Source organism: Monodelphis domestica, chromosome 4, assembly GCF_027887165.1.
Source record: "Monodelphis domestica isolate mMonDom1 chromosome 4, mMonDom1.pri, whole genome shotgun sequence".
Taxonomy (NCBI): Eukaryota; Metazoa; Chordata; class Mammalia; order Didelphimorphia; family Didelphidae; genus Monodelphis; species Monodelphis domestica.
In genome coordinates, this window is record NC_077230.1 from 347,451,515 (window position 1) to 347,595,693 (window position 144,179).

Consider the following 144,179-nt stretch of genomic DNA (forward strand, 5'->3'; position numbering starts at 1 on the left):
CGCATGTACTAGTGTATTAACATGTAATAAAACATACAAAAAAACATCAACATGATAGAAAGGAAAATAAACAATTTTAAAAATTTAAACAATTCTCTTATTTATTAATTGTACAAAAGCCATCTTGCTCTCATTAAAATATCTTTAGTGAGAACAGCGTAATTAAATATGCTTTATTATTTAAGAAACTCTGCATGTACTAGTGGATAGGGTAGACAATTATTTTAGCAATGAATCATTCAGTTAATTTGCCTTAGTTGACCAAGCATGTGAATTTTTTGGCTATTTTATTGAACCATGCAGGAGATATCAATAATAGTTCATAAGTAAGGGAAAGTTTTTCTATTAATCATTGGAATTACTTTTAGGAAAGGGATTGAATTCTGAGTTCATTGACAGAGGAAGATCTAAGGTGAGGAAATTCCCTTTACTAATGTTGAGGCAGGTAGGTGGTGCAGTGGGGAGAGCACTGGGACTAGAATCAGGAAGACCTGATTTCAAATCTAGCCTCAGATACTTATCAGCTGTGTGATTCTGGGGAAGTTACTTAACCTTGTTTGCCTCAGTTCCTCATCTATAAAATGAGCCAGAGAAGAACATGGCAAAGCACTATATGGTACCTTTGCCAAGAAAACCCCAAATGGGGTCACAAAAAAGATGTAGACACAAGTGATCAGCATCAAATGTAGGCCAGCATCTTCTCTGCAATTTATAGACTTTGAGTTACCCTTTGAGAGCAGTGAGGGGTTTTGACTTGTCTGGTCACACAGTTGCCTGTATGTGTTAGAGGAAGGCCCTGAACTCGGGTCATCCTGGATCCAAGGCCAGCTTTCTGCTTCCTAAGCCACACTGCTGGTTATAATTTTATTGCTTCCCATAATAATTCTTATTGCTTCTTACAGTTTCTTGCATAGTTATTTCAATCCATTCTTTATTTGAAATGGTGTTTTATTATTGAATTTTGTTCTTATAACAACTTTTGTACAATTATATCCTATCCAGGGCCAGTTTAGCAACAGTATAGAGTCGTGTTGACGAACCTATGGAATGCATGCTGGAGGGGACTGTTCCCCTTTCCCTCTCCATGCACCCCAAAGGACATTTCTCCCATCACCCACCCTTCTGCCCAGCAGCCTAATGGGAGCGCTTCCTCCCTCCCCTGTCTGGGGTAAGAAGGTGGGGGCTCACATGCAGTATGAGAGTTGCAATTTGGGCACTTGGTCTCTAAAAGGTTTGCCATCACTAGTATAGAGGATGGATCAGAGAAGGGAAGATGGGTTCAGAGACCAAATGCAAAAAAAAATTTTTTTTTAACTGAACCCAAATACCCTGGGTATCCTCCTCTTGGCCCTGGACCAAAGGGAAGAAGATGAATAGCCATGGATTGGGGAGGGGTGGGGTTGAGAGACCTAACTGTGATCTTGGACAAGTTCCTTCCCCTCTGAGCCTGAGTTTCTCTTCTGTAAGAAGAGAACAGGCCCAGAGGGTTGGGTGAGATGGGACCCTCTATTTTTATGGGACCTTCTTATTTTGACATTGTATATTCTATAGTTCCTTTTAGATTTGCCATTGTGTTTTAAGATCCCTCCTGGCTCTCACGTTCTGTGGTCTTTGTTCCAAGGTCTCTCTTCAAACTCTGACATTTTATTTTGATTTCTTTCCAACTGGAGTATTCTATGAATCTATGACTGAGAGAACCTCCACCCTCCCACCCCACCCATCTTTGCTGCTCTACTAATAAACACACATGCCCTTTCCCAGAGACCACAGGTATTGTGGACTATCCCTAGGGAGTGATTTGGGGGCACCTGGGCAAGGGCTTTCATGAAGGCTTCAGATATTTTGGGGATAAGTGGGGTCTCAGCACCTCCTCTCACATTGCACTCCATGGGTGGGTCAAGGGTAACCATTGTTTTCAACCAGAGTGGAAATTCTATTTGTTCCTAGAAATAGAGCAGGAATTAGAAATGAGCAATGATTTTCCTGAAGCCCAAAGGGATTTGGGGGGGGAGGGGGCAAGGAGGGGATCCCAAAGAAGTAGGAGCAGCCACCTGACCTGGGGCTATGGGGTTTCCTGACCTAAGCTGTAGAAAGGGTGGGGGACTGGGTCCAGGTTTCCTTTCTGAGCAGGAGGCACCGAGAGAAAGAGAGAGAGGGAGCTAAAAATATCTGTCCCCAGGCAGCCTTTCTCTAGGGCTCCTGGCCTGGTGTTTGGATTGAACCCACACTCAAAACGCCCTTCAGGGGAAAGGGGTTTTGTCCTCTAGCCACTGGTCAACTGAGAAGCTGAAGTTGAAAGAATCAAAGATGTCAGAGCTGGAACCTCCGAACATGGAATATTAAGACTGAGAGACTTTAGAACATGGAATGCCAGGCCTAGCAGGGGGACTCAGAACACAGGATACAGAGTACAGAGACTTTTGAATAGAGCATGTTAGTGATAGAATGTCAAAGCTAGAAGGGGCCTGAGAACATGGAATGGGGGGGCAACTGGGTACCTCAGTGGACTGAGAGCCAGACCTAGAGATGGGAGGTCCTAGGTTCAAATCTGGCCTCAGACACTTCCCAGCTGTGTGACCCTGGGCAAGTCACTTAACCCCCATAGCCTAGCCCTTACCACTCTTCTGCCTTGGAGCCAATACACAGTATTGACTCCAAGATGGAAGGTAAGGGTTTAAAAAAATGGAGAATAATAGAATAGGGAAAAACCTTAGAACTTAGAATATCAGAACTTACAACTTAGAATTATCAGAGAAAGACCTTAGTACACAGACTCTCAAGTGATGGAAGGGGGTTTAGGATGCAGAATGTCAGAGCTAGAAGGGACCTTAGGACATGTCAGAATCATGGAATATGGTCATTTAACTCTACCAATGTTAAGGGGCCTCACCTTAGACCTCATCTTTGGGAGGAAGATAGATGGGATGGATTTTCTGGACTTGAAGAACTCCTCTACAAAAACCACTAAAATGGTGCGCTAGCAGGTGGGGCTCAGAATTCTGAAATGGATCCTATAGGCAGAGACTGAAGGGAGAGATTTTATCTAGACAGGGAAAAACTTCTGAGCTGCTGCCTAAAAGTGGAATGGGCTGCCGTAGGTGGTACTAGTCATGTTTGCAAAATGTTTCCCTCACAATAGACTTATGAGGTAAGGAGTGTAAATAATTCCATTTCGCAGATGAGAAAACAAGCTGCTAAAGGTCAAATGGCTTGCCCACTGTTCCTCAGACAGTAAATGCTGGGTCTGGGATTCAGAACTTTGGACTCGAGTCCAAAAGAACTTTGCTGGGCTTGAATCTGTGTTAGGAGGCCAGGGCAAGCCGAGTCCTTCTACACAGACTCTTTTGGGGTTTTCCCACTTGATTAGGAAAAACTTGGGTCGGAAGGCAAGATCTGACAAAGGCTCGAGATTCATGAAACCTGGTTTCTTCCCTTTCCCCATGGGCAGCCACAGACACATGGCTCCTTTCTTCTCAGAATTACCAATAGAATCACCCTACTGGAGCCCGGACTTAACTTACACAAAAGCTCATGTAGAATTGTGCTAAGTGGTAGAAGCAATGGAAGGAAGAGAACTTCTAAGCATTTAGCAGCATGGGTTCCATTTGTCTTCCCAAACAAACCATAGTCTTTCAGAACTGTAGGGGACCTTAGAAGGCTTCTAGTCCAAACCATATCTGCCCAAGACTTCTGCCGGCTGTCTGAGACTCATTATGCTGGCACTTTTTTCCTCCTTAGTACAGTGTGTAAAATGGAGATTTGAACCCCAGACTTCAATTCCCAGAAGCCCTTGGTAGTTCCCAGAATTCCCTATAGTATCACCCTGAGTCCTCATCTGAGTGAGAGAACACAATTTGTATTTAAACTGACTCTCCGCCTACTTCGCCCTCTCTGCTTCTGCTTCTAAGCACACGTGTCTCTCAAGTTGTAGAGTAAGTGGCTGTGAATGGGCTTTTCAGCCCTCCTAGACATGTGCTTTTCTTATTTTGTATTTTCTTTATTTCTTAATCTTTAATAAACCTCATAAAAATACAATACTTTTGGCAGAGAAACTAATTTTAATTGTTACAAGTGCCTGGTACAAGGTGTTTAATAAGATGCTTGATCCCTTCCCCATCCCAACTAGTTTTCTTCTTCCAACTTTCCCAGCACCGATACACCAGTATTGAAAGGATCTGTGTTTCTGGCAATGCGAGCAACTTCTTGTGTAAGGAATCCTTTTACCAGTACAGATCCACTACTCTGTGACATAAGTGCCTGAGACACATAGAAACTAAGAGCCTTGCTCAGTGACTCCTCAGCTGATAGTCAACGTTAGAAGCTAGATCTAAATCCAGGTCTGTTCTGATCCTAAGCGTTGCAATTTTATCCCTACACTAGGTTGCCCATAAGCCATATTTTTATGGTACTCTTCAGTTTATAAAACTCTTTCCTTTATAAAGAAGTCCCATGAGTCTTGGTTAGTAAGGCATGGAGCTGGGAGTCAAATCCAAGTCCCCTGATTTCAGATGCAGGGCTCTTTCTACAACACCATGCTGCCTCCAGAGGGGAGAATGATGTTCCCATCATTCTGGCCCTCCTGCCCTTAGGTGGAAAAACTTAGTGCCTATCATGTTGTAGGAACTGGTTTTGAACCCACAAGGGCTGCTCTGCTCTCTCGTGTTCCCTCTTTGCCGGTCACTTCTCTAGGAGGCCTGGGTCTAGAATGGTTCCTGACTGATGACTCACCCTTGCCCCTTTCTGAAAGAAAATTGCATCCACCTCCTGCAGTTAGTCACTTGTTGAAAGATGGGAGTGAGGACAGCTAAGACTCTCAATCAGTGACAGGATTTACTCCCAGGCCTCTGATTTCCTTTTTTAAAAATAATTCATTCATTCATTATGAATATTTTTCCATGGTTCCATGATTCAGGTTCTTTCCCTCCCTTCTTGCTGAGCTGATGAGCAATTCCACTGGGTTATACATGTATCATTGTTCAAAACTTATTTCCATATTTGATGCTGGTGATTTTTGAGAATGGAGACCACAGGTGGAAGGGAGCCATGTGTTTATCTTTGGAGACTCTATCAAGGGGGTAGCCCAGTTCCTCCATTTCACTTTGATGACTTAATAGATTTCACTTTCCATCTCACCTAAATTCCTTTTTGCAAAATCCTCCTCCCCATATTTGCACCCCCAGGTTCTCCTTGTTCTGTCTTCTGAGGCAAAGCAGAATAAACTCAATATCTTTCCCCAACTATATAACATTTCTTGAATAGTTGTAGTTATCAGAAATTACTCCATTGCTGGTGAGTGGTGGCACAGAAGTTCTCTAATTCAGGAAAACCCATATTCAAATCCAGCCTCACACATTTACAAGCTGATTGGTGCTGAACAAGTCACTTCATCCTGTTTGCCTCAGTTTCCTCATCTGTAAAATGAACTGAAGGAAAAGGCAAACCTCAAATGGAGTCATAGAAAGTTGGACACAACCAAATAAAATTTATCAGGTCTTCCCCAAGGATTCTCCATCTCCAGTTTTTTCAACCAGTTATGACATGGCGTAATCTAAAGGCCTTTAAAAAAACCATTTCCCTTCTGTTTTAGAATCAGAACCATATATTGGTCCTGAGGCAGAAGAGCAGTAAGGGCTAGACAGTGGGGGGTTGCCCAGGCACCCAGCTAAGGTAGGTCCATCATCATCTTATTTCCCATCCTCTGGTTGCTTTCTAGTTCATCAATGAACTTCCTAGAGTGGAACAAAATCCAAACTAACCACAATAGTCTAGATGTGGTCTGCTGGGGCAGAGGAGAGCAGGACCATCACCACCCCTCTGGACATGACACCCCACATAATGTAGACTAAGAAAGCATGAGCTTTCTCAGCTGCCTTATCATTTATATGATTCATACCACGTTTACTGTCCATTAAGAACATCAAGATCTTTTTCAGCCCCCCCTCTCTCTCAAGTTTGTTTTTTTAATCCAAGTTAAGGCTTTACTTTTCTCTTTCTTAAATCCTACCTTACTTACTAGGTTTAGCCCAATGTCCCAGACTTCTGAGATCCTTTTGGATCCTAACACTGTTAATCAATACAACCCCTCTAAACAGAGGCAACATAACGGCCCCAGTTGCTCTATGTGTCCATAACTGTTATCTCACAATCTTTTGGTGTTGACAGGCTTCATCTGTCATTGCATGACTGGTGTGCTTCTGTAGACTTCCCAAGCTTTTATTTACTTATTTATTTACTTATTTACTTTAATGTTATGGATTTGGATTTAGAAAACCCAGGTTTGAACCCTGGCTCTCCCAGTTACGAACCAACTTAGAGCTGTCATTTTCTGCATGATCTTGAGCAAATCAATTCCCCTCTCTGGTCTTTGGCTTCCTTCTATGTAAAATGATACTATTTCCATCAATACAAATAATAGATGTACCTGTTTCCCTGGGTAGCACTTAAGTTCCTTGAGGTCAGGGACTGTTTCTTTTTGTTTTTATATTTCCAGGGTTTAGCATAGTGTTTGGTGCTTACTAAATGTTTGTTGCTCCGGGAGAACATTGTACACAGTAACAACAGAACTACCCAATGACCAACTGTGAAAACTTAGCTCCTCTCAGCAATGTAATGATCTGGGACAATCCTGAAGGACTTATGATGGGGAATGCTATCCTCCTCCAGAGAAAGAACTGTTGGAGTCATCTCCCCCCTCTCCCCAAACTCTTATCTTCCACTTAGAATCAATACTGTGTATTGGTTCCAAGGCAGAAGAGCAGGAAGGACAAGCCAATGTGGGAGGTCAAGTGACTTGTCCAGGGTCACACAGCTAGGAAGTATCTGAGGCCTTATTTGAACCTAGGACCCCTTGTCTGTAGGCCTGGCTCTCAATCCACTGATCCATCCAGCGGCTCCCTAGTCATCTTTCACAAGCATATTTATGGCTTTATTTTAGTGTTTTGACTATGTATGAGTTTGCTCTTACAACAATGACCCATATGGAAGTGGGTTTTGCATAATAAAAATAAAATTAAGGGAAAAAAGGTGGGTTGGAAGATATCATGGTGTGAGGTGGCCCTGAGTTCTTAAAAGCTTTGCCATTGAAGCACACGGTCAGTAATAAAAAAATTTTTAAATAGGGACAGCTGGGTGTCTCAGTGGATAGAGACAGGACTGGAGATAGGAGGTCCTGGATTCAAATATGACTTCAGACATTTCCTAGCTATGTGACCCTGGGCAAATCACTTAACCCCCATTGCCTAGTCCTTAGTGCTCTTCTGTCTTGGAATCAATACACAGTATTGATTCTACCATAAGGTAAGGGTTCAAAAGATAAATAAATAAATACATTCATAAATAAATACTTGTTACTTCATTACTTCACTTACCTGGCAGGGTTATTGAAATGGTAGTACTTTGCAAACTATAATGGGGGAGAAGAGAAAGGATCATTCTCATGAGTCCTTCTCCAATATCTTCTTCCAGCATAGAGATCCCAGATTTCAAGCTCACAATGTCTTCTAACTTATTTCAGAGAGGGTGCAATTACCCAGGGAGATAAAATGAAGGCCACATAGTGAGGAAATAGTGACCCCCTCAATATCACATTCCTTCTAGTTTCCAATTAATTTTTAATCTGATTCCAAGGCCCTTATTGAATGGAATTTTTAAAATTGCATTATCTTCCAAAAAGGGGTGCATTTAATGTTTCTTCATGTTTGTGAGATTTTATGTCCTAATACAATCCATTTTTGTGAAGGTGCCATGTATAGATGAGAAAAAAGGTAGATTTCTATTTCCACTAGGTTTCCTCCAGTTGTCTAACATGTTTAACTTTTCTAAAATTTTATTCATCATTTTAATTTTTTTAATTTATTTTATGGTTAGATTTATCTAGTTCTGAGAGGGTTAAATTGAGATTCCCAACTAGTATAGTTTTTTTAAAACCCTTACCTTCCATCTTAGAATTAATATTAAGACCCTATATCAAGATAAATTCAAAAGGGGTAAATAACTTAAATATAAAGAATGAAATCATAAATAAATTAGGTGAACATAGATTAATATACCTGTCAGATCTGTGGGAAAGGAAGGAATTTAAGACTAAGCAAGAGATAGAGAACATTGCAAAATATAAAAATCAATGACTTTGATTATATAAAATTAAAAAGTTTTCGTACAAACAAAACCAATGCAACCAAAATTAGAAGGAAAGCAACAAACTGGGAGAACATTTTTATGACAAAACTCTTTGACAAAGGTTTAATTTCCCAAGCCATTCCCCAATTGACAAATGGTCAAGGGACATGAATAGGCAATTTTCACAGAATGAAATCAAAACTATCAATAAGCACATGAAAAAGTATTCTAAATCCCTCCTGATTAGAGAAATGCAAATTAAAAACAACTCTGAGGTACCACCTTACACCTAGCAGACTGGCCAATATTGCAGCAAAGGAAAGTGATAAATGTTGGAGGAGATGTGGCCAAATTAGGACACTAATACACAGCTAGTGGAGTTGTGAATTGGTTCAACCATTCTGGAGGGCAATTTGGAATTATACGCAAAGGACTTTAGATCCAGCCATAGCACTGCTGGGTTTGTATCCCTAAGAGATAATAAGGAAAAATACTTGTACAAAAATATTTATAGCTGTGCTCTTTGTGGTGGCAAAAAACTGGAAAATGAGGGGGTGTCCATCGATTGAGGAATGACTGAACAAATTGTGGTAACTGGTGGTGATGGAATACTATTGTGCTGAAAGGAATGATGAACTGGAGGAATTCCATGGGAACTGGAACAACCTCCAGGAATTGATGCAGTGAGAGGAGCAGAACCAGGAGAACATTGTTACACAGAGACTGATACACTGTGGCACAATTGAATGTAATGGACTTTTCTACCAGCAGCAATGAAATGATCCAGGACAATCCAGAAAAACTTAGGAGAAAGAACACTATCCATATCCAGAGAAAGAACTGTGGGAGCAGAAATGCATTAGAAAAATATGCGATCAATCACATAGTGCGATAGGGATATGATCAGGGTTTTGATGTTAGAAGTGGCTCTACTGCAAATATGAATAACATGGAAATAGGTTTTGAACAATGATACATGTATAACCCAGTAGAACTGTTTGTTGGCTTTGGGAGGGGAGGGTGGGACCCTGAATTATGGAACCATGGAAAAATGTTCTAAATAAAAGACATAAATATAAAATAAATAAAAGAACTGCTCTGACCCCTTCTTTTAACTGTGCCTTTCTGTGTCTGTGTTTCTTGGATACAACATATTGCTGGATTCTGGTTTCTTCTCCATTCTGCTCTTTGCTTCTTTTTTATGAGTTTATCCACATTCCCTCTACCAGCTCAGGCAGGGCCTACCATACTGAACCTTTTAGCCTGTAAAGATGCTGTGAAAGGTGGCATGGTTGTCTGAGGTTATGCCTAGCTAAGTTGTGGCCAGAAGGTTAGGTCCTGCAGGATGGCTCCTGGACACAGCAGCTCATGATATTTGCCAAGGTGGGAAAGGGCTGTGATCTGAGCAATGAAGGAAATACTCACATAGATGAGACCTTGGGTCCTCAAAGGATGGAAGTAAAACTCCTCTACATTCCTATTTGATAGGCTATTGATCCTTGGAATGTCATCTGAGGGCACCTGGGAGGCTGCCCAAATTAAACCTCTTGAAGGGAAATGGTAGAATTGTTTTTAGGAGGAAAAGGAGAAGTTGGGCAGGTGGGGGAGATGTTAGGCAATTGGGAATGTTGAACATTCATTGGGGTGCCTGCTTAGGTGTCCTCAAATAAATAACCAACTGACTACAAATAAGTTCACTTTTTAGTATGAGTAAGTCTCCAGGAACATAGGCAAACCCCCTAATGCCCTGTGCTCCTCCCCACACACCCATGAGGGATGCTGGACTTCCCTTTCCCCTATCCGCAGAGGTGAGGGGAACACCAGGGAGCAGGGCAGCAGGTATTGTCTTAGCTGGAAACACCTGCACACACACACACAGGGTCTCTCTCAGACCTGTCTGAGTCTTTCCTAGGACGGGGAACAGTGGAGCAGCAGAAGAAAGGGGAACTTTAAATTCCAAGACAACTATCCAGGGCTTGTGGGTAGTGTGGGGGTAGAGGAAAGGAGCATGCCTAGAATTGTTTTAATAACTTGGACTGGGAGTCAGGAGTCTTCTGTCTTGGTTGTGCCACATCCTTGTGTGACCTTGAGAAAGTTGCTTTTCCTCTTTTGGACTCAGTTTCCCCATCTGTGAAATGAACGTGTTCAACTAACAGCCCTTAAGGTCCCTGACAGCTTCAGGTCTTTGTTCCAGGTCCCTAATTGCTCTAATATTATAGGTTGTGATCCTCTTACTCTGAGACTCACCTTGGGTACTTCCGTGATGCCTTCCCTGACCCCTACAAATCTGCCTCTGCCCCTCACCTACTCCACCCAGCTTGTTGAAAGCATTCTCTCTCCACAAGTGTCCCCAGAGCCCTCTGTCTGGAGAGCTCTTTTGTTTCTCTTTTTGTGTCAGTAATACTGAGTCCAGGGCCCCGAACATACTTGGACACTTGGACACTTCAATTTTTGTTGGATTTGATTTTTTAATTCTAAAATCCTTTCCAGCTCTGATATCTTATGTTCAGAGGTCCCTTCCAGCTCTGATATACTATGTTCTGTGTTCTAGGTAGCCTTCTAGTTGACATTCTCTATTTTCTTCTAAGTCTCTGTGTTTCCCACCATAAAATGGGACCTCGCTTCCCACTGAATCTTTTGTCCTTCAACCAGACCCATGAAGTCAAACCAGTTTAAGGACCCTGTGCTACCTTGAGCCATTCTCCTATTCCCAGAGCTTGGGAGGGAGAAGATACACCTTTGGCTCTAGACTTCATTCCCGGTTTGTTCATGTGCCTACATTTTGAAATGAGAAAATCCATGAGGAAGAGAATCAAGAATATGGAGACATGGAATCATGAAACAGAAGTGGAAGGGGCCTAAGAGACCACTAAGCCCAGCCCCTTCAGATTCGTAGAACCTGACTGCCAGGAGGGCCCTCAAAGGGCATGGAGTACCGCCTGTTCCTGGGCAGGAATCTCTTCTACTTCATCCCAGACAGTTGTTCATCCTGCCTTTCCCTCAGACCTGCAGTGAGAGGGAGCTCACTCTGTTCCAAAGCAATCAATTCCACTTTGGGACAGCAGTTGTCATAAAAAGTTATTATGAGGCCTTTTTTGGCACCCCATTTTTGCCTTATGTAATTTCCTGTCCCACCACATTCCAGGTACTTCATTCATTCTGAGGCACAGAAGACTCAGATTTATCCTCCCCCCCCCCCCCCCCCATGACAGTGGTTTAGATTTTTATTTATTTATTTGAAACCCTTCTTCCATCATAGAATCAATAATGTGTATTGGTTCTAAAGGTAGAAGAGTGGTAAGGGCTAGGCAGTGGGGGTCAAGTGACTTGCCCAGGGTCACACAGTAAAAGTGTCTGAGGCCAGATTTGAACCCAGGACCTCCAGTCTCTGGAGTAGTTTAGACTTTTGAAAGTAAATTTCTCCCTCCCATCCCAAATCTTACCCTAGTTAAACATCCACAGTCACTTAATGCTTTAAATATTGAAGGACTTTTTGCCATCTTTCACCAGCCTTAAATATACTAACAGGTTACTTTTTAGTTAGAGCAAATGGAGTCTGAGAGGGGATGTAGTAGTGTGTCCCAGGTCATCCCCATCTAGGCCATGAGGGAGCCCAGGGTGTCTTATTTCCCAGTCAGCAGTCTCTCTACTTCCTGTCACTAATTCTGGATGTCCAATCCAGTCATAGCCATGGGTCTGTCCTGGAGCCATGCAGATAGTCGTGTCAAATGTCCCCTTCTCTCTTGTCTTTCCATGGCTGGCCTCTAAGAACAAACCTTGTTCTGTCTGGTGGACATCTCCACATCCTTTGTGTCTAAACAACCCACAACCCTTCTCTTGCTTGGTCCCCAGTCTCACCCACGTGGAGTCTGGGGGACATTGAGGGCTTAGGACCAAGATGCATGAGTGCCTCCAGCCCTAGAGCCGAGCATCTTTGCTGTCCTCACTGAGGCCTGGGCTGTTTCCAGTCTGTTCGCTGTCTAGAGTACTAGGATTTCGAAGCACCATCTTGTGGCCAGCTACTGGTGGCAGAGAATGGCGGGCAAACCTGACAAACCGCTGGCCAGCCAGGAAGTAGAGCACAGGGTCCAGGCAACTATTGGCACTGGCCAGTGGGCGAGTGACCTTGTAGGCTATGTTGATGGCATTGAGGGATGTACAGCCCACATCCAGGTATCGAAAGGTATAGTAGAGTGTACGAGTGACATGGAAAGGAAGGAAGCAAAGAGCAAAGACCACCAAGACCAGAGCAATCATCCTCAGGGACTTGCGCTTAGACCTCGGGAGGCGGGCTTGCCCCGTCGTGGGTCGCAGCAGCTGCCGGACCATCAACGTGTAGCACACCAGGATGATCAGGAAGGGCAGAGCAAAAAGCAATACGAGGATGGCTGAGCTGTATGCCACAAAGCTGTCGAACAAGTCAGGAGATGAGGTATCATGGCACGTGACTCGATCGGCCCGGTCGCTGGTGGTGACAAAGTATAACACGGGCGACTGACAGCCTATCACCACGATCCACACGACGGCAGCCACTTGTCGGGCGTAGCGTACCTGGCCCCACCGCAGGGACTGGAGAGGGTAGCAGATGCCCAGGAAGCGGTGGATGCTGATACAGAGCAGGAAGAGGATGCTGCCGTAGAGATTGGTATAGAAGAGGAATCGGACTACCTTGCAGAGGGCTATACTAAAGGGCCAGTCGTCACCGTGGGAATAGTAGTAGATAAGGAGAGGCAAGGAGACCACGTAGAGGGTGTCAGAGATGGCGAGGTTGAACATAAAGGTGGTGGTGGAGTTCCATGTCTTTATCCGGCACAGGAAAATATAGAGGGCCAGAGCATTGAGGCATAGACCCAGCACACAAACCACACCATAGGACACGGGCAGCAGCACGTACTTGAAGCCCTCATTAAACTTGCATTTGTAGCCCAGTGGGTTTATATCCAGGGAGTCGTTAAAACTTTGGTTCCAGAGGGTGCTTTCACTCTCCATTGCCCTGAAATGACAGTTAAGAGACTATCAAGAGCCATCCCATCATAAGTCCATGCTGGGGTCCACCCCAAACCTTCCCTTCCTGTGACTTGACATTCAGAATGATTATTGGAACAAGAAGAACATTGGAAGTTAGAGTTGTAAGGAACCCCAAAGACTATGAGTGCAAACCTTTCATTTTACAGATAAGGAAACTGAGGCCTAGAGGGGGTGACAGAGCTGGGATGTTAATGCCCTTTCCTGCAAGCTGGACTTTAAATCAGAAGTCCTAGTTCAATTACCAGGAAGTGGCCTGACCTGCTGTTGTAGCAAACACATAGAATATGGGCTAGATTATATTAATAAATGGGTTCAAATTTCTGCTCAGCTGCACACTTTGGTTGTGCATCCCTGGACAAGCCAGTCAATCCTTTAAAGCTTCAGAGGCAACTGTAAAAAAAAAAAAAGTGGGTATTGGACTTTAAAGCCCCTCCCATCTTCTTCATCATCCTTTCATCTTTAAGACCTCTTGCCTCTCTGATGGCGTCCTATGAAGCCTACTTCTGTTATTGGTCAGTTATACTTCACCTTGGGTCTAATATTTCTGACATGTAAAATATGCTATCTATGGTCTACCTTGGAGTTTTTTCTGGTTCTTCCCTCTCCCCGACTCCCTTATCTCTCACATTCAATCAGTTACCAAGTCCTGCTGACTTGCGTTGCTATATGAAATCTAGAATCCTTTCTCTCTTTCTTACAATCACAAAAGGCAGGTAGGATAGTTGATAGAGTCCTGGGCCTGAAGTGCAGAAGATCCAAGTTCAAATCCAACCCAAGACATTATGTGACCATTCGCAAGTCCACCTTGGTTTCCTTGACTGTTAATAATAGCATCTACCTCTCAGGATTGTTGTGAGAACTAAATAAGATAATATCTATATAGAGCTTAGTATAGTGTCTGGCACATAGTAGGTGCTTAATAAATGCTTACATCTTTTCTCCCTGAGAGAAGAGACTTTCATTTTTGATCTTGAATGCCCCAAACCTAGTATAGTACCTGGAATACAGTAGGTATTTAATAAATGCTTGATGATTGATAGTAAGCTATCCACAACTATTATCTACTACCTCAGTAAAAATTTAAAGAATTTTTTAAAGTGCTTTTATTTGAGGGACTCTTACCATCATCCCAGTAGCACTGATGAGTGGGGGGCAGAAGTCAGAAATTTAAAAGAAAACCTCTAAATTTAGACAAGAGCCTATATTAAAAACCCACTGGGTGCTTTCTACATTCTGAAAGACAAATTCTGGGTTGCTTTGCATGGAAGGATGCCTGAAGCCTGAGTTTAGATACAATTGCCTATTCATTGTTCCATGCCCTAGATAAATTAGACTCTGTGTTTTGATTTCAGGAGTAGGAACATAATAGGATTCCATCTTATTACTCTTGGAGGAAGAAGGAATTCTAAACTTTCCCATCACCACCAGTGTGCTTTGAAAATTGTAAAAGCAACAAGTCCTCTTAAATGATGACTAGGTATATGCTTAATCTACCATGCTATTAAACTCAGAATTAAACAGTTTAAAAACTGGAAGTCTTATTCTTGAAAGCTAAATCAAACAATCTGAAAATTCCTCCATTTTCCATTATGCTCTAGAGCTAGGCCATTCAGTCAATAAACATTTATTAAATACTTCCTTCACACCAGCTGTTGTGCTAAGTTCTAGAGTTACAAAGGAGTCAGTCTCACAAAGACTCACGATGTAATGGGGGAGCAAGTTGGAGATAATTAACAAAAAGAAAGTATTGTAATTAAGGGGGATCAGGAAAGGATTCCTGGAGAAGGGGAGATGTTACCTGGGCTTGAAGGAAGCTGTGGAGGCCAAAGATGGAGAGGAGGGAAAATTTTTCTGGAGTTTTCTATTCAAGCTGGTGTTCATTTTCCCTATTTCCAAAATGATGCTTATTGCCACCTTTTTGTTTTTACCATTACCTTCATTTCCCAATGCTAGCCCATCTGGAGAACTATCTTATAATGAAGAATAAGAGGGGACGAAATCAGTTCAGCAAAACTAGCCAGCATTATCAAATGAATCTTGGAGTAAAAGTCCAATGTTCTAGAGCAATAGCCTCTGACTCTGCAAAGAAAAGAGGGGCTGAATTCTCATAGCTCTTCTTCAAGGCCTACCCTGCTCATTAGAGCAATCTTTTTCCAAAATAGAAAAATGTCAACATTTTTAGTTGCCATTTTGACTGAATCTGTGATTTCCTTCCCCAACATTGGAGATTATTGTATCTTTTCAGGATTCCTCAGTACTTTCTCAGGCCATTAACCCTGCTCTGACTTCAGTTTCCTGTCTTCCCGACCTTGAACAGTTACTCTATACTCTCTACACAGTGAACTCTACACTGTCCTTTCCTCTAGCATCCTTTATTCTCTTATTCCCTATAACAAATGTTCTTCCAAGTCTTCTCTTCTCCAGCTTCTTATACACACCCCAATTCTAACCATCTCAGATGAGAACCTCATCTCTTATTTTACTAATAAAATTAAGGTCATTTGGCATGAGGTCCCTCTTTTCTCCTCTGTTTTGTCGTTATTGACAGAATTCATGTAGGGCTTTATCTACAAAGTGATTGACACATTATCTCATTTGATCCTCAAAACAACCCTGTTAGGTAGATTTTTTAAATTCTCATTTTACAGATGAGGAAACTGAGGCCTCATGCTGATTTGACTCCAAATACACCACTATCAATCCCATTGTCTCCTTCTGTCTCCCAGCAGGCCTTTCACTTTAAGGCCAAACTTTCCACCCTTACTTTCAAATCCTCTCTTCTGAAGGTGGTTGCCCTCTCAATCATATTCTAGCTCTCGCATCTTCAGTCTCTCTCTCTGTATCTACTGGTTCCTTCCCTGCTGTCTTCAAATATACCCAATTTTATAAAACAAAATGAAACAACAACAACAAACTTTACCCCTCAAGTTATCAACCCTTCATTATTCTCAATGCTTTCTCAGCAGATTCCCAGAAAAAGCTGTCTACACTCACTTCCTTTACTCCCTCTGCTCCTACTCATTCCTCAAGCATTTTTTAGTCTGGTGGTTTTCTCATCCCTTTACTCAAACTGTTCTTTCCAAGGTTACTAATGATCCATTGTAGGGCAGCTAGGTGGCCCAGTGCTAGGGTGCTGGGCTTGGAATCAGGAAGACTCATCTTCATGGGTTCAAATCCAACCTCAGACACATAATAGCTGTGTGACCCTGGGCAGGTCACTTTAAAAACAAGGTAACAGTGTGCCTTAGTTTCCTCATCTGGAAAATGAGCTGGAGGAGAAAATGGCCAACCACTCCAGTATCTTTGCCATGAAAACCCTGGTGGAGTCACAGAGAGTCTGAAATGACTGAACTACAACAAAAACTATCTGTTAATGACTGAATCTGATGGATGGTCTATTCTTGGTCCTTGTTTCTCCTGAACACTCTGCTACATATGACACTACTATTATGTTACTAAAGCTTGTAGCAAATAACTACTTGTTACAATTTACTTTTTTCATGGACTGGGCAATAATAAAACAGATGAGCCCTTCAGAACTCTAAGATTTGAGCCAAATTCTGTTTCGATGGATTTGGAGTGAGTTACTCTGGTTTCAAATTCTACTCTGTTGATCTGGGAGACTTTAGGGAAATGACCACCTCTCTGGGTCTCATTTTGCTCAGCAGTAGAATGAGAATAGTGGACTAGATGGTCTTAAAGGTCCCTTTCAGAACTTAATCTGTGAGTCTAAAATCTTTTTTTTAATCTTTATTTTATTTTAATGACAAATTTCCATAAGTTTTCTGAAGTTATATGATCCATCTTGTCTCCCTCCCTTCTTCCTTCCCACCTCCTAGAGCTGACAAGCAATTCAATTTGGGTTATCCATGTATTACCACTCAAAACATTTCCATATTGTTCATTTTTGTAAGTGAAGGATCTTATAAAACCAAAACCCTCAATCATAAACCCAAATAAACAAGTGATAAATCATATGTTTTCATCTGTGTTTATACTATGAGTCTATAATCTTGCCCAACTCCTTGCCAGCTTGGTCAAACCAAAGACTAGGATTACCTGATAAGTGTGATTATTTGATTCACCAGAATTCTGAACAGGGTTAGGAGCCCTGGATTCTAATCTTGCCTCATTTGTTCCCTGACTGTGTCACATCAAGCAAGCCACTTTCCTCACACTCAGGAAGTGTAAAATTGTGGGAAACCATCATTACCACCCTATCCTTTGTAGATTAGTGGCACTGTATTTGGAATCCAGGGGACCAAGAATCTTCTTTCAGCTACTTAATAGGTGATCTTGGGTAAGTCATTTAACTTTTAGGACCCTCAGTTTCTTCCTCTATTAAATGAAGGGACTGGTCTCTAGACGATTTCTAAGTCCTACAATTCTGTTAACCCTCACATGAGAGCCCTATGGTTCAAAACTGAAGAAGGCGAAGAAAGCTATGGAATAGTGTCCAGTTACACCTTCCATGTATCATATAAAAATACACTTCCAAATCCATCTAATCTCAATAAACTGGCATGTCTACAGGAAAGTTTTGGACCAGAGGAAGCAGATGTTCTCCTGAACCTGTGTGAGTAGAATTGGGCAGTAGTGTATGATGGCAGGGCACTCACAGGGAGAAAGTTTTCAGATCAATCAAAGGACAGAACTAACTATCAGAAGATCTCTAAGTTTGAGCTTGGATTCTGTGTTCCTTTCCTTGCCTGCCTCTAGGACTGCTGTAAACAAGAAAGTAGAATGGGGTAGGGTACTGTACAAACATGGAAGATGACCATTATTAGGAGAATCATTCAAATCTCTGATAAAAGTACTCTTCTGATGTCTCATCCTATTATCGAGATTCTCAAGAGATCACAAGCTGTGACAAACTAGAAAAGCTTCAAGGAAGTTCGACAGCCTAGAACACTGAGCCAAATCTATGAGGAAGGAACTTAATAAGAGATAAATGTAAAGTTTTATAGTTGGGTATCAAAAAAAAATGAGTTTCCTAAGTATAAGATGGAAGAGGCCAGACTAGGTAATAGTTTGTTTGGGGTGGGGGGAGGTCCAGGGATCTTGGCACATTGCAAGTTGTGAATTTTAGATTGACTCCACCTTGCTTAGTCTTTAGAATTTTAGCAACCAGGAATGTATACACCCCCACTTAAGGATTAAGTATGGTGGAGGAAGGTCTATGACTCACATGTACTAGCAAGTGACAAAACGGAAACAACTGACTGACCCCCTGGGCCGTCCAAAGCCAAGTTTAAGCCACCATTGGTACATGTGAGACACAGGAAGTGATGTAAAGAACTGTCTTTATATTTCACAGCTCTTCTTTGAGAGGAACTTGGCTGTGAAGGAGCTTAAGTGTGAGACCTCAGACTGCTTCCCTTAGAGGGTCATATGGTGAGTGAGAAGGCTGACTCCCCTTTCCTTGGCTTTTTGGAGGCACCAGCCTCTGGAGAGGCCCATCTCTTGGAGGAGGCCTTGTGGCTGGAAGCTGTGTTAGATTCAATACTCTGGTCCCTCCTTGGCTGAGACCTCAGAACTACTTCCTGGTTCAGACCAGGCCTGGGCAGCTATACTTACCTTTTTCCTCTCTCTCTCATTTCTTAATTTCTTCCTTCTACTGTAAATAAACCACCAAAAAATTCCATTCTGACTTAAGTATTTCATTGGGATTTAGAACTTAAATCCCTGGTGACCAACTAAAAACATATTCAGTCCAATCCTAAATTTTACCCTTCACAAAGTTTTATGAAGCAACTCTTTGAGATGTTAGCCAAGGAAGCTAATGAGATCTTGGGTTGCACTAATAGTAATAGCCAGCAGTTCTATTATACTTTAAGGTTTGCAAAGCCTTTTATAAATGTTAACTCATTTGAACCTCATGACAACTCTGAGGTAAGTGCCATTTTTATCTCCTTTTTACAGATAAGGAAACTAAGTCTGTGAGATGCTCAGTGACTTGCCCAGGGTCACAAAGCTTGTGAATAGGTTTTGTGACCCTGGGCAAGTCATTGATCTTTACAACAACTCTGTAAAACCTGGGAAGATGTGTCTGAAACCCTAATTAAACTATATCTAGAATACCTTGTTCAGATCTGGGCTTTTTCTTTTTTAAACCTTTTAAACACTTTTAAAAAATTCTTACCTTCTGTCTTAGAATTCAGTTCTAAGGGAGAAGAACAGTAAGGAATAGGCAATGGGGATTAAGTGACTTGACCAGGGTTACACAGATAGAAAGTGTTTTGAGGTCATATTTGAACCTGGACCTCCTTTCTCTAGGCCTAGTACTCAATCCACCAAGCCACCTAGCTACACCCCCCATCCCGCCTTTTTTGATTTCTTGAAGCATCTGACACTATTCCCACCCTCTCCCTGGAGAGCTCATTCCCTTCTGGGTTTTTGTGACACTCACTACTCTTTCTCTGGGTTCTCCTCCTACCTGTCTTACTACTTCTTCTCAGTCTCTTTTGCTAGTTCATCATCCATGATTCTCCCCCTATGTGTGGGTGTACCTTAAGACTCTATCCTGAGTTTTATTCTATCTCTACACTCTCTCAGCAATCTCATTAGCTCCCATAGATTCACTGCATTTGATTCCTACATCTATTTCTCTCTTTCCTGAGCTCCAGTCCCATATCACGAGCTGCTTGTTCAGTTCTACCTAGATGTCCCAGCCATCTTGAACTGAGAATGTGCGAACCCCACATTATTTCTTCCCAAACTTCCTAATTTCAGTCAAGAGCAGAACTATCTTTCCAGTCACCCAGTTTCTCAACATTAGAGTCATCGTTCAATTCTCCCTTTTCCTCACCTCTCATTTACCAAACCATGTCAATACCTCTCCCATCTCTGCCCTTCACTCAACTCATACTGCCATTTTCCTTCTTGTCTCTAGCCTACATCATTTCTCACGGAGACTCTATTAGTCTTCTAAATGGTTTCCCTACCTCCCAGGCTTTCCTATGTCCAGTACTTTCACTTGACTGCCATAAGTGATATTCTAAAAGCAGAGATCTAATTATATCGTTGTTGAGTTGACTTCTTTGCTCAAAAGCCCCTAGGGCTCCCTATTGGCTCACTCAAAAATAAAATATCAATTGCTATGTAGACTTTGTCTACAAAGTCCTCCACATCTGACTTGAACCTTTTTGTCCTGACTGAAGATACATTGCTCCTTCCCTGGCCTGTACTCTACATTCCACCAAACTTACCCACCTACTGTTCCTTAACTACATTCCATGTAAATCTTGGCCCCTTGCACAGACTGCCCCACCTCCCCACCCCCACATCTGGAATGCTGTCCCTCCTCCTCGGCAGCTTTTGGAATCTCTGACTCCATTCAGAGGAAGGGAGGGAATACGTCTTACTTATTATTACTCTCCGGTGATGGGCTAATAAGCACCTTACAAATAGTATCTCATTAGATGCTCAAAACAACCCTGGAGGGTAGGCACTGTTATGTCCTTTTTACTACTGAGGAAACTGAATGAACAGAAGTAAAATGACTTTGCCCAAGATCACCCAGCTGTAAGCATCTGTGATGAGGTTTGAACTCAGATCTTCCTGAATCCAGGCCCATCTAGTTGCCTCCATTCTCAGAGCTGTGACCCCCCCTGCCCTCTGTGACTGCCCAATTATCACTGGTGTACCTCTGCCCAAATATTTTGTATTTACTGTGCATACATTTGGTATTTACTCAGTTGTATACATATCATTTCCCCCAGTACAAAGTAGGTTCCTTAAGGGCAAGAAGCATTTCCTTGTTATTGCTGTATTCCAGCACTTAGTATCATTCCTGGGACCTATTAGCTGCTTATACATATTTAGTGAATTAAATTAACCACATTCATGCTTCCAGTACAGATTGGGCAGCCCTGGAAGTGTCCGGAAGCCTTTGACTAGGATGGCAAAGGATCTCAAGCCCACCCAGACTTTTAGCCTAAAGAAGAAATTCACAGAAAGAGAGAGAGTTCTCCCAGCATTGAGACTGGAGGAGGGATTCTTATTCTAGAGTCCATAAATTTGGTTTTCAAAAAAGATTTGGATAGATTTGCTTCCTTTGTCATCCCTTGTATTTTATTTATGCATTTAAACACATAATTTGGAGAAAAGGTCTACCTGTGTATAGGCTGGTGGTAGAATACTATTGAGATATAAGAAACAATGAGCAAGATCTCAGAAAAAACTGGAAAGATCTACATGAACTGATGCAGAGTGAAATAAGCAGAACCAGGAGAGCATTGTACACAGTAACAGTAATACTGTGGAATGATCAGCTGTGATAGACTTGGCTACAATCAGCAATCCGAGGGATGTATGACAAAGAATGCTATCGACCTTCAGGGAAAGAACTCTTGGAGCCAGAATGCAGATCAAAGCATGTGATTTTTCACTTTGACTTATTATAATTTTATTTTGCAGTTTTGGTTTTATGTGAGTATTCTCTTATAACAATGACCAATATGGAAGTATGTTTTGCATGATAATACATGGATAACACAGATCAAATTGCTCACCATCACCAAGAGGGAGGAGGGAGACAATTTGGATCGTATAATTTCAGAAGATATATGTTGAAAATTATTATTACATGTAATTGGGAAAACAAAATACCTTTGAACTAAAAAAAAATGTCTTACCATAGGTTTCACCAAACTGCCTAAGGGGTCCATAACACAAAAAGGGTCAAGAATCCCTGTCTCTAGTCTAGTTTTGACTGTCGCTAACTTGGTATATAACCCTAAGAAAGTGCTTTATTCTCTCCAGGTCTCATCTAGGGAATAAGTATTTTTTATTTGGCAGCTAATATACCATAGACACTGTGCTGAATGTTTTTATGAATATTATTTCATTTGATATTTGCAGCAACCAACCCTGTGAGGTAGGTGCCGTGTCCATTTATACAGTCAAGGAAACTGAAGCAAAGGGAAGTTAAGTGACTTACCCAAGGTCACACAACTATTAAGTGTTTGAGGCTGGATTTGAACTCAGGTCTTCTTGATTCTAGGCCTAGTCCTCTATCCAGCTCCCTCTGGTGTCTTAAGATTATCCCCAAAACACTCTCATCTTACTTAAAGAAACCTGAAGTCCACAGAAAAGAAAAGGCAAGCTGAAGGTCCCATGAACAGGCAAGATTTGGACCTAGGTCCTTAGAGCCCAAGTAGGGACCAAGAACTCGGTCCTAAGCAGCTTCACTTCTTCCCTTTGTAAAAAGAAGAGGTTGGACTGGATGGGGGCTTCTTAACTTTTTAGTGTCATGGACCCCTCTGGCAATCTGGGGAAGCCTAGAGACTACTCAAAATCATGTGTTTAAATGTACATGAAATACAAAGGAAACCAAGATATTGAAACAAAGATGTAATTTTCCCCCCACCCAAGTTCTCAAACCCCCTGGAATCTATCCGTGAACTCCTAAAGGTCCCTGGACCCCATGTTAAGAATTCCTGGCCTGGATAATATCCAAGGTCCTCATTAGCTCCAATGTTCTGTTTTAAAAGCTTAAGAGTCGAATATTCTATCTACCCCCTTGGGCCACTAGTTTTCTATTCAGTAAGTCACTGCCTATCCAATTACTCTGTGGTTAGAGATCTGAGCCAACAAGGACAAGGTCATGGGTTTAACCATTTGGCTCTCCTATATCCTCCCCCCATCTCCCCATGATGGCCCTGAATTCTTCCAGTCTCTGCTTTGTCAGCTAAAATGTAACCCAGGGAAATGGATGTGCCATTACTAAAGATCTGTTTCTTTTTGAAAATCCCATAGCTGGGGGAAGCTAAGTGGCTCAGTGGATTGAGAGCTAGGCTTAGAGACAAGATTGAGAGCTAGGCTTAGAGACAGGAAATCCTGGGTTCAAATCTAGCCTCAGACTATGTGACCCTGGGTAAGTCCCATTGCCTAGCCCTTACAACTCTTCTGCCTTGGAACTAATACATAGTATTAATTCTAAGATGGAAGGTAAGGGTTTAAAAAAAAATCCTAGAGCTGAGTTGCAGACTCAAGGAGGTAGAGAAAGCCAGCTGAGTAGCTGAGAGCATCCCTAGAGCCTCTGATGGTAGAACAAGATAGAAGAAGCATTATGGAAGGAAAGATGAACCAAAATGAGGCTTCCCACCAAGAGACTGAAGAGGCCAATAATCTTCCCGTCTGAGCCCACTGGGCAATCATACATTGATTCAACAAATATTTCCTATTCTGTGCAGACCCCTGGGGGTTAGGGGAATGGAGACGCAATGATGGACCAGACCTGCTCCTATTAATCTAGAAGAATCTTTCTCTTTAGGTCCATCCACTTTTCGAGATTCCAGAAATCACCCACCATCAGAGCCTGACAGGGTTCAAGCCTAGATCATCCCCACACGTGACAAAGCCTGAAAGAGAAGAGACTTGTCACACCAAGCAAGTTAAGTCAATGCTCCACTTTGCCATTCTACAGAACTTTTGGCAAATCAACCTACCCATTTTGAGCCTCTATCTTTCCATCTATTAAGTGGGTAAAATCATCCCTACCTACTTCATAACTATTTTAAGGAAGAGATGAAAAAGACCTAATTGGGAAATCTATTTTCAAACAATAGAGGCTGTACAGATCTGATGGTCTACTTCTAAAAGACCAATAAATGCCAATTGACCTACATTCTATTGGTCAGACTCAAGTCCAGCCTGATTAAGCTGATAGCCTTTGCAAAATGGGATCATAAGGGGGAAGCTGGATGGCTCAGTGGATTGAGAGCCAGGCCTAGAGAAGGGAGGTCCTGGGTTCAAATCTGGCCTCAGACACTTCCCAGCTGTGTGACCCTGGGCAAGTCACTTTAACCCCCATTGCCTAGCCCTTACCACTCTTCTGCCTTGGAGCCAATACACAGTATTGACTCCAAGACGGAAGGTAAGGGTTTAAAAAAAAGGGGGGGGTATCATAATCATTGTATGGGGTGGGGTATCCAGTGGCTCTGGAAAGGGATCATAGAACCACAAGAGTTCAGTGTAGGAAGGATCCCGGAGCTAGTCTCATTCATACTGCATAAGAACCCTTGTTCCAAATGAGCCATTGAATTGACTAGATTCAGGCTCTGGCCAAAGATGTCCAGGGAAAGGAATCCACCACCTCTCATTCAACTTGGGGAAACCTTTCATCCTTACATGGAGCCAAATTTTCTTCTTTACTGTTTCTATCCATTGCTCCTGGTTCTGGGTGGAGGTCTGATTCCTTCTCCATGTGGCAATTTGTCAAATATTAGAACACAGCTCTCTTGCCTCTCCCCCATCTCCACTTTTCCTTTCCAGGATAAACATCTCCAGTTCCTTCAACTGTTTCTCATAGGCAGGGATAGTGCTGGACTTGGATTCTTGAATTTAAATCCTGCCACAGATGTGGCTCACATGTGAGCTCACATGCGATGTGGCTCCACTCACAATGTGACCTCGGGCAAGTCTGTGAGCCTCGGTTTCCTCACCTGTCAAATGGATTAGAGAAGGAAAGGACAAACTGTTCCAGTACCTTTGCCAAGAAAACCCCAAATGGGGTCATGAAGAGTTGGACATGACTAAAAAATAACTGACTGACAAACTCCTACAAAGTACCATCAGACAGGATGTTTGGGTGTTTCAGAAGATGACAGCCCTGCTGTCCTCTGTCCTAGTCAGACCACATCTGGCATACTGTATTCAGTTCTGGGACTACATACATTTTTTAAAAAACCCTAACCTTCCATTTTGGAATCAATACTATGTATTGGTTCCAAGGCAGAAGAGTGGTAAGGGCTAGGCAAAATAAGTGACTTGCCCAGGGTCACACAGCTGGGAAGTGTCTGAGGCCAGATTTGAACCTAGAACCTCCCATCTCTAGGCCTGGCTTGCTCTCAATCCACTGAGCTATCCTAAATACATAAAAAAAAACCATTCTGAAAGTACTTTTTTTCTAGCATGATAAGAACTAAACAATTGGTGTTAAATGACTTGCCCAGCATCATACAGCATCACACAGTCACACACAGAGATTTGAACCCAGATCTTCCCTCTTTCATTTCTTTTTTCCTTCTTCCCCCTCTCCTTTTCTCCCTCCCTTCCTTCTTTCCTTTCTTCTTCTCTCCCTCCCTCTTTTCCTTCTTTTCTTCCTTTCTTCCTAGATCCTGGCTCCATATGCACACACCAATAAATCATGAAGAGTATATTAGCCCACTGTGGTTGGGCTCCAGGAATGAAAAATATTAGAATACTCAGAACTGAGAATCAGGTCTTGCTCCTTCCCTGGTGCCCCCTCTCCTGGGTTATTCCTGTCCACAACATACACATTATTCTCCTTAAATAGCACTGAGCTGTCCAATGGAACTGAGTCTGGAAACCTGGGTTAGTATCTCGGGTTTAATGCTTACCAGTCCTGTAGCCCTGGGCAGGTCATTCCCCTCTCTGAGCCTCAGTGTCCTCAGCTGTAAAATGGGGATATTTCTAACTCCCTCATTTGATTCTGTCAGTGGTGCCAAAGAAAGAGTTCTAGTTCTAGGCTCTTAGAAGAGCCAGGTTTTAATCCTAGCTCTACTCTTTCTATTTGTATAATACTGTAGCCAGGGCATTCTGGGAAATGGGGGCTGGACAAGATGCCCTTAAAGGACCTTTTCAACTTTAAATCTATCTCAACCTCAAAACACTACTGAAACATGAATTAGCAGTGTCAGGAAAAGGGGAAGGTAATTAAGAATATCTTGAAGTCCCTCCCTTCTTTCAAGGACTTAATCAGCCACTACCTCCTCCAGGAAGTCAGTGTCTATCTCTGTCTCCCTCCCTCCCTCCCTTCCTCCCTCCATCCCTCCTTCCCTCCCTTTCTTCCTTCTCTCTCTCTTTCTTTCTTTCTCTTTTTCTCACTCTCCCTCTTTCTTTCTTTCTCTCTTTCCTTCTCTCTCTCTCTCTTTCTTTCCTTCTTTCTTTCTTTCTTTCTTTCTTTCTTTCTTTCTTTCTTTCTTTCTTTCTTTCTTTCTTTCTTTCACTGGACCTCATTGATACAAGCTAATACTGGTGAAGAAACTAATCATGAAAATCAGCAGTTAGTCTGCAACTTTTAGTTGACATTTATAGAGTACTTTAGGTTTTACTAGCTACTGTATTTACATAGGTTTATTTCATCCATATCACTTTAGAGTTATCTACAGTACCAATCAGAGGTCATGACTCACCCAAGGTCACACAGATAGTATGTGCTAGAGGTGAGACCTCAAGACCAACTCTCTATCCACTATGGCCATGTTACCTCCCCCATTCTGTCATTCCCTTTCTCATAACCCTGGTATCTGTGTATCTTTCTTTGGGCCAACACACTCCTTTGGGCCAACACATTCCTTTGACACTATTTCTCCCTCTGACTATATTTACTTGTGAATCTGCTCTCTCCATGCATTCATTGCCTTCCCAGTCAGGTTGTAAGCTCCTTCAGCAAAGCCAGCCTCCTACTTAAACTTACACACTCCTGGCCAATCACAATGCTTTACACATCATAGATACTTTAAAATGCCTGGTATATGAATGAAGAAATGAGCAATCTGGTTCTAAATCCTCTTGATTAGAGAAATGCAAATCAAAACAACTCTGAGGTATCACCTCACACCTAGCAGATTGGCTAACCTGACAGCAAAGGAAAATAATGAATGCTGGAGGGGATGTGGCAAACTAGGGACACTAACGCATTGCTGGTGGAGTTGTGAATTGATCCAACCATTCTGGAGGGCAATTTGGACCTATGCCCAAAGGGTGCTAAAAGACTGTCTGCCCTTTGATCCAGCCATAGCACTGCTGGGTTTGTACCCCAAAGAGATAATAAGGAAAAAGACTTGTACAAAAATATTCATAGCTGCGCTCTTTGTGGTGGCCAAAAATTGGAAAACGAGGGGATGCCCATCAATTGGAGAATGGCTGAACAAAGTGTGGTATATGTTGGTGATGGAATACTATTGTGCTCAAAGGAATAATGAACTGGAGGAATTCCATGGAGACTGGAACAACCTCCAGGAAGTGATGCAGAGCGAGAGGAGCAGAACCAGGAGAACATTGTACACAGAGACTGATACACTGTGGTTCAATCGAATGTAATGGATTTCTACATTAGTAGCAATGCAATGATCCAGGATAATTCTGAGGGACTTATAAGAAAGAACACCATCCACACCCAGATAAAGAACTGTAGGAGCAGAAACTCAGAAGGAAGACATTTGACTTATCGATTGTGTATATGGGTATAGAATGTGGGGTTTTAGTTTTTAAACAATTATTATAAAAATTAATAATATGGAAATAGGTATTTAGTGATAATATATGTATAACTCAATGGAATTGCTTGTTGGATCTGGGACCGGTGTTGAGGGGGAGGTAAAGAACATGACTCATGTAACCATGGAAAAATACTTAAATAAAAATGAAATGAAAATGAACAATTAAACACAAGACCAAAGGAAAAAAAGAAGAAGAAAGAAATGAACACTATGAACATTAGGAGTCAGGCAGGTCTAGAGGCCACTGACTGCTGTTCAGTGATCAGAGGAACACCCAAAAGAAAAAACAGATAGATACAAGCCCGGAGAGCAAGGGCAAAAAGGCTCCAGAATTGGCCCAAGGAGGAATGGAGCTACCTTGAGAAGTCAATTAAGATCAGTAAGGCCTGAGGCCCAGGGTGGGACTCTTTTTCTACAACTTTCTCATACTTGTAATTTCTTATGTGGGGCAGTTTTCTCATCTGTCAAATGAACTGGAGAAGGAAATGGCAAATCACTCTATATCTTTGCCAAGAAAACCCCAAATGGGGTCACAAAGAGTAGGACAAGACTGAACAACATTGCAAGGGAATGGGAAACTCCCTGAAGGCACAGCCTCACACAGCATCAGCCACACTGCCAGGACTAGAACAAAGTCAGTCAATTAGTCATTAAACATTGTGCCAGACCCTGAGCTAAGTGCTGGCCATAGGAAGAAAGGAAAAGACAATCCCTGCCCTCAAGGAGCTCATAGTCTAAGGGAGAAGATGGCATGCAAACAGCAATGTACAAACAAGCTATAGATAGGTTTCCTGGTTTAAGAAGCATCAATCCCTCCCCATGGCCTCACTTCTTCCAGGAAGGCTTCTCTGCCCACTATGAACCACATCAGGATTAGGATCACAGGATTTAAGGAAGGAAGGATAATTGAAAATAATTTTTATCATAAAGATATTTTATTTTACCAATTACATGTTTTAACAAATTTCCACCTACATAAGTTTTCCAAAGTTTTATGATCCAAATTGTCTCTAGGGGAGGGACTTTAAAAATCATCTAATAAAAAAATTCTCAAATTTTCAGTCTCAGAATCCCTTTATACTCTTAAAAATTGAGGATTTTTAAATCTTTTGTTTATATTTTTTTTAGTCAGTGACCCCATTTGAAGTTTTCTTGGCAGAGATATTGGAGTGGTTTGCCATTTCCTTCTCCAGCTCATTTTGAAGATGAAGAAACTAAGGCAAACAGGGTTAAGTGATTTGCCAAGGGTCACATAGCTAGTGGCTAGTGTCTAAGGTTTGATTTGAATTCAGGACCTCCTGAATCCAGGCCTGTGTGCTCTATCCATTGTACCTGCCAGCTGCCCTGCTTTGTTTATGTAGGCTATATGAATTGATATTTGCCACATTAGAAATTAAAACTGATGATTAAAATATTCATCCATTTAAAGACCTTCATGAACTGATGCAGAGTGAAATAAGCAGAACCAGGAGAACCTTGTACACAGTAACAGCAATATTGTATAATGATCAACTGTAAAAGACTTAGGTATTCTCAGCAATATAATAATACAGAACAATTCTGAAGGGCATGATAAAGAATACTATCCACTGCCAGACTAAAAACTGTTGGGAGTGAGAAAGCAGATCAAAGCATTTGATTTCTCACTTTGGTTTATTTGTGTTTTTATTTGAGGGTTTTGAGTTTCTATGAGTATTCTCTTACAACAATGACCAATATGGAAATGTTTTGCATGATAATACATGTATGACCCAGATCAAATTACTTATCATCTGGGGGAGGGAAAGGAAGGGAGAGAGGAAGGCAATTTGGATCTTATAATTTTGAAAAATGTATATTGAAAGTTTTATTAAATGTAATTTAAAATTCTCTATTTTAAAATAATTTCAATAAACTCTTTACATGTTGACATGCCATATTTTTATAAAAATAACTATTTTCCAAAAAAAAGTACTGTGAGAAGAGTCATATTGTTTTACAAATTTTATAATCTCTAACATCTGGCTTAATCAAAGATGGCTTCTTATATCTGTTTTTGCATTCCATTTATTGCAACTTTTTTGTGTGTTTTTAAAACATTTTCTGTGTTGGAATCAATACTATGTATTATATGTATATGTATGAATCAATACAACTGTCCCCAATATGTTGTTTTGATTGAAGTATATGAAGAAAATCTAGCCTTGAACAGATATGAAGTTGAAAAAGAGACGAACACTTGATAGGCAAATAAGATCCGAATATTACATGAATAAATATGAACAGGATATCTGGGTGACACAGTGCATAAAGTACCAGGCCTGGAACCAGGAAGAGACTTCAAATCTAGCCTCAGACAATAACTAGCTGGGTGACCCTAGCCAAGTCACTTGACCTTATTTGACTCAGTTTCCTCATTTCCTAGAAAAGGAAATGGCAAACCACTCTAGTATCTTTGCCAAGAAAACTCCAGGGGGCAGTTGGGTAGCTCAGTGGATTGAGAGCCAAGCCCACAGATGAGAGGACCTAGGTTCAAATCTGGCCGCAAATACTTCTTAACTGTGTGACCCCTGGCAAGTCACTTAACCCCCATTGCCTACCTCTCACCACTCTTCTGCCTTGAAACCAATACACAGTATTGATTCCAAGAAGATAAGGGTTTTTAAAAAACAAAAACAAAAAAAGAAAACAAGAAAACTCCAAAAGGAGTCACAAAGAGTTGGGCATGACTGAAAAACCGCTAAATGCCAACAAAATTATTATGAAAATAGTTTTGACCGCCTGGATCTGGTGAAAGGTGGCTAATCTAATAATAGCTTCATTTTGCAAAGGAAGAAAGTAGGTCTTTTGAAGGCAAGGGACTTGTCCATTGCCATATGACAAGACTGAGGCAAAGCTAGGGGTAAAACCCTGGCATCCGGAACCTTAGCCCAGTGTCATTCCAATAGAGCCAGAGCCCTCTCTACCCCCTTTCTCTGTCCTTGTCTGGCCCCAGCCTCCCCCTCTCAGGAGGGCCAGCTGTAAAGGACATTAAGAAGGCACATGGCCAGACTGGCCTTCAAGGACACACTCCCCTTTCTGTCTTTGTCCCTGGGTTTCCCTTGAAGAGAGAATCCCAGGAAGTGACTGTTCTTCATCGCCTTTGTTCACAGCCTTCCCCCCCCTCCAGTCCACCTGTCATTGGCCCACAAAAGCCAGGCCCTCTGGGGACACGGGGACCCCTCCCTGATGTTTGTTCCTATAGGGAACTCCAGGCCTTCTCAGGTCTGTGGAAAAAAGCCATCCCTGAATTTTCCTGGCAAAACCTGATGACCCCGGCAGGGCAGCCCAAGGCCAGCTGGGGGATCTCCTTGGAAATGCACTAGGCTGTTGGGCTCAGTTTTTCCAGGTAATATTAGAATCACTGAATCTTATTGCTGGAAGGAACCTCAGAGGGGACATCATCCACAATTTTATTGTTTGGACATGTCCAACTCTTTGGGATCCCATTTGGGGATTTTCTTGGCAAAGATACTGGAGTGATTTGCCATTTCCTGCTCGTTTGACAGATAAGGAAACTGAGGCCAACAGGGTTCAGTGATTCTCCCAGGATCACACAGCTAGAAAGGAGCTGAGGCCAGATTTGAACTCATGAAGATGAATCTTCCTGGCTCCAGGTTAGGCATCTTTATCCACTGCCCTACCTAGCTATCCCAGTAGGGTAGGTACTTAACAAACAGCGATGGATTTCTACACTCTTAGATCCCTTCTAGCTTTAACTCCAAGAAGTCAGGTGAGGTGGCTCAGTGGATAAAGCACTGAACTTGGAGTCAGGAAGACATGAATTTGGAGCCAGACTCAGACACAAGCTTAGTTATGTGACCCTGGGCAAGTCACTTTAATGTCTTTGTGCCTCATCTTTACAAATGGGAATAAAAAGAGCATTCATTCTCTAGGTTGTTGAAAGAATGATATGAAATGAAGGGAGGATGGGAGATAAGTGTTTATATAGTACCTACTATGTGCCAAATGCTTTATAAATATTATCTCATTTGATATATGTATCTCAGATGGCATTTGTCTAGAGTCAGGAGGATGTGAGTTTAAATCTATTCTTGGGCATTTCCTATCTAGGTAACCTTGGGCAAGTCACTTAATCTCGTTTGCCTCAATTTCCTCATCTGTAAAATGGGAATAATAATAGCACCTACACACCAGGGTTATTGTGAGAGTTAAATGAGATAGCAATTATAAAGGGCAATACCTGTCATTCAGTAAGAACTATGTAAGCTGTAACATTATTATATTTGTAAAGTGCTTTGCCAAGCTTTTATTTATTTTTTACATTTTTTAAATTAAATTTTTATTTTTTTAGAATATTTTTTCACGTTTCCATGATTCATGTTCTTTCTCTCCCTTCTTCCCTCCCCGCTCCAAGAACCAACAAGCAATTCCACTGGATTATACAAATGTTGTCACTTGATAATTATTTCCATATTATTCATTTTTGTAATAGAATAATCTTTTAAAGGCTAAACCCCAAATCACATACGCATATATACATGTGATAAGTGATGTCATATGTTTTGCTTTTGCATTTCTCTTCCCATAGTTCTTTCTCTCAATGTGGTTAGCATTCTTTCCCATAAGTCCTTCAGGACTGTCCTGGCTTGTTGCACTGCTACTAGTATTTGCAAACCTTTTAAAGCACTATATAAATGCTAGCGATGATCAGTTCCCTGATCTTTTGAGCTTCATTATTGTTATTATTATATTATATTAGAATTATTATCATCATTTTTCAATTATAAAATTTCCAGCCTCTTTTGCCTAATGATTTTGAAGGGCTCTATCTGGGGTTAGGGCTGGGGTTCAAGAATCCAGATGCAGCCTGGAGCTAAAGTCCTCCCAGAGAATACATCACAGTTTACTGGTCTGCTGAGGATCAGAGCCAATGATCAGCCACTAACCCCTGAGCAAACCAGCCCTCTCTCACTGACCTGACTACCAGGCTACGTCTTGATGCTGCCACCCGGGGGCCTATTCAGGCCTCTCCTCTCATGAACACACACGTCCTGACCAGGGCTTCAGGGAATTGGTCAGAAACCAGAAAAACAGGTCCTCCTGCTTGATGGGCGGCTGCTCCTCTGGGTTGCTCCACTGGCATTCCAAGAAGTCAGAGCCCAGCCCCTGCCTCGAAGTCCCCTGCTCCCTTGCAGGCACAGAAGGTATCAGGAGTGAGGGTGGCCCAGGGGCAGGCCTAAAGTCACTCAGGGTTTCCACAATCATTCTGGTGATTCAGAGATACCTGGTCTGGCAGAGAGAAAGCCTGGGTTTTAGTCCTGTCTCTAAAAACTGTCTGTGTGACTTTGGACAAGTCATTTCCCCCTTCTGGAACTCAGTCTCTTTTGCTATTTTTTAAAATGCTAGTCATTTAAATGAGAGGGTTGGCATGGTCCTAGGTGACTGATGATGAAACTTTCTGCCCATATCCTAACCACTTACAGAGAGGTAAAGGATGCAAATATGGCCAATGTGGACATCTCCTTAGCTTGACAAAGCATATTTGTTACAAGGATATTGTTTTCCTTTTTCTTTTCTTTTTTTCCCCCCCTGTGTAGGGGTGGGCAGGAAGGGAGAGTAGCCAAAAGAAAGATAAAGAAAAGAAAGAAAATAGAGACATTGAAGTAAGAATTTTCTTTCAAATGTACAGAAGCAAACCAAAGGAAAACCAAGAAGAATCACAGACAAGCAGGAAAGCAATGAAATTTAGATGTTAAAGTTTATTGTATTCTTTTAATTTAATTTTCATTTTTTTTGAAACCCTTATCTTGAGTTCTCTAAGACAGAAGGGCAAGGGTTAGTCACACAGAGGTTAAGTGACTTGGCCAGGGTCACAAAGCTAGGAAGAAGTGTATGAGTGCCTGACTCCAGGCCTGATGCTCTATCTACCATGTCACGTAGCTGCCTCTATTTATTATATTCTTAAATAGAAAAGCAAGCTGCCCATAAGACACTCATGGTTTTATTTACCATAATCTTCTTTTTTCTGTTCCACTGTATATATGTAATGCCCATTTGGTGTTGATTAAGTAACACACTTTTAAAACAATTTTAAAGATTCAGAGAAAATAAAACGAGAGAGAAACAAGAACTTGCCCAAATTCTCTAAAGGAAATCAATGCACTTTGACACTTGGAGAAGATAAACCTAAACTAGAACAGTGAAAAGAAGAAAAATTCACTAAAAAGGTTCAAGGTCTAGGAACTTCTCAGAAATTCATAAACATACTCTTCAAGATTCAGTCATCGGGGGGCAGCTGGGTAGCTCAGTAGATTGAGAGCCAGGCCTAGAGAGGGAGGTTCTTGGTTCAAATCTGGCCTCTGATACTTCCTAACTGTGTGACCCTGGGCAAGTCCTTAACCCCCCACTGCCTAGCCTTTACTACTCCTCTGTTGCTAGATGTTTGGGATAGAAAGATGGAATGATCCCTGTCCTTAAATGGCTTATATTCTATTGGGGGCAACAATATGTAAATATATAAAAGTTCTCATGTGGTGCTGAATCTGAGCCTTGAAAGAAGCTGGGTGAGGAAGGGGGATTCTAAGAGGCAGTGATGAGGAGGGTGTATAGCCCAGTTTCTTCCTCTCAGGGTCTCAGTTTCCCTACCTGAGATTTTACTGGATGACCTCTAAGGCTCCTTCTAGCTTCAGATCTTTGATCTTCCAATTCTCTCTTCTAAAAGTTCTCTCCTCTCCAGGCCCAAGGCACAGGAAAGACTCATGGCACTTTCCAAAGTCTCTGACACTGAAAAAACAATGAGCTCTCTTCAGCCAAAACAGATAATTCCTGTTTATTCCCCTGCATGTACCCCATGTCTTCCCCATCTCCCCCATCCTTCTCCAGGACTTCCTTTTAACCATCCTCCTTCTCCAATCCTGCTTAAAGAAATTCTATCTATCCTTCAAGGCCAAGTCCCAGAGAAGGAATATAAGCTAGGAGATCATCTGGTCCAACCCTTCATGTTACAGAGAGGATAACAAAGCTCCATAAAAGGGAAATGACTGTAATAAGGTTCCAAAGTAAATAAATAACCTCACTAGATTTTGAACTCGGTTCCTTTGAGTTGGGTGGGATAATGGACCAGGTATTGAACTTAAGAGTCAGGAAGACTCAAGGCCAAATATTGTCTCAGGCACTTAATTAAGGCAAATCAATTAAATAAGTTTCCTCATTTGCAAAATGAGGATAATAATAGCACCAACTTCTGATGGAGTTATTGTGAAGATCAAACGAGACAATATTTATAAAGCGCTTAACACAGTGCATGGAACCTAGGAGATGCTCTATCAATGTTAGCAATTATGATGATGATTATTCAGACTCATGCTCTTCTCCTACCAAAGCCTGGCCTTTATTAGCTGCATGATCTCTGGGCAAGGCATTTCTTTGTTCTTTATCGCCCTGTCTACACCCTGCCCCCCTCCCCCAACTAAAGGACCTGTTTTCTCCTCTGTGAAATACGTATAATTATCTCTGCATGATCTAAGTCAGAGGTTGGTCCCAATATGGGACCAAACTATTGAGTAAAGGAAATGATTCCTAAAGCACCACTCAACTCCATCCCCATCCTGAGTTTCTTTTCTCAAAATCTATACCTCGATTTTGTGTGCCACACACCCTAAATTGTGGGTATGGTTGTGATCTCCCCATAGAGGGATATTCGCTGCCCTTCCTCTGTGTCCCCCAGACATAGAACTTTTTGAAGGCAGGCATGGGTCTGCTCCCATATTTTTCAAATTGGGAGCTCTTCAATGATAAGGCCTGGATCTACTCCTTCTGTTTCTCCCCTCAACACTATGAGCAGACGATGAGGCCTGAAACAAAAGGCCCAGCATCTAAAGGGTGCAAAATAAAGTCAGTTGATCTCCATCATTGAAGGTGTCCAAATAAAGGTTTGCCAGGTATTTGCGAGCAATGAGTTTCATTGCTCAGGTGACCCCTGAAAAGCCTGGCACACAGTAAACAGTTAATAAATGCCTGCGATTGATTGATCAGTTGTAAACTCTGAGATCCTTCTCTTCTTCCAAAACTGCACTCAAGTGCCACTTCTTTCATGAAGCCTTTACTTAAACATGACCTCTCCATTGTCCCTATAACATCTTGGCTCCCCCCCCCCCCAACTTCTGTAAGTATAAGCCATATTCCTTTACCCAGTGCCATGCCCTCCCCAATTCCCCAATGGACTGCAAACTCCAAGAAGGCATGGACTGGTTAGTTTTTCATTTGTGTATTCCTAGCATCAATTCAATTAAGTCTGAATAGCATTTATTAAACCTCTTGTATGTGCCAGACACTATACTATGGATACCAAGTCATAAGTGAAATAATCCCTGCCCTCAAGGAGCTTATATTCTACCCAGAGGGACCCAAACATGGTAGGTGCTCGATAAATGTTTATTGGGGTAGCAGCTAGATGACTTGGTTGATAGAGAGCCAGACCTAGAGTCAGGAGGACTAGTTCCCTAGTCCTTATTGCTCTTCTGCCTTGGAACAAATAACACAGCATTGATTCTAAGATGGAAGATAAAGGTTAAAAAAAAGTCAAGAATCTTGGGTTCCAGTCCTGGCTCTGTTACTGTCTCAAAGTGTTCCTTAGACGAGTCATTTCCACTATCTTGGCCTCTGTTTTCTCCTTTGCAGACTGAAAAGTTTGGACTTTTCTGTGGTCCTTTTGATTCACATTCTGTGTCAAAGGAGACAATATTTGTAAAGCACTTACTTAGTACAGTACCTGGTACATAGTAGTCACTTAATTAATGCTCATTCCCTTCCCTTCCTTCTTTTCTGTGTTAAAGTCCATTCCACCTCTGATATTCTATGATCTTTATTTTAAGATATTAAGTGATTATTACCCCTATTTTACGGTTAGGAAACTGAGGTACAGAGAAAGTAAGTGCCTTGCCCAGAGTTACACACTAAGTGTCTATAACAGAATTTGAACTCGAGTCTTCCTGTCTTTAGGGCCAATATTCTATCCACTGCATTGCTTAACTGATCATAGGAGAGTGGAGGAGGGGAGCCCTCTCAGGGTATAGTCCCATCACCAATCATCACCATCAGCCAATCCTCTCTCCGAGTCCAAGTTGTTCCCATGGTTCTAAGCCTTGAATGAATGAGGGTCCTGCTTATACCGAGTGATGCCTCTGCCCACCTGCTGCCATCCCCTCTCCCTTTGCCCTCTGACAGATATTGGCCAAAACTGCTTCCCTCATCCCTTTCTCCAATCTCACTCTCTAGAGTATTGCCAGTCTAGCCTCCTCTCTTTGTCCAGGCTCTGCCCCTGGGCTTCAGGCCCAGATCAGGGGCAGCAGGAGGCCTGGCACTGACCAGGAAACAGATGGTAGAATAGTACCCAATCCCCCTGGATGGCAAGGCCCTGGGAGCACTTGGGACACTGCCAAACTTCAGGATTGGAAGAGAACTCAAAGGGCACCCAGTCCAGCCTTTAGCTGAACAAGTTTATAGCCCAACAGAGACTTGCTCTTAATCCGTTCTCTGATTCAGAGAGGCCAGCAATGATGGCAGGAGGACTTCTCTGCCAGTGGGCATAGGCAGATCATGGGATTCTTACTAGAAGATATAATTAGAGCGGAGCAACTGAGGCTGTGTCCCCGGGTGCTGACATTTGGGAAAAGGGAAACACTTCTTCTTTGAAGTCCTCATAAATGCATGCCAACCCTGGGTTACCCCCTCCCTACCCCCTGTCTTGTAGACCTCCACAATATCCCCAACAAATGACTATATAGCTTCTACTTGAATGCCTCTAGTGATAGGGAGCCAATGACCTCACAAAATAGTCTGTTCCACTTTAGGACTGTTTTGTTAGGAAGTGATTTCTTACACCAAGCTGAAAACTGCCTCTCTGCAGCTTCTCATGACCAACTGGAACACTAGACTCAGAGGAGACCTGGGTTCAAATCCTAGCTTTTCTTCTTCTGACCTGTGTGATGATGTCCAATCATTTAACCTTTCTGAGACTCAGTTGTCCCATCTGACAAATGTGGGGGTTGAACTTTCAATTCTGTTTCCCATTAACCAAAAGGCCCTTCAATTATGTAAATACAATGATCATGTCTTACCAGGTCTTGGTCTCCAGACTTAAATAGTCCTAGGGGTGGAGGGGAATCTTTTTTGCCCATTTGCTGTCTCACCCTCTCTTCTCTGGGGTCATCCCAATTCTCTCACACCTTTAGAGGGTTGCCTCTAGACTCTACCCTCACATGCCTCCTGTTTTCTCCCTACTCCCAGAGGAAGTCAATGGATCCAGGAGTTGGCACAGGGTCTGGAGAGATCTGTCCTCAGAGGACAAGAATAACTGGCAAGAGGAGTTGGGCTAATCCTTGAGTCATTCTGAGTCCCAAGATCCTTGAGTCTTCTGGCAGGTCAGCCCCTCTCCTGAGTCAGTGAAATGACCAAACTGAAACTTCCCACACCAGATACCCAATGACCTGGCTGAAATCAGGCAATGGGAAAAGTGAAAATGGGGTGGCAGGGTTAATGGAAATCTGGGGGCAAGCCTCAAAGGAAGCCCAATGGAAAATCAGTGGGCATCCATCAGGCAGGGGATTAAAAGGAAACTGCATAGCAAGACTAATGGAAATCAGGCAAGAGGTCTCATAGGCAATGAGACAATGGGCTTAATGGATATATCAGGTGGCTGAACTAATGGAAGGAAGGTGCTAGGGCTCAGATATAATGGGCTGCCAGGGCTAACAGAAATGGCTTGTTGGGGATAGTCCAGCATGGGTCTAATAGGAAATTGGACTGCTGGGCTAAGCAGTGGATTCTCCTTGGGAACTGAAGAGATCATAGAACCAGATCAGCTCTCAGGAGCTAGGACTTCTACCTTACATTTCTTTCTTAAAAAAAAAAAAAAAGATATATTTTGGTTTTTATATTATCTACATATCTCCCTCTTCTAGATCTGTCCTTATAACAAAGATTTTTTTAAAGAGGAAGAGAAAACAAAATTCAGCCCAATCAACACACACACACACACACACACACACACACACACACACACACACACACACACACACACACACTACCACCACCACCACCACCACCACCACCAACAACAACAACAACAACAACAAAACAAACAAACAAACAAAAACCCTGATGTTATAGGGAATGTTCCATACTCACAGCCTCTCACTCTGCAAAGGAAAGGAGAAAAGTATTCATACTTTCTCTTTGGGTCCATGCTTGGTCTTTATAATTTTGCAACATTCATTTTCAAGTATCCTTTTCCATTGTCATAGTAATTGTGTACATTGTTTTCCTAGTTCTGCTTCTTTTACTTTGTATCAGTTCATTTAAGTCTTTCCATGGTTCTCTGTATTCATCATATTCGCCTAGTAATGTTCTATTTCATTCAAGTTCCACCATTTGCTTAGCCATTCCCCAGTGGGTCTGCATCTACTTTGTTTCTAATTCTTTCCTACCTCCAATTTCTGTCTCTTTTTGACTTGGCTTAACCAAGCTTCTCAATCTAGCCTTGGGGTGGGGTTCAGCTCATTGTCTTCCTTCCCCCAAACCAGTTTCTATTCCTGCCAGTCCTGCTTCTCTGTCCTTGGACTCACTGGCCTTCCTGGCCCGGGCTCAGACTTTCAGAATTGCCTGACTTCTCTTTGCCACCCTACCAAAAGCTCTGGTTCCTTCATCTTCCCCAGTATTACAGCAGCCCTTACCCTATCTGAACCTAGGGTCCACCTCATGATTGCAGCAGCCTTTCCCCCTCTAATAAGTCCTTGACTTTACCTCCTACCCACAGAACCAGAGCCATCAAATAAGCCCAGCCCTAACTAAGCCCTTTCCCAGCTCAGGATTCTGTAATAGCTAGCTCTCCATAATTCAAAGCTCGGCATTCAAGACTGCAAGGTCTAGCAAACTATATACCTCCCTGACTTCATTTCCCCTAGCATCTCTTCATATCCAGTATTTCATTTGTTGTAAGGATCATCTACAAAGGTGGAATTACTATTGTGCTACAAAAAAATTATGGACAAGATGGTTTCAGAAAAGCCTGAGAAGACTTATTCGATCTGATGCAAAATGAATTGATCAGAATAACCAGAAGAACACTGTATACAGTGATGGAGATATTGTACAATGATCGACTATGAATGGTGAGCTATACTCACCAATATAATGATCCAAGACAATCCTGAAGGACTTATAAGGAAAACTACACCTCCAGAGAAAGAACTGATGGAGTCCAAATTGCATTTCAAAGCATATTTTTTAAACTTTATTTTTTATTGGGTTTTCTTATGAGGGAAGGGTCTGTATTTTCCTTCTTTCTTTTTTTTTTTTAACCCTTACCTTCTGTCTTGGAGTATTGGCTCCAAGGCAGAAGAGAGGCAAGGGCTAGGCAATGGGGGTTAAGTGACTTGCTCAGGATCACACAGCTAGGAAGTGCCTGAGGCCAGATTTGAAACCAGGACCTCCAATCTCTAGGCCTGGCTCTCAATCCACTGAGCCACCCAGCTGCCCCCCCTGTATTTTCTTCAGTAACATGGTTAACATGGAAATACTTTACATGATTACACCTATATATATATATATATATATATATATATATATACACACACACACACACACACATATATATATATATAATTGCTTGTTTTCTTGAGAAAGCAGAGAAGTAGAGGAGGGAGAAAATTTGGAATTCAAAAAAATTTTTAAATGTTAAAAATTGTTTTTACATGTAATTGAAAAAAACTAAATTTTAAGAAGAAAAAATTAAGCTCATCAAACAAAAATTGAAAAATAAAAGATTCCTCCATAGTGGTAAAGTAAAAGTTGGCATCCCTGTTCTCATGTTATAGATAAATTAGGCTCTTAGGGAATATGGAGCTGAAAGGGATCTTAAAATACAGATTATCAGGAAGGATCCAATAGAACTTAACCATCTAATTTCACAAACATCAACTATCCATTGTGTTCTAGACATCATTCTAGCTCATAAGGCCATAAAAACAAAATTAACTTTGCTCTCAGAGTTTATGTCCCACTGGGGGATCCAACATGTGTAGAAATAAATTATAATAGAAGGTAATTAAATACAGAGGATCAGGAAGGGCTTCAAAGAGGAAGTGGCACCTGGGCTGTCCCTTTAAAGACAAACATTTTGAAACAAAGATAGAAAGGAGATACATTCCAAGACTGGGTGATATGTTATGCAAATTCTCAAGAGCATAAGAAAGGGAAAACAGAAATATGAAATATCATTGAAAAGACAGATAGGAGTCAGATTGTAGAAACAGATTTAGAGTTTAGAGTTCATATAGTTTAAAGACATTATTTTACAAATGAGGAAACTGAAGCCCAGAGGGGTTTAATGACTTGCCCAAGGTCATGCAGGTAGTAAATGGCAAAGCTGAGATTTGAGCATGGGACATCTGATTCCAAGTCTAAGCTGAGACATATATATATATATATATATTTTTTTTTTTTTATTTGAGATGCAGTAGGAAGTCAATGAAATTTTTTGAGTAGCCTAAAAAACATCTAGTGATCATCAGTTATACCTAATATCTTATGCTAGTCAACCACTGGGGATATGAGGGGGAAAAACTAAAATAATCCTCACCCTCAGAGAGCTTATGTTCTATTGGACAGAATTTTTTTTTTTAATGTACAAAGTGCTTCCCATATGTTAAATCTTTTGAATCTTCCCAAAACCATGTGACATAAATACCTCAGGCATTATTATTCCTGATTTATAGATAAGAAAACTGAGACTGGGCTGCTCATTTGGCCATCATTGGGGCTCAGACCCTACTTTCACCTATACCAGTGATGGCAAACCTTTTAGAGACTGAGTGCCCAAACAACACCCTCACACTGAATATGAGCCATCCCCTTATCCCACACAGGGAAGGGAGGAAGCACTCCCATTGGGCTGCTGGGCAGAGGAATGGGTGAAGTGAGAAATGTCCTCAGGTGAGCATGGAAAAGAGGAGGGGAGCAGCCCCTTCTGGCACACATGCCATAGGTTCGACAACACAGATATATACTATTGCAATGCCTGCCATAAGTCTCTTCCTATTTCAAACCTGCCCCCTTGCAGCTGCCAATGATTTTCCTCAGGCAACAGATCTGGTCCTGCCATTCCTCTACTCTGGAAACTCCAGTGGCTCCCTCTTACATCTAGGATCAAATACAAATTCCTTTGTTTGCATTCAAAGCTCTTTACAACTTGGCCCATTCCTAACTTTCTAAACTTTCGATACATTTCTCCTCTTCCATATACCCTACAGCAAAGATGTCAAACTCAAATAGAAATGGGAACCTCTCATTCATACCCAAGGATCCTGGGAGCTATAAACTAACTTGTGGGATGTTTGATATCTCTCTCTACAATACAACCACTCATTTTTGTTCATCTCATATGATGCTTCCATCTCTAGTCTCTATACCTTTGTTCTGGCTGTGCCTTGTGCCTAGAATGCCTTCCTTCTTCATCTCCACCTCTTGGATTTCCTGTTTCCTTCAAGACTCAATTCAAGGACAACCTTGTACATGAAGTCTTTTCTGACCCTACTCCCATTCTCACTCTCCCCTAGGATTCTCCCTCCCCAAATTGTCTTATATACATTTTGTATGTAGTCTGAATCCACATATACATATGTGTACATGTTGTTTTCCCTGGTTAAACTGTTAGCCCCTTAAGGGTGAAGACTGGTTCATTTTTTTATTTGTATCTTCAGTGCCTGGCACATAGTAGGCACTTTAGAAATGCTTTTTGGAGGGGAAGCTAGGAAAATGGAGTCTGTTGACATGGCTTGAAATCTAGCCTCAGACACCTCCTAGCTATGTGACCCTGGCTGGGCAAGTCACTTAACCCCACTGCCTAGTTCTTACTGCCTTTTTTTTTTCCTTAGAAGTGACACTTAGTAGGGCAGCTAGGTGGATCACTGGATAGACAGCAAGGCCTAGAGACAAGAGGTCCTGGGTTCAAATGAGGCCCAAGATACTTCCTAGTTGGGTGACCCTGGGCAAGTCACTGAACCCCAATTACCAAACCCTTACTACTCTTCTGCCTTGGAACTGATACTTAGTATTGACTCGACAAAGACAAAAGATAAGTATTAAAAAAAAAAAGAATGGAGACTAAGTATCAATTCTAAGACAGGTTAGGTAGGGCTTTAAAAAAAAAAAAGAAATGTTTTTTGAGTCACATGACTAATAAGAGGTAGGATTTGATCCCAATTCCAGAGCTCTATCCCACCCATCACATTGTCTCTAACTCAGGCCACCCGTGCCTTACAAAGTTTATTTTGGAAGCCCAGGTGAGGATGGCAGTGGCAGGGCTCCTAGCTCCCTCTCAAGGGCTCCTCCTATTACCCCACACTGCCCACCTGGCCCTTGCCTCAGCCGCCTTTCCATCTATTCCTCCTTCCAGGTTCAGGGGCAGAAACAAGGGGAGGGGGCGCTCCCTGCCTGGGCCCCACGGAATTTAGGACAGTCAGTTGATACCCTGGCCCCAGCCCATGAAGAACCCTTGCCTGGGCTGCGAGGTGGAGACTGGCATCAGCTGGCTCAGGAATGTGCCAGGCCTTGTCAATCAGGATGGAGCAGCCTGGCCCAAGCAGGCATGAGGACCTGGTCATTCTGGCTGGACAAAGAGGTTGAAATTGCAAGCACATTTGGGTAGGGAGCCTAGTGAGAGTCTGCTGAGACTCAGACAAAGCTGTACCCCAGGGATGAGGCAAAGGGACAGGGAAAGGAGGGAGGAGCAGCGGAGAGGAGTGGCAAGAAGAATTAAATCATGGAAAGCAAAAAGCAGCACAATTGATTTGACAGAGTCTGCCTGGAGTCAGGAAGGCCCCGTTCTGGTTTAGACTGACTGTACAATTCTAGGTAGGTCATTTAACCTCTTAGTGTACCCAGGCAACCTCTAGGATTAGAAGTGGCAAAGAAGGTACCAGTCTGAGCTGGTGGAAGGGATTTCCTATACAGGTGAGGTCATACACAGATCTAGGCCAGGCAAGGGGCTATAGTGGAAGGAACACCGGGACTGAAGCCAAAGTACTGGGTTCTGGGTTCTAATTATGGCTCCACTATTTACCACCTATGTGACCATAGGGAAATCCTTCTCTCTCTCTCTCTCTCTCTCTCTCTCTCTCTCTCTCTCTCTCTCTCTCTCTCTCTCTCTCTCTGTCTGTCTCTCTCTCTCTCTCTCTCTCTCTCTGTCTGTCTGTCTCAGTTTTCTCATCTGAAAAGTGGGGGCAGAGGGTAGAGAGGATGAATTATTGGATTCATCTCTCAGAATCTTTCCAGCTCCAATTCTTCTAACCCTATGATTTAAGTTCCAATCTCTGCCTTGCCATGGATAAGCAAATCCCTTCCCTTCCCAGATCCTCACTTTCCTTATCTGTTAGACATGGATAGTAATCCTCACCCTACCCCAAGTCACAAGATTGTAAGGAAGTCACTTAATAAACTTTGGGACAATAGGGAAATTGAATCTATCCTTAGGAATTGTGTCAGCAGAAAACAGGATCAGGGGATGTTTAGTTCAGAGTAGAGAATCACAGAAACAGATTTAGAGCTGGAAGGGACCTCGGAGGTCACTGAGTCCACATTTTACCTCATTTTACAGATGAAGAAATTGAGGCACGGAGCAAGTAAGCTACTTGCCCAGAGTTGCACAAATAGTAAATGTCTGTGGCAGGATTCAAATTCAGATCTTCTTGACTTCTGACTCAATTCTCTCTGATTTAGTGGGGAAGCGCCACTATAAAGTCACTGCCTTTCAAAGTCTCCAGGGCTATCCAGAGGCTAAGGGCCAGAGGCTCATTGCTAAGTGGCTCTGGGATCAGAACAAGGAAGTCACCAGGGAGACAAGTTTTGCTTCAGCCAAAGAACTTCCTAACAAACAGAGCTATGGGATTTCACAGAGGAAAAGAACCTCAAAGGACACATACCTGAACAAGAACCTCTTCGTAGATTTGTAGACAATCTTATTGATTTCCAACAAGTGGTCAGTTGTCCAACCATTTGCAGGAAGACCAACCATGATTAGGGAACTTTCTGGTCCCTGGGACAACCCATTCTCTTTAAGACACCCTGAGTTGAAAGGGAGCAATCAAGTCTAGAGAATTCTACACCTTCTAGAGAATCTACACCTGGCTCTCTGCTCCTTCCCAGCATTGTTCCTCATTCTGCCCTCTGGGGCCAAGCAGAACAGGTTGGTTCGCTCCTTCCCAGGACAGGCCTTCTTCAGATATCTGAACCCCACTCTTTCCTAGGCCAAACTCCCAGTTGGAGCCACCAGTCCGCCAATGAATGTTTACCAGCATCCTTGTCATCTGCAAGGCATGCCCCAGTTTGTCAACAGCCTTCCTAAAACATAAGGTCTGGACCTGAACACAAGATTCTGTAGCACCAGCTGAGCAGGGAAGAGGATGGCAGAATTCCTATTTTGGTATAAAGCAATCCAAAATTGAGTCTTCTTTAATACATTCTGTATTACAGCCTAAAATAAAATTCTGGTAATAATAGCCTAAAATTGAGTTCTCTTTTTGATCGGCAAAACCATTGAGGCACATCAAGCTTGTATCAACACAGAACTTCCTGATTTTCTTTACATAAATTAAATCCATTTCATTCAATATACATTTATTAAGCACCTGCTATAATCCCAGGTCTGTAGGAAGGAAGCCTTTCCAGATTCCTTTACTTTTCCTGCTTTTTTCTCTGTTGATTATCTCCTTTAAGCCTGACTATAGATTGTTTGTGGCTGTTGTTTAGTCATTTCAGTCATACCCAGTTCCTCATGACTCTAGTTGGGGTTTTCTTGACAAAGATACTAGAGTGATTTGCCATTTCCTTCTCTAGTATATTTTACAGATGAGGAAACTGAGGCAAATAGGAAATTAATTGCTTCCAGTCACACAGATAGTAAATGTCTGGGGCTGAATTTGAACTCAGATCTTCCTGACTTCAGGTTCAATGCTCTATGCACTGCATCACCAAGCTGCCCCTTATTTGTTCATAGTTGTTTGCATGTTGTTTCTCCCATTAGACTGTGAGCTCCTTAAGGGCAGAGACTAGCTTTTAACTTTGTCTCCCCCAGTGTTTAGCACTATGTATTTGGAACATAGTAGGTGCTTAATAAGTGTTTATCAACAGATTAATTTCTATGTGTCAAGTACTGTACTAGGGATGGAAGCTATAAAGACAAAAATGAAACATCCCCTGCCTTAGAGGAGTTTTTATTCCACTTACAGAAACAGATGAGAAAATGCAAAATAAGCATACAAAGTAAACACAAAATAATGTTTGTGCAGGGAAGGAACTAGGAGAACTGACTCTAAAATCAGAGAACCAAATCCCACCTCTATGACCTTGGGCAAGTCACTTAACTTGCCTGCACCTCAGTTTCCTCATCTGTAAAGTGAAGGCATTGGACCAGATGCTCTCCAAGGTCCCTGGAGGCCAAGGACTCAATCAAGAAGAACTGACTTTAAATCCTGCCTCAGATACTTCTGTGTCACCCAATATAATTCAGCCTCAGTATCATCTGTCAATGGGGATAATAATAGCCCCTTCTTAATGGGATTGTTTGGGAGGGAGATGTTATATTTAAAGCACATTATACAAATACTAGCTATTATTATTTGTCATATTATGGGAAAGATTGGGGGGAGGGGGAAATGAGCTGAGACTTGAAGGGATCTAGGATGGCAATGGCAGAAGTGAGAAGGGAGGGCAATACCAAACATGAGGGATGGCTTGAGCAAAGGCATGGAGAGGGGAAATGAAATGTCCATTCCTGAAACTCTATCTGAAGCTCTTGAGCTGCCCACTGAATCTCAGTCTGGCTTCCATAGTGCTTCTCTTTATGCTCTCCAGCTGTTCTAGAGCTTCTCTCTTCCATCCTAATCAATCAACAAAGATTAAGCACCTGCCCTTTTCTGGGCCCTTTGCTAGCTGCTGAGGGTACTCCAAGTGTCTGACTTTACATGTATCCCTATTAAATTCCATTTTATTAGGTTGTCTAGCCAGACAAGATGTTATGGAATCTCCTTTGAAACCTTCAATGTTTGGTAAGACCAGAAAGCTTATGATCCACCGCCTTAGCATGTAAGAGTCTAAGGTAAACTCCCAACCATGAGGAAGCATCAGAAGACAACATTATTTATTACAGGTCTACAGTAACACCTCTAGTAATTATTATAATTTGTACAGGGCTTACAAGTTTATAGGACATTTTCACGCCATTCCTCCTTTGCCACAAAGAGGGTAGAACAGGAACTTTATTTTACGTAAAAGGAAACTGAGACCCAGAAATGGGAAGGGACTTGGCCAGGATCACACAGCGAACAACAATATTAATGGTGATAGTCATAATCAGAATCATAGCAATGTCCCTTCTAGCTCTAAATCTATTATTCTATGATCCAATACCAAGAAGGAAGACCAGGGGTATTGTAAAATCCGGGTGAGATAACAAATGTGAAGTACTTTGCAAACATGAAATTACATAAATGTCAGTAATTAATCATCCTCCAGTCAGCAATTTTCCAGTCCAGTGGTGAATTCTTTCCCTGATCTTTCTACTGTGTTCTTTTTGTTTTCTAAACTCTTACCTTCCATCTTAGAATCAATACTAAATATTGGTTTCTAGGCAGAAGAGTAGTAAGGGCTAGGCAATCGAGGTTAAATGGCTTGTCCAGGACTATACAACTAGGAAGCATCTGAGGCTAGATTTGAACACAGGACCTCCCTATCTCCAGGCCTGGTTTTCAATCCACTGAGCCATCTAGTTGCTGCTTTCTACTGCATTCTTGCTGAGCTCAAACAATATTAATAGAGCAATGGCTGTTATTCTCTTACAATAACTGTTATTTCTTTCCCTCTATTTTATTATTGTCTTCTGGGAATAAAGTAAATGTTTAACAACCAGATTGGGAGTAGGAGGGAGAGGGAAGGAGAGGAATGGATGCCCACATGTTTTTTAATTGAATCTGCATTACTAACATTTTTTTGAAGTCTGGACTGTCAACAAAACAAGAAATCAAGCCCAGATTTGAAGCTGATTTCTGAGGAGCAAATCTCATACTGAAAATATAACCATCAGCTCTCTCAAGCTGGCCAGGGCTGACTCCAGCACACCCCTGGTTGGGAGGCAGGAGACTGGAGGTGGTTTGGGAGACTTGAGGAGAGAACAGCTGCTTTGAGGAATGCTGGAGGAAATCAGTTAAGCCAAGCACATGCTAGAAATATACCTCCTTCTCCTTCTTTGTAAATGAGTGCCTTTGAGTGTGCAACACTGTATGGAATACTAGCAGACTTGTTTGATCTGCTGGGTAATTTTACTCTTTGACTTTTTTAGTAGTTCTTTCAGAGAATAACTCCTAGTTTCTGTAGTTTGTGACTTGTTTAGTCTTGCTGAATTATTTTTTCTCATCTTCCTTTTCAGTCTTTTTGTTACAATGGATATTTCCTTGGGTAGTGGAAGGGGACGAATATATTCAGAAATGAAGGTGATGCGAAACCAAAATAAATAATAAACATTTTAAAATTCAAATAAGAAAAAGTAAAAGAATTGCCTTACAGTGGAAAAAGGGCCCATTTGAGGAGAGATAACATCAGCTGGTAATAGACCTAGTCAGCTCAGTTTCCTGACATCCCCCAGCATGCTTCTTGTCCGAGAAGCTGTTCAGTGGGAGTCAAGGAGGCAGACCCCAGGCCAGGGACTGGCAAGGGGGCATGAGTGGCCACAGGACAAAGGGGTAAAGAGATCTGAGAGGAAAGAGCAGAATGACGCTGAATTGGTCAACTCCTGGGTCCAGTTAGGGAAGGGAAGAAAGAGAAGTCTGAGCTGGAGTGATGACCTGGGAGAGCACTGAGGCTGGAGGAACTAGCTAAGAGGTCACACTGAGGCCAAAGAACAGATTTCTGAGAATTCAGGCAAAGGGAGAGATGGAATGATCATATGTGGAAGTCGAATGCTTGTGGGTGATTGAGATCAGGGGCATAACCATCCCTATGGTCTGGCTGAAGTAGAATGAAGGTCAGAATCATGGGTACCGAGGATGTTCAAAGGAATATGAGCAGAGATGAAGTCCCCAAATATGGTATAAGGGAAGGGGTTGGGGAAAAGAAGAAGTCTGTGAGCAAGATTCTGTAACACAAGATCTGTGGCCTCAACTATGAAGGGGAGGAGAAATACTTTGGGGTCAGGAATTAGATATAACTATGACCCAGATAGAGCAAGAGTGTACCTCTGATAGTGGGGAGGGAATTGGGTCAGAAACAGAAATGAATGAAGGGTGAGTATGGAAATGGCTAGGAGTATGCCTTCTCCTTTGCCTCCTGGACTACTAATGTGAATAGCTAACACATATATAATAATATTATATTATAATGTAATTATAACATCATGTAATATAAAAATAAGCATTTATACAGTACTTTAAAGTTTGTCAGGCACTTTACAGATGTTAACTCATTCAGTCTTCATAAACAGCCCTGGGAAGTATGTGCTATCATTGTCCCCCTTTTACAGCTGACAAAACTGAGGTTGAGAGAAGTTAGAAGACTTGCCCAGGATCATACAACTCTTAAGAATCAGGCAAGATCCAAACTCATGGGTAGTAACGTAATATAGTAGACAGAGTGCCATGCCTGGAGTCATGAGGTCCTGGGTTCAAATTTGACCTCAGACATTTCCTAGCTGTATAAACCTGGGCAAAGTACTTAATTCCCGTTGCTTAGCACTCACAGCTATCCTGCCTTAGAACTAATATATAATATTGATTCTAAGATAGAAGGTGAGGGTTTAAAAAAAAAACAAAAATAAAACAAGGTTCTCCAAGACATCATAGAAGCAGCAAAAAAAGCTGAATTAGGATATGAGAGGGGGTAAGGCTGATCCAAAGTGGGCAGAGATGAGAGAAATGGGCATCAGGGTAGTAGTAGAAGGAAACAGTTCCTTTAGGTAGCTGGGGATTCTTTATCCCCAGCAAAGCAGGACTAGGAGTGTAAGTGAGAAATGCACAATTCTAAAAGTTCCCCCTTCTTGAATTCTAGGATTCAAAAATGTGATTGTTACATGGTTCCAAGATTCTGCAGCTGTTCTATGATTTTAAAATTATGGCTGAACTCCCAGCACTATAGCATTTCCCAGAATGCCTCATTCCTTTACATTTGTACACAAACACTCATACCCCAAACCCACAAACTTTATCCACTTTAGACATCTCTGCCCCCACTACACTGATGCCTCTTCTACCCTCTGCTTCAGATCTCTAGAGCTGATGGGACAGGAAGAAGGCCTTTAAATGGAAATTGAGAATAGCATCCTATATAGAAATGGAAAACTGGCTTTTGGATATTCTAGAGTTGGTGGGAAAACAGAAGAGATCAAGACCATAAAATTCATATCTTGTTAGATCTTTGAGGTTATTTGGTACCGTCTTCTCACTTTAGAAATCACTGGACCATGTCCTCATTTTACAAATGAAGAAACTGAGGCACAAAAGAAAGAGGGACTGTTCCCCGGTCACCTGGCTAGGAAGTGGCAGAGTCAGGTTTAGCACTCAGTTTCCCTTTGAATCCCAGCATGCAGCTCCTTAGACAGAATTGTTCTGGACACTACTTTGACTCTTATTCTGGGGGCTGCTCAGCTTTTGAGAGCATGGCTTTGCAGCAGTAGATCTCATTACATCCCCCATCCTTGGTCCTGCCTTGAATTTGGCAACAGCAAAGATAGATGTTATCAAGGACTCTTGCAGAACACCACAGTAACGTGGGCTGAACTGTCAAGTAGATGGAGAGAAGGAAGAAAGCTGACAAGGGAGGGAGGGGACTCCAGACTCCAGAACTAAACTAATTCAAATTCCACCTCACCCAGGAAGTTCTCTCTTAGTATCCAAACTCACACCAAGCTCCCATAGACCTTAAGAGTCTGAGACACAGCTTAATTTACTTACTCAGGGACCATCCTGCCTTGTTCTCTAATTATTTGGGAGCTGGGGATGTGCCCCCCTCTCAAACTGAGGCCAGGGACCACATCTCCTCCCCCTCAGACCTGGGGGGACAGGCAGGCTATCTTTCCCCTAAGAAATCAAGGAAGGATTTCTGTACTACATCACTTCACCATTTACTAAACACTTTCCTTTTTTTGTTTGGAGGCAGGTTTGGGCAAGCTTGGAGTATTCCTTACTCCGCCATCTTGGCTATGGGCAGTGGACATCCAAAGTACTTTCCTCACTATACTCCTAGCAAGTTAGCATCATTAGGAAGAAACCGAGAAGGGGGTGTGGGTGGGGAATGGCCTGCCCACATAGCTGGTAATTGGTATATCTGGAACTCAAATTCACTGTAGGATACTGTGGGGAAACAAAGATGAGTAAGGCACAATTCCTTCCTTAAGGATTTAAAAAAATTTTTATTTTGAATGAGTAATAAGTAGCAGAGATGGGATTTGATCTCATGTCTCCTGATTCCAAATCAGGAACTGTATCAAATCACATCTAAGAAACTTTATGAAAACTGAAGGGAATTGGAGTAAAAGGAGGCTAGCCAGATCAGCATCTATGGACCAAAATCTACTCATCCGTGCCAAGTTTAATTAGTCTCTGTTTCCTCGTCTGTAAAATGGGGATAATAAGAAAACAGAGACTTAGGCTATCAACAGAAGTCCATAGAGTCTAAAGAACTTGGCCAGGCTTATCCAGGCAGCAAACAGCAATAGTCCTCTGACTTCAAATCCATGGATGTTTCTATCACCCCCTGCTGCCTCACAGATAGGATGTGGGACTTGGCTTCTTATGCTTTCCTTTATCATACTTCCTACTAGGCAGGACTCAAGGATTTAGGGCATCTCTCCCTCTGTGGCAAGGAGATTGGCTGCTCTAACCCATGTCCTGAGTTTCAGTGTGGGTGGACAGTACTCACCTCAGGGGCCCCATATGTCCATGCTTCAGATGTCATCACTCCCCACTGGATGAATCTGAGATCTGGGAAGGGAAACTAGGCAAAGAGGGCTGGCAGCTGGTAGCACAACAGGGAGCTAGGACAGCCACCCACCTACTCAGTAGGGTTCCCAGCTACTGGTATTGATTGAGGGATGTCTCAAACACAGGGTAGGGGGATGGGTAAGGAATAAGGTTCTGACTCCTGCAAAGCCAAGCTAAGCTTCCTTCCCTACTCACTAGACCCAAGAAGCTGCCCTAGTCTATGAAATAAAAGCCTCCAAGACCCAAACCAAGTCCTACATCCTTTAGAAAATCTCTGATCATCCCAGGGCTAATAGGATCAAAGAATTTTAAAAAAGAAGCAAGTCTGACCCTTTAATATTTCAGAGATGGGGACGGAGATATAAAGTGGACTTTGGATGACTTAGAATAAGGCTTTACTTCCTGGAAGTCACCAAAAGTCCTGGGTCACAGACCTCAGGAAAATCAGAACTCAAACACTCAAAAACACTCAAACACTCAAAAAAAAGTTCTTGGGTGGGTTATGTGTATGTAGCAACCTTTAGATAGCTGTGTCTGAATGATAAGAAAGGACTGATCATCAAAACTCAGATGGATGTTTACAAGGTCCTTAGCCCATTCCAAAATATCAGTGTTAGAGGCAACCTTCAACAGTCTAGTTAAAATCCCTCATTTAACAAATAAGGAAATTCAGGCCTACTAAAGAGAAGGATCTTAAATTCAGAGCTGAAAAGGATTTTAAAGATCGTCTAGTCTATGAGACAAATTTTTAAAAATAAGAGCCATTCCCCAGTTGACAAATGGGCAAAGGATATGAGCAGGAAATTTTCAGAAAAAATCAAAGCTACTCATAGTTATTTGAAAAAATGCTTTAAAATAATTTCTGATTAGAAACTCAAATTAAAACAATTCCAAGATACCACCAGACACTTATTAGACTGGCTAACATGACCGAAAATAAGTGACAAATGTTGGAAGGGATATAGAAAAATCAGGACCCTGATGCATTGTTGGTAGAGTTGTGAACTAATCCAATTATTCTGGGGAACAATTTAGAATTATGCCCTAGGGACTATAAAATTGTGCATCATCTTTGACCTGGCAAAACCACTAGTAGGTCTGTATCCCAGAGATCAAAGAAAAGGAGAAAGGACCTATTGACACATAGTAATTGCTTAATTAAATGCATATTAACTTTAGAGTCAGAATATCTAAGTTCAAGATCTTTCTGTTCCTAGCACAGTACCTGGCACATATTAAGTGATTAATAAAGACTTGTAAATTGATTGATCAATGAAAATAATAGCCTAATTAGTGGTTATAGCTTTCCCCCAAATGGTCTTTAGCCTTGGAGAGGATGAGTGGGTAAAGAGAATGTATATATACATATATGTGTGTGTGTGTGTGTGTGTGTGTATGTATATATTTATATCCTGATGGCCATGTTCATAACTTTTGTAATGTGACATCAGGTCTACTGTAATGGTGAAAATTTCACCTTTTTAAGATTGATGTAATATTGAACAATAGCCGCCAAGGAATTTACTTATGAAATTCCTAAAATGAAACACTCATGGAGTTTATGGAGGTTTAATCACATTGGGAGTAGGTAAAGGAAAAGGAGAGAAGGAGAGAGGAGAAAAGGGAAAGGGGCTACTCAACCTCTGACCAAGGCAGAGGGAGTTTTAGGCCCAAAGGGCCAAGGTGGAAAGAATCAGTCCTTATCTCACGTGAGTGATCTGAAGGAAAGCTGTCTGCGGGCGTCCTCTTGCTCGTGTCTAGCTCTCTCCACAGGAAGTGCTCGAATTCCAGAGGTTGTTCCCTACCTCACTTCCTGTGTCTCACAAGTGCCAATGGTTGGCTCTAGCTTGGCTTAGGACAGCCCAGGTGGGCAGTTAGTTATTTCTGATTTGTCATTGACTAGCACATGCCCGTGTAGTGTGGGTGTGCACAATTTTTTGGGTGCTATACCAAGATGGAGATTTTTAAAATTCACACTACTTAATAGCTATTAGTGGTGAATTGAACCCAGAATTCTTAATTTCAAGTCAGAAGGTCTGGTTTGAATGCCTCAGTTACCTTAGGCAAGTCATTTAAATTCCCTTAGACTTGAGCCCTGTAATCCCCTTCTATGTCAATCACTAACATCTATTTATTATATATCAAGCTCTGGGGATACAAAAAGTGGCCAAAGACAATCCTGCCCTCAAGAAGCTTACGATCTAATGGAGAAGACAGCATTTGAACAAATATGTACAAAGTTAGCTATCTATAGGATAAATAAGAAATAATTAACAGAGAGGTAGCACTGGAATGATGAGGAGTTCAGGGAGGCTTCCTGTAGAAGGCAGGAATTTAGTTGGGACATAAAGAAAGTCAGGGAAGTTAGTTAGTGGAGGAGAGGAGGAAGAGAATTCCCTCCTCATGAAAGACTGCCAGAGAGTTCCTGGAGCTGAGAGATGGAGTGTCTTGTTTGTGAAACAGCCAAGAAGCCAGTGTCACTGGATCGAAGAGTATCTGGAGAGGAGTACGGTGTAAAAGGTAGGAGGGGGCTAGTTATGAAGGGCTTTGAATGCCAAACAGATCATTTCATATTTGATGTTGGAGGCAATGGAGTACCCCTAGAGTTTACTGAGTGGGAAGATCAGGAATATGTGTGACATGGTCCAATCTGCTTTGGGAAAATCTTGTTAGTGATTGAGTGGATGGATGGATTGGAGTAGGAAAGAGACTTGAGGCAAGCTGACCCATCAGCAACCTGCAGTAGTCAAGGCATGAGGTGATGAGGTCTTGAACCAGGGTACTGGCAGTGTCAGAGAAGAGAAGGGGAGGTAGTTGAGAGATATTGCAAATGTGAAATCGATATGTCTTGGCAGTCACTCAGATATTGGTGGTGGTGAGAGATAGTGAGGAATCCAGGATGACCTACCATAGGTTGTAAATCTGAGGGACTGGGAAAATGGCATTGCTCTCTACAGGAACAAGAAAAGCAGGAGGGGGAGGGAGGGTTTAGGAGCAAAGATAACGAGTTTGGTTGTAGACATACTGAGTTTAAGATGTCTACTGTACATATCCAGTTCAAGATGTAGGAAAGGGAAGAAATGCAAGGTCACCAGAAGTGAAGTAGATTTGAGAATCATCAGCATTTAGAAGGTCATTAAATTCAGGGGAGCTGATGAGATTGCCACCTGAAAAGTATAGAAGAAAAACAAATGACGGTCCAGGACGGAAGCTAGAGAGTCATCTATAGTTAGAGGGCATGATCTGGAAGAGGCTCCCACAAAGGAGCCCTGGGAAAGAGAGGAGTCCGGAAAACCTAGAGATAAGGGAGGATTCTGGAGGAGAGTGTGAAGAACAGTAACAAAGGCCACAGAGAAGTCAAGGAGAATGAGAACTGAGAAACACTATCCACAGAGCATGGGATTTGGTAACTAGGAGATCATTGGTAACTTTGGAGAGAGCAGTTCTAGTGGAATGATCTGGTCAGGGGTCAGATTATGAGGGGAGAAGTGAGAAGAGAGAATGCTTTAACAGCCTTTCCGAGAGTTTGGCTACTAGGGGCAGAAGAGATATAGGGCAATTGTTAGCAGAGGTGGAAGAATCAAGTAAGGGCTTTTTCAGGATAGGAGTCAGAGGCATGCTTGTAAAGCAGTAGGAGAGGAGCCAGCAGACCAAGAGAAATTGAAAATAGGCCCCAAATTGGGAGGTACCTGATGAAGCAGAGATAGAATGAGATCACTCGAATAAGTAGGGGTTAGCCTAGGTAAGGAGTAAAGCCACTTCATCATGTGAGGCAGGGTCGAAGGAGGAAGAAGACATCTGAATGAGTAATGAGGAAGAGGGAAGAAGAGAGAGCCCAAGGCGAATGGTCTGTTTTTCTGTAAAATATGAGGCAAGCTTCTCCGCTGAGAAAGGTAGGGTTAGGGAAGACCATAGGAGGGTTGAAGAAGGATGAAAAGGCTTTGGAAGGGCCACTATAGTGACTTGACAAGGGAAGTATGTACCAGACACTGTGAAGTCCTTCAGAGCAGGAACTGTTCCATCTGCTTGTCTCTCTCTGTCCAGCACCAAACACATTGCCCAACACATTGTAGGACCTTAATAAATGCTTATTGATTGAGTGATTGCTATCATGTCCCTCCTAAAGAAAACTTCCTATAGCTCCCTACTGCTGGCTGAATAAAGTACAAGCTCCTCAACCTGGCTTTTAATGTCTTCTACCCCTAATGTGCTAACTTCATCCACTCCAGATACAACTTCCAAATGCTGGCTAAAGCAAGGCATCCCTTTTATATTCGTCCCCAATGGAGGCCCTACTCATTCTCCATGAAAGCTATTTCGAAACCTTCTCACCTCTCCCTTAAGTCTCCTACATCTCTTCCATACCCTTTCTCCAAGCAGAAGATCTCTATTCCTATTTTACTGAGAAAACTGAGGTCATTTGCTCCTCCCTTCTCTTCAGCTCCCAAACCCTTAACTCTACAGTTTCCAACAATGGGGTGATCCTTCTCCTTGCCAAGGCCAATCCTTCTCCATGTGTGCCATTCCAGCCCTTCCTAACCTTCTCCACCAGATTGTATTTTCAATCATTCTCCCCTCCCTTTCTTGAATCTCTCAAATTCCACTCATTACTTCCTCAGTTGCATATATACCCAAGTTCCCCCATCCTTAAAATACCTTCAGTAGGCTCTGTATCCCCTGAAGCTATTGTCCTGCTCCTCTGACCTTTCTTAAAGAAACTCCTAAAAAATCTAGCTCTCCTCAGGCCTTTGCAATCAGGCTTCTCACCTCATCACTCAACCAAAACTGCTCTCTCCAAATTGATCACTGCTCTCTTAATTGCCAGATCTGATGGCCATTTCTCAACTTCATCCTATTTGACTTCTTTTGACATTGCTGACCACTACCTCACGCTGGATACTTTCTCCTCTGGATTTTCATGGCATGACTCTCCTGGGTTGCTAGGTAGTACACTGGATAGAGCCAAAAAGACCCAAATTCAAATCTGGTCTCAGACACTTAACTAGCTGGGTGACCCTAGGCAAGTCACTCACCTTGTTTGCCTTAATTTTCTCATCTGTAAATGAGCTAGAAAAGGAAATGGCAAACCAGTATCTTTGCCAAGAAAATTCCAAATGGAGTCATGAGGAGTTGGACACCACTGAATAACACTTTCCCCACATCTCCTCCTACCTATCAGATCAGTCCTTCTCAGTCTCCTTATCTGCATCCCTAATATGCCCCTCCCAAGGCTCAGTCCTCAGTCTTCCTTTAATATCTTTCAAATAGCTGTCCCACAATCCCAGAGTTCATTCCTACCTCTGCCTCAAAGAAGTCTTCTCTTCAAGATAACTAGTGTCTATACAAAACCTTTCAGTCTAGTAGACTTCCTCTTTAACTATCTGGAAATTTATTAGGTATTTAACCAGTGCCCATTTATATGTATATTTTTATTTCCCTAATAATAGACAGTAAACTCCACTGATCAAAGATTAATCCCCCTTCTGGATGGGTTTGCATTTGGGTACTACCAGACTCATAAAGGCACTTAATAAATGCATAGTGATTAATGGAAGGTCTGAAGGACACCTCCCCAGCTTTATCTCAGTCTAATTTGCACATTCCAGACATTCCATTTCTCTCTAGCTTTAATCACAACATTTCTCAGACTTGGAATAGTCTCTACCTCACTCCAGCCCCAAACTCTCCAGCTGAAAGTGAACTCTCCCTTCTCTTCAAATCTTCCTGGAGCCCTTGGACTGGATCTGGACATTGCTCCCACCTACTATCTCATTTCTCTCCATGCCCACTGGCCTGTAACAGTAATGGTGAACATTTTAGAAACTGCATGGCATGCCCTGCACCTCCAGACTGTGTGCTGTGCCTCTCCAGAGACCTAGTGTCACCCCCCTCTCACCTTACCCCAGACTGGGGAGGAAGAAAAGGAGGTTAGTGGCTTGGATATTCCACTTAGGGGAAGGAATAAGCATTTCCATTGTGCTACTGGGCAGAGGAACAGGGAGGTAGGGTGGAGAGGTATAAAGGAGCAGCTCCATCTGAGTCCCTCTGCCTTTCTAGTAACTCACTCTCACAGGTGAAGGCAAGCATGCTCACAGAGAGGTCTCTGTGTGACATCTTTGGCACCTGTTCCATAGGTTTGCCATCATGGGTCTATAAGCTCAGTGGACAGGACCTACATGATCTTCTCCCTTTTTTCTCATTCAGTGACTCTGATCATGGGGGCCCAGCACACAGAAAGTGCTTAATGTGGCTGGTGAATTGTTATTCACAATCATAGCTCCCATTTCTATGGCACTCTAAGGTTTAGAAAGCATCTTCCCCACATCTCCAAAAGACAATGCAATCCCACTTACCAGAAGAGGAAACTTAAGGCATGGGGAGGCGATTAGTCCAACTTCACACAACAGTTTATGTCCTAGCTAGGGATTCTGATTCTAAGTGAAGTGCTTTGTCTAAAATTACATTGTCTTCTGTGGATTATGATGGACGGCAAAAAGATTTGCCCTAGGAGAGGCACACCCAGTCTCAGATGGATATTTAGGGGGAGCTGGTGTTGAAACCCCTCCACAAAGGACTTATAGGTCACAGTTGGCCCCAAACCTCTGCTGGCTTCTTGAGACCACTGGCTGATCCAGTGACCTCAGACTGAAGAGTTTTTTTGGGCCAGGAGCTCGAGGTCAAGGATCAAAGACCAGAAGAGGGGAAAGAAGAGCATACAGGGGAGGGAATTTATTATTATTATTTTTTTTTATTTTAATATTATTTTATTTGGTCGTTTTCATACATTATTCACTGGAAACAAAGATCATTTTCTTTTCCTCCCAGGGGAGGGAATTTATGTGAGTGGATGGGGAAGGGAAGGGAGAGAAGGATAGGAGCTGGAGCCATAGAGGAAAGCTCTGAATGCCACCCAGGATCAGAGGAATGTGTACAGAACACAACCCCACCCTTCCTTCATCTGGATTAACCATCATTATCTTCTTAACAAGCTTAAAGAGAATTCTGGCTGAAGAGGGTGGAACCTCTTTAGGCAGGATCACCTAAACTCAGTCACCAGCCAGCCAAAAGATTCTTTGCATTCAACTAAGATTGTGGAAGTTAAGAGATGAAATTATTGTTTGATCCTTTCAATCTCTAAACACTTCATTTGGGGTTTTCTTAGCAAAAATACTAAAGTGGTTTACCATTTCCTTCTCCAGCTCATTTTGCAGATGGGTAAACTGAGGCAGAGACAGGGTCGAGTGATTTGTTCAACATCACACAACTAAAGTGTCAGAGGATGAATTTGAACTCAGGTCTTCCTGACTCTAGACTGCATTCTATCCACTGTGTCACCTAGCTGCCTATTAGAGAAAGCAGGACATATATATAGAAGGCATCTAGTTTAAACCATTAGATAGTTGGTAGCTCAGTAAATAATGGATTTGGAGTAAGGAAGAATTGATTTCAAATCTAGACTTAAATAGTAGCTGTGTAATCCTGGGCAAATCACCCAGCACCTACTTCACAGGACTGTTGTAAGGATCAAATAATTTAATATTTGTAAAGTACTTGGTACAGCACTTGGCACATAGTAGGACTGCTTCTCCCCTCCTCCGTTCATATTTCAAATTAGCTATAGAAAGACTAAATTACTTGGCCAGTCACAAAGCATGTTAGTGACAGAGCTAAGGCTGGAACCTATATCCAGTGTACCTTTCAATTATTAATCATAATTATTTCATTAGCATTTTATCCTTCCCAAAGTCCCTTCATTAGATGGTTTGTTGTCTTTCTTCCTATCCAGCATTGATCATCATGTCTGATACAGAGTAGGTACTTAATAATGCTTGATGATTTGACTTAACTATCACATAAATGATCTTATTTACTTCTGATAGCTTCAGGAAAGTTTCCATCCCTGATCCTGGCATTCAAGACCTTCTATAATCTAGCTTGCATTTCAGTTTTCAACCATTTCCACATGTCTTCCAGGTGTCAGTCAAACAGCAAAATGGTTCTATCCCTTTTCCCCTTTAAGCATCCTTCAAATATCATCCCCCAACTTCAAACTCAAATGCTACCTTCTCCTCTGCCATCTTCCTGCTAAGTGGTGCAAAGGATAAAGACTGAAGTCAGGAAGATGAAGCTCCCTGAGTTCAAATCAGGCCTGAAGCACTAGTTGTTGCATATATTTTCATAAAATCCACAATTTAAAATTTTATTTGACAAAGTTTTCAGGAAAAGAAATTTGCTAACTCCTTGAATCCAGAAAATGAACTGTTTGGAGAAAGATGCTTGCAGAAATCTACACTAGTCCAACCTTAATTTTTTTTAACTCTTACGCTGTGTGATCCTGGGCAAATCACTTAACCCTATTGCCTCAGTTTCCTCATCTATAAAATGAGCTGGAAAAGGAAATGCAAAAAGCCATTCCAGTATCTTTGCAAGGAAACCCCTAAATGGGGTCATGAAGAGCCAGACATGACTGCAAAACAATTGAACAACAAAACCTCCATCTTTGACCCCCATCTAGTCCAACCTCATTGTTTTACATAGGGGAAAATCAAGGCCCATGTGGGGAAAGTGATGTATTCAAATTTGTCCAAGTGAGGTTAGACTAGAACCAAGGTCTCCTAACTTAGCAGCCCACTTTCCCAGACCCCAAACCTGGACCTGATAAGTTCCCTAATAAGGGAGTTCAGGAAGATTACTTGCTCTTTGACTCAGTCATACACTGCTGGGTTTGTATCCCAAAGAGATAATAGGGAAAAAATACGGGTACAAATACATTTATAGTCACACCCTGTGGTGGCAAAAATTGGAAAATGAAAGGGTGTTCATTGATTTGGGGAATGGCTGAACACATTGTGGTATATGTTGGTGATGGAATACTATTGTGCTAAAAGGAATAATAAAATGGAGGAATTCCATGGAGATGAAGTGATGCAGAGCGAAAGGAGCAGAACCAGGAAAACATTGTACACAGAGACTGATACACTGTGGTGCAATCAAATGTAATGGACTTCTCTACTAGCATCAAAGCAATGGACAATCCTGAAAAACTTAGGAGAAAGAACATAGAATATATCCACATCCAGAGAAAGAATTGTGGAAACAGAAATGCAGAAGAAAAACACAGAATCAAATAAATGCTTCGATGGGGATATGATTGGGATTTTGGCCTTAAAAGATCACTCTACTGCAAATATAAATAACATGGAAATAGGTTTTGAACAATGATATATTCATAACCGAGTGGAACCCGGGAGGGGGGAGAGAAGAGGGGTGGGAAAAGTCATAACTCATGTAACCATGGAAAAATATTATTATGTTATGATCAAGGACACATGTAATACCCAGTGGAATTGTGCGTCGACAACAGGAAGGGCAGGGGGAGGGGAGGGAGAAATAGAATATGATTTTTGTAACCAAGGAATAAAAAATAAGGTTTGAAATTGACCAAACAAAATAAAATTAAAAAAAAGAAAAATATTATAAATAAATAAATTCTTGGGGGGGGGGGGGGGAGTGAGACCAGGGAGCCTAGCCTTTTGGTAGTTCCTGGGAACATCAAGGCAGAAACAAGTAAAACTCTTCTCTCCAAATAGCAGATATGAGAGTTTCACTTGTTCTCTGAATGATGCTTTAGTCTCTTTCTCTAGGCCTTTCAGTATCTGCCTGTATAAGATGTTTTAGACAAACAGAAAAAGGCAGTGTGGGTACAAAGGATGCCTAGTGGGACCTTTAGTCTCTTCCCCTTCTTGACCTTCAGTTTCCTCATCTATAAAATGAAAGTTATTGAATTAAATGAAATGTCCTTAACCTGAGGCCCCAGAACTTTTTTATTTTGATGATTATATTGTTCATTATGATTGGAAGAGAGCCTCCATTCACTGAACAAACCAACCAGTCACAAGATTTTAAGAGTTTCCTTAGCCATTCTTTCATCTGACCTTTACAGCACTCCCAGGAAAGAAGGTGGACAAGAGGTGATTTTTCCCATTTTACAGATAAGAAACAGAGGCTCAGAGCAAAGAAATTATTTTTTGATTGATTCTCTTTATTTTACCCATGGGGAAATTAAATCTCAAGGAGGGTAAGTGACTTACCTAGAGGCACACAGGGTCAGTGGCAGGCCCAAGGCTCAATCCTATCTATTGCATAACATCCTATTCTGGTTTTTGCATAACCATATTTTGAATGTTTAATTTTTTATGAATGCTTTTTACAATATGAGTAATATGTGTTAACCCGAGCAGTATGGCAATATGTATTGCATGAAAGCACTTGGTATAACCTGTATTAGACTATTTATTGCTTAGGAGGGAAGAGAGGGAGGGAGAAAAATCTGAATCCTAAAATGTCAGAAAAGAGTTGTCAAAAATTGTTTCAACATGTAAAAATTAAAAAAAAAATTTTTTAAAGAAAAGAAAGGGGCAGCTGGGTAGCTCAGTGGATTGAGAGCCAGGCCTAGTGACCAGAAGGCCCTGGGTTCAAATCTGGCCTCAGATGCTTCCTAGCTATGTGACCCTGGGCAAGTCACTTAACCCCCATTGCCTAGCCCTTGTCACTCTTCTGCCTTGGAACCAATACACAGTATTGATTCTAAGATGGAAGGTAAGGGATTTACAAAAAAAAAAGAAAGAAAGAAAAATTAAAGAGGAAATAAAGTTGGAGGATGAGTAAACTGGCTTAGGGGATGATCATTATTATTTAAAATGCCAATTTCCCCCTATAAATTTAGCAGTAAAATGGAACAAGGTTTATCCATTAAAATATGCCCCTTTTCACCTTTCTCTTCTCCCAACTGAACCACTATTTAGCTATGTTCTTGGGATTCCAGAGGAGGCCACTTTGACTCCTCCTGATGGATTCTTGGGAGCAGCATGTAAACTCTCTCTCTTCTCTCTGCCCTGACTCTCATCCCCTCCAATGAATTCTGAGAGGAACATTTAGAATCTTTCAAGAGGATTCCCAAGGTGACCATTTAGAATCCCTCTGAGAGAATGCAAGGAGAGAGAAACACACTCCAGTAGCTTCCAGCCCCACTTATTCCAGCTTATCGCTTTTGCTTTTAATCACATTTCCTGCTCCCTCCTGGAAGGAGGCCACTGGCCAAAGATGTATCACAACTGCCCTCTGCATCTTTCCCTAACCAAGTCTGGATTCCCACCAACCTTCAGGCTGAGAGATAAGTATGGCAGACATATCTAGTCCTGCCCCTTCCCTCCCTATGGCCCTGGCGCAGAGGGTCTACTCTGGGAAATTCAAGAAAGGATGTGTTCCCATTGCCTGAGATGATGATTAGGGGGAGGGGGAGCTGGGAAATATGTTAAGAAATTGTGAAACTCTCAGGAGAATCCCCTAATGCATTAATTAATGAGCTTTGCAGTCTTTATTAGAAACTTTTGAAAGCATCACCCCCTATAAAGAGGACAAAAGAATTCCTGGATGGGTCTCTTGGTGGCTAGGAATGTCCCTAGATAAAATAGTTGGCCATCCACTGAAATAAAAGGTCATGCTCAATAAATGTATTTATTGCCTTGAGGGCCCATATAGTATCAAGAGATATCTGGGGAGATCTAGAAAGGAACTATATTTAGAGATTCCCCAAAGTAAACAAAGGGTGTGGATGCAATAAGTCAAAGATGATATTTTGGGATAGTCTCCAGCATCAAACTTGGTCCATAGCAACCAGGATTTGCCAGGGGAGGGAGGCAGCAGGGTCCTGGGACACAGGTTCCAGTCATATCTAGAAGGAACCTTAGAAATTCTATAGTCCAACTCCCTCATTTTGTAATTAAGGAAACTGATGTTGAGAGAAAAGAGTTTTGAACCAATGTACATAAATAGTAAGTAGCAGAATCAGAATTTGACTCCAGGTCTTCCTGATTCCCATAATTGCCCCATAATTTCCCAGATGTATCACTCTTTCCACTGTACAATAGTGTAGCAGTATTATTATCATTATAATTCAAAAACAGGTCAACTCCCCATCTTCCAGTAAAAATACCAAATAATTCTAGATTCTCCCAGAAAGAATAGCTCCAGAGGACAGTCTAACCCAGTGATGGCAAACCTATGGCACACAGAGTGCTCTCTGTAAGCACTCAGCCACCAGCTCCCCCACCAGAGTTCATTACTAGAAAGGCAGAGGGGACTCTAGTAGAACTGCTCCCCCACTGTCCCTCTCCACCATGCCTGATGACATTATTTCCCATCACCCACCCCTTTACCCAGCAGTCCAAAGGGAGCACTTCCTCCCTTCCCTGTGTGAGGTAAGGGGGGGGTGGGGCACAGCACCCAATTTCAGAGAGGGGATAGGCACAGCACCTAGTCTGGGAAGTGGGGTGGGGGTGGGGCTCAATATGCCATCTCTAAAAGGTTTGCCATCACTGGTCTAATTTATACCTGAAGCGGGGTTGTTGTATAGCAGAATGGAGCCAGATTTGGAGTTGAGACCTAGGTTCAAATCTTATCTGACACCTGCCTATGAACCCATAAACAAATCAATTTTCCTTAATAGTCTCAGCCTCAATTTCTTTCCCTTTAAAATGGGATGACAATCAACAAATGTTTTTCATGCCTCTATTAAATGGTAGGTACCATGCTAGGTGTTCAGAATAGAGAGGAAAACAGTCAATTCTCTAAGGAATTTTCAGTTTAGCTAGAGGATACCATGTGCCCATCTATATATATACATATATACATGCATATATACATACCTGTAGATAGATAGGGGCAAGTATGATACAGATATGGGACAGTTAGATGGCATAGTAGATAGAATGCTGGGCCAGGAGTCAAAAAGACCTCAGTTAATTGGCCTCGGACACTTATTAGCTATGTGACCCTGGACAAGTCATTTAACCCTATTGGTCTCAGTTTCCTCTTCTGAAAAAGGAGCTGGAGAAGGAAATGGCAAACTACTCCAGTATTTCTGCAAGAAAACCCCAAATGGGATCACAAAGAGTCAGACACAACTTAAACAAAGGAGCTACAAAATGATATACGTATGGGATGTGGCTTGGCTTCCATCATTTACACAAAATAGCTGCAAAATAATTTGGTGGGAAAGGTATTGTCAGCTAAGGAGTCTGGGAAAGGCTTTTTGTAGAGAAGTTAGTACCCGAACTGAGCCTTGAGAGAAGATAAGGCCAAACTGTGTGAACCTGGGCAAGTCACTTCACCCCCACTTCACCCTTACTGTTCTTCTCCCTTGGAACTAATACATAGTATTGATTCTAAGATGGAAGATAATGATTAAAAAAAAAAGAAGAAGATAAAAATTCTAAGAGGCAGAAATGAGGAGGGAGAGCATTCCAGACCCGAGGACAGTCTGTGCAAGGTCAGGGAGATAGAGGATGATGGGCCATGTATGAGAAACATTAAGAAATCCAGTTGGCTGCATGGAATAGTTCTTGAAGGAGTATCAAGGGTGATAATGCTGGAAAGGTGGGTTGGAGCTTCTTTGTGAAGGGCTTTAGATACCAAACAGAAGGGTTTACATTTGATCCTAGAGGTAATAGGGAGCAGTGCTGTTTTTTGAAAAGAGGCTCAGACTTATCTCACTGGGTTGTGCTGGGAAAACCTGGAAAGCATCAGACAAGTGGAAGTCACCATCCCACCTACCACCACCATCACACACACACATACATATACATGCTGGAAAATAAAACTATAGAGAATACAAAAGTCCTTTGTACATTTGGGGATTTCTCTCTGTGTCTCTGTCTCTGTCTCTGTCTCTCTGCCTCTCTATCTCTATCTCTTTGTCTCTATCTCTTTTTCTGTCCCTGCCTCTCTCTGTCTTTCTCTTCCTCCCTGTCTCTCTATCTCTGTCTCTCTGCCTCTATCTCTCTTTCTCTATCTTTGCCTCTCTCTGACTCTGTATGTGTCTGTCTCTCTCACCCCTCCTGTCTCTGTCTCTGCCTGTCTCTCTGTCTCTCTCTGACCTGGAGTCAATAAGACCTAAGTTCAAATCCACTAGCTGTGTGACCCTGGACAAGTCACTAAACCTTGTTTGCCTCAGTTTTCTCATCTGCAAAATGAGCTGGAGAAGGAAATGGCAAACCACTCCAGTATCATAGAGAATCAAATACAAGTGAACAACAACGACCACATCCTCTATCCTTCAGCCAAACTGCTCTGTTCTTTACCCTTGGTCTTTCCCTGTCCTCTTCAGCCTCCATGCTTTAGAACATCCTCTCTCCTTTCTTTGCCTTTTCTGTCCTTTAAATCTCACAAAGAAGCCAGCTAGCTCTTGGAGGAGCTTTCCCTAATTTCTAGTGCTTGACTGACCCTTTCCCCAGATTTGAAAGCCTTTGTTCCCTCTCTCTCTCTCTCTCTCTCTCTCTCTCTCTCTCTCTCTCTCTCTCTCTCTCTCTCTCTCTCTCTCTCTCTTTCTGTCTCTCTCTGTCTCTCTCTCTTTTTCTGTCTCTCTCTTTCTCTCTCTCTCTTTTTCTGTCTCTCTCTCTCTTTTTCTCTCTGTCTCTCTCTGTCTCTGTCTCTTTCTCTGTCTCTGTCTCTCTCTTTTTCTCTCTCTGTCTCTGTCTCTTTCTCTATCTCTCTCTGTCTGTCTCTGTCTCTCTCTGTCTCTGTCTCTCTCTCGCCCTCATCATGTAATTTGGCATATTCCATGCATCTGTCTGGTGTCTCATTCCCCATCCCACCCCCAAGAGCTGGGTGTTAAGGCAGGTGCCCAAGTCTTATTTAAACTTTGCATCTCCTTCACTAGGGAACATTGAATTCTGCACACAGTAGGTACTTTATAAATGCCTACTTAATTAAACTAAATGAGGGCCAATCATAAAGTGGGTAAGTTACAGGGAAGCAAATTTAGATTCAATAAAAGGAAACACTGAGTAGCAGTCAGAACAAGATGGTTTCCTTTGAGGGAATAATCATAATAATAACACATTTATATAGCACTTACTATGTGCCAGACTCTGGGCTAAGCACTTTACAGTTATTTTCTCATTGGATTCTCACACCAACCCTGGAAAGTGGTTGCTATTATTATTCTTGTTTTATAAATATGGAAATTGAAGCAGAGGTTAAGGGACTCACCCAGGGTCACACTGTCAGGAAGTATCTGAAGCTGGATTCAAGGCCCAGCACTCTATGCAGCTCTAGCTGCCCTTCTTTGAAAGGTGAACAAATTCAAGAAGCTGAAGAAAATGACTTTCCCTGTCTCATATCCAGGCCTTTACACTGGTCCATCCCAGAATTGGCTAGGCCAGTGCCTGGCACAAAGTAGGAGGAAAAGAAATGCTTGTTGGCTTACTGATTGCTAAGGAGGCTACAGTCCTCTGCTGACAAAAGAGGTCGGACAAAATGCTCTCAGAGGTCAGAGGAACCAAGAATCATATGTTGAGCTTGAAAGAAGCTTAGAGTTCATCTAGTCCAACACCTGTATTTTGCAGAACTGAGATCCAGAAAGTGACCTGCCCAAGGTCTCTCCTAGCTCTGAGATTCTGGGGGTAAAAATAACAAACTCACATTTTCATATTTTTTTAATGCTTACTTTGACTTAGAATCAATATTGTGTACTGGTTCCAAGGCAGAAGAGCAATAGGGTTTAGTGACTTGCCCAGGGTCATACAGCTAAGAAGTGTCCGAGTTCAGATTTGAACCCAGGTCTGGCTCTCAATCCACTGAGCCACCTAGCTAGCCCATCCAAAGTACTTTTAAAGTGATTTTCCCACAACAGCCCTAGGTAGGATGGAGTCATTACCTCAACTTTACAGATGTGGAAACTAAAGCTCGTGGAAGAGATCTGATTTCCCCAGGGTCACATAGCTAGGAAGTAGCAGAGTGGAGCCTAGAACTGAGGTCTCCTGGCCCAGGGCTTTCTACTCCATTAACAGATCCCTTATTCAGAAGCACCAGTTCTTCCTGTCCCAGCTTGCCCAGGCTGGCTCCATGCCCAGCTCGTGGCTCCAAGCCACCTACCCCAAAGCTCTTTTGGCACCTCCAAGCTGAGCCTCGGCCCCCCATCCCTGGCACCTGCTGCTGGATAACCTTTCCAGCCTGCAGAGACCTCTCTACCTCCAGCCCACCTGCTGGCCAGTCCTCCTGCACTTCCTGGCAGGGCTGCCCTACTGGAAGACCCCTTGCTCTTGAATTTCCTCCATCATCTTCTCTCCACCATCTTCTCCGCCTTCAACCTCCTGTCCCACATACCAGAATCATAGAATCTCAGAGCCAGCAGGGCCATTACAAGACATCTAATCTAACCTGTGCCCAGAGCCTGGGCCATGGAAGGTGATTCAGAACTCCTTGTTCATTAATTAAGCTATAGGAAAAAGGCAAATAACAGAACATCAGAGCCAGGATGGATCCCATCTCTTCCAAACTCCTCATATTGGTGGAGGGGTAGAGTTGAGAGTTAGAGAAGGAAAGGGATTGGACCAGCATCACAGCCTCAAAAGTAGAGCAAAGATGAGGATAATGCGTGATGATTCAAGAGCCCTTAGTGTTTGCAAAGCACTCATTTGAGCCTCATTGAAACTCTGCAAAGTACAGTATTAGTGGTTCACTCATTTCAGTCATGTCTGACTGTCCCTTACCCCATTTGGGGTTTTCTTGGCAAAGTCACTGGAGTGATTTCCTTCTCCAGTTTTTACAGATGAGGAAACTGAGACCCACAGGGTTAAGAGTCTGAGGCCAAATTGGAACTTTGGAAGATGAATCTTCCTTACTCCAAACATCAAGCTCTATCTATTGAGTCACCCAGCTACTCTCATTTTACATGTGCAGAAACTGAGGCTCAGAATAGTTCTATAAATTGGCGATGGTTCACACAGTTACTACCTACTAGAGGTAAAATTTGAACCCAAGTTTTAGACTTGATAGACTGTTGGCTTTGCACTCTACCAGTCCAATAAGTCCAATCTCTCCTGCCAGACAGGGAGCTCCTAAATGGCTGGGCCCAGATCTCTTCAGCTTCCTCTACAGTGCCTCTCTGAGCTGGGTTCGAGGGAGACATCCAGTCTACATGTATCTAATGGTACTGTACACAGGTCTGCTTTACCCATTCCTGGATTCCCTACTCTTACTTGTCTTCTAAACTTCTTCAACTTCCCAGGCACAGGCTCCTTCACTTCCCACCTAGGCCCAGGTCTCTTAGAGGGCCTGCTAGGCCTGTACTCCTGAGCATCCAGGGGCCATGACTTCTCTTCCTTCCTGCCTGCCTTCTTCCTTTCAAAGTAGCCAAATTAGGGCCCATGAGATAAACTTGGATGGAGATAAACACTTGGATGATAAAAGTTGGTGAAGCAACCCCCAAAACTAAATACTACCAAGTAGGTCATCCCAAAGCAGCAATCCCCAAAGAGGAGAACCCAAACATACAAAACAGCATAAAAAAAAAAAGAAAAGAAAAACAGCATGATCTCAAACATCAGATAATTCAAAGCAACAAAAACTATAAAAACAGCCAATAATCCCAAACCAAAAATCATCTGCAAGTGATCATTTGAAATAGCAAATAATCAAAAAGCAATTAAAAATTTTAAAATAGTCATTTAAATTCAATTTTATTCCATTCAACAATGATTAACAGAGCAGTTGGTGGCTCTGTGGATAGAGCTAAACCTGGAAAAAGACAGAGGGGAAAAGGGTATCTTGAGTTCAAATCTGACTTCAGACACTTCCGAGCTATGTGACCCTGGGAAAGTCACTTAACCCCAATTGCCTAGGCCTTACAGCCCTTCTGCGTTGGAACCAATAGATTCTAAGACAGAAAGTAAGGGTATTTAAAAAAAAAGTTGATTAAACTCTCACTTTATTTCAGGCACTGTGCTAGATAATAAAGAAACAAAGACAAAAAAGAAACCCCAAACAACCTAAAACAATGAATTTAAAACAGAAAAATAGTTGAAAGAGGAAAGACATCTTAAACAGCAGATTATGCAAAATTACCAGGAAATCTAAAATTATATTCATTCCAAATCTGATAATGCCCACATGTCAGAAATAATTAGTAAACCAAAACAAGGGATAACTCCTTAAACTGGGGCCTGTTTTGCTAGCTCTAGAACTGATTTACAGGGCACCCCAAAATGGGAATCCCCAGAGAGCTCAGAGGGTCTCCTTAATCAAGAAACTGGGGATGGGACAAAGGACTTAGGGAGGAGGTGGGATGGTGTAATAATAAACATCCATTAGAAGACCTGGCTCTCAGACTTGCTGGCTGTTATGTTACTTGGTAAGTCCCTTTCCCCTCCCTGAGCCTCACTTTCTCTTCCTGCAAAATGAGGCCAATGGACTAAGCTCCAACGACTCTAAGGTCGTTGGCAGCCCTAAAGCTTATGATCACGAAATCCTTTGGATCCCTGATAGGTTTTCTGCCTCTAGACAATTCCTCAAATATTTATGCCGACACCTGCTCTGGTGCCACCAGCCACCTTGGAGAGGAAGAAACTCTGGCCCCAGAAAGGCAAGAGGCTTGCTGAGATTGCATGGCCCCTCGGTATCAGAACTGACTGGAACCCAGACCTCCCGACTCCTGACGCCGGAGGCCTTTCTCCTAGACTAGACGATCATGTATGTCGTGACCCGAGGGGGCATGTGGACACATGTACATAGAGTGTGTGGCACAAGCAGAAAGCTCCCCTGGGCGGGGCAAACGGGACTAAACTCGCCGTGGGGAGGGACTGGAAGCGCAGGGGCCAGGAGTCGGGAAACCCGAACAGCTCGTCCCACAAAATAGCCTGGACCAAACACTGGGGACCCGCGTGGGGAGCACGCGAAGAGAAGGAAAAGGAGGAAAAGGTCAGGCGGACCGGGGATCCCCGGAGCCCCATCAGCCTTCAGGCCCCATCTGCTCAATCTATCTGCCCCCAGCAGTGCAGGAGCGCTAGCACACAGCCCTCCCGACCTTCTCTCGGTCTTAAATAGGCCAGACCCAGGCCGGCTGGGATAACACAATCCAAACGCACACCACAATTTACACCCCCTTTACAGAGTCTTGTGGGGAGAGGGAAGGAAGGGAAGACACACACAAAGTGACAACCGCACAGTCATACAGTTACCGAAATGTGTAAGGAGTCTGAAAAACGCTCCGGAACGGACACACAAACACAATCACGACACACTCACAAAGCGAGGCACGATCACAATTACACAAGAATCACCATCTCGCCCACAGACTCATTCACATACAGACACCACCGCTGATGCACTTAGGAAGTCGCACAGCCACAAGACACCCTCACCAGGAGACACAAGCACACCCAGACGTCGGTGCGCGCAAAATCGCGATTCCACAAATCATCATATTGCACAAATACACTCATTCAGCGGCACGCGTACAAGCACGCTCCTAAAGTCGGACCGACCCGCACCCAGAGCCCTCCCTCTCTCAGCCCCGGAGACCTGTCACTTCGGCCAGGATTCCCAGGGAGCTCACCTCGCACGGAGCGTCCTAAATAAACGCTCCTCTCGAGTCTCTCCTTTCTCCCGCGGCTGTTCCGGCAGCTTCCTGCTCCCAGGCTCAGTCTCGAGTCCCGCGCTCAGTTCTCAGTCCCAGCCCCGCCCCCGACCTGGCCCAGCCCTCCCCCGGATCCTTCAGCTCAGGGCGCCCCCTCTGTCAGTCCAACAGTCCTCTGGGTCCCTGCTCTCCATCTATACCTCCCTAGGAGGAAGAGAGGGACTCGAGACTTTGTCCGGGCCGGACAAAGCTTCTCTTTCTCCCGCATTCCCCCTCTCATTCCTGTCTCAGACAGCCTCTAGTTCCTTCCCACCCTTCCCTTAACTCTCCTCTCCTCTCCTCCAGTCTCCCCTTGCCACTTCCGTTCCTGTCTATTCCATTTAATTCAGTACTACAAGTCACTTGTGCTGGACCCGGGAGATAAAAAGACAAAACGAAGCAGAAGCTGCCCTCGGAGAGCTTACGTTCTGCCTCCCCAGACGAGGAAATGATGGGCGGGGGGAACGTGCACACTAACAACTAGAGGGATCAGAGCAAACATTTAATATGAGCGTATCCATTGACTGAAGGAGACCGCTAACCCTGGGACTGGTGGGAAGGGGTTTCTTCTGACTCGGGGATGGGAGGAGGAAGAGGGCCTCCGGCGCTGCTTAGGAGGATCGCGACCTGGAATGGTGGGAATGTCCTGAGGAGGGTCACCTGCATGGAGAGAGGAGTCCATATCGGGTCACAGGTGAATGAATAGAGACTTAAGGGCTGAGAGGTTGGGGAGAAGGAGGAGATGTCTGACCCCCCCACACACACACACACCCAAGAGGAGAGAGAAGACCTTTTCCTGCTTGTTACCCAAAGGCAGAACTGGAAGCGAGGGGAAGAAGTTACCGAAACAGATTCTGATTGTTTACAAGGAGATCTCTATCACGAGGGTCACTGATTTAGAGCCGGCAATGACGCTTTGAGTTCACATATTCCAACCCAATGAGCTGCCTTGGGCGATGACGAGTTCCCCACTAGTGAAGTCTTTAAGCTGAGGTTGAATGGCTAATTGCTAGGAGGAGAAAGGTGTTGCCAGAATGACAGAGGCTCAGATCCTGAACCTGGAATCAAGAAGACCTAGGTTCAAATCCTGCTTCTGACATTAGCTGTGTGACCTTAGGAAATAGCTTCTCTAAACCTTGATTTCCTCACCTACATAGTCACACCTACAGTGCCTAGACTTAAAGAGATCACGCAAAGGGCTTTGCCCACTTTAAAGCACCACATATTTAAAAGTCAGTTATGCAAGGGGGCAGCTAGGTGGCTCAATGGATAGAGAGCCAGTCCTGGAGATGAGACCTTCTGGGTTCAAACGCTGCCTCTGACACTTCCTAGCTTAAGTCAAGTCACTTAATCCTCTTTGCCTAAACCCTTACCACTCTCAGAATCAATACATAGTATTGGTTGGAAGGAAGATAGGAGGTAAGGATAAAAAAAAGTCAGTTATTCATTAGAGTTATGGAGGGAACTAGCCACCCTCTTTGGTCCCTTCCAGTTCCGTGATTCCTTAAAGAACCCAGCTTCTCTGGTCTCTACAAATTTCTGTCCTACTTTGATATTCCTACCCTTGCCCCACCCCACCCCCAGCCCCGGGAGTGGGGGTTACCAGGCCATATCTAGAAAGAAAGTTGCCCCAAGCATCCTGAGAATTAACCATCTTTCCTTCCTAGATCCTATCTAAACTCTTGCCACTCTGACCTGTCCCCCCATAATTGGGCAGAATAGGGAGTCCATCTCTCAGCCCATTTGGAAGGCTCAGTCCTAGCCTGCCTGCTAGGCCTCCTTTACTGCCTCCTGGTCTATAAGCTCATAGGACAAAACCTGAGTCTTGGCCCTTTGGGACATAGAAATTTGATCTACTTGACAGGAGAATTATACCATAACCTTTGTATACTGTGTTTTTATTATTCCCAATAACAATAACTCACATTTCAATGGAATTTGTTTATAAAATGTTTCCCCAGAAGAACTCTGTGGTAGTGGTAGGCAATGCACTTTACAAATGAGGGAACAGTCTGAAGGACTTGCCCAAGGTCACAAAGCTAATAAGTGCAAGAGGCAGGGATTAGAAGCTAGGGCTCTCCTTACTCCAAGTCTAGTGTTTTTTCTTTACAAATATCAGGGAAACTGTGATTCAGAGTGGAGAAGGGACTTGCCCTAAGTCACACAGCTAGTCAATGGTCAGACATCCAGATTCCCAGGCTTGGGTTTTCTCCAGGCTGCCATGTTTTTTCAGTTGGGTCCAACTCTCTTGATGACCCCATTTGGTGTTTTCTTGGCAAAGATACTAGGATGGCTTGCCATTTCCTTTTCCGGGGCATTTTACAGATGAGGAAACTAAGGCAAACAGGTTCTTGTCAAGGGTCACACAGCTATTAAGTGTCTGATTTGAACTCAAGAAGACTCTTCTTGACTGCAGACCTGGCACTCTATCCACTGAGCCACCAAGCTGCCATATTATTGCAAGCTGCCTATTTCTTTAGCAGGGCTATCAAAGCTCTTCCGCCATCTATTCTGAATTCCTCCAGCCTGCTCTCCCCATGGTTCCCCTTCAAGCCCCCCTCTCTCCAGTTAAGCTAAGTAAACTAAAACTAAAACTCCACTTTCCACACAGATAAATACATCAAACTCCACCCTGATTCTTAGTCCTTGGTTGGGCTGTCTCCCCACTGAAAATGTCCTCTCTCTTATTATTATATCTTCATATCCTCTAATTCAAACTCTCCAGCCCAAACTGATATTTCTCTCTTCTGAATTCTTATCGTCCTTAGAATTTAGGGGGAAAAAATAATTAGTATTGCTGATATGTTGGTTTGTACTGCTATTTTAGCCATTCTTCAAAGCCCATTTTTTCCAGGAAGCCTTCCTTGACTTTTCCAACTCACAGGCTCTCTAAGGGTCCTTAGATTTCATCCAATTCATTCAGTTGGTCTCTCTGTCTCCAAATAACCCCACTGGGGGGCTGGGACAGTTTTACATCCTAAAGGAAAGTTAGGCAATTTCTATGGGTAGAGTTCATCGGATACTTATAAGGTATATAAGGGGGAGATTGGGGGGGGGTTGATTTTTTAACAACAACAACAAAAACAACCCTTCCTCTCTGTCTTGGAATGAAGACTAAGAATTGGTTCTAAGGCAGAAAAAATGGTAAGGGCCAGGCAATGGGAGTTAAGTGACTTGCCTATCTAGAAAGTGTTTGAGGCCAGATTTGAACCTAAGACCTTCTCTCTCCTGACCTGATGCTCTCTCCACTGAGTCACCTAACTATCCCCTCCTAGTTCTAGTTTTAAGGAGGAGCATTGTTACCTGAAGTTAAAGGAGGTGGACAAATTCAAAAGACTTTCCATCACCAGTGATAAGAGACTTGAGAGAGGAGGTTCAGCCTGGGCTGGGGGAACAAAAATATGGTTATAACAAGAATCAGAGAGAAAAGAGAGGCTTACTGACAGAAACAGCATGGAAAGAGCTCTAGGGGGAAGCTATGTGACTCAGTAGCTAGGGAGACAGGCCTAGACAGAAGGTCCTGGGTTCAAATCTGGCCTCAGATGCTTCCTAGTCATGTATCCCTGGGCAAGTCACTTAACCTCCATTACCTAGTCCTCACTGCTCTCTTGCCTTGGAACCAATATACAGATTCTAAGACAGAAGGTAAAAGAAGAAAGGAAGGAAGGAAAGAAGGAATGAATGAATAAATAAACAAATTGAATTTGGAATCAGAAGCCCTGGCTACAAATCTCTATTCTCTTACTCATTGGTTAGGTCCCTTCTCTATTCATTGGAGACCTCATAAAATCTGCTCTGTAATATCTTGGGCCTGGAGTCAGGAAGACTCCTCTCTCAGACACTTACTAGCTGGGTGACCCTGGGCAAGTCACTTAGCCCTGTTGGCCTCAGTTTCCTCATCTGTAAAATGAGCTGGAGAAGGAAATGGCAAACCACTCCAGTAACTTTGCCAAGAAAACCCCAAATGAGGTCACAAAGAGTCACACACAACAGAAATGACTGGAAAACAACAAAAAACTCTAAATACAATGATTTCATTATAGCAGCTGAGAGAGCTTGGCTAAGACAACTTGGGAAGACATCATCAGTCTGAGTAATGGGAGACTATAGCTTTTGTCCTACCCAAAGAATGCCTCCCACCAGAGCACTGTACTCTTTGTAACTGCCCTGCAGGATACATGGATGGAGAGAGGAGCCCCAGGAGAACCGTGAGAGGGAAAGTAATGAGACTTCTGGGTTGGGCCATGAGAAGAGGCCTGGAAACTTTGCCATGGAAGAAAAACTAGAATCCATCAAGGTAAGGATGATGGACAGAGTCTACCAAGATGAAACAAATTAATACAAATGTAAGCCTCACATTTCTTCTATACCCCCTTCCCCAAAATCAACTGTCTCACTCTGGATAGGAGATATTGGGCTGAACAATCTCAGTGTTTTAATGGACTGCAAGTTTGATGAGACTCTATAATAAGACGTGAAAGTGAGCAAAACTAACATCACTATCACTATCATCATTGACTAGCATTTATATATCAATTGAAAGTCTGCAGAGTGCTTTACAAATATCATCTCTGCTTTCACAACCAACTGGGAAGTAGGAGCTATTTTAACCAGATGAGGCAAGCAGAGGTTATGCAAGTTGTCCAATGTCACCCAGCTGTTAAGTGTCTGAGAAGGAAGGTGATTGTTCCAGATGTGTTTTAAACAGCACAGAGAAAAGCAGCTCAGTAGTATTTGGTCAATGTCAAACATTATTCCTTGGTTACAAAAATCAGATTCTATTCCTCCCTCCCCTCCCCGCCCTTCCCGTTGCTGACGTGCAATTCCACTGGGTTTTGCATGTGCCCTTGATCAGAACCTATTCCCATGTTGTTGCTGTTTGTATTAGGATGTTCATTTAGAGTCTACATCTCCAGCCATATCCCCCTCGACCCATGTAATCAAGCAGTTTTCTTCTGTGTTTTTACTCCCACAGTTTTCCCTCTGAATGTGGATAGTGTTTTTTTTCTCCTAGATCCCTCCAAGTTGTTCAGGAACACTGCATTGCCACTAGTGGAGAAGTCCATTACATTCAACTGTACCACAGTGTGTCAGTCTCTGTGTACAATGTTCTCCTGGTTCTGCTCCTTTTACTCTGCATCACTTCCTGGAGGTTGTTCCAGTCTCCATGGAATTCCTCCACTTTATTATTCCTTTTAGCACAATAGTATTTCATCACCAACATATACCACAATTTGTTCAGGCATTCCCCAATTGAAGGGCATCCCCTCGTTTTCCAATTTTTGGCCACCACAAAGAGCTCAGCTATGAATATTCTTGTACAAGTCTTTTTCCTTATCTCTTTGGGGTACAGACCCAGCAGTGCTATGGCTGGATCAAAGGGCAGACAGTCATTTATCACCCTTTGGGCATAGTTCCAAATTGCCCTCCAGAATGGTTGGATCAATTCACAACTCCACCAGCAATGAATCAATGTCCCTACTTTGCCACATCCCCTCCAGCATTCATTACTTTCCTTTGCTGTCATGTTAGCCAATCTGCTAGGTGTGAGGTGATACCTCAGAGTTGTTTTGAGTAATTAGACCTTTGTCAGAGGTTTTTGTTATGAAGATTGTTTCCCAATTTGTTGCTACCCTTCTGATTTTAGTTACATTGGTTTTGTTTGTACAAAAACTTTTTAATTTGATGTAGTCAAAATTATTTATTTTACATTTTGTGACTTTTTCTAAGTCTTGCTTGGTTTTAAAATTATTCCCTTTCCAAAGGTCTGACATTTATACTATTCTGTGTTCACCTAATTTACTTATAGTTTCCTTCTTTATGTTCAAGTCATTCACCTATTCTGAATTTATCTTGGTGTAGGGTGTGAGATGTTGATCCAAACCTAATCTCTCCCATACTGTCTTCCAATTTTCCCAGCAGTTTTTATCAAATAGTGGATTTTTGTCCCAAAAGCTGAGATCTTTGGGTTTGTCGTATACTGTCTTACTGGGGTCACTTACCCCAAGTTTATTCCACTGATCCTCCTTTCTGTCTCTTAACCAGTACCAAATTGTTTTGATGACCACTGCTTTATAGTATAGTTTGAGATCTGGGACTGCAAGTCCTCCTTCCTTTGCATTTTTTTTTCATTATTTCCCCAGATATCCTTGATCCTTTGTCCTTCCAAATGAACTTTGTTATGGTTTTTTCTAATTTACTAAAAAAGTTTTTTGGAAGTTCAATGGGTATGGCACTAAATAGATAAATAAGTTTGGGTAGGATGGTCATTTTTATTATGTTAGCTCCTCCTACCCATGAGCAGTTAATGTTTTTCCAATTGTTTAGATCTAGTTTTAATTGTGTGGAGAGTGTTTTGTAGTTGTGTTCATATAGTTCCTGTGTTTGTCTCAGCAGATAGATTCCTAAGTATTTTATATTGCCTAGGCTGATTTTAAATGGAAGTTCTCTTTCTAATTCTTGCTGCTGAGATGTGTTGGCGATATGTACAAATGCTGATGACTTATGTGGGTTTATTTTGTAACCTGCAACTTTGCTAAAGTTGTTGGTTATTTCCACTAGTTCAAAGGTCACGCTTTAAGGGAGACAAAGACAAGTTGGAAAGTATCTAGAAGGGGGCCCCTAAGTTGGTGAGATGACTGAAGACCATTATAGGATCATAAAGCTGGAAGAGATCTCAGAGGTCATCAAGTATAACCCCTTCATTTTACAAATGAGGAAACCAAGGCTTGTAGACTACAAGTGACTTGCTCAAGGTCTCCAGCCACCTGCTCAAGACAGTGAGTTCAAGAGAGTAGCCAAGAGTTTTTTTTTCCAATTGCCTTCCCACAATGCAAATCTTCCTTAAAGTGACCGCAGTGATTTTTCCCTGGCTGTGCCTTTAGAAGGGGACAAGGAAAAAAATTCTTTCTCTAGTATTGATCTCTACTTTTAATTGTGCTAGATAACTAATTAATAACTAATTAAACTCAACACACAGCTAATAAGTGATTGAAGTCTTCCTGACTCCAGGTCCACCCTTTATTCCACTACACCACTCACTCTACCTTGTGGAAAGAACTGCTGAAGAAACAAGGGATGTTAAGGCTAGAGAAAAGACATCATCTGAGGGATGGCATCATTGTCTTCCAAGACTTGAAGGAGTGTCACATAGAAGAAAGAATAATAAATTTGTTGTCCTTGGCCCCAGAAGGCAGAGCTAAGAGCAGTTAGGAGGAAGTGGTAGAGAAAAAGATTTTTAACTCAATGAATTTGAGCAGTCCCAAAATGGTAATGAATTTCCCATCCCAGGAGAGCTCCAAGCAAAGGAGAAGTGGTCGCTTCTCAGGAATGGCATTCCTTTACAACTTTCTCTGGTTCTTCTCAGTTCTGTCCTCTGGGGGCCAAGCAGAGCAAATCTAATCTCTCTCCCATGGGATGACCTACAAATATTTGAATGCAGGGATTCTGGTTCTATTCTAGGTTAGCCTACATGCCCTCTGGCTCAGGGAGTCTGTGAATATGAAAATCCTCCAGGAGGACCAGATTCTTGTCTTCAAACATTTGGCAGGTCTTCCTGGGGCAGACAGAACAACCTGCTTCTCCCCAAAGGACAGGACCAGGAAGAACAGGAGGAAATGATAAGAAGCCAGAATGGAGGCTCAGTATAAGAACCTTCCTAGAGAGAGAGCCAAAGTGCAATAGGATGTTGAAAGAGGTACGAGTCCCCCAGTGCTGGAGGTCTTCAGGTAGAGAGGATAGATGCCTATTGGTCAACAGAAGAACCCTGGGCACAATCCTGATTCTGTTAGGTTTTCTGGCAAGGCCTGAAGCTGTGGCAAGAATGGCAGCTGTAGGATATTCAGGGAACTTTGATGGATGATTGTTATTTCACTGGAATTTCCAAACAACCCTGAGGATAAGAAGCAAAGGTTAAATAATTTGCCCAAGATCAAGTAGCTTTTCTAGTATAATACAGCAAAGATGCTGGAGAGATTTGACACTAGAAAGAGTGGAAGCAGGAACAAGAATGGAAGGCAGGGCAGGGGTTAATCTCCCCATCTGCCAATAAAGAAATTGAGGTGCAAAGTAGGGGAAGTGATTTCCCCCAAGGCCAGTGACAGAAATGAAGGGTCTTGGTCCTAGGAATAGTAGCAAGCAGTGGGGCATTCTTAGTGGAGTTCTTAGATGAGGTGAAGTTTGAGATGAGATGATTTCCAATTTAGGTTGCTTCTACCTTGAAGACTTAATGTTCTATTACAAGAGTCAAGGCCAAATCTGGCCCAGCCTACTTTTTATACTACCCTATGAGCTAAGAATGATTTTTATATTTAAAAAGTTTTGTTGTTGTTCAGTTGTTTTAGTTGTGTCCACCCCTTCAGGACCCCATTCAGGGTTTTCTTGGCAAAGATACTGGAGTGGTTTGCCATTTCCTTCTCTGGCTTATTTTACAGATGAGGAAACTGAGGCCAACAGAGTTCAGTGATTTGCCCAAGGTCACAGAACTACTAAATTTCTGAGACTGGATTTGAACTTAGATCTTTCTGACCCTAAGTCCTGTGTTCTATCCACTTTGCTATCTAGTTGCATATATACATATTCCATCTGAGAATCAATATTGTGTATTGGTTCCAAGGCAGAAGAGGAGTTAGGGCTAGGCAGTTGGGGTTATGCGACTTTTCCAGGGTCACACAACCAGGAAGTATCTAAGGTCAGATTTGAACCTAGGAACTCCCATCTCCAGACCTGGCTCTCTATCCACTGAGCTGCCCCCTTACTCACAGGACTAACCTAGTGTCTGATTCCTATATTTGTATATGTATACATGTTGTTTCCCACTTAAGCAGACTAGAAGATGCTTTGAGTTCAGGGATGCTTGGTTTATGCCTTTGTGTCTCCAGCAGCACCCAGCACAGTGCCTGATGGCACATAGCCAGTGCTCAATATATGTTGGTAGAGTTGAATATGAAATTCTTAGATCAGGGGTTGGCAAATCATTGGGCTAAATCCCATTCAGGCCTGCTGTTATACTACCTGGAGCTAAGGATACTTTTTATATTTTCAAATAAAGTTTCATTATATTAAATTAAATTAATTTAAATATATAGGGGCACAGTTTTTAATGAAAAATTAAAATGGCAAGGTCAATATAATTTCAGAGTCAAAGAAAGCAGTAACAACTTGGAGGGAAGGGGGTGAATCAGGAAAAAACTCCTGGAGGCAGTGGCAAAGCTTTGAAGGAAGCTTCCTCCACAGAGATCTCCATCCTAGCATAGGCATTCAATCTTCCTTTATCACAGAACCATCCCTAACCTGTCCCTGCCTTCCCCAGCTTAACTCAGGGCATCCTCTTGCCCAGACTTTTGGAATAACCTCCTTTTTGGTCTCCCTGACTCCAGGTCTTCCTTCCTTCAATCTATCTTTCACACACTTGCCACAATTATCTTCCCAAGGCACAAGTGTGGTCATGTTTTTTTAAACTCTTACATTCTGTCTTAGAATCGATACTATATATTGAAGGGCTAGGCAATGTGGGGTGTGACTTGCTCAGGGTCACACAGCTAGGGTGTGTCTGAGGCCAAATTTGAACCCAGGACCTCCCATCTCTAGGTCAGACTCTATTTACTGAGCCACCCAGCTGCTCCTCATTTATTTCTTTTTATCTTCAGTAACTTGTATAATCCTCTGATAGATAGTTGTCATCATTTTCCAGTAGGTTTTTTTTTTCAGTCATGTTTGACTCTCTGTGACCCCATTTGAGGTTTTCTTGACTTGAATACTAGAGTGGTTTGCCATTTCTTTCTCCAGTTCATTTCACCAATGAGGAAACTGAGGCAAATAGGATGAAGTGACTCACCCAGGGGCAGACAGTAAGTGTTTGAGGCCAGATTTGAACTCAAGAAGAAGAGACATCCTGACTCCAGATCCAGCACACTTTCCAACTGAGTTACTAGCTTCCTGAGACAGACTAGGTACTTAAATACATTTTTGCTGAGCTAAATAGTAGGTGACATGAAGTGTAGCTACAAAGGCAGCTTGGAACTGGACCATGCAGGGCCTGATGTGCCTAGTGAAAGAGCCTTTAAGAATCTGATTCTAAACTTTTTAGATGGCAAGCCCAAGATTCCTCAACCATAATTCCAAGATTCGTTAAGTCTGAGGTTCTCTGATTTTAGGGGATCTCAGATTCTGAGATTCTAAGCTGCTATGTCAATGGAAACTAGAAAATGTATCCTCTCAAAGCTGGTCCTGAACCATGTGGGCTGCATGATTCCATTCCCAGCCTCTAGCCTGAGGCTGCCAACTTTTCCCCTCCTTCCCAGAGGGCTTCAGGCTGTAAATGGTCTGGAATTCCCAGAGTAGGAGTCAGGGTCCTCAGAGCAAGTAAAGAAGGCTGACATCATTCTGCCCCGCTGAGTGCCACAGTCTCCAAGAGGGATCTCCAGGCATTTTGAAGTTGGTGCCAACTTAATGCCTCCCTCCTGGATAAGGGCGAGAGAGCAGAATCCACAGGACCCTTTTTCCCACCACTGCTTGCCTCAGGAATGTACCTTGTTCTTGTCGATGACCTACTGGCAGCACCCAGAGTGTGGCAGATCCCACTCCCATTCCTGGCCAGGTGCCAATATTCCCCTCACCGGCATCCTTATCTTTATCAGTGACCCTGCTATGCTAGAACCTGCAGTTCTGGATTAATCCCCTTCTAGGCTGGTTTAGCGGTACACCCTGCAAATATATCACACACATACCAACACAATAATATATATACATGTACATGTCCATATAATATATACACACAACATTCACATGCTCATTCTCACAATCACATATGTTGAGAATAATGGTTAGCATATAAATAGCACCTGAAGATTTGTTAAGCATTTTACAAATTTAATCCTCACACCAATCTTGGGAGGTAAGGCAATTGACCCCATTTTGCAAAAGGGGAGACTGAGGCAGAGTTCAAATGATTGGTTCAAGGTCACACAGCTCATATGAGTCTGAAGTGGGACTTGGACTCGGGGGTCCAGTGTTCTATCCACTTTGCTAGAGAGGACAAAATGGTTCTGTTGAGATAGGAGCCACCATTTTTATTATCAGAAAGTGATAGATCCTTTTTAGGGTTAGGATTAGAGCTACTTAAGTCTGCAGAGATGGGGTTTCCCCCTTATGGAGTGACCCCACCACCACCACCACTGAAGCCATTCCAGAAGAGGCTAGACAATAACCTACTGTAGAGACTGCCACAGAGTTTGCTGAATTCCCACCACTCAGCACTTCAGCCCATTACAGAGATTCCCAGAAGCTCGCTGGGGAAGACTTCCTCTCTGGGAAGATGGCACTCCTGCTCCAATGCCTGAAAGACATGCCCTCTAAAGTTTGCTGTGGGCAGAAAGGAGGAGCTGAATGGAACCAGCCTCTGTGGCTCACTCAGGGTGGCTTCAGAGAGGCTACTGGGAAGAGTCAGTTGTCAGTCTGGGGCTTAGAACTGGGACTCCAACTCGAGCTGTGGATGATGTCAGGGGACATCTGTCTGGACTGAGATCAGTTATGTAACCCACAATATGTCTAGAAATAAAGAAATATTTATACTCCAAAGCAGGATTATCATCAACCTGATTGCTAGGCGGAGTTTGGGGAGGGGACACAGAGCTTCTGAGCTCACTGTGGGCAAGCTATTTACTCTCTCTTGGTCTCAGTTTCTCCATTGGTAAAATGTGGGCAAAGACTATTCACTGTCTTGCCAGCTTCCCAGTAAGGAAGAATGCAGCTCCATGCAAATGTACTGAGTCTTCCTATTACCAAAGAAAAGAGTCCCCTAGGGATTGCTGCCCAGTGCTGCTGTAAGTGGACACTGGGTCAAACCTCCCCCACCAGCCCTGGATGGCAAGCCAAACACGTGGTGGGAGGGGTTGGTTGTAGAGACAGGGATGAAGAGGCAGACAAGAGCGTCTCTGTGCCCAGGGCTCTTCTCCCAGAAGCCCCTAGGAGTCGGGTGAAGGCCAGGGAAACACAGACAGCCTGTTGTCTGGGGCTCCCAGGGCCATTGTCCATCCAGTGCCATCAAGGTACAGACAATCCTACCCTCCCTCCTCTACCCTCAGTGGCTTGAGTTGTATAACTTCTCAGTCACAGAATTACAGATCAGAGAGGGACTTCAGAGGGAGTTGAGGCCAACTTGTACCTGGATGGGAATTAATCCCCTCTCCAACATCATTGACAAGTACATGGCCAGCTAGGCAGTCGGAGGCCTCTAGTGACCCACAGTAACTTACCACTCAGTAAGGCAAGGCCCTTCCCAAAGCTGGATTCTCTGTACCTTCTTCCTTCCTTCCTTCCTTCCCTTCCTTCCTTCCTTCCTTCCTTCCTTCCTTCCTTCCTTCCTTCCTTCCTTCCTTCCTTTCCTTCCTTCCTTCCTTCCTTCCTTCCTTCCTTCCTTCCTTCCTTCCTTCCTTCCTTCCTTCCTTCCTTCCTTCCTTCCTTCCTTCCTTCCTTCCTTCCTTCCTTCCTTCCTTCCTTCCTTCTTCCTTTCTTTCTTTCTTTCTTTCTTTCTTTCTTTCTTTCTTTCTTTCTTTCTTTCTTTCTTTCTTTCTTTCTTTCTTTCTTTCTTTCTTTCTTTCTTTCTTTCTTTCTTTCTTTCTTTCTTTCTTTCTTTCTTTCTTTCTTTCTTTCTTTCTTTCTTTCTTTCTTTCTTTCTTTCTTTCTTTCTTTCTTTCTTTCTTTCTTTTTTCCAGCTTTTTTTTTTTATAATAAAAACAAGACAGAACATAGCAGAGGTAGCTAGGTAGTTCAGTGGATTGAGAGACAGGCCTAGAGACAGGAAGTCCTGGGTTTTGAATCTAGCCTCAGACACTTGTTAGACCTGTGACCCTAGGCAAGTCACTTAAACCCCAATTGCCTAGCCCTTACTGCTCTTCTACCTTGGAATTAATACTTAATATTGATTCTAAGACAGAATTGATACCTAGTATTGATTCTAAGAAGGGAAGGGTTTAAAAAAGCAAACAAACACCACTGCTGAAATGTATTGGTGGAATGGCCATGAGAGAAAAAACTAGGCTTTTCTTTTTTCAGTTGATATCTACTTGTCTGAAACTTTCATCTATTATTCTTAGCTTTGTCATCTGGGAGCCAGTCACAACAGCATAAAATCAAAAAACTTTGCACATAATAACAGTCCTCATTTCTGCAGTTCTTCCAGGTTTACAAAGCATTTTCTCACAACTGTCCAGGAAAGTAGGTAGGATCAAGTAGGGAAGAAAAGATGATTTCCTTTTTTCTTTTTTTTTTCACTTTTGTTCAACATCTGTGATTTTGCTAATGGTAGAAGAAATTTCTACCTATTCAACTAATGAGGATCAGAAACTGGGAGTATTCACTTCCTAGTTGTATGATCCTAGGCAAGTCACTTAACCCCCATTGCCTCACCCTTATTGCTACTCTTTTGCCTTAGAACCAATGCATAATATTGATTCTAAAAATGGAAGGTAAGGGATAAAAGAAAAGGAAAGAAACTGGGATTATTTAATGGTTGCCTGGGACAGTTAGAGGCTAAGTGATTTACTTTGGTTCACAGTCAATATGGGTTAGAGACAGCTATTGACCCTTTCCTGAGGCCAGTTCTCTAGCCTGAGTATTACTATCCTTATTGAACATTTAGGGAAACTGAGCTCTGAGAGGTTCAATTCACACAGGTAATAGATGGGATTCAGAGCTAGGATTCCAACCCAAACTTCCCAATTCTAAAACCCATTTTCTTTTCAGTAACCTTTTAGTTGTTGTTCAGCTGAGCTCTCTGTGACCCCATTTGGGGTTTTCCTGGCAAAGATATTGGAGTGGTTTTTCCGTTTCCTTCTCCAGCTCATTTGGTAGATGAGGAAACTGAGGCAAAGGGGGTGAAGTCCCTTGGCCAAGATCCCACAGCTACTAAGTTTCTGAGATGAGATTTGAATTCAGGAACGTGAGTCTTCCTAACTCCAGCCTGGGCACTCTATCCATCCACTATGCCACCTAGCTGCCAGTGACTATAAAATGCCTTATAAATGTAAGCTGTTATTATTAGCTATTATTGTTATTATCACTAAGTGATATCACTTGAACTTTTTTTTAAAATATATTTTATTTGATCATTTCCAAGCATTATTCGTTAAAGACATAGATCATTTTCTTTTCCTCCCCCCCAACCCCCATAGCCGACACGTAAATCCATCACTTGAACTTCTTAAGAAGAGGGACTGTCATTTGCCTTTCTTTGTAATTTTGTGTTAGCCCAGTCCCTGGCATACAGTAGTCACTCAATAGAATTTGCAGATGGCTCATTCTGAATGATCTTGGGGTGTGAGCTTTAGGAGCATGATGTCCACAGGGTCAGGGCATAAGGAAGTCCTCTGACAGTTGGACAGCTCCACCCCAGGGCCCCTATTGGGAAAGGAGGGGTATTCCGTTAGCCCACAGTTTTGCAGATGAAGAAACAGTCTTTAAAGACTAATCAAAAAAGACTCAGCCTTCCTCTTCCACAATTAGGAGGCTCCTGTTAGAATATAGAATGTTAGGAGTTGGAAGGGACCCTTGAAAAATATCTAGTCTACTCCCTGGTGTTTTGGTGAGAAAACAGTGTTCCAGAAAGGGTGAGCTCATCCATCCCTGTGCTGGGCTACAGTAGAGGCATGAAGAGAAGATTCAGACCTTTTAGTACTCTGGTGTTTAAGCGAAGGATTTATAACCTTTGCTCTGGCTGGAAATTATGAGCACGTATTACCGGCTCATAAAGAGTCTGCCAGATCTGGAAGGAGCTTTAGAATACAGCATGTCAGAGCTGGGAGTCATTAGGACTCAGAAAAATGCCACGGCTCAAAGGACTTTGAATAGTCTCTCAGAGAGAGGAGAGACTTTAGAACAGAAACTGTTAGAACTAAGAGGTACCTTAGAAACTATCCACTCCGCCACTTTCCTTTTGCAGAGAAAGGATCTAAAATTTGGATAGGAGAAATGTAAAAAGCTCAATGTGCCCTTTAAAACAACAACAACAACAAACAACCCTTACCTCCCATTTTAGAGTCAATACTGTGAAATGGTTTCAAGGCAGAATAGCAGTAAGGATTAGGCAATTGAGGTTAAGTGACTTGCCCAGAGTCACACATATGGGATGTGTCTGACACTATATTTGAACCCAGGACCTTCCATCTCTAGGCCTGGCTCTCAATCTACTGAGACACCTAGGTGCCCACATTTAATGTACCCTTGTACCCTTGAAGGAGGTCAACCTTTCTTGTACAGAGAAAGGCAGAGAGGATAAACTAGTAAAATGTGGGGTAATGAATTCTATCTTCTCTCCTCTTCCCAGCAGCCTCTGTTCCCCCTGAGCTCACTTCTGGAGCCTCCTATTCCATCAATTCCCTCCTCAAAATCTGAGGTACTGAGCCAGCAGCTGCTAATAGAGAAGGGCAAACCATCTTAATCACCCAACCATTGCTCCAGAGGGAAGTCTGTAGATGGAGAGAGCAGCAGACAGTGTCCATGGAGAGGCTCAATTATTCTGCAGTTATTCTGACCCTGGGGAGGCTTCAGTAGAATGGGGGAAAGGGGCCAGTCTTCCTGAATACATTACAGAGTTCTCCTTGTCTTGGATGTAATTCTGATGGCTTGTCCCTTCAGGGGCCTTACTTCTCACTCAACGAGAACCGTTTTGTACCAAAACCCTGGCTGTATGTGCTTGGAGGGAGAGGGAGAACCTGACGGGGTATTATATATCAATTCAGCTTAACCACTGAGATGAAGAACAAGAAGAACCTTTATCCACACAACAGTCCTTCCAGCTTGATAATAATTATACTAGATCTGTAATACTTGCAGAATAACAACTTTATGATAAAGGGGGAAATTGAGGCACAGAGATGTCAAGTGTTGGGCTTTCACAGGAGGTGTGTGAAGGACATTATTTAGAAGACGTTGATCCCAAGTACAGAGTCTAGCCTCAACATCCCCTGGATCAGCTGGAAAGTCAGCATCAGTGAGTGACAACATGGCAGGGCCAATGTCACTCGTTGGCTTCCCTAGCAAATGGGGAAGAGCAGACAGCCAGACATTTGAAAGCCAGTGGGCAAGAAGGGTTCGTAAACCCAGTCAGGAAGCACAGATCTAGTTAGGCGGATACCTCTCAATCTCTCACCATCTCTCTCTCTCTCTCTCACCATCTCTCTCTCTGTCTCTCTCTCTCTCTCTCTCTCTCTCTGTCTCTGTCTGTCTCTGTCTGTCTCTCTCTGTCTCTGTGTGTGTGTGTGCCTCTGTCCCTCTCCGTCTCTTTCTCTGTCTGTCTGTCTCTGTTTCTCTCTGTCTCTGTCTGTCTCTGTCTGTCTCTGTCTCTGTCTCTGTCTCTCTCCATTAGTAATGCTTATGACTCCAGTGCTGAGCCTCCAGACCACCTTTTATTTGTTACAGAAGATCAAATGGACCAATCAGTGCTGAAAACAATAGCTTCTTTTATTTATTGTGTTTAAAGAAAGACTACATGACTTGACTGGAGAAGCCCAAGAGAGAACTGGAAGGGTTGGGGGATATGGGGTGTGGATTAGAGCTGAGGGAAGAAAACTAAGGCAGCATCTGTCCCTATCTCTACCCCTAACTGAGGACAACCTCCAAGCTAGCCTCTCCACTCCACTCCACTTTCTAAATTAGGAAAGAAAGGGCAGAGATGGGATTTAATCAAAAATGTCTCCAGAGAGCCTCAGGCTTGGTGGCCTTCAGTCCATGGGAGGGCAGAAAACTTCATCATAATCTGTGAAGATCCCATGAGTTTGTTTCTAGGATGCAGTCCATCCTTGCGTCAAATTCTTAGTGTGATTTCTGGGTCCACCTTTACCCCTGTTGTTCTGTCAAGCCCAACTCTTTGTGACCCCCTTTGGGGTTTTCTGGGTAAAGATTCAGAAGTGACCAATAATTTCCTTCTCCAGCACGTTTTACAGATGAGGAAACCAAGGCAAACTGGGTGAAGTGTCTTGCCTAGGGTCACACAGCTAGGAAGCGCCTTAGGCCAGATTTGAACTCTTGAAAATGAGCCTTTCTGACTTGAGGCCCAGCACTCCATCCACTTTGCCACCTAGTTTCCCCATGTAATAGGAGAGCATAATTAGTTCCACCAACCCTCTTCTCTACGGTTACAGGAAACAAAATCAATTCTTTGGGAAACTCAAAGTTCCAAGCAACGAAATCAGTTAATAAGTATTATTAATTGCCTACCATGTGCCAGGAACTGGGGAGACTAGTAAAAAGGATAAAGCAATTCTTTCTCACAACAAGCTTCCATCCGAATGCAGGAGACAAGGAATCTATATGTAGACATAGAAAACATAAATGCAAAGTTAATAAATATAAAGTAGTTCAAGGGAAGGCCCTGGCATTTGGGAGAGTCAGAAAAAGCTTCATGCAGAAGGTGGTAATTTCTGTGGTAATAAAAAGATGCAAAGTAAGCCATACATGACTGGGCACAGTCAATGTGGGAACTTGTTTTGCTTGACCATGCATAGCTATTTTTTTTAAACCCTTACCTTCCATCTTGGAGTCAATACTGTGCATTGGCTCCAAGGCGGAAGAGTGGTAAGGGTTAGGCAATGGGGGTTAAGTGACTTGCCCAGGGTCACACAGCTGGGAAGTATCTGAGGCCAGATTTGAACCCAGGACCTTCCGTCTCTAGGCCTGACTCTCAACCCACTGAGCTTCCCAGCTCCCCCCCCCATGCGTAGCTATTAAAGGGTTTTGTATTACCCCCCCCCCCATTTAAGGGTAGAGCAGAAGGAAAGAGGGGATTAGAAAGTCAAGAAAAAAAGAGGAAAAAGAAAATAAGGTCATTGAAGCATTTTTTTTTAAAGTACAGAAAGGAGGGCAAGCTAGGTAGTTCAGTGGTTTGAGTGCCTGGTCTAGTGATGAGAAATCCTGGATTTAAACCTGGTCTTGGATATTTCCCAGCTGTGTGACCCTGGGTAAGTCACTTAACCCCTAATGCCTAGTTCTTACTGCTCTTCTGCCTTGGAACTGATAAATTGATTTTAAGATGGAAGGGAAGGGTTTTGTTTGGTTGGTTTTTTATGTACAGAAAGAAAAACCTGTACAGAAACAGAGCCCAGAAAGGGAAGCTCTTGTGTTAGAAAGAGCAAGAACCAGTTTGACTGGACCAAAACTTGTGTGTATGTGTGTGTGTGTGTGTGTGTGTGTGTGTGTGTGTGTGAAATGTAATAAAGTCAGAAAGGTAGGTTGGAACCAAATTGTGAAGAGTTTGAAACTACAAACTGAGAAGTTTGTGCTTGTTTCCAGAGGTTATAGGGAGCCACCTGAGTTCATTGAAGACCCCTGCAGATGGTGACTACAGTCATGAAATGAAAAAATGTTTGTTTCTTGGAAGGAAAGCAATGGCAGATCTAGTCATACGGTCAACAAATCTGGTCAAAGAAGGAATCATCTTGCTGACAAAGGTCCATAAAGTCAAAGCTGTGGTTTTTCCAGCGCAACATATGGTTATGAGAGTTGCACTGTAAGGAAAGGTGAATGCTGCTTTTCCCTATAGCTTTTTGGGAATTGATCTAGGGTTTTGAGGAACTTTGTTCTCTGCCCAAGGACTCTCCTTCCCTTTCATTTTTCTTTTTAAATCCTTAACTTAGAATTGAAACTAAGTAACAGTTCCAAGACAGAAGAGAGGTGAGGACTAGGCAATTGTAGTTAGGGGACTTGTCCAGGATCACATAGCTAGGAAGTTTCTGAGGTCAGATTTGAACTGAGGACCTCCTGTCTCCAGGCCAGGCTCTTTACCCACTGAACCACCTAATTTCTGTCTTTTCTTCTCTTTTCTAATCTGCCTTTATACTTGAACCCTGTCAACCCCTAGCCCTAGGACTGTGTTGGTGAACATATGGCACGTGTGCCAGAGGGGGCTGCTCCTTTCCCCCTCTCCATTATACCTGAGGGCATTTTTCACACCATCTGCCCAGCAGCCCATTGGGAGTACTTCCTCCCTCCCCTGTATGGGATTAGGGGGCAGCTCACATGCAGTGTGAAGGTTACATTTTGGGTACTCAGTCTCTAAAAGGTTCACCATCACTGCCTTAGGAAGTAGGTGTTGTGGTGCTAGAGAAGATTTTTGAGAGTTTCTTGGACAGCAAGGAGATAATATCTCTCAATACTTAAAGAAATTAATTCAGATTGTTCACTGGAAGGTTAAATACTAAAAGTGAAGCTTAAATACTTTGGCTACATAATAAGAAGACATGGCTCATTGTAAAAGACCCTGAGATTGGGAAAGATTGAAGGCAAAAAGAAAAGGAGACAACAGAGGATGAGATGGATAGATGGTGTTGTGAGTTTGAACAGACTCCAAGAAATAATGGAGGATAGAGGGACCTGGTGTGCTATGGTAAGGATTAGAGAGAGAAGAGACTGAATGATGAGAAACTAATAAAGAGATCTTTGAAATAGTCCAGGGAAGAAGTGATGATGACTTGACCTTGGGTAATGTCCCTATGAGTGTAAAGAAGGGGAACAGATTAGAAAGATGATTTGGAGGCAGAATTGACAGGATTTGGCAACTGATTATGTGGAATAAGTAAGAGGGAGGGGTCAAGGATCACTCTGAGGTTGCAAGCTTGGGTAGAAAGATAGTGGTGCCCTCAACAGAAATAGGGAAGTTTGCGAAAGGGGTGGGTATAGTCTGAAGGACAATGAATTAATTCTGTTTTGGGTATATTGAATCTGAGATGCCTATAAGGACATCTGGTTTGAAATGTTCAATAAATCTTTTTATTTTTTTTTTAAATCCTTACCTTCTATCTTAGACAGAACGGTGGCAAGAGCTAGGCAATCAGATTTAAGTGACTTGCCTAGGGTCATACAGCTAGGAAGGGTCTGAGGACAGATTTGATCCCAGGTCATCTCTATTCCAGGTCTGGTGCTCTATCCAGTGGCCTACCTGCCCCCAATACAGCTTTGAAAATGTAGGACTAAAGCTCAGAAGGTAGACTAGGACTGGATATATGGATGTGGGAGTCACTCTGTATAGAAAGGATTATTGATTTCACAAAGCTGATGAGGTTGACAAGAGAGTACAAAAGAGAGAGAGAACATAGAGCTTTCAGGTACATTCACAGTTTGTCAGGGGAGGTAGATGGATGCAGGATGGTGCTAAAACCAGCTCAATCTGCTCATGAGAGCCAGCTCTTATTGTTTCATTGATTGCCTACACTTAAGAAAGTGGTGGATGAAATGTTGACAGTGCAGATTAAATTGAAAAATTTATCATACTTTTCATAGAACTGGTTGCTAAACACTTACCAACACCCTTGGATGTAGGTTCAGCAAAAGGGATCTTTACCAGAACATTAGTGGATAGGACTATGAAGAAATGATTGGATGGGCAAGAAGGGAAGTGAAAGAGCTATAGAATGAAAGTCCAGAAAGAGGAATGAATATTCAGAATCAGTGGGGTCAACAGTGTAAAAACGTCCTTGTATACTTTTTTAATTTACAGCAGGGAAAACTGAGGATGAAAGAAAATCAGTTATCATGGTCCAGACTTCCGGTCAAGATGGTGGCTTAGAGAAAGCTAAAGTTCAGATCTCCGGAAAACCCTTCCCGACCGATCTCAAACTATAAGCTCCTAAGGCGCCGAAATTCAAAACGATCAACAGCACAGACCCTGGGAATCCTCCTCCTGGACCTGGACCTGGACCTGGATCAAAAGGTACGGCCCCCCTCAAAAGCCAGAACCCGAGATCACTAGGACGTAAGGGGTAGGAGCACAGAGTCCAAGGCTCCTGAAAGCCGCAGCCCCGCCTCGCTCAGTGAGCAGGGTCGTCTGAAACAACAGCAACCCTCAGGGCAGGCAAGACAGCCTCACCAGCTGGATCCTGCTATCCAAGTCTCAGTGAAAGTCACTGCCCTCAGAGCTCCGGGAAGCCGCGGCTCCTTCCTCCGCAGAGAGCAGGGTCCTCTGAAACAACAGCAACCCTCAGGACCAACAAAACAGCCTCATGGCCAGCTATTCTGAGGGCAACTTCCGGAAAGCAACCCGACCCAGTTGAGGGGGCACCTTAGCAGCAGGGAAACAGAGAGAACCGGGGGAGAGTGTGGCCCCCTGGTCTGACCCTTCCATTCCAGTTCCAGTGAAAGTCATTGCCTGAAGGCATACTCTGTTTAACCCAGGGAAAGCTCATAGAACCGACAATCTGCCCAGGACTAAAGCCTCTGAACACCAGACAGAGATAAGAAAAGCTAATCCTCCACATTCAGAGATGGCAAACTCCACAGAAGCACAGAAGTCCCAAAATCCCAAGAAAAATAAGAAGAAAGGGGTGACTTTGGACACATTCTATGGAGCCAAAATACAAAATACAGAGGAGATAGAAGACGATACGCAAGAAAATGCTCTGAAACCTTCCAAAGGAAATGGAAACTCTCCACAAACCCATGAAGAATTTGAATCAGAAATGACCAAAAAGATGGAAGCCTTCTGGGAGGAAAAGTGGGAAATAATGCAAAAGAAATTAACGCATCTACAAAACCAGTTTGACCAAAGTGAAAAGGAAAACCAGGCTTTAAAGGCCAGAATCAGGCAGCTGGAAGACAACGATCGTGTAAAAGAGCAAGAATTAATAAAGCAAAGCCAAAATACCAAGAAATTAGAAGAGAACATAAAATATCTCACCGACAAGGTGACAGATCTGGAAAATAGAGGGAGAAGAGATAATTTAAGAATAATTGGACTTCCAGAAAAGCCAGAAATAAACACCAAACTCGACATCGTGATACAAGATATAATCAAAGAAAATTGCCCAGAGATTCTAGAACAAGGGGGTAATACAGCCACTGACAGAGCTCACAGAACACCTTCTACACTAAACCCCCAAAAGACAACTCCCAGGAATGTAATTGCCAAATTCCAAAGCTATCAAACAAAAGAAAAAATCCTACAGGAAGCCAGAAAAAGACAATTTAGATATAAAGGAATGCCAATCAGGGTCACACAAGACCTTGCAAGTTCTACTCTGAATGATCGTAAGGCATGGAACATGATCTTCAGAAAGGCAAGAGAGCTGGGTCTTCAACCAAGAATCAGCTACCCAGCAAAACTGACTATATACTTCCAAGGGAAAGTATGGGCATTCAACAAAATAGAAGACTTCCAACTTTTTGCCAAGAAAAGACCAGAGCTCTGTGGAAAGTTTGATACCGAAAAACAAAGAGCAAGGAATACCTGAAAAGGTAAATATTAAGGAAAGGGGAAAAATGTTATCTTCTTCTTTTACTCAAACTCTCTTCTATAAGGACTACATTTATATCAATCTATGTATACTAATATGTGGGGGAAATGTAATGTATAAATAGGGGGTAAAGAAAGACCAAATAGAATAATCTTTCTCACACAAAGATTCACAGGGGAAGGGGAGGGGAAGAAAACTCCTATAAGAAGGAGAGGAAGAGAGGGTTTTTTTTTACTTAAACCTTAATCTCAGGGAAATCAACTCTGAGAGGGAAAAACATCCAGATCCATTGGGATCTTGAATTCTATCTTACCCAACAAGGGTAGGGAGAAGGGAAAACCAAGGGGGGGAGGGGGAGAGGGAAAACAAAAAGGGAGGGAAAGAGAGGGGGGAGGGGGAGGGAACAAAAAGGGAGGGACTAAAAAGGGAAACATCAAGGGAGCGGACAAGGGGGACTGATTCAAAGTAAATCACTGGACTAAAAGGTAGAGCCGAAGAAGAAAAGGTTAGAATTAGGGAAGGATATCAAAATGCCAGGGAGTCCACAAATGACAATCATAACTTTGAACGTGAATGGGATGAACTCACCCATAAAACGTAGACGAATAGCAGAATGGATTAGAATCCAAAACCCTACCATATGTTGTCTTCAAGAAACACACATGAGGCGAGTTATCATGGTCCAATAGTCATATGGCTAATTAATGGAGCAGGTTGGTCCAAAACCCAGAACTCCCGATTCCCAATCCAATGTAGGATTTAAATTAATCAGTCCAATACTTCAAATATTATATTTTATAAAGTTTACCATGTGACTAAGTTTTCTACCTGCTCAAAAAGTCTGCTCCACCAAAGCCAGAACAGAAATAAAAGAGAGAGATGAAACTCCACCAAATTTATATCCTGTCTACTTCAACACGTAACATCAGGAAGAGAGTGGGGTTCTGGGAATCTTAGTTTTTTTAGGGTAACAAAATCTAATTACACAATTCCCCTGGGATCCTTTGGGAGACTAATCTCCCTAATGAATCATATAAACATACTATTGCAATAATTATGGGATAAAAGGGAAAGAGAACAAAACCAATGATTGCTAGGCGCATTGACAAAAACCTAATTATGGGGCAGTCCCCTTTGGCATAAAAGTGTACATTCAAAACAAATATATTCAACCCCCCACAGTTCAATTTCACTACATTCCAAAGTTCATTCTGGATTTTTCAGTGCAGTGTGAGGTTTCTGCAGGCATCTCCAAGGCACCTTCTCCAAGCAGTTCACTTCTTGGATTCTGGGAGGTAGCAAGTTTCTTATCCTAAAATTCCTGTCAAACAGGAAAAATTTTTATAAAACTAGAATTTCATGACAATTATACACCAATGTTATTTGGATTTCATGGTATTCACTCTACAGCTGGGCTAGAAGTCAAGATACCTAGATGCCAGTTCTGGTTCTGTCATGACCCACTGGAGCACCTTGGATGTACCTCTTCTCCTCTCTTGACCTTGGTTTTCCTCTGTGAAAAAAATTATTAATAATTACTCCATAGGGAATGTTGTAGTTTTCTTTATATCAATGGCCAGTGAAAAATATAGAGAATAACCCAGGCCAAGGCTCTTAAACTCTCAGGGCCCAGGCAACTCTACAAACTACAAACAGGTACCAATCTGCATTGGTGGAGAAGGTTTCCTCTCTGGGAGTTCTTCCCATGAATGAAATCAAATGGCCAGCCCCCAAAGTATAGAAGATTACACTGATAATTCAGTGATTCTAGTATTTCTTACAGCACTAAGTTGTATAATACACCTTAGATTTTCTTCCCTTTCTTCCCTCCAACATCACCTTCCCCCATACACACACATTGTAATGGTGGGTGAGTGTTTCCAAGAGACTAGGGGAAGCATTGAGTTTAATGTAAAAAAATCTCTTCCTAACAGTTGGGATTGTCCCACAATGGAACAGGCTACTTCTTGAGAGAGACATCTTCCCCTTCCTGGAGATAGGTGAATCAGGGGAAATATGTTTCTGTGTGGGAGACTGAAGGGGGTTTTCATTTGGTTTTTTAAAAAATATTTTAGGGGGCAGCTGGGTGGCTCAGTGGATTGAGAGCCAGGCCTAGAGACGGGAGGTCCTAGGTTCAAATCTGGCCTCAGACACTTCCCAGCTGAGTGACCCTGGGCAAGTCACTTGACCCCCATTGCCTAGCCCTTACCACTCTTCTGCCTTGGAGCCAATACACAGTATTGACTCCAAGACAGAAGATAAGGGTTTAAAAAAAATAAAAATATATATTTTACTTTCCCAGTTACATATAATAATAATTTTGACATAAATTTTCTGAAATTATAAGTTCTAAATTGTCTCTCTCCCTCCTTCCCCTCCTTGCTTTTGGAGATAATAAGCAGTTTGATCTGGGTTGTACATGTATGATCATGTAAAACATGTTTCCATATGGGTCATTGTTGTGAGAAAATACACATATAAAACCAAAATTCACAAATAAAAACACAAATAAACTCAATTTTAAAATAATGGCTAGCTCTTACCACTCTTCTGTCTTAGAACCAACATATAGCATTGATTCTAAGATGGAAGAAAGAAAAGGAGGTAAGAAGGGATGAAGGAAGGGAGGAAGGGAGAAAGGGAGGAAGGAGGGAAGGAGGGAAGGAGGGAAGGAAGGAAGGAAGGAAGGAAGGAAGGAAGGAAGGAAGGAAGGAAGGAAGGAAGGAAGGAAGGAAGGAAGGAAGGAAGGAAGGAAGGAAGGAAGGAAGGAAGGAAGGAAGGAAGGAAGGAAGGAAGGAAGGGAAAAAAAAATCTTATCCTTTGATCTGCATTCCAAGTCCAATTCTTTCTTTGGAAGTGGATAGCTTTCTTTGTCATAAGTCCTTGAGAACTGTCCTGGATCATTGTATTATTGATAATAGCTAACTAAGTCTTTCACAGTCAATCATTGTACTATACTGCTATTACTGTGTACCATGTTCTGAATTCTTAACCCTGGGAGGGAGGACCAGAATCCCTGCTGAGGTCCCCACCAGCTCTGGGAGTCTAACTCAGGGATTTCAGCTGTCATCTATAGGCTCTGGTCACAGTCAGGGAGGAGGAAAGTAGTTTCCCCTTGGTGCACTGGGGCCCTCCCTGGGCATCTGACTCTCCCCCACTGCACCCCATCTCACACATACCCTTATTTCCCAGCTAAACGGGACTGTTACAGGCAGTGCTGACATCCTTTTGCCAGCCACAATGGGGCCGGGCTCTTAACTCTAGTTTGAGGCTCCTCAGGTTTCTCCCAGCAGCCACTTTGGATTCTGTTGCCAAACTCCAAACAAAATGCCTGGTTCTTCCTCATACTGGGCCTGGGTGCCCAGAGGAGAAGGCATAGTGCGGTTAAAAGAGATAAGGGCTCTGGTGCTGATTGATGAGTCACCTTGATCAAGGGCATGTCCCCTGTAGGGCACTTTTCTCAGTTAAATGAGGAATTTGCTGGGATGAATTTTAATGGGCTTCCGGCTCTGGCAGCTGACCCTTTTCTACTTCCCCATGCACCCTATAATCCAGGAACTAAGCCTTTCTTCTTGTTCTTCATACCTTGCCCTTACCCCTCTGGGTGTAGACTCAGCAAAGGGAATCTTTACCAGCACACCTAGGCTTTTTTGCATGTCTTTTTGCAGACTGCCCTATACCACCCCAGTCCAGGATGAGTCCCTGCCTCATCTCTTCTCTGCCCCCTGACTCTCAAGGCTTCTTTCATATCTCAGCTAAAATCCCACTTTTCAGAACAAGCCTTTCCTGGCCCTCCTTAATGCCAATGCCTTCTCTCCAAGATGACCTCCCATCGGACAGTCATTCACATTTATAAAGCACCCTCTATGTACCAGGCACTAGGTTAAGCACTTTACAGATATTATCTTATTTGATCCTCATAACAATCTGGAGAGGTAGGTGCCATTATTAGCCCCATTTTACAGAGGAGGAAACAGAGGTCAAGAGAGCTTAAGTCATTTGCCCAGTTGGATTTGAACTTATATCTTTCTGCCTTTATATAAAGGAGTGAACACAGAGTCTTTCTGCCTTTAAGGATCTCCTAGTGTGACTAGGAGACAAGAATCTCCTGCAGAGATTGGTTAGAGAGCAAGACATGATATATTGTATAATGTCTGGGAGGAGATGGGCAGAGGGATTGTGTGTCTTGGACTCTAAGGGTCCTAGGAACTGAAAGGGGGAAGAAAGCAGTGGGGGGCTTAGAGTTAAGGAGGGATTCCTGGAAAAGCTGAGACTTGAACTGGTCCCTTGAAGGATGGAGGGAATGAAGAGCAAGTAAAGGGAAGGCATTCCAGGCTAAGGAATGTGCATTTTTCAAGATGGGAAAACTAAGAGGGAGGGTCATAAAGGAGGAGGAGGCTAAACGTGGATGATTGTTCCAAGCTCTGGAGGCCTTGAATCCCAGACTGAGGAGTCTCAGAGGAGGTAAAAAGAGTGTATTCTTTTGTGGTAAGGTTTATTTATGTGAATGATTCCCTTTTCTTTTCTTTTCTTTTCTTTTCTTTTCTTTTCTTTTCTTTTCTTTTCTTTTCTTTTCTTTTCTTTTCTTTTCTTTTCTTTTCTTTTCTTTTCTTTTCTTTTCTTTTCTTTTCTTTTTTTTAAACCCTTACCTTCTGTCTTGGAGTCAATACTGTGTATTGACTCCAAGGCAGAAGAGTGGTAAGGGCTAGGCAATGGGGGTCAAGTGACTTGCCCAGGGTCACACAACTGGGAAGTGTCTGAGGCCAGATTTGAACCTAGGCCTGGCTCTCAATCCACTGAGCTACCCAGCTGCCCCCATTCCCTTTTCTATGGTGAAACCATGGTTTCTCTGAAGGTGGGGTTCATTCAGATCTGCCATTCCTCTAGCTCACTCCTCTCAGCAGCACCAAGGATAGGGGCAGACACAGAGGGGCTCAGCACATACAAACTTGTTGACTGTCATTGTAGGTACTGTATTCCTTCATCGCTATGACATGAAATTACTACGGAGTGTATTATACAATACAGAAGGACCCTCCCTAATCTAGTTGACTGAGCAGAGAACCCTAACGAGGGTCTGCTCCTGCCTTTGCTAGTTTCCCACACTGAGAGTTCCTGAGGAAAAGACCTTTCTCTTCTCTTCTCTCCCCTAGGCTATGAGCTCCCCAAAGGAGCCAAGCCCTCTGGAGTGACTCAGAACCCACTTGCCACCAGAATTGAACTGCATGTGACTTCTGGGATGGAGAGGGTTCTGGGAGTGACAGTTTCATTTCTCCATTCCCCCCCGCCCCCCATCTCCACCTATCTCCCCAGAACAAACACTCAAGTCTTGGACAGGTTATGAGAGATTGAAGGCTCTCTTTTTCTCAGCTCTCTTTCCCCCTTCTCTCCCTTCTCCTCCTCCCCTAACTACCCTAACTGCTACCATTCCTGATCTTGCTCCTCCAGAATCCCTACCAAAGTAGGGTCCAGGAAAAGCTTCAATGTCTGTCCTTTTTCTGTTCAAGGACCTGCCACGGCTCCCTAGGACTCCCAGTAGAATGTTTGATTGTATCATTCTGGCATTTCAAATACCAAACAGTGTGGCCCTAACAGGAAGAATGTTAAACTGAGTCAGGTGACCTAAAATATGATGATCATCTGGGTCAAATGCCTTCTCATTGGGACTTCATTCCTTTGTCCAATACCAGAACAATGGTATTTTCTCAGGGAGCAACGAGGTATATAATTTCTCAACCTTTCCCATCTATAAAATGGGGTGAGAGTAAGCTAGATGTTCTCTGAGGTTCCTCCCACCTCTGACAGTCTATGTTCTGGTTATTTATATATTATCTCCCCCATTTAGCAATGAACACCTTAAAAACAGATCAGATTTTAACCCAGATCCTCCTGACTCCTGGCTCTCTATCCACTGAACCACCAAGCTTCCCCAACAAAATAAGCTCTTAATAATGACTTACAGAGAGACTGACTCTGCATTCTAAGATCCTTTCCATCAATATCTTTTCTCCTATATTCTATACATTCGTCTATATTCGCTTCTTAACAGCTCTGACATTCTGTGTTACCAGCTTTCTCCCAGCACTGACGTGTTATATAGTCATGTGTAAAGCAATGGAAAAAGACCAAATTTGGAGCCAAAGGACATGGGTTGAAACCCAGCTCTGCTACCTACTAACTGAGTGGCTTTGGAAAAGTCTTTTCCTCAGTTTTCTCCTCTGTAAAAGGGTGAGATTGGACTAGACCATCCCTAAGGTCCCTTCTGGTTTCATGATTCTGCGTCAGTGTTCTAAAGTCACGTGTTATAGGCTCCCAGGTTTCCTGGCAATGATTCTGAAGCATTCCTATCTGAAGTATCCAAAACTCTCTAGCCACGATAAGAGGCTTGGTGGGAAATCCCAGAAAGGATACCATAGAAGTGATCAAGCCATTTCCTGATTTCAGGGAAAGCTTGGGTGTGCATAGTTGTTGTTTGTTTGTTTATTTTTTAAGCCCTTCAGTTTTTTACACTCTTTACAAGTAATAAAACTGGGCTACAAAACAAATTACTGGGTCACAAAATAAATCCATTTTACAGTGGAAAAACTGAAGCCCAGAGCTAGAGAGGCAGAAAATTATCCACTGTCTCTCGATGAGTTAGTTGGTGGCAAAATCAGAATTAGAACATAGATTCTTGCCTTGACCCAGGCAGAAGGATTGAGTGCTTTTCTTCCTTTGCCCTATTTAAACTACATATATTATATATGTATTGTAAGAAGGAAAGCTAAATAAGCAGCCCCTCATTTGTATTAGCTTTTTAACTATGTGATTTGTAGTAAGAAGATAGTCCCACAATCCTGAAAGACTTATGATAGGGAGTTCTATCCACTTCCAGAGGAAAAACTGTTGGAGTCATTGCAGTCATCTTTCATTTCAGTGTATTTAGTAATAAAAGTAAAAAAAAAAAGAATATAGTCCCAGAGAAGAGTTGGTGTATGTAACCCAATTAAGAATGTAGTCCCAGGATAATTACTGAACTATAATTTACATGCACGTATCATTATGGTAATTTTAAATGTGTTATCATATAAGTCATAAGTAAGTTACTATGTTCATCCTAAATGTACAAACCAATTTTATAAACTTATAGCAAACCAATCCATGTAGGAAGTTTCAGAGACCAGAAGGTCATCCAAAGGTCTCAGAGACCAGATATCAGGGACCAGGCCTCAGAGACGTCTTGTGGGGGTTGGAGATTTCTCAGAAATGGGGACTGGAATGTACTACGTCCAAAGTGACCTGTAGAGAAGCTGAGGTCAAAAGAGTTTGGACTTGTACCCTAAAGAGATAATAAGGAAAAAGACTTGTACAAGAATATTCATAGCTGCGCTTTTTGTGGTGGCAAAAAAATTGGAAAATGAGGGGATGCCCTTCAATTGGGGAATGGCTGAACAAATTGTGGTATCTGTTGGTGATGGAATACTATTGTGCTAAAAGGAATAATAAAGTGGAGGAATTCCATGGAGACTGGAACAACCTCCAGGAAGTGATGCAGAGTGAGAGGAGCAGAAGCAGGAGAACATTGTACACAGAGACTGATACACTGGGACAATGGAATGTAATGGACTTCTCTACTAGCAGCAATGCAGTGATCCAGAACAACTCGGAGGGATTTATGAGAAAGAACACTATCCACATTCAGAGGGAAAACTGTGGGAGTAGAAACACAGAAGAAAAACTACTGCTTGATTACATGGGTGGTAGGGATATGATTGGGGATGTAGACTCTCAATGAACATCCTAATGCAAACACCAACAACATGGAAATGGGTTCTGATCAAGGACACTAGTAATACCCAATGCAATTTCGTGTTGACTGCAGGAAAGGTGGGTAGAGGGGAGGGAGGGAAATAATGTGATTATTGTAACCAAGGAATAATGTTCTAAATTAACTAACTAAATTAATTTAAAAAAAAAAGAGTTTGGACCTGTCCATTTCTTGTAAGTTACTATTACTCATGTCAAGAGTAATCTCTGTAAGTCTTCACCCCCACTCTGTAAGTTCTTCTTTTTGCCTTTAAAAACCTGTCAATGTCAATGGTCAGGGTCCATTTTATATAAAATTAGATCTTTACCCAGAAGGGTCCTCCAGTATCTTACTTTTATAGAATATAGTTGGGGGCAGCTAGCTAGCATAGTAAATGGAGTACCAGGCCTGAAGTAGAGAGGATGTGGGTTCGAATATGTCCTCAGGCTCTTCCTAGCTATGTGACTTTGGGCAAGTCACTTAAACCCAATTGCTAAGCCATTACCAATCTTCTAAATATCAATTCTAAGACAGAAAGTAAGAGTTTAAAAAGTATGCATATATACTTATCACTTGTATATATGTAAAAAGGGAGATTTTGAACCTCAGACTTCAATCCCCAGAAGTCCTTGGTGTTTCCCAGAATTCCCTATAATCTCTCCTGAGTCCCCAGGTTGGTGAGATCACAATGAGTATTTAACTAGCAGTAAAGCCTCCCTCTCTCTCTTCCATTCCATTGCAATGATGTAATAAGTAAGCTAAGCTCAGGGGCTAATCAGCCATGGGCACGTGATTATTATTTTGTATCCTTGATTCTAATAATCCTTAATAAACCTCATAAAATATAATACTTTTATTACTAGATACTAACTTAATTTTTACATATATGAGTATATGAATTGGGCTTTTACCTTTAAAAGATGGCTTTGTAGTAAAAATGAACAATATGGAAATAGGTATCAAGTGATGACATTTGTACAACCCAGTGGAATTGCTTGTTGGCTCTGGGATAGGGGAGGGAAAGAAAATGAATCATGTAAACATGAAAAAATACTTTAAAAATAAATAAATAAATTTTAAAGTATGTATATAATTGTTTGTTCTTTGTCTCTTTCATTAGAATGTAAACCCCTAAAGAGTTAATACCTTTCTGAAATAGGATTTGAACTCAGATTTTCCCAATTCCAAGGTCAGCATTCTATCTATTAAATTATAGCTTCTTCATCCAAAAGCTGACTATATAAATGAAGTCACACATCCCTATCCCTATTTTTTAATTTTAATTTTTTAATTCTTTTCCATGGTTACATGATTCTTGTTGTCTCTATTTCCTCTTCTCTCCCCACTCCTGGAGTTGTGTATTATAAAGATGGTTAATATGTAACCTGAGGGGTTTGGACTTTCACTATAGAGAGGGAGAAAGAGTGGAGCCCCACCTTCTCAAAGCGGTGTACAGGGGAGACAGCTGATGTTTAAGGTTGGCTCAGAGAGAGGAGAGGGGGTTTGAAGATTTCCCCCCTCTGCCTTCCCTCCTTAGCTAAAGCTGCACTCCCCAATTCTCTCTTGTCCCTCTTGTCCCCCCTTCACTACTCGAAACTAAAAGGTCTCCCCTTGATCTGTTCACTCATACTCAGCTTGGGGAATAGATAACTTTTCATGTCAACTCAATCAGATAATACAAAAGGAATAATGGGCAGGGAAGAATGGGAAAAGGAAAGTGGGGGAAAGGGAGTCTCTGTTTCTATCTAAAACCTTTTTCCTCCCTTCTCCAGTTTGGGGAGGAACTCAGGCCTTGGCAGCCTGAGCCCCCTGAGAGAAAGTCAGGTTGACCCACCACTGGGCAACAGGAGCTGAGGTAAAGTCTGCTCAGGTTTCTCTTCAGAAAGTCCCTTCAATTGGGAAGTGTTGGGGGAAAAGATTTCCAGCCACCAGCAGGAAAAGTGGGTAACCCTCAGGAGAAAGTCTTTTTCTCACTTTCTGTCAAGGGCTTCTCAAGATCTAGAGCCACCAACTCCTCTACCAGCCAGAGTCTTCTCTTCCTCAAGATTCCAAACTCCTGGGCCCCCTCCCCCATCAAAGTGATCAGTTTCACACACTCTTCAGCCTGACATTTTTCTTATGTGCCAGCCTCTGTCACAGTTGACAAGCCATTTCACTGGGTTATACATATATTATCACTCAAAATGTATTTCCATATTACTAATTTTTGTAGTAATCTTTTTAAAACCAAAACCCTGTATCACATGCCCATATAAACAAGTGATAAATAAAATGTTTTCTTCTGGATTTCTACTCCCACAGTTCTTTCTCTTTATGTGGATAGCATTCTTTCTCATAAGTCCCTCAGAACTGTCCTGAATTATTGCATTGCTATTAGTAGCAAAATCTACTACATTTGATCATCCCACAATGTTTTAGTTACTGTGTATAATGGTCTCCTGGTTATTTCACTCTGTATCAGTTCATATAGGTCTTTCAGGTTCTTATAGAAATCAATCAGTTTGGAATACTATTGTGCTCAAAGGAATAATGAACTGGAGGAATTCCATGTAAACTGGAATGACCTCCAGGAATTGATGCAGAGTGAAATGAGCAGAACCAGGAGAATATTGTACACAGAGACTGATACACCATGGTACAATTGAATGTAATAGACTTCTCCACTAATGTCAATGCAATGATCAAGGACAATTCTGAGGGACTTATGAGAAATAATGCTATCTACATTCAGAGGAAGAACTGTCGGAATAGAAACATAGAAGAAAAACAACTGCTCGATCAAAAGGGTCATGGGGATATGATTGGGGATATAGACTCTAAATGATCACCCTAGTGCAAATATCAATGGTGTGGAAATGGGTCTTGATCAATGGCACATGTAAAACCCAGAGGAATTGCTCATTGGCTACAGGAGGGGAAGGGAGGAGAGGAGAGAAAGAACATGAATCCTATAACCATGGAAAAATATTCTAAAATAATTAATTAAGTAAATTTTTCAAAAGAAATCAATCAATTCATCTTTCTTATAGCACAATAGTATTTATTCCATTACCATCATATACCACAATTTGTTCAGCCACTCCCCAGTCAAGAGACATCCCCTTGTTTTCCAATTTTTTGCCAAGGTGTTACATTTTTGGAAAGATAGTAACAAATTGAAGAGGATCTAGAAGAAGGCAACTAAGATGACAAAGGGCCTTGAGTCCATGCCATATGAAAACTGGCTAGAATGATCTGGAGAAGAAAAGACCTCAAGGATGGGGGAAGGAAAGCATGATTACCATATTTGAGAATTTCAAGGGCAGCAATGTGAAAGAACCAATAGTCTTATAAGAATACAAGGCATTCTCCAATTGATAAATGGTCAAAGGACATGAACAGGCAGTTTCCAGATGAAGTAATAAAAACTATCTATAGTAATTTTTTTAATGCTCCAAATCTCTACTGATTAGAGAAATGCAAATTAAAACAACATTGAGATACCACCTCACACCTATCAGATTGGCTAATCTGATAAAAAAGGAAAATAATAAATGTTGGAGGAGATGTGGGAAAATTGGGCCATTAATATACTGTTGGTGGAACTGGGAATTGATACAACAATTCTGAAGGATCATACACCCAAAGGATCATAAAACTATATATACTCTTTGACCCAGAAATACCACTATTATGTCTTTATACCAAAGAGATCAGAGTATGAAGATGGGATTGCCTCTGCCTTTGCTTATTTTTGAATTAATCAACCAAAGTTTGAACACCCCTACTCCCACTATGTGGGGTAGTTTGAAAGCCACTTAGAGAGCTCCACCTTTCAACTCAATCAGTCAGAGCCTTGTGAATCCTTTGATAAGCATTTACATACTCATAGGACAAGAGGTGGAACCTACAAACACTGCTCCCCTGGGCAGTGCTAAGCAAATTTAAAGACTGCAATTGGTCACCATGGAGGAAGGGTCAGAAAGTGCTGTAAAAAAAAAGGACTACAAAAGATGATGAATTTCCTGTGCAAATGGGTCTTCATCCTGAATTTTCAGGTTGAAGGAGCTTGGACTGGGACTGCAGCTCTTGAACTGTGCCTGGTAAGACTGCTTCTGTATCTTCTCCCTTTGGATCTTCTCCTGGTGAATGAAAAGCTGACCCTACTTTCCTGGCTTTTGGAGAATTTAGTTCTGGAGAAGCCTCCCCATCTTGGAGGAGACCATGTGGGTTGAACTCTTGCTTAAATTACTGCCAAGTTCTCTGGCTGATGGGTTAACGAGCCCTGTGTGAGTTGAGCTGGGGACCAGAGCAACATTTAGGGGGATAAGCTAGACTTCTTACTCTACCCTCTTTCACATTACTCTACTTTCACTCTCTCTACCTTTTTTTGTAATGAAAACTACTGAAAGCCATTTTTGATTTGGGCTGTATTAATTTTAAAATCAATGATGACATTATTATCTTAGAATTCTCTTATATTTAGTCCAATCCTTATTTTAATTTCTTATAAGAGACAGGGGAAAGGAGCCACTTACACAAAAATATTTTTAGCAACTTTTTTTTAAGTGACAAAGAATTGGAAATCATCAATTGAAGAATAGTTGAACGAGTTGGGGTATATGGTTGTAATGGAATGCCATTGTACCATAAGAAATTATGAACAGGATAAGTTCACAAAAATTTGGAAAGACTTATAAGAAGTGAGCAGAACCAGAAGAACACTGTATACAGCAAACATATATATATGATAATCAACTGGGAAGGGCTAAACTATCATCACCAAAGGAAATTTCCAAAAAATCCCAAGGAATTCATGATGAAAAATGCTATATACATGGCAAAGAATTAGAAATAAAAGAGATGTCCATCAATTGGGGAATGACTGAACAAACTGTGGTATATGATGGTGATGGAATACTATTGTGCCGTAACAAATGATCAACAGAATGATTTCAGAAAGAACTGGAAAAGTATACATGAACTGACACAGAGTGAAATAAGCAGAACCAGGAAAACATTGTACACAATAACAGCAATATCATGGAATGATTAACTGTGATAGACTTAGCTACTCTCAGTAATAAAATGATACAGGATAATTTTGAGGGATTTATGACAAAGCATGCTATCCACCTCTAGAGAAAGAACTGTTGGCACTGGAATATAAATGAAAGCATGAGATTTTTCATTTTAGTTTATTTGGGGTTTTACCTTTATATCATTATTCTCTTACAAAAATTATCAATATGAAAATGTTTTATATGATAATATAGATCAAATTGCTTTTCAGTTCCAAAAGGAGGGAGAAAAGGAAGGGAGGGAGACAATTTGTATGATACAACTTCAAAAAACTAATGTGGTGGGTGCAGCTGGGTAGGTCAGTGGATTGAGAGCCAGGCCTAGAGATGGGAGGTCCTAGATTCAAATCTGGCCTCAGACACTTTCCAGCTGTGTGACCCTGGGCAAGTGACTTGACCCCCATTGCCTAGCCCTTCGCACTCTTCTGCCTTGGAGTCAATACACAGTATTGACTCCAAGACAGAAGGTAAGGGTTTAAAAAAAAAAACTAATGTGGAAATTTGTTATTACATGGAGTTGGTAAAATGAAATATCTTTTTAATAAAAAATTATAAAGAAAAAAGAAAAATTCTCTCCACAGCGAAAGAAAAAATGGTTGGAGTCTGATTGCAGATCAAAACATACCATTTTTTACTTTATTTCCTTCATGAGGTTTTTTTTAAATGCATAATACATATCTTCTTTCATGATATGAGGAGTACCGAAATATATTTTGCATGTTAACTATATCAGACTATGAGAATCTGAATTGCATAATGTCAGCAATTATCAAAAATTCCTTCTGGGGGCAAAGCCAAGATGTCAGAGAAAGTACACAGACCCATCTGATCTCTACAAAATTACCCTCTAAAAACCTATAATATAACAACTAAAAATGAATTCTGGAGTAGCACAATCCATGAAAAGACTAGCTTTAAAGCCCAAAACAGTTTAGAAGGCTAGCACAAAAGATCTATTCACCAGGGTGGAAGTGCAGTGCATGGCATCACACTAAGGAAAGTCTCACCTCAGCAGCAGGTATTGGGAAGTGGTTCAATCAACAGTAAAGTCTTCTGGACCTCTCAGCCACTGAGGGTAAGGGACAGGGGAAAGTCAGACAGCTGCTCAGAAGGAGATTAAAGGAGTCCTTTTGCTGGTGCAACACTCTTTTTTGCTCATTCCCAGATCCAGGGCACAGTCTTGTGTTGTGGCCTCAGGGTGAGGAGGAGTACTAGGACACTCCAGCTCTTGTGACCTCAAGGGAGCAGTTCCTGATCACCTTTCCAAAGTGGAAAAGAATATTTATGGTTACTCATAGACCAGAGCACAGGCTGGGAATATATTAAACAAACCTCTCCTTAGATGATACCACCTATAAAGAAGTGAAAACAGATAGATTCCCAGAGCTAGCTCTGAAGGCAGCTGCACAAATAACCTAAAGCTTGAAACAATGTTCCCTTTATCCAGTTACAGGGACCAACTTTGTTTATTTATTTATTTATTTTTAATTAAGAGAAAAGAAAAAGACAGGAAAATAAGCAAAGAATGACAACAAAACATAAAAAGTTATTTTTGTGACAGAGAAGACCAAAACACAAATTTAGAAGAAGACAACAAAGTCAGTACTGCTGTATCTAAAGCCTCCAAAAAAAATAGGAATTGTTCTCAAGTCCATAAAGAATTAATGGAGGAGCCCAAAAAGGATTTTAAAAATCAAATAAGAGAGGCAGAAGAAAAATTAGGGAAAGAAAGGAATTAGGAAAAATATGAGAAAAGAGTCAACAGCTTGGTAAAAAGAGGCACAAAAATCTACTGAAGAGAAAAAATTTTTAAAAAGCAGAATTGGCCAAATGGAAAAAGATATACAAATATGCACTAAAGAGAAGAACTCCTTAGCAGGTAGAATTGGCTATATGGAAAAAGAGGTACAAAAAATTCATTGAAGAAAAGAACTCTTTAAAAAGTTGAATTAGCCAAATGGAAAAGTAGGTACAAAAGCTCACTCAAGAAAATCATGTTTTAAATATTAGAATTGGACAAATGGAAGCTAATGACTCCATGAGACATCATGAAACAATCAAACTAGGGCAGTTATGTGGCTCAGTGGATAAAGGTCTAGAATTGGGAAGTCCTGGGTTCAAATCTGGCCACAGATACTTCCTATCTGTATGACCTTGGGTAAGTTATTTAAACTCCATTGCTAGCTCTTACCTCTCTTCTGCCTTGAAACTGATACTTAATATTGATTATAAGACAAAAGGTAAGTGTTTTTTAAAAAAGAAACAATCAAAGTCAGAATGGGGAAAAAAAGAAGAAAGTGTGAAATATTTCAATGTAAAAACAACTAACCTGGAAAATAAATCCAGGAGAGAAAATCTAAGACTTATTGGACCACCTGAAAGTCATGATAAAAAAAGAACTTAGACATCATCTTTCAAGAAATTATCAAGGAAAACTGCCCTAACATTCTAGAATCAGTAGATAAAATGGAAATTTAAAGAATCCACTAATCACCTCCAGAAAGAGATCCCAAAAGGAAAACTCCCCAAAATACTATAAGTAACATCCATAACTCCCAGGTCAGAGAGAAGATATTGCAAACAGCCAAAAAGAAACAATTTATTTATCATGGAGCTATTGTCAGGATAACAAGATTTAGCACTTTCTACATTAAAGAATCAGAGTAACAAGAATATGATATTCCAGAGGCAAAGGAAATAGGATTTCCACCAAGAATCACTTATCCAACAAAACCATAGATAATCCTTCAAGGGGGGAAATGGATATTCCATGAAATGGAGGATTTTCAAACATTCCTAATGTAAATCTTGAAATTTCTCAGACTTGTGAATGTTAAAAATTTCCACATTGAGGAATCCTCCATTGGAACAAATTCCCTACTGAAAACATTCCCCATTTTGATGTGAGAACTCGCCAGGATCAGAAATGGGAGGACCTCTACTCCACCCATACTTAAGACTGCTTTAGGGGAGAAAACTCCTTGCTAAACAATGAAAATACTTGGACCCATGCTTATAATAAGGCAAGGAATTCTTTGAGCCATGCCTGTTTTTAGAATTGATACAATGGGATGCTAGGTACCTATAAAGGTTGGGCAGGTTTTCTCCTGATGGGATTAGTTGACTCAGCTGTGTTTTCTCTGGTTCAGACTTACTGAGGGGATTAGTCGACTTAGCTGGAATTCAGATGGGCTGTCTTTTAGAAAACATCTACGATGATTGGTAGATGGAAGAACTTAGGGGAGGTGACATAGGAAAAAAAAAACCCTATATAAGAAAAGGAATCTCTTGAGCAAGAGATCCTTGGATTCCTTGGAGATAGATCCTTAGAGATAGATCCTTTTGGAGGAGGCCCTTTGAAGATCTCTTGAGAAGAAGTCCCTTGGGAGGCTGACTCTGGCTGGAACTCCCTCTGGGGAGACTCTGTTCCCCAGACATCCTTGCTTAAGACAAACCTTGTGGTGAGTGATAAAAGACTGACTGACTGATCTCTCTCTCTCTTAAGACTCAGGTCTAGGCCATGTTGGCTTAAGGCCCTTCATACTTATTTCCTTTTTCTCTCTTTCCTTTAATTACTCATTGTATTATTAATTAAAATCTCTATAAAACCCAGTTGACTTGGGTATATTGAATAATTGGGAATATTTCCCTGGTGACCACCTTATATTTGATTTAGAAACCAAGACACTGTAGTGATACATATTTTCTGTGGTCAAATTTACTCACCCACTCTTATATCTATCACAATTTATATCTTCCACCATTTTAACTCACTACAGTTTACAACATCAACCATTTTAATTATTACAATTTATGGCATCCACTCTTTTAACTGCCACAGTTTATGGCAAACAGCCATTTTAAATCTTACACTAATGCAAAGACCTGAGCTGAATGGAAATTTTGATTCTCAAATATAAGACTCAAAAGAAGCATAAAAAAAAGCAGGAAAGAGAAATCAAAAGACATTCAATAATATTAAACTGTTTTTATACCTACATGCCTTCCCATTGTGTACAGTATAGTATTCATTCACAAAATCCTGCAATATTGTGAAAACTCTGTGATAAAGAATTATAAATACATAAAGCCCGCAATTCAGTGAACCCACAGTAAGTGAACTGTGATATAGCGAGGGACAACTATATATACAGACAGAGGGCTAGAGCATGAATTGAATATGATGAAATAATACCTAAAAAAACCTAAGACATTAGAAAGAGAAATGCATTGGGAGAAGGGAGAAGGGAAAGATAGAATATAGTAAATTATCTTACATAAAAGAGGCATGAAAGGGCTTTTACAATGGGAGGAGTGAAGATGGAGAAGTAGAGGAGGCAAGTACATGCACCTTGCTTTCATCATAATTGGCTCAGTAAAGAAAGAAGATACCTGATGAACTGGGTATAGAAATCTGTCTTACTGGGGGCAGCTAGGTGGCTTAGTGGATTGAGAGCCAAGCCTGGAGACAGGAGGTCTTGGGTTCAAAGTTGGCCTCAGTAGCTCTGTGGCCCTGGGCAAGTCACTTAACCCCAACTGCCTAGCCCTTACAGTTCTGCCTTAGAACCAATACACAGTATTAATTCTAAGATAGAAGATAAAGGTTTAAGAAAAGAAAAAAAAAAGAACTCTACTTCACCATCCGGGAAAATAAGAGGAGAAGGGTATATAAGAGAAGGGGGATGGACCTGATAGAAAAGAGGGTAAATTGGGGAAGGTGGAGGTCAAAAACTAAACCAGGGGAAATTTGATGGTCAGTACAAAGTAATCATAATGGTGAAAAAATTTTACAGGTCTCTCTAATGAAGGCTTCATTTCTCAAATACGTACAGAAATAAGTTGAATGTATAGGAATACAAATCATTCCCCAATTGATAAATGGTCAAAGGATATGAACAGGCAGTTCTCAGACAAAGTAATTAAAGCTCTCTATAGTCATGCAAAAAAAAAATTGCTTGAAATCACTATTACTTAGAGAAATGCAATTTAAAACAACTCTGAGGTGCCACCCCATTCCTATCAGACTGGGTATTATGTCAGAAAAGGAAATGACAAAACTTGGAAGAGATGTGGGAAAATCAAGACTCTAATGCATTGTTGGGAGAGTTGCATACTGATTCAACCATTCTGGAAAGCAATTTGAACCTCTCCCACAATGGCTATAAAACAATACATATCCCTTGACCCAGCAATACCTTTACTAGGCATACATACCAAAAAGATAAAAAACAAAAAGGGGAAGGCCTATACATACAAAAATATTTAAAGCAGTTCTTTTTGTGGGGGCAAAGAATTGGAAAGTGAAGAGATACGCATCAATTGGGAAATGGCTAAGCTATTGTATATGATTATAATGGAATACTATTGTGCTTTAAGAAATGACAAGCAAGAGGAGCACAGAAAAACCTGGAGAGATTACACAGACTGAAGCAAAGTGAACTAAGCAGAAACAGGAAAACATTGTACACAGTGACAGTAATACTAGGAACACGATGAATAACTGTGAATAACTTAGTTATTCTCAGCAATACAATGATCCAAAACAATCCAAAAGGATTCATGATAAAAAATGGCATCTACTTCCAGAGAAAGAACTAATGAAGTTTGAATCCAAATGAAAGCAAACTTTTTTCACTTTCATTCTTAGTTTTAAGTTTCATACCACAAAAAGATTAATATGGAAAAATGTTTTGTATGATTGCACACATAAAATCTATGAGATTGCTTACCATATTGGGGGGGAAGGGAGAAAGAATTTGAGATTTCTCAAGATTCTTTTTAAAATGGAAACTATTTTTACATGTAATTGGGGGAAATTAAATTTTTAAAAAATGTTCTTACATGTAATTAAAAAAATTAAAAGTTAAAAAAAGAAAGCAAGAAGTTGTACAAAGGCAGATTTCAACTCTATTTATTAGGAGAGGATACTCTACTGGCTAATGAGGTAGAGAGACGTCAGTAGAGCTTATCACACATGGGACTTGGGATATCAGTAATGTTTGAACTAGATTTTCTCTGATTTCCTTTTCAAATCTAAGATCCTTTGGGGCTAAATGACTATGGGATTTTGTGCCTTTTGGTCTTAGCTTCTTCATCTCCTTTTGACCTCTGAACTTCTTTTGTTCTATGATTACCTTCCTGACTGCTTTTGCCTTAGAAGTCCTTTCTCCTCTGTGGGGTTTGAACTCTTCCCAACCTTTCCTCTTGCCATTTCTGCCAGGAATGCCCATCCCTGGATCCTGTGCCAACACATACCTAGCAAGGCCCTACCTCCTCCCAGAAGACTTGGAAGTGACCCAAGAAGTGACACTCTGAAAGTCTAATGGTTTTCTAGGTATGAGTCATTCCTGAGAACACTTTCTTTGCCTTGCCTGCCCAGGGGGCTAGGAAAAGTGGGAGAAAATCCCGATGTAACATTCACTTACAAACCTATAATTTGGACAACTGTGCCAATAATGTCTTTATCGAAGGCATTGAACACTTAAAAAATATGTATATGTACATGTTCATATATGCATATACAGATAGGTATAGATATATACTAAATAATACAAGACTGAGGATAGATTCCTAGGATGCTTCACTAGAAACCATCCTCCAAGCTGTCATTAATCTATTAATATCTATTTTCTATTAATGACTATTATCTAATCACTTTTTTAAAAACCCTTACCTTATGTCTTAGAATCAGTTCTGTGTATTGGTTCTAAGGCAGAAGAACGGTAATGGTTAGGTAATGGGGGTTGTGACTTGTCCAGGGTCATGCAGCTAGGAAGTATCTGAGGTCAGATTTGAACCCAGGACTTCCCATTTCTGGGCCTGGCTTTCCATTCACTGAGTCACCTAGCCGTCCCTATCTAATCACTTTTGACTGTGATTAAATATTTTATCCCTAGACCATTCTCTCAATCTTTTCTAATGAGTTAGCATGAAAGACTTTCTTAGATGTTTTGCTGAGGTCCAGGTATTTCATGGCTATGGAGTTCTCCTGACCTATCAGACTGGTAACCCTGTCTAAAAAGGACATAAGTATGGCCTGGCACAACCTGTTCTGATGAAGCTAATTCACTATGATTGATCACTGTCTCACTTTCCAAATGCTCACAAACATTCCTTTGGATGATGTAAAAAAGCATTTGTTAAATGCTTGCTATGTGCCAGGTGGTTGGTGAAGTGGCACCAGAACTAGAGTCAGGAAGACCAAAGTTCAAATCTATTCTCAGACCCTTTCTAGCGGTGTGACCTTGCACAAGTCACTTAACTCTGTTCACCAGTTTCCTCATCTATAAAATTAGCTGGAGAAAGACATGGCAAATCATTTCAATATCTTTGCCATGAAAACTACAAATGGAGTCAGAAGGAGTCTGATTGAACAACAAAAATGTTCCAACTACCATGCTAAATTCTGGGAATACAAATAGAAGCAAAAATATGGATAGTCCTTGCCCTCAAGGAGCTTACATTTTTATGGGGAAAAGAATACATAAAAGGAAGCTGAAAAAAGGGGGAAGCAAAAGGTACCTGCTTAGAGGCCTGACTGGCCAATTTAATTGACTTAAAATAAAGGAACTTTCCTAGATATATGACCCTTGGCAGATCACTTAACCACAATTACCTAGCCCTTGTTGTTCTTCTGCCCTGGAACAGTTACTTCATATCAATTCTAAGACAGGAGGTAAAGGTTTTAAAAAGAAATAATATGGATATTTGAGATTAAGAAATCAAGGCTATATATAATCACCTGAAAAATGCTTTAAATCATTCTTGATTAGAGAATGCAAATCAAATTAGGTACCACCTCAATATGACAGAAAAGGAAAATAATAAATGCTGGAGGGAATGTGGCAAAATTAGGACACTCGTGCACTGTAATTGGAGCTGTGAACTGATCCAATCATTTTGGAGAGCAATTTCAAATTATATCCAAAGAATTTTAACAATGCATATCCTTTGATCCAGCAATATGACTGTTAAAACTGTATGTCAAAGAAATTTTTTGAAAAGGGAAAGGGCCCATTTGTATGAAAGTATTTATATTAGTTCTTCTTGTGGTGGCCAAGAATTGGAAATTGGGGGGATATCCATAAATTGGGGAATGGCTGGACAAGTTGTGGTATGTGATTATAATGGAATAATACTGTGATAAGAAATGATTACTTAAGAAAAGCTTGGAAAGACCTAGAAGAACTGATGCAAAGTGAAGTGAGAAGAACCAGGAGAACACTATACAAAGTAGCAGCAATATTGTATGATGAACAATTGTGAAAGACTGCTAATCTTAGCAAAACAAGAAAATTCTCAGGGACTGATGATGCCATCTACCTCCAGAGAAAGAACCGATGGAGGTCAAATTCAGACCAAGACATACTACTTTCACTTTATTTCTTCTCTTTTTTTTGTTTGTTCAAGTTCTCTTTCACAAAAAGGGACTAATATGGAAAGATGTTTTATATTATTACACATGTAAAATCTTTATCAGATAACTTGCTGTCTTGGGGAGGGAGATGGGAAGGGAAATAGAGGTGGGGGTCAGGATTTGGTTCAAACTTTAAAAAATAAAGGATAAAAATTGCTTTTTCATGTTATTGAGGAAAAAATAAGATACAAATTAATAAAATAAAATTGAGAAAGTGCCCAATCTGAGGAAGGAGCCTTAGGGGCAAAGTGATCTTACCAGGTGAAAAGCGACTGGTAGAATGGTAGACATGGTAGAATAAGAAGATATGGTAGAATAAGAAATCTAGAGAATTAGGTGCTTTCTCGAATTTCTTCAGGAGTCAAGCTCCCTGATCTATAGTTTGCAGACTCTGCCCTCTTTCCTTTTTTGATCATGAGAACACTTACCTTTCTCTGGTCTACAGGTATCACTCCTGTTCTTCATATTTTTTCAGACATCTCTCTGTCAGTGGCTCACCAATCACTCCTGCTCATTCTTTCACTCTTTTGGGACATTGCCTAGGCTTGGTGACTTCAAACTCATGGAGGATAAGCTGGAGCTTTATTGCCATTTCCTTAGGTGTTTGGGGTTTTAATTCTGTTGAACATTTTTATTCTGTTCTATCTACTCTTGGTAGAGACTAAAAAGCAAAGTCAGGAATTGAGTAGTTCTACCTTTTCTCCATTGCCTATTGTCATCATTCCACTCTCTTGAGAAGCTGCTTTATCCCTTCTCTAACCTTTTTCTTTTTGTCCCAAAATACTGTAGGGTCCATTTTGTTGTCTGAAGCATCATCAGACTAAGCTTGTTCTGAGCTTTAGAGGGTCTGATGTTCCTCCCATAAGATCAGCATATTGGTTTGCCTGAACCAAGTCATGTCCATTAATTTCAGCCATGTCAGTGTGGGAGAATTCTTTTATTTAGAATGGAAGGTGATTAAAAAAAAAAAGCCACACTGGCAACTCAGTTAATCAACTTTATTGGCAAGGATACCCAATGGAAATGGCTGCTAAGTGATGTAATGGATAGAACTGTGGGCCTAGAGTCAGGAAGACCTGAGTTCTAATCTAGCTTCAGATGCTTAATAGCTAGGTGACCCTTGGCAAGTCATTTTAACCCTGTTTGCCTTGGTTTTCTCATCTGTAAAATGAACTAGAGAAGGAAATGGCAAACCACTCCACTGTCTCGCCAAGAAAACCCCAAAATGGGGACAGGAAGAGTTGGACATGACCTTTGGCCAGAGTCACAGGAGGCCCACAGATTCCTGAACACACTGGAGTATGTAGTGCCAGGCAACGATATAGTCCTCCAGAATGGGCTAGGTTTGGGCAGCATTACTGTGTGTGCCATCTGCTGCTCTCTTAGAATATTTCTCCAGTTTTGAGACCTCCTTGTCCAAAGGGAGGCAGCAGGGGAATAACTGAATGTGCAATATGCACATTTTTCAGTTTTTATTCACTCAAGTCAGCAAAGGTTACAGTCCTGAATAAAGACACTGTGAGGCTGCTGCTAGAGAGAGGGGGCATGGCAAGGCTCCCTTACAGTGCAGATACTTCATCGTTGCCTGTTGTTACAATGATGATGATTATAGCTTGCATTTATATTGTACGTTAAGGTTTCAAAGTAAGGTGTTTCACTTGTCATCTTATTTAATACTCACAATAGCCCTATTAAGTAGGAATTTTCATTACCCTCATTTTACAGATAGAGAAACTGAGGCTGAAAGAAGTTTCTAACTTGGGTCTTGCTGACTGTAAGTCCCCAGGCCTTTTCTATACCACCTAGCTGCCTAATTAGGTGCTAAAATTAGGTATGGTTAACACCTTCTAATTTCGGAAACCTTTGGGATAAAGCCCAATCTCGCCACTCTGGTCATGGCTTGGCTTAAGGATTAGATGGGGAATGCAAGCACAAGGAAGGAGAAATTCCAGGAAGTAGGAGGGCAGATATCCATGAGTAGGGGGAAGTTAAGGCCTTAAACAAGGACAGTCTGTTAGGAGCATATTTCATAGGTCACAGAGACTTCTGATGGCCAGGTCCTCTGCCCTGCTACAACCAGAGCATTCTTTTGTACTCATCCTCCATTTGCTTTAGCTTCCAATTTCTATGCATGACTTTTAAAAAGTCTCAGTTGGCAGATGAGGCCCCAGTGTTTTTGCATTAGCCCCTAGACAAGTGCCTCTTTTGTCTTTCAGCAGAATAATCTGCATTTGTTTCCCTAGAATTTCATTCTTAAGGGTTTCTCTTCCCTTTTGATCCAACTTTTCTTATAAGGTCTTGGGTCACGAGATGGACTTTGTCTTCCTTTGAACTCTTGGAAATCTGCTCCTGCCATATCTGGGGCACATGCCGTGCTGTCCTTAGTTTTCTTCTATTTTCCATCATGAATGCTAAGTCATTACTTCCTTCCATAATTTCTTCCTAACAATCAGTCCCTCCTTGTTAATAAGAGTAGGATCTAGAATTGATGTAGGAGAGCAGATATCCCTGAGCAGGGGGACCTCATTGGTACCTCCATCCTTTGAGGAATGAAATTGATGTTGACACATTGAGGTTAAGCGGGCAGCTGGGTGGCTCAGTGGATGGAGAGCCAGGCCTAGAGTCGGGAGGTTTGGGGTTCAAATTTGACCTCAGACACTTTCTAGCTGTGTGACCCTGGGCAAGTCACTTGACCCCCATTGCCTAGCCCTTACTGCTCTTCTGCCTTCAAGCCAATACACACTATTGATTCTAAGATGGAAGGTGAGGGTTTAAAAAAAGACACCTCAGGGGTTTATCAGACACTACTTTCATCAGATAGGGCTGTAATAGATGTCTGGGTAGTTGAATTTCCTCATTATTACTATATCATGTCTCTGAAGTAGGTTTCTGACTTGTTTCCTGAACTGTTTATCTACTTCTTCCTCCTGCCTGGGATGTCCATAGTATATTCAAATCACTTCAGCAAATATGTATTAAGTGCTTACTATTCTCAAGGTACTGAAGTAGAACCTAGAAATAAAAGAGAAAAAAAATTAAATTATCTCTGATCTCCTCAAGTAGCTTACATTAACAACAACTAATATTTATGTAATGCTTACTCTGTGCCCGGCACTTGACAAATATTATCTCCTTTGGTCTTCACAATAATCCTGGGAGGTGGGTGCTATTATTATCCCCATTTTATAGATTAGGAAAGTGAGATGAAAAGAGTTTGAGTGTCTTGGCCAGGATCACACAGCTAGAAAGTATTTCTGCCTCTACCTTTTCAACTGCAAGCCCCCAGTAGGCCAAATCTGTTTCTCTCATTTCCTCCCAGTATAGCCCAACAGAGCATGGAACACAGTTGTGAATAAATTCTTGTGTATTCAAAGTAATAAGAATAAGACAAAAGCCTGGGTTTAGCACCATCCCAGAGAAGCAGACACTCTCTTAAATGTGCATCATGCTCTAATAGCCACCTCAGGCCAGCCTGGAAATTAACGTCAGCTAAATTACATGCCTGGCATTTGTAAGGGATTTGACACTCCCCAAATAGACTGTGCCCTCTATTATTTCATGGGATTCTCATAGTGGCCCTGGTAGGAATTTTAAGCCAGATTTTGCAATTCTCACTTCATAGATGAGCTAACACAGGCTCAGAAAAATTATGAACTTGCCCAAGGTCACAGAGTATATGAGTGGCATAAATGGATGTAGAAGTCAAGAAATAAAGTTACCAAGAGTGTCTGGGGTCTGACCATGGAAGCCTTGAATGCCACTCTAAGGAAATTGGATCCAAGATTGTCAAACTAATCCAAACCTGTTAAAAGAAAAATAACTGGTTGCACCTGAGACCTGCTGTTCTGACCAGATGCTACCATTTCCCAACCTCTGGCTATATATTGTAAAACAATTTAACCCTCCCAAGCACTACCCCTGCACCCCACTTCCCAAGCCTCTCTAGCCTTCTCTCTGGACTTTTGGTTTTATGTAAGACAAGTTAAGTAACAGCTTCAAGAGGCTGTGCCTTCCACAAGACTCTTTCTGTTTCAATGTATTTAAACCCTATTCTCTCCCCTGTCATGTGGTGCTCCTAGACTGCAATCACTTCTCCTAAATTAAAGATCCTTTGTTGTTACTACTTTTTTTGTTGCTCTTTAATTCAGGTTGACACTCAGGAGTAGATTCTTGAGCAAGGGGTGGGATAAAGGAAAGAATGAGAAATAGAGTCAGTATAGGGAAATCATTCTGTGCAGAAAGGGTGAAAGGAAAAAGATTTTGGTGTGGGGAGACCAAAGAGAAGGCAATGTTACCCCCAGGCAAATCCTGTACCATCTGACCTTGAGCAACTCACATCAAGTCTTTAAGCCTCTGATATCTCATGTGTACAATGGGGAAATTATATTTATTTTTTGTTTTTCTTCTTACCTAATTCCATAGTTCTAATATGGTATAGGAGAAATAGTATTGATCATGGATCCAAAGGACCTGGGTTCAAATTTTGCTCCTGATACCTGTCATCTGTGTGAACTTGGGCAAGTTCCATGACCACAATGAGCATCAGTTTGCTAATCTGTAAAATGAAGGAGTTGACTAGATGGCCTCTGTGGACCATCTACAATCCAATGACTTTCTATTTGCCCTATCTCAGCATAATAGTCTTTACAGTTTGGGAAGGCTGCCCTTAAGTTTTGCCCAGAACCCCCAGAGGATTTCTGGAGAGGAACTGAGAGCAGCTAGGTTCTACACATTGCAGAACCTTGGGAAAATGCATCTTGTTTATGCCTACTTGTTTATATATTGCCTGTCCTGTTGGAATTTGAGCTTCTTGACAGTGGGGCCACCATGGTTTTACCTTTCTTTGGCTCTTTAGTGGCTTAGCACAATGCCTGGCCTATAGTAAGGTCTTAATAAATGTTTGCTGACTAACTTTTTAAAATGAGCAAGTTATGCTTGATCACATGGGTCGATGGGGATATGATTGGGGATGTAGACTCATCCTAGTGCAAATATCAATAATATGGAAATAGGTCTTGATCAATGACACATGTAAAACCCAGTGGAATTGCTCATTGGCTACAGGAGGGGATGGGGTGAGGAGAGGGAAGGAACATGAATCTTGTAACCATGGGAAAATATTCTAAATGAATTAATTAAATAAACAAAATAAAACAAACAAACAAATTAATAAATGAATGAATGAGTAATGAGCAAGTTATACCCAGCTGTCTCTCATAACATTTCTTTCTGCTCTGGGTCCTATGACCCACTCATTTCTTTGAGAGGATCAGAATACTGGGAGGCCATAGTCATACTCCATTGACTCCACCCTGTGTTTCTAGCCTTTGCCTTGCCTGCTTTTGCCAGTGCAAATGTATGGCCCTTGATATCAGAGGAGAATCCCACAGCCTGTCTAGGCCAGGGAGGAAGGTCTAGTCAGACATGGCTTACATCCAGACCACTTTTTTCAGGCCAAGTGTGGCCTGGCAAAGCCTTGGTCAGGAGGCTGTGGAGTATTAAGCCTTAAAAACCAGAGAGGAATAATTATCCCATTCCCCTGAAAGCCACAGGCATTTTACCTATTAGGAGCACAGGGAGGAAGAAGCAAAGGAGGAGAAAGAGGAGGAAGAGGAGGGTGTGGGGTTTATAGCATTCTAAGGAAGAGGGGAGATGGTCTCTGGAATTGGATGACAAGGGAGAAACTTCTGCCTAGTAACAGATGCTTGTCAGCAGCTTGGAATGTAGGCCAAGATATAATTTTGATAATATGGAAGAAGACAACCTGGGTACTATTTGCAAGGGCTCAGGGACCGTTCTTGTTCTTGAACATTTGCAGGGTTACTTCCAGGGTCATTCCAGGTCATCGTTTTGTCAATTACTCCTGATGTTTCTCAACAAGATCTAGAAAGCGCAGCAATTCTAAACAACACAAAGCAAAGAGAAACTGAGGCATTTTCACAAGAGCAACCAGGAGGGAGGAAGATTATTCCAAAGTAAGCCCATGCAGAGCATCTCCTACCTGCCAGCTCCCAAAGTACCCAGCTTCTTTCCATCCCAACCACATTGCTTCTTGTGCCCTCCTCCCAGCCCTCAACAAGAAACCACAGAAGCTCTCAACTGGAAGAAAACTCAATAGTCCCCCCAGTGCCTGAACAAGAATCTCCCCTACATCACCCCAGGCAAGTGGACCTCCAGTATCTTTTGAATTTGGAGTTGATTCCATTATCCATAGCCTGGTGAAATCTTCCCTGCCCTTTAAGGTGGAACTCCAAAGACATCTGCTCCGAGCAGCCCTCTCTGAGAGGTAGCATGATACCATAAAACACCAACTAGATTGAGGGGATCTGGGTTCAAATCCTACTTAGGTCCCTTATTACTAATGTGACCTTAGATAAATGACATAACCAGCTTGGGCTTCAGTTTCCTTGCCTATAAAATGAGAGACTAGACTAGATCATGTCTGAGGATGCTTCGGTTGTTAGATTTATGAGGCTATATGATCCCTGACCCCTCCTACATCTGGAGTTTTCCTTCTTCTGAGCATTCCTTTCCTTGTGGTCACCTACCCCCATGCCTCTAATCACACAATTGTATGCGTATACTTGTCCCTGTTGGATCCTCTATATAGATTCTGAGCTCCCAGAGAGCAAAGTTCTTGAATAGCCAGATTAAAGTCCTGCATTAAGGAGATGTGAGTAAATATTTGTGCATAGGAAGGGTGGAGAAAAAGAAGGATATGGATTCAAGTTCCAGCTCAGCCACTAATAAGCTAAGTGAACTTATCTGTAAAATGAAAAAGTTGGGATGGGCTTTGAGGTCTTTTTCCATCCTAGATCAATGGTCCTATAATACTCCTAGGACAATTTGGTGGGATGTTAATTGGGGGGGCGGGGGCGGGATAACAGTAATCAGAAGACGCAGGTTAAAATTCTGGCCCTTCTATTTGCTCCCTATCTAGACCTGGAAAAGTGGCTTTTTGGGGTCTCAGTTTTGTCTATGAAAGAATTGAACTAGCTGAGTTCTAAAGTCTCTTCCTATTCTACATCCTATATTCCAACCTTAGTGATCATCTAGCCCAGTGATGGTGAACCTATGGCACAGGTGCCAAAGGTGGCATACAGAGCACTCTCTGTGGGCTGCCCATGCCAAAGTTCATTTCTAGAAAGACAGGGGGCTTCAGATGAAGCTGCTCCCCTCCCCTTCTCCACTGTGCCTGACTACATGTTTTCAACTCCTCCATCCCTCTGCCCAACAGCCAATAGGAGCACACAGTGGGTAAGGTGGGCAGTTCACAGGTGGCAGAGCTTGAGGGAAGCAGGGAGCTCAGCCCACTCCCCTTCCCTCTCTATACTTGCTGAGGACATTCCTCATTTCACCCACCCCTATGCCCAGAAGCCCAATAGAAGCAGGGGAAGGGCACTCCATCTCTAAAAGGTTTGCCATCATGGATCTAGCCCAACCCCTTCAAAATTGAAGCTCAGGTCCTTAGGTCCCACAGTAGTAGCATCAGGATTTGAACCTAGATCTTCTTATTCCTAATATAGGGTTTTCCCCTTGGAACATAGTGTCTAAGGACCTTCTACATCTAACATCTATAATTCTGTGGTGGATGGGTTGATTGGATGAATGAATGGATGAATGAATGGTTGGATAGATGGATGGAAAGAGAAAGAAGGTTATAATTATGTTAGGTATGTAAGAAAGGGACTGGGCAGCCCAACTTATTAGTTCATGAACCTCCATTTCTGCTATTCTGCATTCAGTAGACTATGTAAGACAAATAGAAGAATTATATTTAGACATAAAATGGTGATATCATAAGCAAATTAGAAAAGTGTGGGAAAAAGGTACCTGTCAGATCTATGGATAAAGAAAGAACTTATGATCAAATAAGAGATAAGAGAGGATCATGGGAAGTAAAATGGATAATTTTTGTTACATTAAATTTTTAAAAATTTGCACAAACAAAATCAATGCAACCAAGATTAGAAGGAAAGTAGGAAACTGGGAGGAGGGGAGCAGAATTCAGCAAATTTCTCTGATAAAGGCCTCGTTTTTCAAATATGTAGAGAAATGAGTCAAATTAATAAAAAAATAAGAACTGTCCCCTAATTGATAAATGGTCAGAGAATGAATAGGCAGTTTTCAAAAGAATAAATCAACACTACCTTGTATAAATGGAGATTTTGAGCCTTTGGACTTCATCCTCTAGAAGACCCTTAGAATTTCCCAAAATTCCATTTTTCCTGTGTCCCCACGTTTTGCGTGATTGTATTTAAGTGGCTGAAGGTCCTTTTTTTTTTTTCGAACCTGCAACCAGGGTGGAGTCAGGCAGTTCTTTGCTTTAGTTATTATTAATAAAACTTTATAAAATATAATATTTCATTATTAATTATTAATTAAAAAACCCATACCCCATAGTCATATAAAATGCTCTAAATCACTATTAGAGAAATGCACATTAAAACAACTCTGAGGTACTACATGAAACCTAGCAGATTGAATAATATGACAGAAAAGGATAATGACAAATGCTAATAAAGATATGGAAAAATTGTGACACTATTGCACTGTTGGTAGAGTGGAGTATAATTTGGAACTCTGCCCAGAAGGCTATAAAATTGTGCATACCCTTTGACCTAGCAATACCATTACTTGGTCTGTATTCTGAAAAGATAAAAGAAAAACAAAATGAGCCCATGTGTACACCTCTTTTTGTGGTGCTAGAGAACTGGAAATTGAAGGGATACTCGTCAATTGGGCAATATCTGAACAAGCTGTGGTATGTAAGTGTGATGGAATACTATTTTGCTATAAGAATTGATGAAGAGGGTGATTTCAGGAAAATCTTGGAAAGACTTATGCAAACTGATACAAAGTAAAGTGAGCAGAACTAGGAGAACATTGTAACAGCAGTATCATAATGATGATCATCTGTGAAAGACTTCGCTATTCTGATCGATACAATGATTCAAGACAAATGGAAGGATTCATGATGAAAAATGCTATCTATCTCCAAAGAGAACTGATAAAAACTGAATGCAAATTGAAGCATACTTTTTCTGCTTTATTTTTCTTGCTTTTCTTTTTTGCAATATGTCTAATATGGAAAAGTGTTTTGCATGATTTCATATGTAAAATTGATATTACATTGCTTGCCATCTCAATGAATGGGGAAGGGAAAGGATGGGAGAGAGAATTCCTCCAAGAACTTTGTCTAGTGGCAAGAGGCATTGTATTAACAATTAGGATTCCTGGGCACTGGGACTGATTGTACCCAAGGCTTAAGGTGGGATACTATACTAATCCCTTCTCTTTTCTGGGTCTCAGTTGCCCCATTTTATAAAATGAGAATTTTAGACTAATTCATCTTTAAAATAAATCTCTACCTCTGACAATCTATGGTTCTGTGAGACATTTGCAGAGACATTTGACCTTCGGGAAAGGAGAAAGGAAGGCTGGTCCTCACTACTGCCCTAGGAGACCTTGAGAAATCTGCCTAGGCTCAAATATCTTATTTAGAAATAGTATCTGCATTCCACCTGTCACTCTCTCTTCCACACTGGGAGGGATGAAGATTTGGCACAAAGGAATTAGTTAGAAGGATATATGAGGGGGGAGTCAACTACCTGGGTTTCTTAATGTTCTAAGACACCTGCCAACTCTGATATGCTATCTTCTACACATGGTATAGTGGATATCATACCATCAAGGGGAGTCCAGTTCAAATACTGGCTCTAATACTTCCCAGCTTCATCACCCTACTAGAGACCTCTGAGATCATTTAGCCCAAACCTCTCATTTTACAAAGGAGGAAGCTCAGGTCTAGTAAGTTACCCAAAGTCACAACAGTTTTAAAGTGGCAGAATCAGGATTCAAACTCAGATCCTCCTGATCCAAATCAGTATATTCTATATCCACGGCACCAAACAGATTGCCTGCCACTGTTTTACCCTCTCATAGATATTTACATCTAATTTGCTTAGAATTTTATACCCTGTGAAACATTCTTGAAGGAAAATTTCTTTTGATAATACAGAAATGGGAGATCAAATTGCATCAAGAGTGCCCTTCTTGGAGGTAGCTGGGTTGCTCAGTGGATAGAACTCCAGGCCTGGATTTGGGAGGGACTCTGTTAAAATCTGACCTCAGACACTTTCTAGTTATATGACCCTGGATAAATCCCCTACCCTGTTTGCTGAGCCCTTCCTTTCTGTCTTAGAGTTTTTATTAATACAGAAAGTAAGGGTTTAAAATTTTTTAAAAATTTTAATTATTGAAACAGAATACCCTTCTTTAAAATACATTGCAACCCAAGTGGTTGGGGAGGGAGAGAAGGGAGAGAGAATTTGGAACTCAACCTTTTAAAAAATTAATTTTAAGGGGGCAGCTGGGTTGCTCAATTAATGAATGTTAAATTAATATTTAAAATGTTTTTAAAAGTAATTGGGAAATATTTAATGGAAAGAATAAAAATATACCAAAATAATTAATAAAAAGTGATGTGTTATCCCAGCTTTCTCTCAAGGGACCCATGAAAAACACAGCACTTGAAAAAATTAATAACTGGCATTTATATGATGATACAAAGTAGGTAAAGTGCTTTTGATGGATTATCTTATTTGAATCTTACAACAGCCTTTGAGGTAGGAATGGTAGTTTTTTTTGTCTCCATTTTGCAGATAAGGAAACTGAGGTTCAAGGAGGTTAAGTGATTAGATACATAGCCACACAGCTAATAAGCATCAGAGGGAGGATTTAAACTCAGGTCTTCTTGACTCCAAAAACAGCCCTTCATCCCCAGTACTACAACTTACTATATGGTAAGGGATTGTTTATAACTAGATTTAGAGACTCTGAGAACTGGAAGGTCCCTGAGGAGTCAATGATTCTAACCTCCCACTCAGTATAGAACTCCCCACTATTATCCCTTCAATGGGTAGAAAAGTGGGAGGGGAGAGAGCAGAGTACAAGAGGTAAGTAGGACTTCATCCCTGCTTCTAGTCATGAGTGCCTGAGGGACTAGTACTGTATGAGGATGAAAAGTCTTGTATGTGGCTCACAAGTCAGAAGAACCAGCGATTTATGAGGCCTTGAGCCAGGATAAATTGATATAAGATACAGATACTTCAATCTTTTCTCTTTTCTGGTGGTAGTGAGTGAGGCAAGGACTACTGAAAGCTATTGGGTGGAAGGGAAAGAGATTTTCCTATCTCCCATCCATGCTGTGAGCATGTGGAACATTTTTTTTAATCATTTATTAATATTGTTTGAACTTAGTTTTATGTAGCTAGAAATTGTTTAACCTGAAAACTTAAAGAGCTCAGGTTGATCACACACGGGGAGGCTTAAGGGGAAGTCAATGGTTTTAGGAAATACATGGATCCTACCTAAGTCTTGGGTCCATCTGTCAACCTTGAAAAATACAGAACCAACAAAATAGTTAGAAAGAGCAAGTCTTTTTTTAAAAAATTATTTGAGCTGAGGAACATTTTCACTAGGTTTTACATGTATCACTGAAGAAGACCTATTTTCATATTATTAATATTTGCAATAGAGTGATCATTTAGAGCTGTGATGGTGAACCTATGACACACATGTCAGCACTGACACCCATAGCCATTTTCAATGACTCATGGCCTCATGCGGGCTCATTGAGCCTCAGGGCCTGGGAGCTGCACGGCCGCAGCTGTGACCATGGCCATGAGAGGGGAGTAGGGGGGTGGGCTGCTCCACACGCTGGCTTCATGGGAGGAGGGGCGAGTGCCAGGCAGCTCGCCAGGCAGCTGGAGCATGTAGGGATCCCACAATGGTGAGGAGGAGGAGCACACACAAGGAAGGAGTGTTCCCGGGTAGGCAGGCTGGCAGCCTGGTGGGCAGCAGCCACTACTCTGCAGAGCTCCCAGGTCAGCTGGCTGGGGAGGGGCAGGGTGAGGTGGGGCTGGTGGAAGACTGGATGGGGCTCTGGCCCACATGCAATGGAGGAGTGCCTGGAACCGATTACCAGACACTTTTAGCACCCTGAAAACTATAGCAATGGCTTTACTCAAAATTTTCCCCTCTACATATTTTTGTGAGACCTTATTCTCAATATTTAATAATATCAAAACCAACAAAAGAAACAGATTGACAGATGAAGTTAGTAGCACTTGCTTGGGCTTAAAGTGTACAAAATACCAACCTTCAATTGAAGATTTAGCCATTGAAATTCAGCAACAAAAAAGTCACTAATAGGCAGGTTAGTTAAAGAATTCCCCCTCCCCCTCACTTATCTTAGTTCATAGCACCCCATACAAGTTAAATAATATCAAGATCAACAAAAGAAACTGACTGACAGATGAATAAAGAAGTCACTAAGCAGGTAAGTTAAATAATTAGGTTTTGGTTTATTAAATACAGCTATTTATTACAATTATACACTTTTGTTAAACTATAAATATCATGAAATTATGTTTTTTTTTTCTCAAAGTAACACATCACTTGAGTTATGCTTGGTTTTTTGGTGAATTTTGACACACCAAGCTCAAAAGATTGCCCATCACTGATTTATAATCTACATCCCCAATCATATCCCCATCGAACCATGTGATCAAGCAGTTGTTTTTCTTCTACCTTTCTACTCCCACAGTTCTTTCTCTGGATGTGGATAGCATTCTTTCTCATAAATCTCTCAGAATTGTCCTGAATCTTTGCATTGCTGCTAGTAGAGAAGTCCATTACATTTAATTGTGCCATAATGCATCATTCTCTGTGTATAATGTTCTCCTGGTTCTGCTCCTCTCACTCTGCATCAGTTCCTGGAGGTCATTCCAGAAGCACAAGTCTTTAATCAGGACAAGGAAGACAATGCTCTAAGGACCACCATGCAGAGTCATGCACAAGATACCACAGAGACAAGTTCTGGGACTCTGGATACATGGTCTGCTAGAAAATACACCTCGAAGGGAATTTTTCCAATGAGCTAAAAAACTTGGGGTTTTATATACCTTCTGGGGAATAAAGGATAGAAAGGACAATTGATTGGCTTACAAAGAAACAAGGGAAGGAGGATTCCAGCTAGGAGCTAGACTACCAGTGAGAGACCTAGATCCAATGAGAGAAACTTCTAAAACAAAAGGGTACTTAAGATTTATCATATCTACTAATCTATTTAGGCTGAGATCATTGGGTATTTTACTAACCTGCCTGAATCACAATGTGGCTTCCGACCAGATCACAGCACCATGATCTTCACGGTGAAGCAAATGCAGGAAAAATGCCTTGAGCAGAACCTGAGTCTCTACATTGTCTTCATAGACCTGACAAAGGCATTCGACACAGTGAACAGGGACGCATTGTGGGTGATCCTTAGCAAGCTCAATTGCCCAGCAAAATTCATCAAACTGATCCAGCTCTTTCATGTCGACATGACAGGGGAAGTCCTATCTGGTGGAGAGACTGCTGATTGCTTCAACATCTCCAATGGCATGAAACAAGGCTGTGTCCTCGCTCCGGTACTATCAACCTATTTTTCACCCAAGTATTATGACATGCTGTGATGGATCTAGACCTGGGCATCTACATCAAATACCGACTGGATGACTCACTATTTGACCTTCGCTGCCTGACTGCAAAAACAAAGACAACAGAGAGACTCATCCTGGAAGCTCTCTTTGCAGATGACTGTGCTCTCATGGCCCACCAAGAAAATCATCTTCAAACCATTGTGAACAGGTTCTCCACCACAACAAAACTGTTTGTCCTGACTATCAGCCTCAGCAAAACAGAGGTGCTGTTCCAACCTGCACCAGGGAGGCCAACGAACCAGCTGTGCATTACAATCAATGGCACGCAGCTTTCCAACGTCAACACTTTCAAGTACCTGGGCCGCACCATTGCCAACGATGGGTCCCTAGACCACGAGATTAATGCCAGGATCCAAAAGGCCAGCCAGGCACTCGGGCAACTGCGCTGCAAAGTCCTCCAACACAGAGGTGTAAGCACTGCGATGAAGCTCAAAGTGTACAACGCAGTGGTCCTCAGCTCGCTCCTGTATGGTTGTGAGACATGGACACTGTACTGGAAGCACATGAAACAGCTGGAGCAATTCCACCAATGCTCTCTCTGGTCAATCATGAGGATCTGATGGCAGGACCGAATCACCAACCAGGAAGTCCTCGACAGAGCCAACTCCACCAGCATTGAAGTAATGGTCCTCAAAACCCAGCTACGATGGTCTGGACACGTCATCCGCATGGACCCACAGCGAATACCAAGACAGGTATTCTATGGTGAACTGTCAACTGGACTCAGGAAACAAGGCCGACCAAAGAAAAGATTCAAGGATCAGCTAAAGTCCAACTTGAAGTGGGCTGGCATTACACCAAAGCAACTCGAACTCGCTGCCTCTGACAGAAGCAGCTGGCGAACCCACATTAACCATGCCGCCACCACCTTTGAAGATGAGCGATGTCAACGTCTTGCTGCTGCGCGTGAACACCGACACCAGGCCACCACCGCACCTCCCTAACAACTGGCATCCCATGCCCCATGTGCCACAAACTGTGCGCCTCAGCCTTTGGACTCCAAAGCCACATGAGGATACATCAATAGATGATAATGCACAAAGATAATTGTCATTCTCCATCACCAAGAGACTACCACTGTTTAGTCTAAGAAGAGGATTAGTCTGGGAATTCCCTAAAGGCAAGTTCCTAAGACACAAAGGTAAATTTGGAGGTTACAGAAAACAAGGTCATCACACTCAAAACACAAAGCTTGTGTTTTTGGTTCCCCAAATGTAAATTATTATGCTTACATTTCAAAAGGTCTTAATTTGAACATTTCTGCTTGTTAATATGCTTTTCAATGGGCCTTCCCTGAGAATTGCTCTCTCTATAAAATAGCTTAACTCCTACTTTTAGGATTAGTGGTCTTGTATTGTTCTGTGAACCCTATATAACATGAACCTCCTAGAGACTGGACCAGGACCCTCCTTCCAGCTTTCCTCCTCTATCAAGTGATCATAAAATTTCCTTCTAAAGCTTTTTCAAATTTGGGGGGTTCCTTCTTATAATCAACAAACCCATTTTGTTTTATGTTACTCAATCTTTCTGGATCTCTAGTGAATGGGTAGTTTGATATGGCAATGCCCAGGCAACCATATGAGTTCAGGAGATCTATCCTAACCATAAGAGGTTCTGCCAGCACCTGAAGGCAGAGGCAGAGGCAGTGGCAGCCTGAGTGACAGTGGCTCATCACAGGGAGAGACCTTGTAGACAGATTTGGAAAGACATTCAACTGGGTACAAATACTGCTTGAGGCATATCATTCCCTCCTGATGGAGAGATATGTTGTCTATGGGACAGACAAAGGTATCAGTTTTTGTAACCCAATAGAGAGCCACGCCTAAAGGGCACTCCTATAGACATCACCCACAATCTTGTTTTCTATTGGCATGGGCATCGTACCCCCCAAACTCAGGCAAACTGTAAGCAGGGAAATTCCTTTGCTCCCTTCTGTCCTTGTGACTCCTAACCCAAGAACATCTGATAATTTCTATAAGACCCTGAGAGAATTATCATCCTTGGACTGTCCTTTAGATTTGAGATGGACATAGAGATATACCTCCAGGCTACACCTGAATAACATCAGACTGTATCTCAGACATCCATCTGTCCCCTAAACTATGAGGGTCTTCAGGCAGACTCCAGTCAGATGATCAAACCCCCCTCCCCCACCCAATGCCTGAGTGTTTACCACTCTAGAATCACCATGACACAGCATCACATCCCCACTGTTGGAAAGAGTATATAATCCCCAGAATTGATGAATTCTGGGAACAGCCTTTCATCTTGCTGTTCCACCTATACTATCCTCCTGGCCATTCCCAACATTACTTTCTAAATTATTCAATTTCTCCTTTTATTTTTAAGCTAAGTTTTGGAGTCTTACATTCTTGCAAAAGGTATCCTTCCCAATCTCTGGGGGTTCAACTTTAGTACCCCCCCAACACTACAACCCCCAGTCTAGCCCTAGAACCCAATAACTTGTCTTCTAGAATCCCCCAGATTGACTCTTATCCCAGACTGAACAGGCCAAATTGAATATGAATAGGTCTTATCTGATTCCTGTATGTTGAACCTCTCTTGAGGAACTGAATTTTTTTTAGGCATTTAATAAGTGTTTATTGATTATTATTCTTTAAAATATTAATTTTATTTAGTTTTGGGTTATATTTTGAGTTTGGAGATATCTCTCTTCTTCCCTTCCAACCCCACACCAACAAAGAAAGCCAACATTTGCTAGAGATATACATGTGAAACGCTACAACCTATACTTCCATATATCCATTCTTTCTCTGGAGGTGGATATCATCTTTCTTCATAGGTCCTTTGTAGATGATCTGAATATTCATCCAACTCAGAATAGCTTAGTTGTTCACAGTTATTCATCTAACAACATTTTTTAAATTAAAAATTTTTAATTTTAATTATTTTAAATTTCCATATTGTAAGAGAGAAAAAGCAGATCCAACATGCAAAAGATCAACCCAAGCGAGGGAAGGGCAAGGAAGACCCAAGATTCCAAAAAAGGAACAGAACAGCTGAGAGGATTCAAAGCAGTTACTTCACTTCTTCTTGGAGGCCCTCCTGGAGTGGATGGTCTGAGAGGAAACCTCTGAGATGGAGAACCTCTCTAGACATTGATCATCCTCCAGTGAACCCCAAATTCCTCTGGTTCCAGCAGAAGATGATACGTGTAGATTGGGACTTTGTGGAAAGTCATCTACTAAAGAAGACTCTCTCTCTTCCCAAAATTGTCCTTGAACTTCATTTTACAACTAGATTAGCCTAGGAGAAAAGACAACTTCAACAACTGACCAAAAGAGGGTCAGGCAGACAGCCCAAACCCTCAAATTTGGGGGGAGGTCAGTTGTTAGTTTATTTGAATTCCCAATTCCTACTTTCCTCATTCAACCACCCCATTTTCCCTGCCTTGTGTGTCCCCTAGAATAAAAAGTTATCTTTTTAGATCAGGTCTGCTTTCTAATATCACTGAAGGGGCCTGAAGTTTTGGGGGAAATTGTACATTTCTCCCATAGGAGGGGAGTTCGCTCCAAACCAGGTTGTAGAGTGACTCAGATCTAAAAGAGAGAAAGGTGGCAGTTGGGAGATAGGGAAATCCAGGGACAGGAGAATTGTTCTGCCCTTCAACAACAACTGGGATCAAGGTGGGAGGCAGTGGATTAATTATCCAGGACCTTCTCCTTTCCCGTTTTTTTTTTTTAACAATATTTTATTTGGTCATTTCAAAGCATTATTCATTGGAGACAAAGATCATTTTCTTTTCCTCCCGCCCCCCCCACCCCCCCGCCATAGACAACGCACGATTCCACTGGGTTTCACATGTGTTCTTGATTCGAACCCATTTCCATGTTGTTGGTATTTGCATTAGAGTGTTCATTTAGAGTCTCTCCTCAGACATGTCCCCTCAACCCCTGTAGTCAAGCAGTTGCTTTTCCTTGGTGTTTTTACTCTCACAGTTTGTCCTCTGCTTGTGGATAGTGTTTTTTTCTCCTAGATCCCTGCAGATTGTTCAGGATCACTGCATTGCCACTAATGGAGAAGTCCATTACATTCGATTGTGCCACAGTGTATCAGTCTCTGTGTACAATGTTTTCCTGGTTCTTCTTTTACTCTGCATCAATTCCTGGAGGTCATTCCAGTTCACATGGAATTCCTCCACTTTATTATTCCTTTTAGCACAATAATATTCCATCACCAACATATACCACAATTTGTTCAGCCATTCTCCAATTGAAGGGCATCCCCTCATTTTCCAATTTTTGGCCACCACAAAAAGCACAACCAAAAATATTCTTGTACAAGCCTTTTTCCTTATTATCTCTTTGGGGTACAAACCCAGCAGTGCTATGGCTGGATCAAAGGGCAGACAGTCTTTTATCAACCTTTAGGCATAATTCCAAATTGCCCTCCAGAATGGTTGAATCAGTTCACAACCCCACCAGCAATGAATCAATGTCCCTACTTTGCCACATCCCCTTCAGCATTCATTACTTTCCTTTGCTGTCATGTTAGCCAATCTGTTAGGTGTGAGGTGATACCTCAGAGTTGTTTTGATTTGCATCTCTCTGATTATAAGAGATTTAGAACACTTTTTCATGTGCTTATTAATAGTTTTGATTTCTTTATCTGAAAACTATTCATGTCCCTTGCCCATTTATCAACTGGAGAATGGCTTGATTTTTTGTACAATTGATTTAGCTCTTTGTAAATTTGAGTAATTAAACCTTTGTCAGAGGTTTTTATGAAGATTATTTCCCAATTTTTTCCTTCCCTTCTGATTTTAGTTACATTGGTTTTGTTTGTACAAAAGATTTTTAATTTGATGTAGTCAAAATTATTTATTTTACATTTTGTGACTCTTTCTAAATCTTGCTTGGTTTTAAAATCTTTCCCTTCCCAAAGGTCTGACATGTATACTATTCTGTGTTCACCTAATTTTCTTATAGTTTCCTTCTTTATGTTCAAGTCATTCACCCATTTTGAATTTATCTTGGTGTAGGGTGTGAGGTGTTGATCCAAACCTAATCTCTCCCACACTGCCTTCCAATTTTCCCAGCAGTTTTTATCAAATAGTGGATTTTTGTCCCAAAAGCTGGGATCTTTGGGTTATCATATACTGTCTTGCTGAGGTTACTTGCCCCAAGTCTATTCCACACTGATCCTCCTTTCTGTCTCTTAGCCAGTACCAAATTGTTTTGATGACTGCTGCTTTGTAATATTGTTTGAGATCTGGGACTGCAAGCCCCCTTCCTTTGTATTTTGTTTTTCATGATTTCCCTGGATATCCTTGATCCTTTGTTCTTCCAAATGAACTTTGTTATGGTTTTTTCTAAATCAGTGAAGAAATTTTTTAGAAGTTCAATGGATATGACACTAAATAGATAAATAAGTTTGGGTAGGATGTTCATTTTTATTATATTGGCTTGTCCTACCCATGAACAGTTAATATTTTGCCAGTTGCTCAAGTCTAGTTTTAGTTGTGTGTTTAGTTGTGTTAATATAGTTCCTGTGTTTGTCTCGAGAGATAGATTCCTAGGTATTTTATTTTGTCTAAGGTGATTTTGAATGGGATTTCTCTTTCTAGTTTTTGCTGCTGAGCTGTGTTGGAAATATATAGAAATGCTGATGACTTATGCAGGTTTATTTTGTATCCTTCAACTTTGCTAAAGTTGTTGATTATTTCGATTAGCTTTTTGGTTGAATCTCTAGGATTCTTTAAGTAGACCATCATGTCATCCACAAAGAGAAATAACTTGGTCTCCTCCTTGCCTATTTTAATGCTTTCAATTTCTTTTTCTTCTCTAATTGCTACTGCTAGTGTTTCTAGTACTATGTCAAATAATAGAGGTGATAGTGGGCATCCTTGTTTCACTCCTGATCTTATTGGGAATGCATCTAGTTTATCCCCATTGCAGATGATGTTGGCTGATGGTTTTAGATATATACTGTTTATTATTTTTAGGAACGACCCTTCTATTCCTGTGCTTTCTAGTGTTTTTAATAGGAATGAGTGTTGTATTTTATCAAAGGCTTTTTCTGCGTCTATTGAAATAATCATGTGATTTTTATTGGTTTGCTTGTTGATATGGTCAATTATGTGGATGGTTTTCCTAATATTGAACCAGCCCTGCATCCCTGGTATAAATCTTACTTGATCATGGTGGATGACCCTTGATCATGGTGGATGACCCTTCTGATCACTTGCTGGAGTCTTTTTGCTAGTATCCTATTTAAGATTTTTGCATCTATATTCATTAGGGAGATTGGTCTATAATTTTCTTTCTCTGTTTTTGACCTGCCTGGTTTTGGAATCAGTACCATGTTTGTGTCATAAAAGGAGTTTGGTAGAACTCCCTCCTTGCTTATTATGTCAAATAGTTTGTATAGTATTGGGATTAATTGTTCTTTGAATGTTTGATAGAATTCACTTGTGAATCCATCAGGTCCTGGGGTTTTTTTCTTAGGGAGTTCTTTGATGGCCTGCTGGATTTCATTTTCTGATATGGGATTATTTAAGAATTCTATTTCTTCTTCTGTTATTCTAGGCAGTTTATATTTTTGTATATATTCATCCATATCGCCTAGATTAGTATATTTATTGCCATATAATTGGGCAAAGTAATTTTCAATGATTGCCTTGATTTCCTCTTCATTAGAGGTGATGTCCCCCTTTTCATCTTTGATGCTGTTAATTTGCTTTTCTTCTTTCCTTTTTTTAATTAGATTGATCAGTACTTTGTCTATTTTGTTTGTTTTTTCAAAGTACCAGTTTCTAGTCTTATTTATTAGTTTAATAGTTCTATCACCTTCAATTTTATTCATTTCTCCCTTAATTTTTAGGATCTCTAGTTTGGTTTTCTTCTGGGGGTTTTTAATTTGTTCGCTTTCAAGTTTTTTTATTTGCATTTCCAATTCATTGATCTCTGACCTCCCTAGTTTGTTAATATATGCACTCAGGGATATGAATTTACCTCTGATTACTGCTTTGGCTGCATCGCATAAGGTTTGAAAGGATGTCTCACCATTGTAATTTTCTTCGATGAAATTATTAATTGTTTCAATGATTTGTTCTCTAACCGATTTTGGAGTATCATATTATTTAATTTCCAATTAATTTTTGATTTGGTTTTCCATGTACCCTTACTGATCATTATTCTCCTTTCCTTAACCTCCATATTCAACCCAATTTCTGAGGAGACATATTCTGTCCCTCTAGAAGACAGTTTGTATTACCTTCCCCAAGGGGAAGAGAGGGGAGGATCAATCTCTTCCCTCTCTCCATTTCTCTAGCTCCTTCACACCCCTCTCTCTCTAGTACCCCATTGTAAGTATAGGTGACCTCATTTCTGGTCCTATATTACAATTTCATTCATTTTTGTAAATTAATTATCTTATAGAACCCAAGCCCCAAAACATGTACCCCAAATAAACAAGTGACAAACTATGTGTTTTCATCTGGATTTCTACTCCAACAGTTTTCTCTGGAGGTGGATAGCATTCTTTTTCATAAGCTGAGGAACTGAATTTGCAAGAAGATACTAAGCGCTCAATTGCCCTATGATCACCGAAGAGAGAATTAGGGATATAATCAAATCTTAAGTCCCCTTTTTGAGTTCTTTATTTCTACTATTCTATCTAGGCTTCTCCCAGACATCCTAGCCTCTGGCTACATCTTCTTTCCTAAGCTATAACCACATAACCAGCCAGTTGTCCTTCCTTCCATATACTCCCTAAAGTATTTATGTGATCCAAGTTTTTTAGTTCAGTGGAAATTCCCATAACTGATGTCTTTCCTGAGCTCCCAGAGCTATCTCTGTGTGGTGACTTTGAGCATTATCTCCCTCATCCTGATTAAAGAGGTATTCTATAATTGATCTTTTAGTTCTGGTTATTTTTCAGATTGACAACACAAAGAGGAAAACCCCTTCTAGGACCCAGATTTTGGAGGTTCTCTTCAACAGTATATATTTTATATGTGTGTATGTATGACTGGCTACCTTTGTGCTTTAAGTCCAAACCCATTCTCCTCAAGGATATTGTATGTATGGGAGAAAAATAACACCCCAAATTGTGGGGGAGTTGTAGTTAGACTTATTTCTATAACAACTACTTTTGTTAATTGATATCAACTGCTTGATTGGTCTTAGGAAGCATGCCAATGGGGGCTCATGAGCCACAGAGTTAGAAGCCACAATCCCTCAAGACTACTCCTAGAATCCTGCAGGAAGTCATGACCAGTAACTTGCTAGGGACTGGCATGGGCATCGTACCCCCAAACTCAGGCAAACTGTAAGCAGGGGAATTCCTTTGTTCCCTTCTGTTCTTGTGACTCCTAACCCAAGAACATCTGATAACTTCTAAAAGACCCTGAGAGAATTGTCATCCTTGGACTGTCCTTTACATTTGAGATGGACATAGAGATTCACTTCCAGGCTACACCTCGATACCATCGGGCTGTATCGCAGACATCCATCTGTCCCCTAAACTATGAGTGTCGGTCTTCAGGCAGACTCTAGTCAGATGACCAAACCCCACCCCACTCCCCAATGCCTGAGTATTTACCACTCTAGAATCACCTCCTTACCATGACACAGCATCACGTCCCCATTGTTGTAAAGAGTATATAATCAGGGGGCAGTTGGGTAGCTCAGTGGATTGAGAGTCAGGCCTAGAGATGGGAGGTCCTAGGTTCAAATCTGGCCTCAGACACTTCCCAGATGTGTGACCCTGGGCAAGTCACTTAACCCCCATTGCCTAAAAAAAAAAAAAAAAGAGTATATAATCCCCAGAATTGATGGATTCTGGGAACAGCCTTTCATCTTGTTGTTCCACCTATACTATCCTTCTGGCCATTCCCAATACTACTTTCTAAATTGATAAATTTCTCCTTTTATTTTTAAGCTAAATTTTGGAGTCTTGCATTCTTGCAAAAGGTACCCTTCCTGAGCCCCAGGGACTCAACTTTAGTACCCCACAACAGGACCTGACTCACCAATGAAAATGACAGTCAAGGAAGAAGCTCCAGAGGGGTTGCTGCCTGTGCTAGTTCATTTATCTAAGGGGCTTCTAAGGAAGAATTCTATCAGAGCAGGTCAGTATATGCTCTTCAACATCTAGTATTAATATAGTTAATATAGTTGAGGGAATCTGGTCAGGAAAAAAAAAACTATCCTCATTTTGCAAAGGAAGAAACTGAGGCCAAAAGAGCAGTGATGTTTCCAAAAGGGAGGCTCTAACAGAACCAGGCCTTGAACTTGATTCTCTTGATTCCTCACCCAGAGAACTGCACTCTGTCCCAGGGCTGTGTTCTAAACAATGTCAGAACTCAGCAGGGAGATTCATGGCCATGTCCTGAGTTGCCCTGGTGAATTCCTGCCCAGTCCTTCCAGCCCTGCCCCCACTCTGAGACCTGCTCCTGTCCTGTTGAGCCATCATAGCTTCTGGCCCCTGCCTTGAATGGAGGAATAGGGCTGGGCAGCTATGACTCACCAGTGAAGTGCCAGGGTCCCTGGGCACAATAGAGAGCTACTATACAAGTCACAATGGCTTTCCTGTACCCACAAGTGCCTCTGCCTCTCCACCAGCAACCCTGGCCCAGACGTGAGACTCAGACTCAGGGCCCCAGATTTCTGCCCTGGTTCTCTTTCTTAGCCTTCATCACAGTCCCTAAATTCAAGCTGATAAGGTGATGAGGGGCTAGGAGGGCATCTGACTGGTGCTGGTGTGTGGTTTCTGAAAGCAAGTTTTCTTCCTTCTCTTGGATTCATCCACCTTGTGTGGCTACATCTGTGAGTTCTCCCTCCCTGTCAAGCCAAGGTGGACATGATTCTGCCACAGACTTTTGAGAGACGGTAAAGTGCAGTGGAAATAACAATGAGTTTGGAAGATGGCAGGAGATTTGGGGCCTCCACGAATCCTTTCAGCTCTGATATTCTGGGCTGTTGTGCTCTGACCTCTGGCTCCAATACTTAGAGCCATGTGGTCTTACACAAGTAAATTCCTTCTCCAATCCATCCTCCACATAGCTGCCAAAGTAATACTTAAAAACAAAAAACAAACACTTCTTTCCTTTCACCTTAGAATTAATACTGTGCTTTGGTTCCAAGGCAGAGGAGAGGTAAAGGCTAGGCTATTGGGGATTAAGTGACTTGTCCAAAGTCACACTGCTAGGAAGTGTCTGAGGTCACATTTGAACTCTGGAACTCCTATCTCCAAATCTGGCACTCTAACCACTTGGATACTTACCTAATCTTCATTTCATCTGTATATTCTCCTTAGCCATGGGTATGGTAAGACTCAAATGAGATAATAGAGGCAAAGAGCTTAGCAAACCTTGAAGAGCTATACAAATATCAGTTATTACTGTTATTCAATAAATATTTATTAAGTACTTACTACATGCCAGGCATTGTGCCAAGAATATACATAAGGAAAAGAAAGGCAGTCCCTGCCCTCAAGAAGTTTATAATTTCATGGGGGAAAACAGTACTGTGAAAGGGAATTCTTTGTTCCCTTTTCTGAGTTTACACTCCTGAAAAGGGAATCCTTTATTCTCTTTGCCTAATTTGAGTTAACACTTTGGTAAACAATAACTTAAGTACCCCTACTTAGTCCCTCACTAGATTGTGAAGACAGGATTAACTCTCCTTTGTCCACTTTTGGATTGAAGCGACAAAAATTTGAACTAGATGGAGGAGTTCGCAAGTCACTTACTACAATAGGTGACAACTCCAGAAACTTGTGAATCCAATGATCAGAGTTGACACCTTCAGAAGCCTTTGATAAGAGTTCACCCCTCCAGAAGGTGAGAAATGGTTCCCACAAACACTGACCCCTGTGCAGTGCTAGCCCCATAAAAGTCATGAATCCTTTGCTTGGGGCAGTCTTTTGGAGATAGTCTCCTGACTAGAGAGAGTCTTCAAAGGAGCTTCACTGGAGACCAGTTTGGATCATGGCCTTGGAGCTCAGCTTCAACTTGGACTTTGACTCCTGGACTAGTTCGTGGGGTGAGTGAAAGACTGACTCCTTTCACAGTTTTTGGAGAGACTAGCTTCCATCTTGGAGGAGGCTGTGCGGTTACTCACTGCCAGTCTTCCTGATTGAGAGCTAATTAATCTCTGCCTGGATTAAGATAGGATAGAAAACATCTCTAACTCCCTCACATTTCTCTTCTTTATTTTTTCTTCTACATTTGTATATATTTGTAAATAAATTTCTGACTCAAGATATAATAAATATTGGTGACCACATAGTTTCATAAAATTATTGTCCAACCATTAAATTTAACCCTTACATTTCAGAAAAGTAATCTGCCAAGTTGAAGGGACACCATTGGGTACTCAGCAAAGAGGCCTCTTGTTCCAAAGAGATTGGGCCACACAGAGCTACAGATGGAAAGTTGAGTGAGGATATATTGGCTTGTTGTCACCAGGCCTCCAGTGGGGAGATGACTTCTTTCCCTGAGCCTTCTACTGCACTCCTGCTGATCTCAAACAATATGTTTCATGATAAATGTTTAACAACCAGCTTGAAGGCTGAGGGGAGAATCTATACGCATTTTTAAGTTTAATTTGCATTATGAACACTTTCTAAAGTCTAGGCAATCAACAAAATAATAACAAAATAATAAACAAGCTCTGATTTAAACAATTGATGAGTTTTGAGGTTGAAATACTCACACTGAAAATTTGACAAGGGTCAGCTAGGTGGCTCAGTGGACAGAGAGATAAGAAATCCTGGTTTCAAATTTGACCTCAGACAATTCCTAGTTGTGTGAGTCTGGAAAAATCACTTACCCCAGTACCTAGTCCTTACCCCTCTTCTGCCTTGGAAACAATACCGAGGATTAATTCTAAGATATAAGGTAAGGGTTGTTTTTTTTTTAAAGCAATACTAAGTGTCAGTTCCAAGACAGAAGAGTGGTAAGGGGTAGGCAATTGAGGTTAAGTGACTTGCTCGGGGCCACACAGCTAGGAATTGTCTGGGTCCATATTTGAACCCAGGACCTCGAGACTCCAATCCTAACTCTATCCACTGAGCTACCTAGCTTCTTCTTAGTATTATTTCTAAGAGAGAAAATAAGAGTTTTTTAAAAAGAAAATAAAATTTTAACAACTGGCTATTGAGAGCAGGTTGGAGGTGGCTTCAGAGCATAGCCACAGTGATTTGCACATAGTAGGTACTTTTAAAAATGCTTATTGTCTTCCCAATAAGATCAGTAGTGAAATGAAGATGCCCATTATCACCTCTATTATTTAACATTGTTCTAGAAACACTAGCAGTAGCAATTAGAGAAGAAAAAGAAATTGAGGGTATTAAAATTGTCAATGAGGAGACCAAGCTATCACTCTTTGCAGATGATATAATGGTTTACTTAAAGAATCCAAGAGAATCAACTAAAAAGCTAGTCGAAATAATCAATAACTTTAGCAAAGTTGCAGGATATAAAATAAACCCACATAAGTCATCAGCATTTTTAAATATTTCCAACACATCTCAGCAGCAAGAATTAAAAAGAGAAATTCCATTTAAAATCGCCGAAGACAATATAAAACACTTAGGAATCTATCTGATAAGACAAACACAGGAACTACAAAACACTCTCCACACAATTAAAACTAGATCTAAACAATTGGAAAAACATCGATTGCTCACAGGTAGGACGAGCTAACATAATAAAAATGACAATCCTGCCCAAATTAATTTACTTATTTAGTGCCATACCCATTGAACTACCAAAAAACTTTTTTTACTGAATTAGTAAAAACCATAACAAAGTTCATTTGGAAGAACAAAAGATCAAGGATATTCAGGGAAATAATGAAAAAATGGGAAGGAAGGTGGCCTTGCAGTCCCAGATCTCAAACTATACTATAAAGCAGTGGTCATCAAAACAATATGGTACTGGCTAAGAGTCAGAAGGGAGGATCAATGGAATAGACTTGGGGTAAATAATCTCAGCAAGACAGTCTATGATAAACCCAAAGATCCCAGCTTTTGGGACAAAAATCCACTATTTGATAAAAACTGCTGGGAAAATTGGAAGATAGTATGGGAGAGATTAGGTTTAAATCAACATGTCACACCCTACACCAAGATAAACTCAAAATGGGTGAATGACTTGAATATAAAGAAGGAAACTATAAGTAAATTAAGTGAACACAGAATAGTATTAATGTCAGACCTTTGGGAAAGGAAAGATTTTAAGACCAAGCAGGAGTTAGAAAAAAATCACAAAATGTAAAATCAATAATTTTGATTATATTAAATTTAAAAGTTTTTGTACAAACAAAACCAATGAAACCAAAATTAGAAGGGAAGCAACAAATTGGGAAACAATCTTCATAAAAAAAATCTCTGACAAAGGCCTAATCACTCTAATTTATAAGGAGCTAAATCAATTGCACAAAAAAATCAAGCTATTCTCCAATTGATAAATGGGCAAGGGATATGAATAGACAATTTTGAGATAAAAAAATCAAAACTATTAATAAGCACATGAAAAAGTGTTCTAAATCTCTTAAAATCAGAGAGATGAAAATCAAAACAACTCTGAGGTATCACCTCACACCTAGCAGATTGACTAACATGACAGCAAAGGAAAGTAATGAATGTTGGAGGGGATGTGGCAAACTTGGGACATTAATGCATTGCTGGTGAAGTTGTGAATTGATCCAACCATTCTGGAGGGCAATTTGGAACTAGCCCAAAGGGCAATAAAAGACTGTCTGCCCTTTGATCCAGCCATAGCACTGCTGGGTTTATACCCCAAAGAGATAATAAGGAAAAAGACATATACAAGAACATTCATAACTGCGCGCTGTTGTGGTGGCAAAAAATTAGAAAATGAGGGGATGCCCTCCAATTGGGGAATGGCTGAACAAATTGTGGTATATGTTGGTGATGGCATAGTATTGTGCTAAAAGGAATAATAAAGTGGAGGAATTCCATGTGAACTGGAATGACCTCCAGGAATTGATGCAGAGTAAAAGAAGAACCAGGAAAACATTGTACACAGAGACTGATACACTGTGGCACAATCGAATGTAATGGACTTCTCCATTAGTGGCAATGCAGTGATCCTGAACAACTTGGAGGGATCTATGAGGAAGAACACTATCCACATCCAGAGGAAAAACTGTGGGAGCATAAACACTGAAGAAAAACAGCTGCTTGATTACACGGGTCGAGGGGGATATGATTGGGAATGTAGACTCTAAAGGATCATCCTGGTGCAAACATCAACAACATGGAAATAGGTTCTGATCAAGGCCACATGCAAAACCCAGTGGAATTGTGCATCAACTACAGGAAGGGGTGGGAGGAGGGGAGGGAGGGAAAGAATATCATTCTTGTAATCAAGGAATAATGTTCTAAATTGACTAAATAAAATCTTCAAAAAAATGCTTATTGACTGGAAATAGGTCTTGATCAATGACACATGTAAAACCCAGTGGAATTGTGGGTCGGTTATGGGAGGGGGTTTGGGGGAGGGAAGGGAAAGAACATGAAGCTTGTAACCATGGAAAAATATTCTAAATTAAATAAAATTTAAAAAACAACCAAAAAAAGTTATTGAATTGAAGGGCAGCAAGTTGGATGGAGTGCTAGGTCTAAAGTCAGGAAGACTCATTTTCCTGAGTTCCTATCTGGCTCAGACACTTACTGGCTGTGGGACTCTGTTGGCCTCATCTGTAAAATGAGCTGGAGAAGGAAATGACAAATTACTAGAGTAGCTGTATCCATACAACCCCAAATCAGGTTTCAAAGAATGGGACACAACTGAAAAGTAGCAAATAGTAACAACAACAACAAAAATTGAAATCTCTTCATAGTTTTTTAAAAGCCTCAAGGCACTATAGAAATGTTCTAGATCAGGGATTCTCAACAAGTCTTTGTGAACTTAGTTTTTTTTTAAATGTATATCTTCTGGGGGTATCTGGATGGCTCAGTGGATTGAGAGCTAGGCCTAGAGACAAGAGGTCCTGGGTTCAAATGTGACCTCAGATACTTCCTAGCTGTGTTACCCTGAACAAATCACTTAACTCCCATTGCCTAGCCCTTATTACTCTTCTGCCTTGGAACCACTATTGATTCCAAGACAGAAAGTAAGATTTTTTTTTAAAATGTATATCTTTTGATAACTTTTTCAGTATCATAGGATTCTTTTGTAGTCCTATGTATTTTATTTTATGCATTTCAGGGTCCGAGTTGTGCCTTTTCCAGAAAGAATTCCTGCTCTTAGCATCAGCCATTAGGCACCCACATTATCTGCTGTGGCACCTGCTATTCCATGGATGCAGGGAATTACTAGTCCTTTAAAACATTATTGAATGTCTGTAGTATTAGAGGTCCTGTGTCAGGGTGCTACAGGCTGGGGAAGAAGCCAGACTCACACAGGTGCTGCTGCTACCAAAGGGAAAATGATCCCTTCTCATTTCTCCCCATGGAAAGGGCAGGTAGTGACTTCAATGCCCTGAAAAACATAAACAGTAACAGAATGTAGACCTAGGACTGGTACAGGCAGTGTTGGAATGCTTGGTGAGCTGGTCTGGCTGCTGTGAGGGCAGAAATGAGGAAGGAGAGACTGTGGTGGCAGTCAGAGAGGGGACATTGATGATTGCCTTAATTTCCTCTTCATTAGAGGTGAGGTCTCCCTTTTCATCTTGGATACTGTTAATTTGGTTTTCTTCTTTCCTTTTTTTAGATTAGATTGACCAGTACTCTATTTTATTTGTTTTTTCAAAGTACCAGTTTCTAGTCTTATTTATGAAATCAATAGTTCTTTCACTTTCAATTTTATTAATTTCTCCTTTAGTTTTTAGGATCTCTAATTTAGTTTTCATCTGGGGATTTTTAATTTGTTCATTTTCAAGTTTTTTTATTTGCATGCCCAATTCTTTGACCTCTGCCCTCTCTAATAACCACTTTGGCTGTGTCCTGTAGATTTTGAAAAGATGTCTTCAATGAAATTATTAATTGTTTCTATGATTTGTTCTTTACTGGTTCTGGAGAATCATATTATTTAGTTTCCAATTAATTTTTTTATTTGCCTCTCCATGTACCCTTACTAATTAGTATTTTTATTTCATTATGTCTGAAAAGGTTGCATTTATTATTTCTGCTTTCTTGCACTTGTTTGCCATGTTTTTATGCTCTAGTACATGGTCAATCTTTGTGAATGTGCCATATGCTGCTGAAGAGAAGGTGTATTCCTTTTTGTCCCTATTTATTTTTCTCCACATATCTACTAACTCTAATTTTTCTAAGATTTCATTCACATCTCTTACCT

The 144,179-nt window shown here is 41.6% G+C and overlaps 1 protein-coding gene and 1 long non-coding RNA gene across 3 annotated transcripts; one reads left to right on the forward strand and one right to left on the reverse strand.

Annotated features, from left to right (window-relative positions):
* Positions 1–8,212: 8,212 nt before the first annotated feature.
* On the reverse strand, positions 8,213–71,127 carry P2RY2 (purinergic receptor P2Y2). Of its 2 annotated transcripts, XM_007491022.3 has the most exons (3): positions 70,797–71,127; positions 34,023–34,160; positions 8,213–13,111 (listed from the first exon to the last, which is right to left on the reverse strand). In XM_007491022.3, the coding sequence occupies exon 3, from the start codon at positions 13,105–13,107 to the stop codon at positions 12,037–12,039; it is 1,071 nt and encodes a 356-aa protein (XP_007491084.2). In that variant the 5' UTR covers positions 13,108–13,111; positions 34,023–34,160; positions 70,797–71,127; the 3' UTR covers positions 8,213–12,036. The 2 variants fall into 2 exon arrangements, with proteins under 2 accessions (XP_007491084.2, XP_001368871.2); XM_001368834.3 differs by lacking the exon at positions 34,023–34,160 and having other exon boundaries at positions 70,797–70,924.
* A 59,790-nt stretch (positions 71,128–130,917) lies between these two features.
* LOC130453842 (uncharacterized) lies at positions 130,918–139,680 on the forward strand. Its single transcript, XR_008911443.1, has 3 exons — positions 130,918–131,229; positions 136,790–136,979; positions 139,189–139,680. It is a non-coding gene; the product is annotated as an uncharacterized LOC130453842 (long non-coding RNA).
* Positions 139,681–144,179: the final 4,499 nt, after the last annotated feature.

Bases quoted from the DNA above. Each gene is read 5' to 3' on its own strand.
- P2RY2 (XM_007491022.3), bottom strand. From the start codon at position 13,107: ATGGAGAGTGAAAGCACCCTCTGGAACCAAAGTTTTAACGACTCCCTG.